Consider the following 138910-nt stretch of genomic DNA (forward strand, 5'->3'; position numbering starts at 1 on the left):
GGTAATGGGTGGTGTATTTAAGTTGCGGTACCTGGTTCAATAGGAGAAACTGTTGCTGTAAGTGTGGTAATGAGTGATTGTTGGAGCTGCAGTAGCTGTTCTAGTTTTACTTGTCATGGCGCACAGCTCATATTTCGTTGTAGTGGATGCAGTGGGTGGTGTACTTGAGTTAGCTGGACCTGTTGGTCGTAGTTGCAGGTGTGACTTTCAGGAGTTGCCACGCTTCATTGCAGTCGTGGTTTTTTACAGGCATGTATTTAGTTGCAGCGGCTAGTGTTGCTAGTTGTTGGTCTTGCATCAGTATTAGTGGTTATTGGTGGATTTCTTTGGTTGCATTAGCTGGGTTTGGCAATCATTGCCACTAGTTTAATTGCCGAAGCTGGATGTAATGGATGGTAGCTTTAGTTGCTGTGTTGCTTTATCTGTCAGTGTTTGAGTTGATTTGGATGATTTGGTTTTCTGACTTTGTAACGTGACCTTCGGTCAGTGACCTTTAATGAAAGACTGTCTTTATCAGGTTTCATATGCTGTGGTCGCCGTGGCAACTGTAAACCAACAGGAAGTCCTCATCATGTGTAGTTTGCAGAGTGGTTGGTTTGATGAAAAACATCCGCGTTTTTGATGAGATGAAGCAGCAGTGAAGCCTTTGCTGAGCTCCTCTCTGCTCCTCGTTCTCAAAGCGTGGCGTTCACAAAGAGAGGAATTAATCAGAATATATGGCTTTTAATATAAAAGCCTGTCATCCCTCCTGTGTGTGTTATTAGGTTTGTGGAGGCGAGTGGAGCTGCCGGGATCACAGGGCGAGCACGCGGCCACCTGTACGGCCTGCCTGCCGCGCCACACTTATACAATAAAAAGCCTTTTCTGGGAATTTGTTGGAGGAGCATCCGAGTTTTCACGGCGTGTGTGGAGTGCAGGAACTTTTCTTTAGATTATCTTCATTGTTTATAATCTCTTTAACTACAGGGGTGAGCACTACACCTGAACCTCTCCATCCAGGGCCGCTGCAATCGCTCTATAGCCCCCCGCCACTAATCCCATCATGCCTCGGGAGGACTTGGCTTCTCCCCACGCTTCTCGTCTTCCTCAGCTCCTCTTCCTCAGCGCTTTTAGAGCAGCAGGGGAAGAAAAGCAGATTTAGAGCAGATCCATTTCATTTCAATAACCTGCATCTGCCCCGGAATCCTCTGCGAGGAGCAGAGTTCAGGATTCAGGACCGGAGGTGGGGCTTCGTTTGCAGAGCCATGACTGCAGGTTCAAATCACAGAGAACGATGTAAACCTGCAGATCAGATCAACGTTTCTCCTTTTCTGCAGGTAACAGCTTCTGCAGCCCACAGAGCAGAATGCATTGGAATGTACAGAGACGTGTTCTTGGAGGGGCTCCCACAGATGTGTATGGCACACCTGGTTACAGCATTACTGAGCTGGAATTTTGACTGGTATCTGTAGTCATTTATAGTGGCTAATTCTAACTAGCTTCATAGTTTTATGGTGTCTAAATCCTGCTGACTAGTTTTTGGTCACTAAAACTAACCAAGCTACTTAGGCTTAGGTACTCTAAGTAGTTTTAGTGACTAGACTTAACCTATTAGCAGCTAATTTTAATTGACTAGTTTGTGGCAGTGAAACCAAATCAAGTAGTTTTCTTTTTTTTTGCCCCTCCGTTGGTCTTCCTTGGTCTCTTGTGCTCTGGGGGCCTCTGGATGTCTGGAGCCTGGATCTCCTCCATACCTGCTTCATGCCTTGGAGGACGGGGCTATGGCCCTCCACACCCTCTAGCAGATCATTACATGAAGGAACCTTTTAAATACAAGCGCGTTCATGCTCACAGGTGTACACACACACACAAACTACACCCTTTTTGGCTTCTACCTCAAAGCACACTGTGCGCTGTCAATCCTACGTGCTGCACAATAATATTCAATATTTAGTATTTACTGTTATATTCACATAGATTATCGCGATGATCAATGTTCCCTCTAATTTTTCACGTGTCTGAGCGAACACAAAAACTCCTTGAGCGGCCCCTTGGACCACTGTGAGCAACAGCAGACATGTGCACTGTGGTCACGCCAGGATCGAATCCATCCAAGTTACATGGTTTATTAAAATAATCAAATTACAGCATTTACATTTATGTTAGACTACTTTTAATTAACTGCTTTAGCCCACTTACAATGAAAATTTTATAAAAATCTTGTTCATGACCTGTGTAGCATGTTAACACTATTGGAAGTAAAAATAACTTGAACTCCAATTTTGAAAACACAAATAAAGCTCTGACTTGTATTATGAGTCTGTGGTCTGGGAGAGAGTCCTGTAACTCTGTCTGCAAAATACAGTATATAATGACCAGTGCTGGGGAATTAATTATATAGTTACTTCTTCAAAAAAGTTACTGAATTTTGTAAACAACAAAGTTTTTTGCAGCTGTTTACCTAAAAATGCAGCCAAGGCGTTTTTTAAATAAACATTTCAAACTATTTACAGAACAATCAGCTGTTCTGCATCAAATTTGATGCCACAGAAATTATTTGTGCCACTCCAAAAAATCATTTCTGTCCACTATGAGATAAAGGAGAACAACAGCCTGATACCTGCAGGCCTGGCAACAGGAGATGTATCACTGCTGTAACACCTGTAACATTCAGCAGTCGCCTCATTGTTCTGACACACACAACAAAACTATTGACTACACTACACACTAACTACACAACAAAACACACTAACTACGCAAGATTAGCGCTAAACGTCGCAAATCTCTCACATGTCAAAACACCGCCATCGCTCATAAAACTTCCCCCTCCCTAAACAACTAAAAGCCATGCTTTGATTGGTCGACATGGTACATTTTTCGACCAATAGGAAAGGGCGGGGTTTTTTGGTTTTGTTTTTGCTCCCAGGCTTTCGAGTGTTTTCCGTATAAAACGCAGTTTTTACCGTTTCTTCCCGCAGTAAATATAAACAACGACAGTATTCAGGAAGAAAACCAAACATTGCAGATATTTTTATCACAACTCTGGTTTTACGTGGCCCATCAACACAATTTAAAAACTGGTATAAAGTCCACACCTTTTCCGTCAATTGTTCCGTCTGTCCTGCTCACATCTCCAATGGTTGTACACGTTGTCATTAATGTGGCTTCACTCCACATCAGCCGCTTTGCTAGCTAAAACACCGGCGTCGGCACATAAGCACGCTGTCATAGCCTGTCAACGACGCTGATTAGCTGCGTATATATACAAATGTGAATCGCGTGATTGGCTGGACTATGGGATAAGGTGGCATCATTCCCATACTGGAGCAGCCAGTCACTTACTGACTAACACTGCCAGAATTGCCAGAATTGTTAACGTATCTACTTTAATTTCAATTCAGGTTAGTTTTTTTTTTTCTGCGCAACGCAGATTTTTTCTGCGCAGAGACGTGCCAGCAGTGTACAATTGCGCACGTGCGCAGCTTAGAGGGAACATTGGCGATGATGTTGTTTAGTATATTGCTCTCTTTTTTTTGCTTGTTTTCCCTTTTTTCTTTCTCAACAGGTGATCCAGGTGATTGATATATGTATTTTTTGTCTGTTTGTCTTGTTGGTTTTTGTTTTTTGCCCTTTATCACCGTTCCTCTTCCCCGCTGTTTTTCTTTCCCTCTTTCTTTCTCCCTTTTCTTTTCCCCAGTCATGTCTGTCCCGTGTGTAGCAAGTGAAAATAAATTAAAATAAACAATAAAAGCAAAGGTGAATCAAATAGACCATTTGGTAAAGTAAATCCGTTGGGCATCTTTCTTTGCCTTTAGACAACAATTCTGATGGCAAAAGAACCAAACGGGCGACGGGCAAGAAAAAAAAGGAAAGAAAAAAAAACAAAAAAAGGCACTAGGTCTAATCTAGTGGGGTTTTGGCTTATACTTAGCAGCTAATCCAGAGTCATTTTTATAATGAGTGGTTTTCAAAGACTAACTCTAAATACTAGTGATGTGTCGGTCGCGAACGAAGCGGCTCTTAGAGCCGGGTCTTTGAAGTGAACGACGCGAGCCGTGTTTTTTTTCTTTCTCTCACCCTCTCTCTCGCACTTTTTTCTCTTCACTCCGCACGTGAGCCTTGTGCTTTGCACTGGGAAGAGGGGGGAGGGGCAGAAGTTACACTCAGTAGCACAGGAACAAAGTGGGAGGGAGAGAGAGAGAAAGAGAGCCAGGGACAACAATGTCACATTAGAAAGGTATAGTAATTATCCACAACTATTTTCAGTTGCAGATGATAAAGGATACAGAAAGTTTATTCATGTAGGTCCATATGACAGAGAATATGCATCTTCTTTTTGTTTTCATATTATAATTTATATTTAATTGTGTTGTGGTTTGCAGTGTTTTGTGTTGTTTCACTTTAAATTTGTTTAAAAGGAAAAAGCTGAAAATTTAAATAGTTAAAAGTTGAAATGTGAATAGTTGGTTTTTGTATTATATGATTTATTTGTGGAGTGAATAAATAAAAGTATATCTACAGTGGCCCCTACAGACAAAGCACATACAAACTTCAAAACACGTAAAAACTCCGAAACACGTACAAAAGACAACAGAAGTGCTCCAGGATGCTGGGCGCAGTGTTGAGCTTTTGTTACCTAGTGGCTACACAAGCCAGCAAGTACCAAGTTTGTACGTTCTTTGTCTCAAGGGGCCACCGCATATATTTCTATATAAACATATATAAATAAAACCACATTTTTTACATTAGTAATTCCTTTTGTGCAAAATTTTATATTGTTGTTAATAATAAATTATTTAAAGCAACAAAACAACCTGAAGAGCCAGTTCGGGCTCTTTTTAGTGAGCCGAGCCGAAAGAGCCAGTTCTCTAAAAAGGGCCCGAAATCCCATCACTACTAAATACGAAGTCTTTGGTGACCAAACCAGTAAGAGGAAGTGAAATTTAAAAATGGCTCCAGGTCTTTAAAACAGGACTGCAGTCTGCTGTTGGCCAACAGCTTATGTGTGACAGTGAGACAGTTTTGGTCACCTTGTTCCATGTTGCATATCCAGTCAGTCATGTCTCAGTAAATGGTAAATGGCCTGTATTTGTATAGCGCTTTACTCAGTCCCTAAGGACCCCAAAGCGCTTTACACTACATTCAGTCATTCACCCACACACACACACATTCACACACTGGTGATGGCAAGCTACATTGTAGCCACAGCTGCCCTGGGGCGCACTGACAGTGTCAAATCCGTGTCTCTGATCCTGCGTCTTTGCGAATGTCTCGTGCTTCCTGTTTTACTTTGATAGTCCTTATCTTATGTCAGTGTATTCTGCTTTGCTTCCTTTTTCTTGTGATGTCTGATTTGTCCCAGGTGTGTTCCCACCCATTCCCCACCTACTTGAAATCTCCCGTGTTTCATCTGCATTCCCCTGTTGTTCCCGCTGCGTTGCAGGTTTTTCCTAGTTCTTCGTCTCTGGTTATATGTTTCTTGTTAGCGTTCCCAGTTCAGTTTAGTTTAAGTTACTGCCATTCTCTGCTTTTGTTTGTATGTCGCCTCCCACTGTAAATTAAGCTCTCACTCAGTAAGTCAGTCGTCAGTGCCTGCTCTTGGGTCCACACTCCTCTCATCTCCACGCGATCTGCCAAAAGTGCATTATTTGACACTCCAGGAAGGGAAAGTGTTTGACAATCGAGTAAATTTATCATTTTTAACGCAAACTGTAATCTTATCTTAAGTCTAACCTACAATCTAAGTGTCTAACTCTAATAAGATAAAGAAAGTCTATAAATATTCCCTCATTAGTAGGGATGGGTATCATTTAGGTTTTATCCGATACCGGTGCCAAATCGGTACTTTTGAAACGGTGCCGGTGCTCAAACGGTGCTCAAACCGGTGCTTAAAGAATGGAGAACACAAAATTGGTCCAAAAACCTCTCATGTTCAGCTGGTTTTTTTGTAAAAAGGTAACAATGTTAGCCTTTTCTGCAGCTATGGGGCATATATGGTATCACTCTTGGCTGGAAGCAGTGCTTAATCAATGGAAAAAACACAAACTTTGTCCTAAACCTCTCATGTTTAACTGTTTTTTTGTAAAAAGATAACAATGTTAGCCTTTTCTGCAGCTATAGGGCATATATGGTATCACTCTTGGCTGGAAGCAGTGCTTAAACAATGGGGAAAAAAACACAAACTTTGTCCAAAAACCTCTCATGTTTAGCTGTTTTCCACTTTTTCTTTGGTCATTTTAGCCTTTTTGGCCAGGGTGAAAGGAGTATCTGCCATCAAACAAGAAGACAGCAGCATGTAGCTATGATGGTGTTTGCTAGTTCACCTTACCTGCATTAATGTAATAACGTGGTTAGCCTACTCAACGTAAATTACACACGAACAACATTAAGCTACTCACGCAGAGAAGAATAACTGCTGCTGCCATCATCATCCTCATCATTTCTGCTACACTGGCAGGGCTAGGGGCCAGGACTCTCCTCTTCGTGTTTTTGGGGGATGTTGCTAACTCCGGGTCCGATAACAGGCAACCCACCCGCAGTAGATGTGCTCGGTGTGAGGTCTCGCAGCAAGCTATCAAATACGGCGCATTTCTCGGCTTTTAAAAAAACGCTATGCGTCGCCAGGTGTTTCATCGGATTTGAGGTGTTACCTCCTTTGACAGTATCACAGTATCAGCTTAAAGCACTTGTTGCAGGCTGCTGAGTTTGCATCTTTTGCTGTGAAGTACAGCCAGACTTTGACCGCTTCGCCTTGGTCATTTTTAATCTGTAGCTCTGCTCTAACAGAACGTACGTACCTGGCCCCGCCTACTATCCTCGGAAATGTAAAATGATTGGCTAGAAGTGTATCACAGCTCAGGAAAAAATAGCACCGAAATAAAGCACCAAAATGTGCGCTGCTTTTCGGTCTGGTTACTACCGTTTATGTCAGAACCGTACCCATCCCTACTCATTAGTCATCTGAAAAATCAAAGTCAGTTTGAAGATGAACACGTCCTTTTTGAAAGATTTTGCTACGTCTAACCTATTTAACTCCCAACTGTGGCTCTAAGAAACCTGTGTGATAAATAGTACTAACTTCAGAGGGCTTTGGGTATCCATACACTGTCATAATACATGTTAAACTACAAATTTTTTTTCTGTTCCTTTTTGTTTAGAAAATACTTATTTTTCATTCAAATTAGACAAAGAATCTCTGAAAAAGTTTTTAAATTGTGAGTTTGGCCTCTTCATATTCAAAAAGACTGTAATCAAGAACAAGTATCTGAAACAGTCGGATAAAATAGATGTTTCCTAATACTCTGATCTCAGAAAGCAATAATTCTTATTATTAGTCATCTTGCACATTCCTTTGGCAAAACAAATCCACCGCGTGGCATTTCACTGCATTGCTGCAAGTCAGACATCTGCATCCTTAATTAGAGTCTGAGAATCAGCCATCAGCCGCTCTTCATCCATCCACATCGGAGCGTTCGTACACGCTGTTAGAGGAAACTTGTAAAACCCTTAAAGGAGGAACACGTCGTCTTGAACCCTCGTTTCGCCTTGCCATCAGGGAAGATGAATCGGACATAAAGTGAGCGTGGGCCACAAAGTGTGTTTCATTTAAAGAAAAAGAAAGTGGGATATTTCCTCATCATGCATCCTGAATACGCCTGCTAGAAAATAATGGGGAGTTAATCAGATCAGTAGCACTCTAATTCACTGGGTATTGATCAGGGCTGATTCCTAATGGGCCTTCGGACGTGTGTGTGTGTGTGTGTGTGTGTGTGTGTGTGTGTGTGTGTGTGTGTGTGTGTGTGTGTGTGTGTGTAATTTGGTGAGGGCATGCAGAGCCATTCGACATTAGTTTACAGGAATGGAAACATCAAAGATCAGCCTGATAATCGCTGGATTCATCCGTCTGTGCGTACTTACAGAAACGTGGTAAAAATATCATCTGATTATATCTGTTAGAAAATGACAGTCGTAATCCCACGATGAGTGTAATTTCAATACATGAAGATCAAAGCTTGTTATAGCTCAGTTATGTTTGAGTATGAATTAAAGTTTTCTCTGCATTTTATTCCATGATTGTCCACTTAAACTGAATCCATACCAAGAAAACACAAAGGTCCAAACAGGAGGTGAACCACCGTCTTCTGGCTGGTTCTGACATTATTTCATGATCTGTGATGAGAATAAGTTTGGCAGGACAGCAAACTGGAAATGAAAGATTTTTAGATTTAGTCATAACATTATTTTTGTTAGCTCCGTTGAGCGGTCTATTTCAGTGCTAATCAGGAACTGCTCCTAAATAGTTTTCAGTCCTTAAATCTAACAACCAAGTAAAACCTAAGAGAGTGAACAAAAACAAACCCGAGTCTCCAGGGTGAAACTCCTCTACGTGACTCCATGCTGCTCCTAATGCAGATTTTTAGATAAATATAATTGGATATCATCCACAATGTGGTATAGATGTATGTGTAGTTTTTGCATTACATGCTTCCCTTTAGTAATGCTATGAGAGAAACATGTGTCATAGCACAGAATGAGGGACTGAGGAAACTTTACTTTGTTGAGGTCTGAATCACTTTGTACCATCTGCCAGCTGTGTTTTTCTGTTTGGTTAAACGTTTGTTTGTTCATAATTTTGGGTAATCAGTATTATTTTGTAGCTTGCTGTCCAGCAATTAATAATTTGCCAAAAGTGGCATATGTTTTATTGGTTTATTCAACTTTTAGCAAAGAGTTCCCATATGGAAAAGATATATATAAATCTTATAAAGTTTGTATCTGTCTTGTGTGAAACTTGTATGAAAAGCATACAAGAGTGAAAACAGATATAAGATCCCTTGAAAAATTATATAATGAAACTTGTATGTTTTGGATACTTACTAAAACAATATATGAAAGTAATGCGAAAGTGGCCACTTTCATGAGTAAATCACATATAAGTTTTTACTATTTCTTTTCCGTATGGGTTAATCTGGTATTCCACAATTTGAATTAATATCTAACACTTACATATAATTATCTGAGAATTTCAACTATTATTTCATTATTCCAACACTAACTGTGAATATTAACCAATAATGAAAATAATCAGTAGATGATAATTCGACTGTAGGCTTTTATTTTGAAATGCTCTTATTGAACCATCTCCTTTCTGTTATTTTGATGATTGAAAGGTTGAAACTTTCATTTTTCTTTCTTCAGGGTAGCAAAATTAAACTTTTCAAGCAGCTGCCATTTTCCTCCTTTAAATGAAAGCAGAGGGCAGGCGGGAGCCATGTTTTTAATAATAAACTTGACATGAGAGCAGCGGTCTGAATTAAACGGCCCCGCCTGTTGCTTGTTTTTATTAGTGGCTCTGAGATTACATTGTTTTTGCCGTGACATCATATTCTGTCCTGGTTTATTTTTGCATGGGATGAGGTGGCTCGCCACAGTCCATGCAAATCAAAAGCTTTGATTTATGCACCTTTCCCGCAGCGAATGGAACATTAAATTTAATTTTGCTGCTGTGGAGCTGTGCCCGCGGCGTGCTCAGGATTGACACGGTGAACCGGGCCCGCCGCCGCCGCACAGGAATTCATTACTTCCTCCACAATATGCGAAAGCAACATTTGAATGAAACATTTGTCTCGTGTCAGATCCAAGTAACGTCTACTCTCTCTATACAGATTCATAAAAACAGGGAGGAGGCAGGGAGGCGCTCATACTCGACTGTAACAAAGCAGTGAGTCGCGTAATGGTGGCACATTAAAATGAGGCCTGTTGGATGCGAGTAGCGGAGCAATCTGTTTCTCCCTGTGATCGCCCATTACTGCTTTGTAATGACGTGGAAAAAATGCCACAAAGCAAAGTAATGAAATGTATTTTTCCCCTCCGCCTGCTCCGACTGTTCGCTTCAGCTCTGCACCTCAGAGGGCTCAGCAGGAAAACAGATGGGACCATTTAAATACATTCATAACTGCAGATTTATTTGGATTTTTTTATCAGCATTAAGATTCTGCAGTTAATTCACCTGTAACTTAAAAAGCATTTATGCTGATCGCGTCTGTCACATCCAGAGGTGAAATAAAAGCAGGCTCCACCCTCCTGTAGCTCGCACACCGCCTCCGTTTTTATGGATAGAAATGAGCCGTCAGAGCATTTTACAGCCGTGACCTTACCGGATGTCACTGAAGTCAAAACCATCATTTCAAAGGTCCCTCAGCTGTTTTACAGCAGCTTCCACGCCTCCGTATGGAGCTTGTTCTCTCACCCGTGGATCTCTGCTGTGTTTGGGGTCATTGTCCTGCTGCCTGAGTGCTCTTGAGCTTCAGGACATGACCTGATGGGTGGACATCCTCCTAAAGCAGCAGAGCAACCCAGACCATCACACTACAACCATGTCTGGGTGCTGCTCTGATATTCTCTTTATGAAACGCTGTTAGTCTGATGCAGATGTAACGGGGCTCAAACCTTCCAGAAAGTTCAGTTTCTGTCTCGTCAGTCCACAGAATATTTCCCAGAAGTCTCTGTCCCTGACTCTGTTTCTCAGCTGGTTCTTTAGATCGTGGCGTGATGTCCTCCTGTTTCAGATCTTTTAGCTTCTGTTGAAGTAATTTATGGTTCAGCAGGTCTGGCAGTGATCAGTTCTGGGTGCGAGACTGAACTTAGCTTTACAAAAACGTTATTAATCACAGTGATTAACAATTTAACAAGACGAGCAGTTACTGTGGAAAACTTTCCCGTTCAAGATCAACGGGTTAACTTTTAGCTTTTTGTTCTAATGTGTATATTTCAGCTTTTTATGCATGAAGTCTGGTGTAGTGGTTAACACACTGACCTTATTTGTGAAACAACCCTGGTTTTAGACCAGGAGGAAACACAAACCCAGCCTCAGGGGTGAAAAGCCGGAGGCCATCACCGTCCTCCTGTTGCTCACAGTGATATAGATAGATGGCCTCTTTACTCCTCACACAAACCATCTCCTTTAATTTCAGGTGCACAGCTCAGTCCTTTCCTGTCCTTCTGGCTCTCCAGTGTGGAGGTACCAAGGTGACGGCCACACTAAAGGTTAAACACCTGAGACTGGTCAGCTCTTAGACCCAAAGAAAGTTTTCAGGTGAGAGGTGAAGCTCAACTTGATTCAAACACTTTTAGCAGATCATCACTCAGTCTCCCATCCTGATTCGTTCATGAGGCTGTGAGTATTGTGCTCACACAGAGGTCTGAGCAGCATCTCACATAGTTTTTACTTGTTTATATTTCTGTTGTTTGAACAATCCCTCAGAGTCAGTTTACAGCACGTTAACAAGCTGAACTTAATGGTTTTATCAACAGTGAATAAATCACTGGTAATGCTTTATAGATCGCTTATCATTAATGGATAAAAACATTTGGGTTGCCAGATTGTGAGGAAATCCTGCTTCATCAGGACTTTAATTCATCACCGAACTGTTTTATGTTGTGTGAGAGAGCTTCAGGACATCTGGACCAAGAGACGTTTTTCCTGCTTATTAACATTTACAGCTGCACACATAACCGTTTATGGACTTGTACATAAAGTTTGGCATGTGGGTGATATACCTGCAACACTTCACAGGGCACAAATCCATTTTCCTAACTGCTCATCCAACTTATGGAAAACAAACGAGTGGATGTGAAACTTCAGATCAAGGATGTTCTGCTTCAGTGTTTCAATCAGATTTTCAGGGGTGGCTGTGTGTATTTATTCCATAATAATCTGTTATCATATGTTGATAATATAATGTTAATATAAAACAAACATTCAGGCAGCCATGTTTTTTTGAACGTTTTTGCTGATTAATTATGAAGTCAAGTAAATTTCTAGATTTCAGGACAACAAATGTGTCAAAGCCAAAAAAAACAGTGGGCAAATATAAAAGGATTATAAGTCAGGGTGAAGCAACGAGCTAAAAAGTGTCCTGATTGCACAGGATTTTCATTAATCCCGCAACCGTGATGTGTTAGCGTTAATAAAGGTGTTAATTACAGCTTTTACATCCAGCATAAACGAAGCAATGGCGTGGCGAGTGGTGGGTGAAATGATGCTGAGCAGCAGATGAGGTGGACCTTCTTCTGTATCCACATCAAAGAGTGAGCACGTCACCACCTTGAATGAATCGCTTCCATATGGAGCCGCTTCACTCTCATTGGGTCCCTCGGCAACTGGGCACTGTGGCGGTCTGGAAGCTGGCGGGGCCCTTGGGGGAGGGGGAACGAGGCCCAGGGCTGGCTACCAAGGTGATGACGTGGCTACTGCCACGTGGCCGGGAGCAAATCCAGACTTTTGCGTCGCTTGGTTACCGGCAGTAAAAATTTTAATTTCCGAAGCTGTCTTGAAGTTTTACCTCTTCCTGTTTCTCCTCTTCCTCCTCCTCCTGGCTCTATTAGTTACTGACTGTACCTGTCAGTGTTTTCCAGCCTCCTGCAGTCTTTATACAGCTTTGTAAAAATGACCCTCTATGTTTCGTAGCGCCACCTTCAGTCGTGGTGGTGCTGAAGTCTGATTGTTATGAGTGCGGTGGTGCCTTTCACACCTCCCACATGTCCCTGGGGAACCTCTCCCAGCCAAAGTGAGGAGCTCGTGCCCAGATGCAAATGACTTTCCAAGGTCCTTGTGATCGCTCATTAACTTTCCGCAGGCATAAGTCCTAACTTTATTATTGACTGCACAGAATACACAATCCACCGACCTCTGCCACCTGCAACTAAATCTCTCCCGTCCGATCCATCGCACTGATTTCTGCTTCGGGCCAGAAAACTCGAGCCAGCAGTTTAGTCACCTTAAGTGTTTACACACCGCCCGACCCCCACCTCCCTGCACGCCGCTCACACATCACTGCAGAGCCTGCAAACACCATGTCAGCCTATTCCCTCTGTTAAACGCTGGCGTGTGGGCCGTCACGGTGTAAAGCGTGTTTGTGGCAGATCTGAAATCTCTGTCTCCCTTTAAAAGCAGCTTCATCGATTCGGCCCATAGAGTCCCTCCTGTGTCGCTTTATTCAGGCAGTGTCACCTCTGCATGAAATATTTATGGCAAGAATTTCCCGCGACCCGGCTCAACGTAGTGCCTATGCAGATCAGGCCTGCACAATCAACATATTACAAGCGGCTGACATTTGTCCGGATATATCGAATGGTCAACGCCGCACAATCACTTAAGCATCAAGTTTCTTCTTGTTATTGACCCGCTTGGGCCAAGCCTGACAGGTGGAGCTGCAGCAAAGTTCATTAATGATGGGAAATAAATCAATGCACCTGGAAATGGAGGAGGCCTAATTCTGAACTCCACACATAGGCATCCATCCAACCAACCGTCAAATCATCCATCCATTGATTCATTTTGGCACCATCTCTGGTTCATCTTCACTTTTAGAAAAATCAGTACCCTTTGTAGAATTTTACCTTCATTCTTTGAATATTTTTAGAGTTACAGGCACTCCAAGTTCACTCATCCCTCACCTTACATTAGTACACCAAATTAAAAGAATCTACATGAATATGAAACCCCAAAACAATAAAACTGATCAAGATAGTAGTAGACTAAGACTGTGTTATGATGAAGGATAGCAATTCTAAACGGATGGATTTAGAGATATGATTTAAAAAAAGAAAGAGAGTTTATGGTCCGGAGATCGGGTGGAAGGATAGACGTTCAAACAGCTTGGCGTGGACAGCATGTTGTCCACAGGATGGATGCACTGAGGCTTTGATTAATCTCACAGTTTTTAAAAGAAAGACGAAAATAATCTATGCTCAGTTTGATACTCTTCATTTAAGTTTCTCATTGATGTTCCTGTTTTTATTTTTTTTAAAAAGCTTGGGCCTGAATTCACATCCCCTCATCGAAACTTACTCATTCATATCTGAAAGAACTTATTTTAACTTCCAAACAATTGCAATCAGAGTAGGTGGAGGGTTGAGAGCAGAGACATCAGGTTTCATAGATTTGTGTTTAGAGAGCTTCGTGCTTCAGTTTCAGCGTAAACTCGTTTAACCTGTCGGTCCTCGGGGTGACGTATGCTCCCGCGTTATTCCCAAATTCAGACAAATGATGGGTAAGATGAGCAGGAGTTCATATTTGTATTCGCTCTGGTGGGCCGGGTCATTTCTCAGGACATGTGGTTTCTCCAGAGAGCGAACATAAACACAGACTCGGCCCGATATGAAGACAAATAAACCCAAAGCGGCTGGCAGCCAACCAGAGAGCCGTTTAGGATTCCACCCGATCATCCATCATCTCCCGTCGGCTTGTTTTTGTTCGGCCTCTCTTTGAGGCCCTCGGCGCTCAGGTGGAGCTTCCTCGCAAACAGGCGAATTAGAGGGACACGAGGCTCGCCCTGGAATAACTTCATTAATTAAACCTCCTCATTAAATCTCGCAATTTACTCCAAACTTCAGAATAATGAAGCCAGCTGTGATGTGATGCACGAAGCTACAGATGCAGCTTCATCTAAGTTATCAATGACCTCCCTCCCCCTCCTCTCTGTGCATTTTGAACCTCCCCCCACCCCGCTCCACCTCTGCTCACGAATGTGACACGCTCGTTTTTGCGGTCTGTCTGTCTCCGCCTCTCATTTCTTCATCATTCCTCACTCCATCGATTCCTCTGCTTCATCAAACGCTCCACGCGACGGCCCGGACCTCTCACACCTTGGCAGCGACAGGCGCACTGACGGCAGGCAGGAAGTGCAGCATCAGCCAATCAGGACGTCCTTTAGCAGGCTCTGTCAGGGTGAGGGAGAGAAGGTCAACGCTGCTGACAGAGGAGGGAGGAGGAGAAACGGATCACTTCATTTCCCATTCCCACCCGTGGAGGAGATCAAACATCCACCAGAGGAGCTTCGATCAGATGCTCGTCACTGATTATTGATTATTTCTACCTGAAACTGAAACCAGACAGTCCTTGCAGTCGGTCTCAGCAGAAATATCATCTATACTCCATCCACCCACCAATTCATTCATCCATCCATTCATCCATCCGTCTACCAATTCATCTATTCATCCAATTCCCCATCCATGACAAGCCAACACTGCCTAAACCAATAACAAAGCCCGCGTCAGAACAAAAACACGTGACTCTGGTTTCCTAAAAGTTCAGTCTCTGTTTTCTGCTTCAGTTATGGAGTAATTTGTTTCTGTCTCTGTTAAAATCGTCTGATTGTTAGATTTTTATAAGAAAGGTTCTATCTAAATAAGCAGCTGCTGAGTAGACTGAACACTTTCTATGAAGAGTTCAGTTTTTTGTTCAGGTGGTGTAGTTTGAGTGGTGAACAGGTGAAAACGGTGACTTCCTTTTAGCTGATTTACTTCCACCTTTAAACAAGGTTTAGTCATCGGGAAACCATTTGGCAGTTCATCTTTAACATCCACCTCTCACCTGGACTTGTATGAAGTTACAGTTTAAAGCTGCTCTGCTCTCTCGTTCCGCCTCTCTGAGCTGCTTCATCGTTCTTTAGTTCGCCTCTCAATCAGGATGGAGTCACTTATCGGCCGTCTGGAGGCCCCGCTTCGCAACTTGAACCGTTTGATGGATCGCTAATGGTGATTTGGTTATATTCAGTTAATTTCATTGCTGTTTGTGAAGAAGTGGATGTTCCCGCTGGCTCAGCTCTTCCTGGCTGTGACCGGGAGCTACCTTTGTGGTGCTGGAGCTCATTTGCTAATTGAAAAGTGATTGACAAATCAGGAGCTCCATGACTAGGAATGCCCTCCGCTAATTTCCAGCCCCTGCAGATGTGACGCACCAAGGAGAATGGAGGATGATGCTTTGAATGATGAGGTGAGCGGGTGGATGCAGTGGCTTCCCACACTCCAGCCAGACGGGAAGGATTCGGGAAGAGAGCGGCAGAAGCCAAATCCTTCATTGTAATTCCCGGCGGAGGAGCCGTCGGCCGGCTCGAATGCCTTCTGTCAGTGCCTCTAAAAGTGAGCAATAACAAATCTGCCGGCTAATGGTCAGTGAATTAAACCGCCAGCCTGCATAGACAGCGCCAGGAGATTGGAGGCTGCAGCAGAGCAGGGCCCAATCTCCCCCCTCCTCGCCCCCCACAGCCCCATTACCTGTCAGGCCGACCAGGCCTCGATTAGCAGAGACAAGTCCTTTCTGTGCTGCAGCAGAGGAGAGCTCACAGCTCCCCAGGGAGTCCCACAGCCTGTCGCATCGCTGTCAGCGCTCCACCACCAGCTCCGCCCGCTCAGAGAAACCAGCAGAGCCAGCGGGGATCACGCCGCACTGCATTGCTGACAGCTGACGCCACACTCCCCGATCACACTGAGGCAAGACTCCTGAGCAGGAGCATCATGTTTATGGAAAGGAGATGAAGTAAGAGAAGATCAACTTCTCACGTTCTGACTTTCAAAGTTCCTGAAATAATCTCGACTCACCGACCTCGTGACACTCGCTGTTTATTCATAATTTATACTCTTTTGCATGTTAAACTTTTCATCTCTGTATACCTTTAACTGTATTGTGCAAAAGTCATGGAGAACTGTGGGTGGCCCAAATTTATTACTGCTTTTTCTCTTATTTTCAGTCCAGTCCTTGTACCTGAACATTTTCACAGGAACATTTTTGTTTGTTAACCTCTGAACTCTGACCTACAAACCATTTAAACATAAAAAGGCACAAAAAATAACAGACAACTGAGGAAAGAGCAAGTTTTAAATGAGATTTTTTAGCTCTTTGTTCCCAGCAACCTCTCACACAAACACTTCATCTGTTCACATTTTAGCTGAATCTATGACACAAGGAAAACAGTTTGACAGAAAATAGTATTTTTGCCTCAACAAGGTGATTCCCAAAGGCCAGTTAGCTTAAAACTCTGCATATCTCAGCAGATGTACAGTGTGTGCTCAAAAATCTGAGGAAACTGGACGGAAGAAGTGTGAGGCCTAAAAACTCTACAGCAGAGGAACAATATCTGAAAGACCTGGCACAGGCCCTGAGAGATGATCTGGACGTTCAGCTGATCTTCTGCTGTTTACTGAAGAATCATCAGAAAGGTCTCAGTGAAGGGCAGCTGCCAGGAAGCCATTTTTAAAGATGGGGAACAGGAGGAAAGGCTGAGGTCTGAAGATCAGAGGAACAGGTCTGATGGAGAGATGGATCGACATCATGGTCAGTATGAACAGGGAGGAGGTCCAACAGTGACAGTCTGCAGCCATTTGTGAGACACGGTGGAGTCTCTGTCATGTTTCAGCTGCATGTCAGTCAGTGTTGGAGATTTTTGACAAATGATGAATCATAAACTCAGTAAAATACCATCAGAGTTTGATCCTCTTTACAGAAACATCTGCAAACATCTAATTATCAGCACCTTAATGTTTCAGCATGACAATGATCACAAACACATTGCCAGTGAAGTGAAAGCATACCTGGATAGAAACACACAGTGGAACACCATCAGTCATGGATGGGCCTCCCCAGAGCTGGACCTCAGCATCACTGAAGCAGTTTGGGATCATCCTGACAGAGAACACAACAAAAGGCAGAAACACCCAAAGAAGAGCTTTGAATGTCCTTCAAGAAGCCTGGAAAACTGTTCCCGAAGATCCTCACAGAGATGACAGAGAGCTGCTCAGACAGTTCACACTGAGCTGAAGGATGAAACTGCTCACACCGCAGATTCACTTTAAAGCTCATTTTAGCCTCATATTCTGTATTTACATGTATGTTTCTCATTCTCCTTCACAACATAAAGAAGTGAGGGCTGGCCCGAGGCTTTTGCACACTGCTTTAAGTTTGTGTATAATTTTAGCTTAATATTCCAACACTTTATTAATGATTTTAACTGTTTATTCAGCATTATTATTCCATATTTTCAGATTATTGATTGTTACCAAGTGTCAGGGTTTCCGCAGCACTGATGATGGAAACACCTGAGCAGGTGTGTCTCATACCTGACACACTGAGTTCACCTGCACCATGTGATGCAGTTCTTTTAGATGAAAGGTGGATGCGATATGGGACACTTGCAGGGGAGGTGCAGTGGAGCGTTCCCACATTCGGTATTTCGGTGCTTTATCGGCCTCTTTATGGGGCAGCGGGGCTTTAAATGTCAGGGGCGTGTCTTGTCTTTGTGTTGTGGTCTGAGTCGCAGTGATATCTGCCTGCAGAGGTTTTATAGGCCTGAGTGAAGATGCTGTCACCACATGCTGGCTTCAAAGCTCACCCTCCCCCATTAAACACACAGTGGGGGGCTTTTTCAGCACTTTTAGCTCCTCACCCTTCATGAGAAACACGACTTTCTTCCTCCACTTGCAGAAGAAACATGCTGGGTACCATTACTGTGCTCAGAGCTTGTGTGATGAACTCTGATGGTTCTTGGTCAATCTTCCTGAATATTCAGCTTCAGGCCCTGGGCGGTGTGCGGGTGTTTAAACTGAGCAGTCCGGGCTTTTCTAATGACCTTTTGTTAAAATGCAGCCCCTTCTTTTCAGACCCACATCGCCTCCCATCCCTGCTAGTTAACCCCGGCACATTCACAGGAACTGGCCAATCACAGTGTCCTTTAAGGGAGAAACCCTGCTATCTACCCAGCATGCACGCCGCCCCGCCATCACTCTCCCCTAACGGTCTCTAATTAATCCCGATTATCGCTACAGGGGGTCATTGTCCCCGAATGAATGGCAGCATTTCACGGTCAATTTACCGCTGTGTTCTTATCAATGGCTGCTTTACATAGGCGCTCGTTTTAAAGGGCTAATTAGCTGGAAAATACATGACAAGTCAATTGTGGCCGCGGCTGAGACGGAATGAAACGACTTCGACAAATCTCTGCTGGTCACAGATACTCTTGTTCTGCTCTCTGAGGGGCGGGCTTCCAGATAACGCTTCAGACCCCTGGGTCAAAAGAAGCTCGCTGATTGGTCCACCAGGAAACACCAAGGTTATCATAGCAAACTAGACACAAGGATTAAAATAATAATGTTAGACTTTACTATATGCTTACTGACCCGAAATAAACTGAAAACATGAAGAAAAATAGATTTACATTAAACATCTTTGAGTCTGTTAAGTCAAATTTATCACAGATATAAATATAAATGTTTACCGAGGGTGTAATAATGAGCTCACGTCTGAAGAAAATCACTCTGATTTGATGACAGAGGGTCAAAAATATTGTCAGTGATGATTTAAACCTGATAAACGTGCCGCTGAGGCCCACCATGTTCCAGCTGCTCATTTAAGCTCCAGTTATATATTTGTCCATGTTAAAGACTCTTAACACCGTAAACACTCACAGTATGTTTACGCACTGTCTCACAGTCATACTGAACTGTCTGTAAAAGTCTAACTAGTCTAGGTTCAGGTTGAAATCAGCGCTTCTGAAAGACATTTCACCTGTTTGAACACCTGAGAGGCCAAGCAGTTTTTTGTCTCTCAGTTAGAATATGAGACTGGTTGTATCCTGGATGTTTGGATGGGAGAAAAACACTGTTTACATCATTACTGGCCACTAATTAATTTCTGTTTCAATGATCATCTGAAGCAAGGATCATTTAAAGAGTGCTGAGTGATGGTCGGATCAGTTTTATGCTAATTATGAAGCACATGGGCCGGTCAGGTGACTCATCCAAGGTTTGGGTTTGGTAAATCTTTATCAAACAGAGAAGGTGCTTTTCCAAAGTGAATGTATGCACTTGATTTTAAAGGTAACATCTTTTGGTTTCAGACAAAGCTCCTGTGGTTTGGAGCGTTCCCGGGTCGACGGTGACCTGGAGCTGAGGCGTCCTTCTGGTTCTCTGCAATCTGACCTCGACAGACTCAACGTGTGTGTGAATCTGCTGCAGAGGGTTTCACTGTGAACTGAAACAAATATTTTGGGCGTGAAATCCGTGTGATGCCTCTGACTGAGAGGGCGTATGGCCGATTCATTAGGGCCATTAAAGCTTTGCGGCTGTCCCGATGAGGACAAAGGAGAAGCGCTCGGCACATCTGCAGCGTGATTATCCTTTTCTGCCTGACAGTAAGTGCTCTCTGTTTGTTTCTGCTGTCCGGTAATACTAATGAGAGGTAACATCTGAGTCCATCGCTCAAATGTCTGAACAGGGAAAAAGCATGAACTGCTGCTTTTGGCAGCGGTTCCGGACCCGCCATAACACGCTGTTAGTGCTGTTTCTCGGTTGGCTTGTGATGGCGGTGGGGGATTTATGTGGCAGTGGATCTATCTTACAGGCCGGCCCATCTGCCCGGAGCTGCCTCCACTGGCAGCGACTCCGCAACGCTGCAGATTGCTAATGTGGCATTAAACGATAAATGGACGAAGCGCTCTTCCTTCACTTATTTCTTAAAGCCGTCCGAGTCAACAGCTGCAGCGTCCTCGTCCTGATTTTTTTTTTTTTTACATCTATAAACCACAAACTGCATGCTGGTTCCACCGACGGCGCCGTTACACAAGCCCGCCGCTTTTTATTTACACCATTCATTACAGCTCACCTTCACTTTAAAGCTTTAAAGTGCAACTCTGAGAAAATCCTGAAAATGTTCGTCTTTGGAAAAAAACACAAACTCAAACTTATGACAGACAACATCAGCAAGTACGGAAGATACCGTAAAACATGGAAGACCCGAGCACAGTAACAAACACGACCGCATATGACAAACATGCACAAAAATAACCAAACACTTAAAATGTGCAAAGCTACAAAGGTGTAAAAAAAAAAAGCAAAATATTACAAACGATATTAGCATCACAACCACGAGACTCGTGACCATCTGCTTTAAACAAAGACATGAAAAAAAATGTAGGAGACACAACGGTGTTTAAAAACAATCTCCTAAATTCAGAAGCCAAATATGACATTTCAATACAATAATAAAATGATTGGAGTCACTGGAAGTGTAAATGCACCCGTGGATCTTCACTAATTTCAAATCATCTGGGAACGTGTTAGCATAATTTTAATACACATTCCCAGGCCTGCGGTGCTTTTTCAAATTCTTCATTCCACATTTAGAGCTGAATCAACCAAACTTTCATCGCAGATATAAACTTTTGTGACTATTAAGTTACGTACAGACAACATGCATGACACATGAAACAAACGCAAAGGGAGAACGTGACATCGACTGGCAGGGGAACGATAATGACACGAACGGAATAAAAGAAAAATCCAAAGAAGTCTGATTTATAATAAGCCTGTCTTAAAGACATAGATATTAATAATCACAGTATACAGTATGTGATGATGTTTGTGCCCGTTACGGAGGATATACTTACATACACTGCGGTAATTACGGGAAGACACAGGGTGGTGATTCTGAAAGTCCACAACAGGAGGCAAACGTCCACCCAGCATTTTACAGTGAAAACAGCAGGACAGCTGTTACAGCTTTGGTTTTCCAGGGGTTTTGATGAGTTTCCAGAATATTTCTGCTCCTATAGTTTCCTGTTATTTCCAGCAGCTCCTCCAATCAGCACACATGCTGTCTGCCATTCAGAGTTTCCTATTTGTGAACTACAGAACAATTTATCCACAAAAACATCAACATAAACTTCAGATTTCAAATTCTTTTTTAAATCTAAAACATTAAAACCATGTTGGGTAACAAGGCTGTGACTCCACGCCTGAAGGCTGTGTGTGCGAATACGGGTTTGTCTGAATTCACTCAGCTTGTCTTTTCAGCATTATTTGTTTTGGGGGTTTTTTCATCTTTTTGGCTTCTGTTAACCTTCTGTGATCTCCACAGATGATGAGTAAATCTGTGAAGATCGCTGAGGCATACTTGCCAACCTTGAGACCTCAGAATTAGGGAGACATTCAAGAGGGCTGTTGGGAGGGGGGGGGGGGTGATATACATATATGTACAAAAAACGTTTTCTCGGATAAAACTCGAATAACATAAATTACATTTCACCGTTATTATTGTCCGGCTGGAAACTTGGGGGTGTCCAAATTTAGAGGCTGCATCCACCTGAGGACCCGGCCCTCGCAGTCTAAGTGGGCCGGGTCCTCCGGAAGCTGGGTAGGCCAGAAGTGAGCGACTGTGAAATTGGACGGTCTAGCCTTCAGAATTACTTCACCAGCTCTCTCGGTGGAGTGAAACTCTGCTGTCTGCTCCTTACTATCTAAAATATAACAGGACACTGGCGTAAATTCTTGACCATCTCACACTTCTGTTTAATCAGTTTTCTCTTTGACGTTTATTCAGCTGTGTGAAAACCAAGGAGGAACCCTCCCGAGGGATTAATAAAGTTTTATTTAATCTAATCTAATCTAATCTAATCTAATCTAATCTAATCTAATAACTTTAGTCTCAGCCAAACCGATTTACTCATGAACAAATAAAACACAAAAGCCAAACAATAACATTTCTAAGTTATCTGAGTGACTTAGATATCATGTTTAACCTGAGTAGTGAAAGAACGTGGGGTTTGCTGTTCTCGCCGGCTCAGATATTTGAAGTTTACACAGCTACATTCTCGCCTGAAAATATGTTAAAAGTTTATTTTGTGACCCAGAAAGAGAAATAAGAGTAGGCTAATATTAAAAGTAGCTCCGGCCATTGTTGGAAACTGGAATTGGCTCGGCCGCGCTATGAATTCTGGGATATGGTTTTTCAATTTTGTTGTCCAGGTGGAAAATCAGGAGAAATTCGGGAGAATGGTGACTCCGGGAGATTTTCGGGAGGGGCACTGAAATTTTGGATTCTCCCGGAAAAATCGGGAGGATTGGCATGTATGCGCTGAGGTCCGACTGAACCGGGAGAAAACCTGGGAGAAAGCGGCCTTTTAATCAGGATAGACTGGAGTAATGTGACGGCTCCTTCATGTGTCTCCTAACCACATGCATGAAGCTCTGATAACTGTTTGAATCTGACTTATATTTCTAGGATGAGACATCATGAAAGAATCATAAGCTGACTTTGGATGCTGCCGCCACTCGCTGTCATCAAACGATCTGCAGAGCAAACATGAGGAAGGCTCTGGATGCTCGAAGGGAAAGAGAAACAGAGGTTTGGGATTGAGCATGTGGGCGGCGGGGGCGTCCTGCAGGGGAAGCTGTTTTCTCTCCACACACTGGGCACCGAGCACGCCTCTGCTCCTCGCCAACGTGACGTCAGCTCGCTGCGAGACGTTTATTTTTGCGGCGTCGTGTGCGGCAGCCAGAATGTCTCTTTCATCCCGAAGATTGTGTGTCCTGATCTGATGGACCAGTCCTCACTGGACTGTTCAGAGTGAACGCACGTGTGCAGAAGCATGAGCACATGACAGGAAGTCGCTTGAAGTGATGAGAGAAACGAAACATTTGGATCTTGAAGGATTCGTGTATGAGTCACAGAAGCTTCTAGACTCCACTTTCTGCCAGGAGTTTAACGCCACAGAGTCAGATCATTTAAGAAGTCTTCCAACTAAAAAGTCATTTTGGATTCAAGTATTCTTGAAATAATAAGCAGGTTGCCGTGCCCTGATCCTGGTTCTATTGGAGGTCACTTCCTGGTAAAAGGGAGTTCGTCCTTCCCACTGTTGTCAGGTGCTTTGCCTTTGATATAAAGCAGCCTGACATTACTGTTGCTGTAAATTGGACCTATTGTAGACACCAAGTCTTCTCTTAGTGTGACTGCTGAGCTCTGCATGATCAGTGTTAGAGCCAACCTAGGTGAGAAGAACCAGGCTTCGATATGTATGACCTCGAGTTAGAGGTGCTAAGGTATACGCCACTTTCCACTCAATGCAGCTTCAGTCGTGTTTTCAAGAAGGCAAAGGTCATCGGCATGCTGGAGCCTGGTCTTCTCCTCAGGGTGAGACCATCAGTGCCAGGTTCTGGTAATGGTGGTTTCATGTTTTCAGCCTGGAAACTTCTGGAAAAATATCTAACACAAGTTTTAAAAGATCAGCCTCAGAAAAGCACCGTGAAATGATTGCTGCTGTGATTTGGCACTAAATTAATACAATTCAATTGATTGAATTGTACTGAATGTTCTGATGGAATGAGAATGACAGCATGTAAGGTTTATGCCATAGCTGGCCTGAATTACCAGCATTTTATATACCAAAATCACTGGCATCATCCTCCAGTATGTGCAAAATAAAATAAATTGACTAATAAACATAGTTATTAATGCTAAAATATAAAGTATCTATGAATTTTCAAATGTACTGTTTTACAAAAAAGCTGAAAAAATAGTAAAAAAAAAAGTAAATTATTATTATTATTATTATTCATTAAGACACCAAATTGCAGTTATTTACGTTAGTTTTAGCGCTTCTCTAATTTCTCGAGGAAGTCCAGTGTGCAGCTCGGATTAGGATATGAAAACATGAATTCAGGTTGTTATTAGCTGAAAAAATATTAGCAAGGTCTTTAGTTTAAAACAAGTTTTTGACATTTTTCGAAAAAAAAAAAGTGTTTTCTTGTGTTTATGAATAATCATGAGTACATTAAACAGGTTTTATTTAAATTTCCTGTGAATCTGATCCTCTGTGTTATTATTCCATTAATAAAACAGAAATATGTGAGGCCTTAAAATTCATCAGGTCAGCCTTTAACACTCTGAAACCTGCAGTTAAATCTTCCTCTCTTCTGTCTGACCTGTTGAAACGACTCTTTGAGTTCTCCTTGTTTCAGCAGTACTGTGCGGTATCATGGAGAGGAGGGGGGGTTAAAGGTCACAGGGTCGCCATCATCCTCTACTTTGCCTAATTACCGGGAAGATGAGCGTTTAGCTGGCTGCAGTGGTTGGAGTGGTCCTGATGGGAGAAGCGTGGCAGCAGTTCAAAGTCTGGAAATATTTAATATTTAATACATCGATTAACATTAACAACTGAGGCAGAACTGTTTCAACAGTTCCATTATTATTTGATATCTCTCCATAGAGCCATGATGGGTGGTATAATGAAAGGTGGATCTCTATTTCAACCTTGAAGGGGTTGGGCAGAGTGCCAGTAATGAAGACGTATTAAAGCTTAATGTAGCTTAATGTAGCAGGTGTCATATATATAATGTACAGAAGCTCTTTCTAAAGCATTATATTCATCGCTACTACCTTAAAAGCCACTAAATCTTCTGGGCTAAGTTAGTCTGGCTATGATTCTCTTCCAATTAATCAATAGAAAAATTGTTAACACACCTTAACTGGGATCCATTAGTGTGTCCCTGGGTAATAAATGTTCCTGCGGTGCTCAGGGAGGGGGGCAAACTGCCTGCTGCACTCAGGTTAATGGGCAAAGTTGAGAGAAGTGACCACTAAATCTGCAAGGACACCACATTCACACTGGCTGAGCCTCGATCGCTGGCAAATGAGCACGGCTAAGAGCTAATCAATGGTTTCTGTGGGAGAGGAGGGAGAGCGGCGGGGCTCCGGAGAGACCTGAGACGACATCGAGTATGATTCATTTCACCTCCGTTTGAGTCCTCGCAGGCTTCATATTCCTTCGGTTTACAGTGAACGGCACAGGAAGTCTACCGCTGACGGAGCGGATCCCCCTGACCTCCTACAAGAGGACATCACAACATGATGCTCAATATGTGTACTGAAGCTGTATCTTATCTGTCACTCCATCATGTTATGACAGCAAAAGGAGGAGGAGGATGTCTGCTTCTAATAATAGTGGGAAAACATGAGTCCACATATGTAATGATATCTAAAGGTCTGACCTGACGTATTTTACACCCAAATCAGAGTTTTTCTGGAAGCGGTAACCACCAGAGATTACCATGAGTAACAAAAACCAGACCAGACCATCACAGACTGTTTTCGTACAGGTTGTGGTGTTCCACAGGGCTCTGTTATTGATCCTCTACTTTTTATTCACATTTAAATTATATTCTTGTTTGTCAAAGCACAAAATGTTTCCTACTTCATAACCAACTGTACAGGAGGGGATTGTTTTTATAACTCACCTGCTATAGTTTCATTAACACTTAACATTGCAACATTGTAACATTGTAACATTGAATTATTAGGGGCGTGGCCTCTTTGACTGACAGGTTGATAGTGACATGTGCGGCTGTAACTGCTAGCTGTATGCTAGGCTTCACCTGAACTGGACCTCTGATTTGTATTTGTCCTGTTGGAGCTTTTTAGAGCATTTTAATGACATCATGTGACCAAAAATATGGCTGCTGTGAGGTCAATGTACTAACAGAGGGTCCAAGAAGGTGGAGCTCCAGCTTTGCTAAATGAAATTTGAGGATTTAATTTGATGTCAGGGTAACATCAAAGTAGTTTCATCACGTTTTTTATATTCTATATATTTTGACCAGGGCAATTTTCAAAGATGGACACTGAGGCATATTCCTCAAGCCAAAAAGTTTTTAAAAATTGCTTCACCTTACATATTTAACACAGTATCTTAAAAGTTGATTAGCTGAGATTCTTTCCCATGATGCCAGTAACAGTCAGAATAGAGAAGCAGCTCATTGTTTCCATCCGCAGCTGAAAGAAGATGCTGAAAAGGACCCAACTTTAGCCGAGAGAACATCTGAGATGATCCATCCACAGCATGAGGTTAGTCATTATTATTATGTTTCTGCAGGGTTTGGACTACTAGCTGTGGAAAAAGTGCTGTTCCCGAGCTGTTAAAATAAAACTGGAGAGGTTGAGATTTTTAGTAAGAGGCAAAAAAGTGCAGCCTGTTAAGAAGATGAGAGTTTGATCCAACACATTAGACGCTCGGACAAGAAACAGTCGATCTGATCCATTTCTGGGCAGACAAACAGGAATACCCAATATGTGAATAATACAGCAGGCTTTTGCAGAAATTGGACAGGATGAACTACAATTAAAACATAAGTTGGAGTGTATCTAAGTGCAGAGAACTAATGGAAATTTGGCTCTAAAACAGATAAAAAGACTAAAAATGTTCCTCTGTTTCATAAAGTCTTTATAAAATCTCCTTCCAGCATCCTGAAAGTATTAAAGCAGCCTGCTGGTCGTGTGCAGAGATGATCCAGGAAGCTGCCTCTCCTTTGGACTCTGTGCAGCCATTATTATTATTATTGGGATGAGTCAGCTCCAATGCATCATGGAGGAAAATGGCCCCTAAGAACATCAATGTGAAGGCAGACAGAGAGGGCCGGCGCTGCCTCCGATCCACTTTGGGCTGCCAGGGAATTAGATCAGGAGGAAAGTGTATGTGACAAGAGCTAATTAAGTCCTATCATGCTGCTGAACCTGACGGGGGGGGGGGGGGACTGAGGTAATTGCATTTACTTCATCTTGTAATGCCGGCCATCATAACTGCTAATTCAATTGTACAATCATTCTGCCAACTCCTAGCCATTAAGCACACATTTAATTGCTTCCATAAAGCTTTTAATATGCAGCACACAGAGCGCAGGACGTGACACGGACCCTCGCCACCAGCCAACATGCAGATGTCCTGCCGTCACCACGGAGACACAGTCCAGCCTGGCCGGCGTGTTATTGGACAGTCCTGCTTCTAATGCATCACCGCGAGATGAGCGTTTGGGGTGAGTTTGGCGGGGTTGGATGGACGGATATCAGCTGTAACCTCAGTCTCACAAGAAGTTTATCTGCAGTGGTGGCGGCGGTGTTTACGGCACGACATTCAAAGTGCTTTATTTAGGACACAAAGAGACACACAGCGTGACGTGAGGAAGGACGGGGAAACAGAACAGGCTAAAGGGTCATTCCATATAAACCAAATCTAAGAAAAGCTCCCAGAATCAGCTGATTGATAGCTTTATTTAATGAAGCTGTGAAATATTTTACAGCACAAAAACTGAGTAACTGTTTCAGGCCCTCCAGAGACACAGAGGCCGGGTCCAAATTTGACATTTTTCAATTATTTTCCAGCATTTTTGAGCCCTCACAGCTTCATTTGTACAGCAGATCTCCACGTGAAACTTTCTGGGCTGAAAATATGTTTAGAGAAACAGTCTAAAGATGAAATGGCTTTGCTCTGACCTGCTGTGAGCATCAGTGATGGATCCATCACAGTGAGAACAAACTGGCGCCTCAGAACTGAGGACATCACATAAAATATGACTCGATCCCTGACTGCACCAATCTGGATGCATAAGTATCTTTGGGCAAGATATTGAACCTCAAGTTATTCCTGATGCGTTCATCGGACAGTGATTGAAGCGCTTAGATATAGTAAAAAACGACTACTCGTGCTTTATAAGAACCTTTTACCACTCCTGCAGGGATGAACATGATTCTTCTTTCCAACCTGCTTCACATCACTGGATGGAGGTGTTGATTGTGTCTACAAAACTGAACTGATCCTTCTCTTTAAGTGGATGAAACCATACTTACAGAGTCAGCTGGTAGTATTTTCCTTTAATTTGTCAGCTATCCACAGCGCGAGCTGTGTGGGGAGCTGAGGGCTTCATCGAAGGGTTAAATGCTGCTGTTGACCACACTGAGGCCTGCTGTGATAAGCAGACACGCTCTGAATGAGAAGGGAGGAGAAGCGTCTGATAACATCCCGGTCGGGGAGTCGTATATAACAGCAAACAAAGCTCTGAGGAGACAGCGCATCAATACCCTCGCATGTACACCACCATTATCGTGCTCGTACAAAGCCCCGGAGCCGTCTTTCAAATTAAAATCTTGTATCAAACCGATGGCAACAACTATTTAGTGGCCATATTTTACAGGCGAGCCAATGAAAAGTAATAACAGTTGTATTTAATGTATCTGCTCCTGCCAGCTGCCGGGTACGCGGGGTCTTAATAGGAGCTGTCCATCACTGTCAGCGCGGCGGCGCCCAACAAGAGGCCGGCTCTAATAAACATGAGGGGAGATAACGGCGGCCGCCTGCTGCCGACCGTCGCGCTCCTGTTAACTTCCTGCTCAACCGCCCGTTTGTCATCCCACTTTGTAACTCTCATAATTTGTCACGCTGGATGAGCTTTATCTCGCCTGTCTCGTGCCTTTTCTGTTTTCTTTTTTCAGCCATTAATTCATCTGCAGACGCTCTGAGGGGTTTCCTGTCTCGCACGGCGTTGTAGGGTTATTTCATCAGGCTAGTACATGTGGATCCTGGACTTACTGTTTCCTGGAGCCTCAAGCCTGCATTCTTTTAACAGCCTCCAGTGGGCGATACGCGTGGTCACTAGGGATGGGAATTGATAAGATTTTCACAATTCCGATTCCATTTTCCATTCTGTTTAACGATTCGATTCTTGTTTTTAAAAAAGGAGAACACTAAGGTCGATTAGCTTAGAACTTTGTTTTATATCGTCTCTTTGAACAAAATAGAAATTTAGGAATAACATGGCCTTACAAACCTAACAGTGAGATCTTAAGAGATCCAGCCTACGGCTCTTCAATGGGGTGTCACAGGGTCCCCAGAAAAAAACATTGTAAATGTAAAATATGAATAAAATAAATATTCTTCTGTAGCAATTACACACGCTCGCACAGAGACGGCTCCTGTAGAAGGAGGACGTCCCCCTGCCCCGACCTCCATGAACGCTCTTCTCGTGACTTTATGGGCTCATTTTGAGTCCTGCTAAATAAAAATGTGAGGGAGGATTATCTGGGCTAATCTCAAACACTGTAGTATTTCTAACAAAAGCTCCCTGTCCTTCTGCCACTAATCCTCACCAGATCACCAAACATGGATTAATGCACCACTGAAAGTAGTCCCCAAGATATTTTAGGATTATTTCCTCTCTTTTGTTTGATGCAGCCTCCTGCAGCTCTTCTGGAGAACACAGAAGCATTTCCAATGCCCTGGTCTCCCTTCAAACACCTCACCCATGAGGCGTCCTGGTCACTTCACCAGTTTCCTTTCAAGCTCTACGCTGAGCTCTTTCCTTCAGAGGAAGCTCATTTCCACTGCTTGTATGCTCCTCCATCTCAGTCTTTGGGTCAAAGGTGAGGGTGGGAACGCAACCAATAAATCAACACTTCGCTTTCACAGGGCGCTCCGCTCTCTCCACCATAAAATATGAGACATCATTTTGCTTTCCCGTTTGTATAATTACTTTAAAAAGTCAAGGTTCATGGCAGCTGTGGCCGAGTTGTTTCTTTACCAAAAAACTTCAAACCCATGCTGCTGGAAGTCTGTTAGAAAGCCCATCTGACCTCAAATCAAACCAAAGTATGAACACACGCTAATCAAGTATCATAAAAACGGCAATATTTGCAGTATTCACTGATCCCTGGACCAAAAAAATAAATCAAAAACCTGGTTAATGACCAAACATCGACGCACTCGCTGCCATCTTTTAATTCTTTATTGCTGCCCGTTACTCACAAGTAACTGGCATTAGTATTTATGTGCTGTGTTCGGTAACTTTTGTCTGATGTGATTTAATTATAATTTAAAGTTGTATTTTTATAAACTGCTCAGAGACAGCTGCTGAAAATTCATATTTTTTGGCTCATTTGCATTTTAAAGTGAATAAATAAACTTTAATGTTTCCTTTGAACGGAGTCCAAACTTCTGGAGGCCCGGAGACGTTTTTTTTCCTCCAGTCGAAATCAGTCTAAATTAAATCCCGCCTGCTGTTTGTGTGTTTTCTCTGCATGCCTGTGTGTGCGTGTTATTGAGTGAAGTTTCCCAGAATGCTGTGCAGAGCCTCCCTCTCCTTGATTAGAGGACAGCGGTGTGGGTAATGAAAGCGTGGCGTTCTGGGTGCAGTTTTAATCTTTATAAAAACCTTCACCCGGGCCCCCGTCCCACCGGAGGGAGATTAAATGCTTCTTCACATTAGTAATGTCAGCACAAAATGATTATCTTTTCTGAATAATTTATTCCTCGGCCCGCCGTAATTTTCTTATCTCTCCCTTTTTGCCTCTTTTGCTCTGCCGGAGACGGTAAATGGCTGTTAGTCTCCAGAAAACCTATGGATCGCCGTTTCCATCAATCAATTAAAAAACACTTACCTCACACTCAACATGATTTATATCTTGTTAATAGAATTGTCTCACTATATCCCTATATTATTATAGCCTTAATTCCATTAGCTGTTGGCTTAATGCTTTTTTTAAGGCTGACCTCCAGGAGCACGCAGATAGAGGGAGGATTAGTCCAATATTGGCCAGAATACAGAGCCTCTTTCTGGGAATGTTGGAGGTCAGGGCAGCCGGAGGAGTCTGGACGCTGACTCCTGATTGGCTGTCGTAATCCCAAAGACCTCATCCTTTCATTAGTGCCTATTTACTACTGTGGCATTCAATTAAAGGACCTTTGTGCAAGCCACTGAACACGGCAGCTTCACAACCCCCCAAAAAGAAGAAATGCCCTCAGAAGTGATCGTCTTCAAGACAAAGTGATCCTTCTAGCAGATAACTTACCTTTTAATTGTTAAAGGAAAAACTTTCCATGCTGTTTTCATCACTTATTTAAATTCATAACTTTTTATTAAATAGTAGTACTAACCAAATCACCAAATGGATTCATTCACCACTAAAAATAGTCCCAAACAGCTCCAAAACTTGTTTCCTTACACTAGTTTAATACAACCCTTCTACAAAAACGTTGTTGTACTGTGTGAACAGTTAGCACCATCTTCCCCGGGTTCGATCTCATTTCAGAGGCACTGAAAACGGTCCTGTGAGCCGACACAGCAGCGCCTTTAATTACCAGACATCCAAATATACACCAGACAAGTCATTAATTTACAGGGGGGTCAATTCTGCAACTCGACAAAGATGACGGAAATTGTTATTATATTTCAGGAAAAGAAACAAGGGCAGAGCATCATAGCCCATGGCGGGGTAGCGTGGACATCTGTAAGCAACACCTCCTGGTTTAGGAGCTGTTTTAGGCTCTTTCTTATTTCAGCAGACAATAAGCAGACCACACTGAGCTCGGACTCCGGCAGTGTTGCTCCACGGCTGACCGGAATACCAGGCCATCACCCACATCTGGAAGTTCATGGAGCCAGGAACGCCACAGAGGAACAGCTGAGATTTACATCAGGCAAAAATCCCAAACACTTCAAGAGCATCGTTCTCACTGAAAAATATGTGTCACTTTACTGATACATGTTTCTGATTTCAAATAAAAGAAACGTACTGATGCAAAAATATATCATCTCTAAAAGGGCCTCTCACCCCACCACCAATGACTGGATTCCAAGCAAAATACATCTGCTCCTGGTGTAATTACAACCACCATTAAAATGATCCATCTTTACAGAAGGCAAAGGGCTCGGCTTCATATAAACACTGCAAGGAGTCCAAGAAGAAAATGATTTCAATAGGACTCCATGACCTCATTTACTAACAACTAAAATAATGTCATATTACAGCAAAAAGCCTTGAAATCAGAACAGGAAGCAGGTGAATTCAGGTGTCCAGGGGGATTGGGAACCACGGCATGCGTTCTCTGTTTGAAACCAGCTGCATATGATGTTTAATTCATGATATTCTCTGAGTGATTTACACTCAGAAATCCAAACAATCATTTTAAATCCAGCCGCAGAGACAGAAATGGTTCTGTTTATGGACTCGTCTTCACATTTCCTCACTGATGCCACACTCATAATTCAGTCGTGCCCTTGACACAGTTTCATGTAAGTTTCTTTTTAAATATTCATCACATACGGCCTCATGAACCCATTACTGTTCAACATAGCCCGGAAAAGATGAGTTAAAAACTACGGCAAAGTGTCATCAAATAATCAATCACTCGCCGTGGCTCCCACGGCACGTGGCTCTTACTTAAAGCTGTTGCATAGTATTTCAATATATTAGGAGGGAATGAATAGGGACGATGCATCAGGCTGGTGTTACAGGAAGAAGATGAATTCAGCTGCAAGATCTAATGAGGATCATATCTGGCAACCTTTTGATCCTGAACCTCCTCCCGGTCCATATCAAACAGCTGCTCTACACTGGCCTGTAGGGTCAGGATGTTCTGGAAGTTTGGTTTTCTAACGTCGAGGTTGAGGCGTTTACATGTTCACACCGTCACCCTGTGACATTTAAAGCCCACACATAAACACATGCACTCGTGAAGTAGTATGTTCCTGGTTTTTGGTTGTGGAGTAAAACAAGCCAAAAACTATAGTTCCTTGAATGTCCACCTGAGGCTGGCTCCAAAAGTGAGTCAGCTTTTCAACAGGCAAGTTATCATTCTAACAACAAATTAATTTAACACCTGTTATTTACATGCAATAATTCACACTGTAAATATATAAAACTATTTCTTTTCTTTATTGGTATATTTGACATTTTTTGAATTGGGACTCTTCGTATGTACCTAGTAGAACCGCAGAACTGTGCACCTCACCCCCTTTCTTCTCCCGCATGTCTGCACTGGGTAGGAGAAGCTCTGAATCTCATTGTAATAATAATGGAGTGGATTTATATAGCGCTTTTCAAGGCACCCAAAGCGCTTTACAATGCCACTATTCATTCACTCTCACACACTGGTGGAGGCAGCTACGGTTATAGCCACAGCTGCCCTGGAGCAGACTGACAGAAGCGAGGCTGCCATCGCGTCATCGGCCCCTCTGGCCATCACCAGTAGGCAGTAGGGTAAACGACCAGGACAGAGAGCCCGGGGATCGAACCGGCGACCTTCCGGTTACAGATACACTTCCCAACCCCCCTGAGCCACGGTCATTGTACATGTGTATAGTGACAATAAAAGGCATTCTATTCTATTCTATTTTATATAGAGCCAAAACACAACAACTGTCACCTCAAGGCACTTTATATTGTAAATAAAAGTAAGAGAAAACCCCAACATGAGCAAGCACTTGGCAACAGTGGTGAGGAAAAACTCCTTTTTAACAGAAAGAAACTTTCAAGAGAATCAGGCTCAGAGGGGAGCAGCAGTCCACATGACTGACAGCTATAGAGACTAGAACAGATTTTGCATCACGCTGTAAATGTTTGCTTCTGCTCTAAAGTTTTAAGATGGGAGTCTATGGGGGCTGACTTACTGCTAGACCCTCTGCTGGACGTTAGAGGAACTGCAGGTTTTACTTTGAACTCTGTGGCTACACTGGAACTGTTGAGATGTTTCGGTGTGGTCCGGAGCGAAGGACTGGCTGAGGCGCACTGCAGACACACTGTTAATGTGTTTGTGTTCAGGATGATTTCTCTGAAACGACGGGGAGCCGAGCACAGGCTCCACACAGACGCTCTATATTTAGCGTCCTGTGAAAAACATCTGCCTTCCTGCCGCTCTGAGGGGGCGAGTCTGGGAGGCCTCAACTCACGTCTCACACTTTAAGCCTCTGTGACTTTCTAACGAATAACTCGACAGTGCAGAATACACAAACATGACTGTCACATAAAGCTTTACAGTAATGCGATAGGTGGCCTCTGGCTTCAGTGAAAATTGAAACCACCACCTCCTCAGTTTTTGTGGTTCCCCCACAGCTGCTACAAAGCCAATATCTATGTGGGAATAACAGGCCCAGAGTGGAAATATTCCAGACTAAACACATCCACAGGATGGGATCTCCTGCAGGAGCTGTTGATGTAAAGCTTGGGTGGAGTCACACAGCCAGCAGAGGGCAGCACAACAATCAGTCTGAGTATTAAGATCAAGAACTCACCAAAACTAGATTTCGGACTCCTTGGACTGTGTGTTAGTGCAACTAAGTGCACAGTAGCCACATTACCGGTCAGACAATGTCATTAAAAATGCTCCTAAAGGCTCCAGCAGCACAGACACAGTCCAGAGGTCCAGTTCAGGGACTCCAACTGAAGCCTAGCATACAGCTAGCAGCTACAGCTACATGCATCGCCATCCACCTGTAGTGTGGCTTGGTCAATAATGCAAACTTTAAGCCTTAGTACGATTTATAGCTCATGCAGTTATAAAGTAGGAAACACTTTGTGCTTTGACAAACGAGAGCATAATTTAAATTTAAATAAAAAGTAGAATCAGAATCAGAATCGTGTTTATTGGCCAAGTATATGTGCAGACACATACAGGGAATTTGGTTCCGGTAGATGGTGGCTCTCAAGCACAGCAATGTAAATCACACACACACACACACACACACACACACACACACACACACACACACGTGTCTATATATACACATTACACATACATACACAAAGCTGTGCAAACCAACTATAAATAACGAATCTAAACTTATATCAGAAATCAGAAAGGGTTTTATTGCTAAATGTTGAGCGAGTTTACAACATTAGGAAATTGCTGCGGTGCTTCAGTGCAAACATACTGTCATAAATTAAGCTTAAATAGACATGAAAATAAAAATGAGAATAAGAATTAAAAGTGCTAAGTAGATAGATATATACATGATATATACATGAGTGCAGGTGGTGATCAGTGCAAACATGGAATGATGCAGTGACACAGCGTAGGGTCATGTGTTAGTGGTGGGCACAGTCATACGGTTATTGTTCATGTGTCCAACAGCAGAGGGGAAGAAACTGTTCTTATGGCGAGAGGTTCTGGTGCGAATGGACCGGAGCCTCCTGCCTGAGGGGAGCAGGTCAAACAGACTGTGTCCAGGGTGAGAAGGGTCAGCTGAGATCCGAGCTGCACGCCCCAGTGTCCTGGAGGTGTACAGGTCCTGCAGAGATGGGAGTCTGCAGCCAATCACCTTCTCAGCAGAGCGCACAACACGCTGCAGTCTCTGTTTGTCCCTGATAGTGGCTCCAGCGTACCACACGGTGATGGAGGAGGTGAGGATGGACTCGATGATTGCAGTGTAGAATTGCATCATCGTCCGTGTTGGCAGGTTGAATTTCTTCAGCTGCCTCAGGAAGTACATCCTCTGCTGGGCTTTCTTAATGACGGAGGTGATGGTGGGCTCCCACTTCAGGTCCTGGGTGATGGTGGTACCCAGGAAGCGGAATGAGTCCACAGAGGTGATGAGGGTGTCAGTCAGGATGATGGGGGGGAGTGGGGCTGTGTGCTTCCTGAAGTCCACAATAATCTCCACTGTCTTCTGGGCATTCAGCACCAGGTTGTTGTGGCTGCACCAGGACACCAAACGTTCAACCTCCCTCCTGTAGGCAGACTCATCCCCGTCCGAGATGAGTCCAATAACGGTGGTGTCATCTGCAAACTTGATTAGCTTGACAGACTGGTGGGTGGAGGTGCAGCAGTTGGTGTACAGGGAGAAGAGCAGAGGAGAAAGAACACAGCCCTGAGGGGAGCCGGTGCTGATGGTCCGGGAGTCCGAGACATTCTTTCCCAGCCTCACATGCTGCTTCCTGTCCGTCAGGAAGTCAGTGATCCACCGGCAGATGGGATCAGGCACATTCATCTGGGAAAGCTTGCCTCGGAGATGGTCTGGAAGGATGGTGTTGAAGGCAGAGCTGAAGTCCACAAACAGGATCCTGGCGTAGGTTCCTGGGGAGTCCAGATGCTGCAGGATGAAGTGTAGGGCCATGTTGATGGCGTCATCTACAGACCTGTTGGCTCTGTATGCAAACTGCAGGGGATCCAGGAGGGGGGCCATGAGGGTCTTGAGATAGAAGAGAACCAGGCGCTCAAAAGACTTCATGACCACAGATGTCAGAGCCACAGGTCTGTAGTCATTTAGTCCAGTGATCCTAGGTTTCTTGGGGACAGGGATTATGGTAGAGGACTTGAAGCAGGCAGGCACATGACATGCCTGCAGTGAGGAGTTGAAAATGCCAGAAAACACTGGGGCCAGCTCGTTTGCACAGTGTCTGAGGGTGGCAGGAGACACGCCGTCTGGGCCGGGAGCTTTTCGAGCATTCAGACTCTTAAACTGCTTCCTCACATCTGCTTCATGAATATGAAGAGTTGTGGTGGGAGGAGGTGGTGTGAAATCCTCTTTTGTGTGGGGTGAGGAGGGGGGTGTTGTAGGTGAACGGTTTGAAGGTGGTGATGGTTCTATGGAGGGGGGAGAGGTGGGGGAATGAGTGTCCAAAGTGTCTCTATTGTTGGGGCTGTTGGAGGTGTGAAGGCTGCCTGATGGCTCGTCAAAACGGCAGTAGAAGTCGTTAAGGGTGTTGGCTAAGAGCAAGTCATCAGTGGAGTGGGGGGTTTTAGGCTTGTAGTTGGTGATATTCCTAAAACCTTTCCACACAGAGGCCGAGTCATTCTCTGAGATCTGCTGCTGCATCTTCTCAGAGTGCTGATGTTTAGCAATGTCCACTTCTTTAGTGAACCTGTACTTGGCCTCTCTGTAGCAGTCCCTGTCTCCGCTTCTGAACGCCTTTCTCTTTTCCAGCCACAGCTTTTTGAGTTTAGGAGTAAACCAGGGTTTGTCATTGTTATAACTCACCCTGGTGCGTGATGGCACAATGCTGTCCTCACAGAAGTGGATATAGGAGGTGACAGTGTCCGTAAACTCGTCCAAGCTGTTAGAAGCAGCCTTCATTGTGTCCCAGTCTGTAGACTCCAAACACGTGCGAAGCTCCTCCACAGCCTCGTTGCTCCACAGTTTTTTGGTCCTCACGACAGGTTGGAGAGCTTCAGCCTCTGTCTGTACGCGGGGATTAGGTGGATCATGACGTGGTCAGAAAGTCCGAGTGAAGCGCGGGGCACTGCACGATAGGCCCCGCTGATCGTGCTGTAACAGTGGTCTAATGTCCTCTCCTCTCTGGTCGGACATTTAATATACTGCTTGTATTTGGGAAGCTCATGGCTCAGATTGGCTTTGTTAAAGTCCCCAAGAGCAATGATGAGAGAGTCCGGGAATGTCCGCTCCATGTGCAGTATCTGCTCCGCGAGTGCGCACTGAGCTGCCTGCGCATCTGCGTCTGGCGGGATGTAAACAGCGGCCAGGATGAATGAAGCAAACTCCCGCGGAGAATAAAACGGTTTGCAGTGAATAAAAAGGTATTCCAGAGAGGAAGAGCAGTGCTGAGCAATCACTGTTACATCTGTGCACCAGCCACTATTAATGTAGAAGCAGACACCTCCACCTTTGGTCTTACCAGAGAGAGAGGCCTGCCGGTCCGCGCGCAGCAGATGAAAGCCCTCCAGCTTGAGCGCGCTGTCCGGGATGTCCTCGCAGAGCCACGACTCCGTAAAACATAAGACACAGGAGGAGGCAAAGTCTCTGTTCATGCTTCTCATCAGGGCCAGCTCGTCTATTTTATTCCTGAGTGAGCGTACATTGGAAAGGAAGATCCCAGGAAGAGCAGCTGCAGTCTGGCAGTGAGAGCAGTGTGACAGTTCAACTGTTAAGAAGGGAGATGGCGAGGGGAAAGAAACTTCCTGTGTCGGGTGGTCCTGGTCTGCAGGCTTCTGTACCGTCTGCCAGAGGGCAGCAGATCAAAAAGTCTGTGTCCAGGGTGTGAGGGGTCTGTGATGATTTTCCCTGCCCGTTTCCTGGTTCTTGAGAGGTACAGATCCTGGATGGAGGGCAGGGGCGTGCCGATGATCCTTTCTGCTGCCCGTACAGTCCGCTGCAGTCTGCTCCTGTCCTGTTTAGTGGCTGCTCCATACCAGACTGTGATGGAGGAGCACAGGACAGACTCAATGACCGCAGTGTAGAACTGGATCAGCAGCTCCTGTGGAAGACTGTACTTCCCCAGTTGTCTCAGGAAGTACATCCTCTGCTGGGTCTTTTTGAGGATGGAGTTGATGTTGGTCTCCCACTTCAGGTCCTGGGAGATGGTTGTACCCAGGAACTTGAAGGTCTTCACAGTTGACACAGGGCTGTCTGATATGGTGAGGGGGAGCAGAGTTGAGGGATGTCTCCTGAAGTCCACTGTCATCTCTACAGTCTTAAGAGTGTTCGACTCCAGATTGTGCTGACTGCACCAGAGTACCAGCCGCTCAACTTCCTGCTGGTATGCAGACTCATCACCATCTTGAATGAGGCCAATGACAGTGGTGTCATCTGCAAACTTTAGGAGTTTGACAGCCGAGTTCTTGGAGGTGCAGTCGTTAGTGTAGAGGGAGAACAGTAGTGGTGAGAAGACCGGTAATAGAGCCCTGAGGATCGCCACATTTACTCACAGTGATATCTGGTGAGCACTGTTTTCAGAAAACTCCTCATTGTTTTCATCATTCTGTCGTATACATACAGTTATTATGAGGAGAGAAATTAGACCAATAAAGACTTTGGAGCCTCAGGTGGACTATTGGTCGATTGTTTGTCCCAGTTCCATACTGTAGGACAGATGAGCTGCTTCCACAGTTACAGATGGGAAAAGTTTCCAAAAAAATCATCTAAAAATGATGATGTAAAGAAATTTCAGTAATATTTTGCATTGCAACGTCTCTGGGGAACTCTGCAGCTGTGCGGTTATGTGAAACAAAGCCACGCTGCCATTATCACATTACTGATTGAGCATTATGTGGCATACAGTAGACGGAGCCTCCGATAATTCAGCCTAATTGAATGAAAGCTCTCAGGCCTGATCTCACAGAAGATATGGAACATTAATTGACATTTGCTGAAGCTGAACAAAGGACAGTAGAGCCGTAACGCTCATTTAAACATATTAATCCCCAGAATAAATCGTCCTCTTCAATCTGTTATTGATCTGAAAACGAGCTGAATCAATCCAGAAAATATAAAACAGCCTTTCTGCAGATTTATGTGAATTTCTTTAAACCGGTAGCTTTGGATTAGGGGAGCACATTCATGCCAGAGCTGAATAAAGAGAGCTGCTTTTCTGACACACACACACACACACACACACACACACACACACACACACACACACACACACACACACACACACACACACACTTGTAGAAGTGGAGAGGCTCTTATTGTGGTGGTGCCTCTCCTCGATCCCCCTCTCCAAGTCTCCATCTCCGATAGATAATAAGAAATCCCTGCGTGATGGTGGGGGTTTGGGATGACGGGTTAAACTGGTGAGAGCATGTTTGCTAAGCTGTTTGAGGAGCATTCTCATATAGCCGCTGGCAGTGATGAAGGCGAGGAGGAGGAGCAGGAGGTTTTTTTCCTGCCCTTTCCATCTCAGTGCACCAGAGAGCAATGATGGAATGACCTGGACTTGATCTTCGAGGGCAACATGGCTGATGGCTCCTGCAGATTGATAAATTGATTCAAAACTATTACCATGGTAAAAAAGCAATAAGGTCATAAAAATTGCATCGGTCCGGCCCGGCTAAGTAAAGCCGAGGCATTTTCGGGAGCGGGCACGGCGGGGCAGGAGGCGCCGGGCATGAGGTGGAATGAGAGAGCGAGAAATGACTTTGAAGAGCTCATCATCTTCAATCTATTTTTCCTGCCGGGGCTCCATGCCCCTGCATAGAGGCACTTCATTACAGGGGAATAACTGTACACAGGCAGAGCCCCGGCCAGCCTCAGGCCCCCCGGGGGGCTCCAGCTGGTTAATACCTCATCACAGGCTTCATTGAACGCTTTAATCTGCACTCCTGTGATCAATAGGAGCCCGCTGTAAATTAAAAGGGCCATTTCATGTAATCAACCCTGTTAATGCTCATTCTGAAAACCATTATTTGTGGAAGGTATTTAGGAGAAAATTGCCACCGTGACAAGCCCTCAAAATCCCCCCACATAACCCCACTTCCCCCAACCAAACACCCCCTCCTCCACCCCACAGCGCAGCAGAGGTGGTCAAGTATTCAGGGGCTTTTTTTCTTCAGCATCACAGTAAAAAAAAAAAAAAAAACAGTTACAAGTAAAACTGCTGCATTAAGCTAACCTCTGGATCTCAGTGGCGCCCCCTGCTGTTCAGGTCCTGGTGGCTGCAGTTTGTTTTATTCATCAAAGCAAAAGATCCGAAAATTTATAACAAATAAGACACCAGTATGGTCAATTTAAAGTGCTGCTGTTACTGTTGTTTTTATTGCAGCTGAGGGTGTACAGAGGACTGAGAGGGTCATTATTAATAAACAACATTTAAATATACATAAATGGCGCCCAAATAAATAAATGTAGGCATTAAATAACTTAAAAATGTCTCTCAAATTGTTTTTTTTTTAAACTTCCACTCTTATTTTTCTTTTTATTTCTTTTTCAGTTTTGCTCTTTATTTACATATTTTGTATTTATTTCTTCTCCTTTTTTCCATTATGCAAGAAAGGGGAAAGACAGTGGGACTTTTACATGACCTCCTGTCTGGAGGCAGACAAAAATATATGAATTTAAACTATGAAATTATATACATAAAATAATATGCTCGTATACTTATAATATATTTTAATTATTATATTCCTGCACTTGCATTATGTTTAATGCTATGAATAGAATGCGCAATATGTCATATAGTTTTTATAATCATATTTTATTATCCTTGTTTATTTGTGATTTTGACAGCTTTGGACTTACATGCATGTGGAGGCCATTTTTTAAATCCTAAAAATCGGTTTACACATTCTTAGTTTGTTTCAGTCATTTTTTAAATGATGGGAACAATTTTGATCTTTCGTAGTGTAATCGATGTTTAAGCTACATTTTTTGTTTTGCTAAAATCTGTTTCACTTATCCACAAAATTAAATGTCACAGTTTAAAATAAATGTTGAAAGGAAAATATGTCTATTTCAGTTCTGCCTTAAATGATATGACAAATCAAAGTACTTTTTTCATCTGTTTTAGGAAAAGTAATTTGTTAACTGCTTCTAATTTAATCAACATTGCAATTTAGAAAATTATTATGTTTTTTATCTGTAATTTGCTGCTCTCCTTTCAGAACTAGCTCTCTCAGTCTCCATGCTGAAGTACCCTTGAGCAAGATACTGAACCCAATATTATCCTATCTTCTATTACTCAAGTGCACTTCCTGTGATGTATTGTTATATAAATAAAATTGAATTGAATTGAGTTGAACAATAAACCCTTTCTGCTCGAGTGTGAGGTGATAAATGCTGAACAGAGAACTGAGACGGAGTCAGAAATATCGATTGTGTTTGGCTGTGTTCAGGTGGCACATCAATGGTTTGTGTTAGGGTGTACCTGCAGCATTAGCATTAAACTTTAGAGCTCACAGGATTCCCATTGTCGGCTTTGCTTTAATTGTAACTCTAATCAGTACACTGTGACGTTTGGCAGCGATGTCTAACGTCCTGATGTAGACACTAAATGTCACCATCCTGGGTTTTGTTTTGAGTTTTAGATTTTTTGATCATTTTGACCAAAACCTGTGAACCTGGGTTTGATGTTGCTGTGCTTCTGGTGACTTGAGTTTTTGACTCCAGTTTCGATTTATTTATTTTTTTGGATTTCGTTACTGTTTGCATTCAGGTTTTAGTTGTTTTTCGTCTGTCTAAATCCTGGATTTTAGGTCTTTCCACACCTCTCATGGCACAAATTTTTCACGTCTCTGAACACAACTTTTAATCTGGCTATTCTCATATATACTGTGTGTTCATTTCATTTCATTTCGTGGTGGAGCAAATGATTTTTCCATCATACATATGACCGATGTTCACACATAACCTTTGATAAATGTGCTATTAATTATGAAACGTGGGTTGGTCAAGTACAGGCATAAAAACAGAGTTAGTTAGGGTTAGTAATTAAAATCTTGGCTGCTAATGATGATGCCTTCCTGCTGTTTCTGAGGCTGCGTTCATATGTACACGGCTATTTTGGAAAATAGTTTTTTTTTCTGTACTTCTGAAACTGTTCATGTGTGGATGAGGAAAATGAAGATGTTTTCTTGCAACATCAAAGGTATGCACCATTGCCTCCTGTCTGGCATGATCTTTACTTGTTTTTTCATTTTCATGAGGACAGTGATATTTCTTAAGAAACACCTGTTTACGTGAAGACACAGTCCAACACAAAATAAACTCCCTATTTAAATACAGTATTGGTATGATGAACATAATTTCTGTGTAAAACCCAACTTTATTATTTTAGATACTATTGAATATTTACCTTCCTAGCTCTAGTGCCTCAGTTTTCTTTAATTTGTTTTTCTAGCACTCAGATTATTATTTTCTGATTATTAGGTAAAGCTAACAGTCCTGTGAGACTGGAGAGGATGGAGGGGCTGAAAACAGCAGTGGTGGAAGGACAGCAGTCCAGAATGGAGTGGGACGGCCGTCTGTGGGAGACTTCAGAGACTGGGAAATGGAAGACAGAGCAGATCAGTTAGGAAGGAGGGGATGAGCCTCGGGCGCCACTGCATTTAACACACACACATACACACACACACACCCGCTGGGAGCGAAAATGAAATTTTCCAGGCTGCTATTTCTGCAGCAAATTCAATTACTGAAGGCACTTGTACAAAGAGCTGTGACTTCCCTGATGGTGAGATTGGAAAAGGCTGATGGCTGCAGACAGTGAATAACACGACATGGCTGCAGCGGCGGAGCAGGTATACGAGCTCAGAAACAATATCTGGACAGGTGAGAGAGAGCGAGGAGGGCGGCCGCGATAAAAGGTTACGAGTTTAGAAAAGTTCCATCGCATTATCTTCCTCTTATATAAAGTGAGAGAAGGATTATGTTGTGACCCGGCGCTGTGCTGTGATTTACAAATGGCTGTTGTCAATACATGTGAGCCATCCTCCATCACATATTGTAGCACTTAAACACACCTGAGATGATAAATAGGAGCAGAGACAGGGCAGGATATTAACCTGCAGCCGAACACACCTGGAGACAAAGGGTCCATTTACTGCCGGCACTACAAATACATTCAAATAAAAACATTTTAAAAATCAGGAGAAGAATATCTATACGTTACTTTCATGAAGTCCAAACACATTATAAAACATAAATCTTTACTGATTGTTTTCTCTGCATTATTGTAGAGTCTGAGGAAACTGTTGTTGTGATTAATCCTTTGTAGATAAAATTGAACTCTTTTTAGCCGGACCCTGACTGAGTAGCTTTTTAGCATTTCAACCTGACTCATTTTTAACAGCTAAAGCAAAGGACTAGCTGTTAATGCTTTATTAAAATAACTGACTAGCTTTGGGGAGCTAACCCTGACCCTAGTACTTTTTACAGCCTAAAAGAGGAGCTCTTCAACGTAACAGTTTATAGTGGCTAAACCGAACCAAATACTTTTTAGAATTTACACTTAACCAAAAAGCTTTTAGCACTTAATGCAAATCAAACTGTTTGCAATTGTTTTTAGCACTTTAACCTGACCAACTACCTTTTATGGCATAAAGGTAACCAAGTAGCTTTCAGTTCTAAATCTTAACCAAACAATTTTTAGTAGCTTTACCCCAACTAACTAGTTTTTACTGGCTGAAGTAAAAAGTTAAATGAACCGAGTACCTTTTAGCTCTTTAATTTGACCGACTAATTTTAGCGCCTAACTCAAATCGAATGTTTTCATCAGTTTTATCTAAGTTTAATCTTTTGCCACCTAAAGCTAACTGAGCGCTGGTTAGCACTTTAACCTAACTGATTAGATTTTAACCGCTAATGCTGACCGAATAAATTGTAGCACTTTTCACTACTTTTGAGCTTTTGTCAAATAACCTTAATCAAAAAGTTTGAGTAGCTTTTAGTGTTTTAACCCAACTGACTAGTTGTTGAGTATCCAAATTACACAGATGCTACATTATTAGCTACATCTAGGTTTTTATTGTGCTGTCTGAAAAAACACCATTATACTACGGCTGGGAATTCAGTTATTTTGAAAAGTTAATGGTTTGGGTTTTATTGACACAGTAACAGTCGATGTATTTTATAAATGCATTCAAATATTACCGGCATTTTTAAAGCCTTCGCTCTGTTTCTTGATTTGATTGTTTGTTGATGATCTGTTTTTATTCATCGCAGGGGACCCTTGCTGTGGGAGTCTAAAATCACGGCCTCGTTCCCACACTCAGGCTTTGTCTAGCTTGGCTGGCCACTGGAAAATGAGTGTCCTTTCTAGTAATCCTGATCGCCTGCTCCTCATTCTCATTGTGTGCTTTTCCTTTAATTTCTCCTTTCTCTGCCACAAAGCCGGTGGCATTACCTACGAGGAAGAGGGGATCTAAAGTATTTGATTCCAATTCCAGGCAAACCCTGAGGGGGACTTCATCAGCACGGCAGCCTGTGTCGTTTCACACCGTGACAGACAGAGAGGGGAGAGAAAAGCTATTAAAGTTGTATCTTAAAAGGTCAATAACATTCGCTGTAATGACTCTGACTGTTTAATCCAAATATATGGGTGTGTGGCTGAGCCCTGCTGCTGACATTGATAGACTTGAGTGGCAAGCGAAGGATCCCTCCCTGTCAAAACATCCCCAGCTGAGAGGTAATGAGAAACGCCACTTGAGTGTAAACTCTCCAACAAAAAGCCTCATCTCGGCCTCTCCCTCTAATCATTGGGATTGTCTGACTGTGAAGAATCGGTTGTTTTGTATGTGAGACAATCAATACCGGACCATCCAGGAAAAACCTCCAAACATGTCCACCGCCAGCTTTTTTCTAAACACCTGCACAAGATGTATGCACCGGGCGATGAATCACAACATGCAGGGTGATAAGGCAGTAAATATGAATGTGTGACATTTTCTATGAAAACAAACATTCATATTTGGTAGAAAGAATGTTGTGTCTAGTAGAGATACAGATCTTAAAAACATAACAGCTTTCACAAATATGATAACATCTGGATTGTTCGTGTTAGGCTGCTTTTCTTACATTTATGTGAGCAGATAAAATGGTGATTGCAGGTGAACAGGTGTTACTATGCACCAGTCAATCCAGAGTAACCTGCAAACAGGATGCTGTCCCGTTTGCACTGGATGTAGCTCCTGAAGGTGAACTTCTGAAGTAGCTTTGCATGATCCACAGTTCAAAATAATTTGTCTTTATTTTAAACTGGATCTCGGTTCAGCCACATCCTGAAACAAGCTCCTCCTCCTTTAAAACCTTCTTCTGATTGGATGCCCCTCACAAACAGGGTTGTGAGTGTGACCCACAGAAGCCTTTACACACTGGATGTGTAAAATTCAAGCAAATATTTCATACTTTAAAATATATTTTTGGAATTGTGTATTCTAAATGTAGCTGTTCACATGTAGCCATTTCATTTTTGCATTTGCCACAAATTCACATTTTGGGTTTTTTTTTTAAATCAAGTTTGATTTGTGGGATTTTCCGCATGTGAATAAACAGATCTGACCAATCAGATCACTGCATTTGGTAACAAGTGTGGTCATGGTTTAAAACACACACGAGCAAGGCCTCGAGTTGTTGAACATGGTTTAATACAGCTGCATGGAGCAGATTTAAATGATGGGAATAAACCAGGTTTCACAGAAAAGAGAATTTTTCTCTCGGGTTTGCCGTGCACCACCCCGACATCTTCCCTCGCCACACTGTGTTGCAGTGGGAGGATTGTTTGGCTTGGACACGAGTGCTCGGGCTCCTCCAGTGGGAGGCAGATGAGGTTGTTTGGGAGATGAGATGATATGTGGTTGTGTTTGTCCAGAGCTGAAACACAGTCTGATATCATCTCTCCGGCTCCCGGGCAGCTAATGTGATATTTGCTGTCGCCCTGGCCCCCAAATCCGGTGTCAAGCAGCAGATCTCATCTGCGATGTAAGACAATTTCCGCATATCTGAAAAGACAGTTTCTCCAGTCAATAGACTATAAATTGCACTTGGAAAATGGGATCATCTTAACTAGAGGTTATTCACTTTCCTCCCTGGGTGCAGAGGCTAACCCCTCCTTTTTTAATAATTTGTATGTTTAGATGTTTGGTCAATCTACCTTGCACTTGTAATGTCTCATCGGAGAGCCCATCAATCAACTCCATCCTGGCAGAAATCTCCTGCCACAATATTACACGTTATTAAAAGGATGATCAGAAGGCAGCTGGGTGTGCGCTGGCTGAGGCCCTCTTCTCATTTTCCGAGTGCACGGCCCCAGAATAATCTAGTGATTTATCCCCCACCTCCCTCCATCAACAAGTGCTGCAGCTCCGTGTCCTCAGCCATGAAACGCTGTTTACTCCAACCTCCAAGAGCCACAGGTATCATCATCTGTCCTACCTGGAACAAAGACTCGTTTCATCTTCATTCAGCTTCACAGCAGCTGCTGTCAGGTGCTTATCTTACTGTTTAACACCCTCAAAGCCATCATTAATTCTGACACTTGTGACTAGAAAGTGACCCACTGTCATCATTTCAGCATTGAGCATACCTCCTGTATACCTGAGCATCAGCACGACAACAAGGCTGACTGAAACACGACAGCGGTGTGCCAGGAAGGCATTGACACAGTCTGCTATCAGTCTGTGACTGAATGTGCTCAGGTTGGCAATTAAATGCAATCTGTTTGTGGTAATACGGCGATTAACTGAGTAATCTGCACAAAGCACAGCTCTGCTGCTGTCTGAATGCACAGAAATTCACACCCTTACAACCAAAGTCCAGCCGGGACCTTACTGATGTGACTCATAAATTTCTAAATAAATAATGACATAGCGGCTGCAGGACAGCAATTTAACTGCAAAATGACGACCTGGCTGTTATACAGGAATACAGCAAGACTACTATATAAGATAAGATAAGATAAGATAAGATAACCTTTATTAGTCCCACACGTGGGAAATTTTTTTGTCACAGCAGAAAGTGGACAGTGCAAAGTTACATAGCAAAAATGAGAGAACACTGGAATAGTGTGATGTGAATATGCTGAGTGCAACCCCCCATTGTAGAGACGCATCGCAGACGAGTTGCGCTCATTAGCGCAGTCTTCAGCCCTTTAGACCGCAGACGTGTAAAATCTGTGTGAATATTTTGTGCATTAAAATTTTTTTCTTTTGCACCGACTGTGCAATTTCAATTCAATTTTATTTATAAAGCGCCAATTCACAACAACAGTCACCTCAAGATGCTTTATATTGTAAGGTAGACCCTACAATAATACATACAGAGAAAAACCCATTTCACTGGACACATTTGTTGCATTTATTTTTTCAAACCAAGCTTAGGGTTTACAGAGCTGACTACTGGGAACAAGTGCTATCACAGCTCAAAGTGTCCACTGGTACTGAATAACCAACGATATGGAATCGATAAATGATCCAGTGTGACCTCAAGGCTAGCTGCTGCTACGGGTCAGAGGGTGCTCTGAAGGGATTCTTCTGCCTCCTCAGGTGTGTTCCACCTCTGCCAACAGGAGCTCAAACTGCCCCACTGATTCCTGAAACAAGGACAAAGCTTCGACTAGTAAAGGCAAAGGCCAGCGGTGTAACGGCCTTTACATAGACCGACTGCAATGTATTTATAAATTAAATGTCATATATTCTCTGCAATCATCATTGATGTGCAGCTTAAAATCTAAATACGTAAGCCAGATATTACTGAACATGCTGTTGGTAAATATTGCGATTTCCTCTAAAGCTTTGTGAGCTGACAGACGAGTTTAAGCTAAGCCTGACCCCATGTTTCAAAGACACTTGAGGGAATTGTCTTTACAGGTCTTTACTCACAGCGGCGCTCGGCTCCATTTTTGTGCTCTGACAACACAAGTTAAGAAACGCAATATGACCGTAATCATGGGTGATCCATAACCGGTAATTTCTAGAAAGATTTACGACCGATCTAACAAGGTTTTCAGTTAAACCGCAAAATATTGCTTTGATTAGTCAGCGTTAAAGAAATTAATGTCTTTATTTAAATGAAAATAAAGCCTTATCACGGTGGTATTTAAATAAGACAAACGATGACAGGACTTAAATAATGACCCTGTCTTTATGTTGGCCTTACATTAATATTGCTTTTTATCTCCATCCAGGATATTAATAATGGAATACTGTGGGAATTAATACTTTTGATATTAAGAGCTCAGAGCTGTGTGAGAGGGAGAAGTAAGCGCTGGGGTCGTCATTAATAACCATCATAAAACACTGAACCTGTGGCTCTTTGGTGCCTCATTGCTGATGATTGATCATGAATATTAATAACACCAAATGGCAAATAAATGGCATCGTTTAAATGCTTCATATATTACTTATCGAGGAGGTGCTTTGCACAAAGAGGCGCCGTATTTCATCCAACAAAACCGTCAAATATGCAAAAGAATATTTTACAATGAAGATAAAGGGGCAGGAAACACCTTCTCCCGAACGCTTTGTTAATACTTAAGGAATTTAAAATATTCATTTGTTTTTGTGGACATGGATTTGAATAATAGGAAAGGAAGAGTAGAAACTGTTGGCTTCTTTTTAATATTTTAGGTGTTGGAGCCTTAATTTCAGTGTTTTGGCTGCTGCCATATAGGTCTCTGAGAGAGTGACAATATTTAAATACCTGTCAAATGACATCTAAATAATCCTATAATTTCACTTGCCAAAACCATGGTTAACCTCACAGCAGCCATATTGTTGGTCCGATGATGTCAATAAAAATACAAACGGCTCCAACAGGTCCAGTTCAGGTGAAGCTAGCAGACAGCTAGAAGCTACAGCCACCTGTCAGTCAAAGAGGCCACGCCCTTAATAATGCAAACTTTAAACATAATGAACACACTGGTGACTTATAAAACAAAAACAACACATTTGTTATGATGGAGGAAACATTTTTGCTTTCAAAAACAAATTTCTGTTTAAAGTTAATAAAAAGTAGGAGATTGATGATGCGCTGATGGAGTAAAAATGGATTTAAAAGTGAAATCAAAGATGATAAACCTTTTTTATCAACTGATTTTCATGGAAAGTAGAAATGAATAAAAGCATTTGAAACAGAAACAGAACGATGTCCAGCAAACAAGTAAGTTTTCCTTTAAATTAAGCTGAAGTGATTCAGTCTGATTTAGATTAATATCAATCAACTCAAAGCTATAAGTTCGTATTATTTTCCAGATCGATTCATCTTTATTTGGGTTATGATAAACCCTTTAAAATTCCAGGAAATGTTTTGACTATAAGAAAATGAAAATGCTCTTTCCTTGTAAAACAACAGAACATGTGACTTGCTGATGTTTCTAATGGAGCTGATGAGGGAGACAAATACAGTTTGTAACCCGACGTGATCGAAGCGTCGCGGTGAGAGTGGACATGAAGAGACTGTGTCATCAATATCCTGATCACACACACACACACACACTCACAGCTGTGCGCAGGCTGACAGGAAGTGGTCATAAATAATCTAGACTAAGCACCATGAGCGCGGCCTTTACCTCCCTCCTGCGACACCTCAGATATCGAACATGACATAATTCGCTGTAATAAAACCAAACGTTCACTTCATAAATTTGCATGATTTATATGGAAGCTGCAGAATGAATTCGGCATCATGAATATGCAAAAACATGAAAGCATTTTAATTTATTCTCATGTGATGGCGGGACTTAATTACTGATTGGTTTCCCTGAGCTCGCGCTCATTAGGAAATGTGCGTTAATGAAGTGAACGCCGAGCGTCTACCTTTTTATACTGTGTGCACACAGCGGCAGTGAATCTAACTTCTCATACGCTTCCATTCTTTGCAGCTTTATTTAAACGCCGGGGTCACACAGCGGGCGTACATCTGACTTTAGCAGCTATAGCGAGGTAATCAGAGTCCTCTCACGCCATCGCTCCTCCTCCTCCTCCTCCTCACTCTCCTCGCACACCTTCCTGGCTCTGTACAAACAGATACCTGTCACGTATGAGGAATTGGACCGCTCCTTAACGGATTATTTACTTTTAATGGGCGGGGGGATGATGAGAAAAGCACTTAATATGTGCTCACACGAGGCGTGATGTATGGGGTCATCGTAACGCCGGCGGCACCGCCCCGGGCTGCTCGGCTGAAATAAATCTGGGAGGCTGCAAGGCTCCGCGCAGCTCTCAGACCTTCTCTCACAGAAGCACAGAAAGGCTGGACGTCAGGAGGGCAAGACGGAAATACTGGCTTCGCACGTGGTCATGGACGTCAGTTTGCATCAGGCTATGATGGAGGCAAAAAATTACAAATAATACACATCTGCAGGCTAAAATATGTCAGAGACAACGCAGAAATATACATGTTTACGGCCTGATTTGAAAACTGGTTGATAATTTCACCCTGCATGACACCTTATTATCTACTTGTTTAAATTTACTTTGGTAAATCATGTGAAGATTTTACATGCTGTCAGATACAAAAGCAATTCTCAAAGCACAAAATGTTTTAATCTTTCATAATTCTGGGGACGGTGGGTTCATAGCTCACCTGTTTAAATTGGCTGGAAGTTTGTATTGTTAGGGGCGTGGCCTCTTTCACACAGGACTGTAGCTGCTAACTGTCTGCTGGGCTAGCAAAGTACTAACAACCCGTCCAAGAAATCTGAGCTCCAGTTGGTGAGTGAAACTCTGAAAAAGCATTGCAGCACCCAAAACTGAAGCTTTAAAGTTTATATACATATATATGTGAGTGTGTATAATTCAACAAATTCTTGTTTTTCATGAAGAAATGCTTTTTTGTTTGTTGTGGTGTTGTCCCTCTATACCATAGGTGTCAAACTCTGGCCCGCGGGCCAAATTTGGCCTGCAGCCTACTTACATTTGGCCCGCGAAGCCATACCAAATTACTATCAGAGCTGGCCTACTGGTATTATACAGCTAATATATATATTGTTTAGTATTAAGCTTTGCTTGTTCCATATTCAGTTTTTCAGCAAAACGTGTTTGAGTCCATAAGAAAAGATTCATTCTCATATCTGGAGGAATAAATATATTTCAATAAATATTAATGTTAGCCCGCGACTTTGTTCCAGTTTTGAATTTTGGCCCACTGTGTATTTGAGTTTGACACCCCTGCTCTATACTGATCAAAAACACGTAACATGTAGTTTATGAAGCATACTTGTAAGGAGAGCAGTGTTAACATGTTAGCTAGCAGCTAAACGTCCTCCTGTGGATCATGTATTTAAATGTAATAATAAAGTAAAAACCAGCCGGGATATTAAATATGTATATGAAAGATCTTAGATGTGATTACAGCCACATTAGCGTGTGTTATAAAGCATTTATTTTGTGTGCATATTGATTTTACAGTTAGTTCCTGAGCTCCTCTGCTTCTTTCAATCGCTGAGCTGCTTCACGTCATAAATAATGGACGATCCGTTGCCGCTGTGCCGCACAGAGAAAGCAGCTCCGCGGAGTTAAATGATCTGAGGCAGGATGAAAAGCACACAATGAGCAAGAGGGAGGGTTAAATGGCCTCCCGAGCGTTTGCCGGTGGGTCGGGAACTTTGAAGCGTCTCCTCACAAACTCACCTTAAACTAGTGTCCTGCGGCAGCGGCCCCTGACCCGGCCCCACGCTCCTGACATGATTGCCTTTGTTCTGCGCAGAATATTTAAATGGCGCTCTAAAGCGGCAAGGAGCGTGTGGGTCGTAACGAGCTGCCGCTGCTAAAGCTGCAAGCGGTGCGGGGTCACAGCTCGCCGCTTAACAAAGAACAGCGGTGCCACAATGAGCCGCACCGCACATTCACTGCAATTTAGCTTGAGTAATAGATGGGGGTCACGCCGGGTCACTTTCAATTTCCACTTCAGGCAGGGAAAAATGAAAACAACTCATTTGCACATATCTGAATAATTCAGTCACTGAGAAGCGGGAGAGATGAAAATAGGAGGAAGAAGAAAGAGACAGTGTTGCACGTGGCGCGGTAATGATGGCCGGTCTCGTTGCCGCCGCCGTCGCCGAGCATAAAGGCTAATGATGAATCCGACGGAGGATATGAATCCAGATGTAAGAATAAAGCGGCCTCGCTCGGGAGGCTGCGCTGCCTCTGCTCAGCTTTTAAACTTATCATAAATGTATTAAGATTGCAGCGGGCCATGAAACAGCTGTAGACAATTAATCTTGTGCAAATCTTATCCGAGGAATTGGTTTCTGCAGAGTAACATCTGCTGCGAGGGGCGATTATTCATGGGTGCTGCCGCCGCCGTGCTTCTTTATGCATGGGGCACAATCATTGCCAATGAAGTAAAAATTTATAGTTTTCCCTGTTCAGTAAAAATAACATTCAGCAGCATTAAAACATCATCCATCAACATTGTCCGGGGGCCCGGGGCCATCCCAGGCAGCCAAATTAAAAAGTATTCATTTTGCAGAGAAGTTGCAGAGCGTGCCGGCTGATTTTTTCCCCCCGCTCTGCATCGCTGCTGCTGCTCGGAGGGAGATTGGAGACTTGGTGAGGTTGCCTTTTTTTCTGGTTGGTGGAAGAGGGGGAGATGAACCTCGTTCCCCCGGAGACGTGATCAGGAAGTGCGAGCCGTGATGGATGACAGTCGGTGTGGACGTGCCAAATATGAAGTTGGGATAAAAATGGAGCAGCGTGATTTTCTTTGAAGGTTGTTTCTGTGAGAAGTCACCATGTTCAGTGTCATCATCACATTTTCTGTGTATGAAATCAGTCAAACCTGAAAAACACTCCCTCACAGCCAGCCCACTCATTCTAGAAAGCAACTTTATTTAATGAAACAAGGGGAAACTATTATAAATATGTAAGGTACAGGTGCTCAGAGTATCAGAGAAGGAACAAATTTGGCTCTTTTTCTTTTAGTCCTCACATTGCAGAAATTCGTGGGTAAACTTTAAGGGCTCGTGTCAGCATGTGGGACGGGCAGCTGCTCGGAAATAAAAGTCTCCTCCTACCAACATTCAGAGACTAGTCCCCGTTTCTGTGCACCTCTATTAAATATCCTGAAATTATTGCATTATAAAAAAAATGTTTAAACACGTGGGGGGCAATGACTGATGTTTCATGTTTGTTTTCCTCTGTTTCTGTCCATGCTGGACTTTTTTAAGCTCACCTAACATAATTTGACCTCAGATGGCCTGAACCAGTAAAATCAGGGGATATGGTTTAAATAACAAAAATATATGAAAAAATTTAAATGTCTAAAAAAGGTTACAGGCGAGACACTAAAACGAACAGTGCGAAGTTGGAGGTGGAACTGTAACTTCTAGAGGGAAGAAGCTTTTTATGACTTTATTTGGGGCAAAATCAAAAATGTTTAACTGTTTTAATCACATGTGATTAGTAATCCTGTGCACTCTGTTTTTATGACCACTGAAACTGATTAATGCTCCAGATGATTCCCTGGAGGTGCTGAGTGCAGAGACAGCTTCTAGAAGAGTTTTAAAATCTTAAAAACAAGCGAGATGTTCAGGCATTCAGTGTCTGAACGCCAACATATTCAGAGACCAATGAATATTTGACTGTTACAGGAAGGGGCGGGTCTGACTGTTAAACTGCTTACTCATTGGTTAATTACTAATAAGTGGCATGAATGAGATTTAAAATGTAGATTTTCATATGTATGACCTAAAATGAGTGATGACCTCAGCAGCGACATGTTTACAGAGGTCAGAAAGACCTTACCTGACTGACAGGTACAGACATTCTTCACAGTTTCTGTCCTTCTGCTTTTTTTAATGTTTGAGTCATTTTCATTTTTGTTTCCTTTCTTCTTTCCCCGTTTGGTTTCTGATCATTTTTTGGTGATTTCTGTTTGCCTTTTTGTTGCACTGGCACATGTTTCAGTTTGTTGGGTTTGTTTTTTGAGTGTTTGGTTTACTTTAGGGGGTTTGTGTAATTTTTTTGGTCAGTGCATTTTGTGTCTAACTTGCTTTTTTTTTGCACATTTTGGGAAGTCAGCAAATACACTGCCACGGAGTCTTCACGAGTCAGGTTCATTCAGAAACACGTGGAGTTGTATTTTTTCTGCTTATTGCTTAACCCCATGAAGCTTTTTACAGCTGACTGTAAATGCTGAATAAGGCAACTAAAATGGATTTTCATGTGTCAGTTGAAGGAACATCAAAAGTTGAATGATTTGCTTTGTGCTGCCTGTGGAGTAGATCTGAAGTGAGACGGTAAACCTGATGTAACACAGTATTTTAATGCCTAAAACTTTACAGAAAATGTCGATAATGACTGAGTGCAGCAGCAGTCATATGACTGCTACTGTAATACGAATGGGCCGAATGCAGACTGATAGAGATCCTCTTCTTCATTCCCCAACTGTTGTAATCTCACAGATGGCAATATCATTTACAACAGAGGCTGCGAGCTGGAGCGGCGCCAGACGCTGTCTTAATTCGACTTTGATCATCTGTAACTCTGGCTGCCTGTCACTCGTTTGGGTTTTTAAACAAGGCAAAGCAAAAAATATTCAGGCAATCAATCCTTATAGATGTTTCCGGTAGTTATTTGGAAAAATAATTAAAGTTATTGATCAGTGGAGAGTAAAATGGGGGCGATTAAGGTCGAGTTACATGCAGAATTACCAGAGGACAAAAGATCCAGAAATGTTTGTCAGACTTGCTCATACAGGTGAAACAGAGCCACCTGAGGGGGGCGCTGCAGAGCTGATCATATAACAATACTTTAAAAGCGAAAACTAGAAAGAAATTAAATACATGACAGTTTTGACACACTTCACTAGTTTTTTCTACTTTTGTATTTGTATGATGTCATACAGAGCGAATAGCCCTAATTTGGTCACCCAAGGCACAGAAGCCCCACCCATTTACAGTTACCAGGGGCAGCCAGTCAGGAGAAAGTCAGTTTAAGAGGGAGGAGCTAAAACAGCTCATTTCAGGTTAGGATGAACTGAAAGTTTGCACTGAGATTCAGTATAAGATAAAGATCGATTATTTTGAACTGTGAATCCTTTAAAACTAGCCAGGAATTAAAATGCAGAGCTGAAGTCGACCCACGGTAAAGTAACCTATTTGAATCGACTTCCACAGAGAGGTATGAACCATGTGAACTTTTTCACTATCAGATAGTACCTGTAACTTTAGTGATTCACATGGTTAGTCAAGCAAAAAAGAGCTTTCTGTTAAATTAGAGAAGCAGTAATGTCATCAGTTCAAATAAAATATCCACAAGCAAACGAGGCCTAAAATGATCCAAACTATAGGAAAAAATCCCACAAAGAGACAAAATAAGAAAAAACTAAGAAGTTCCAAACACAGAAAACAATTACAGACACAAAGGGTCTTCAAAGGGACCGATGAGTAAAGGTAGACACTCCCCCCCCCCCCCCCCCAAAAAAAAAACAAACAAAAAACACACACACACAAAAAAGTGTAAAATGAGGGCAAAAGGATGCAAAAAAGCATCCTAAAGGTTCTACATCACTACAAAAACATGCACAGACCCAAAAGGTCTTAAAAATTACCCAAAGCATACAAATCAACTACAAAAATATGAAAAACATTAATTAAAAGGCTCAAAATCGTTAAAGAAAATTCCATTTTTAACATTTAAAAGGCCTACGAAAAGACACTAAATCACTCAAACAGAATCGAAAAGCCCTAATAATGACCAAAAGCAGAGAAATGGGGATGCAGAGAAACTAAATGATCATAAAGACATGCAAAGTCTCTGAAATGTCCTCAGAGACTTAAAAATAAGCCAAAAACAAACCCAGTGACCTAAAATGATGGAAAAAATGACAGCATGATGGAGAACAGTTTTTTTAAAAAGACATACAGCATACATGGTGCAGGAGTGTGGTGTCTTCATCAGTGGAAATAAAGATGGCGGTTTGTAAGCAGGCAGTCAAAGTGGAAAAGGACTGAAACTGATCTGAAGCTGGACGTCCCCCTCCGTCTACCTGCCGTGGAGCCTGGCCTGTGTGGAACAGGCGGCCATGTTTAAACCTCGACATGTATTGTTGGACGTGACACGCTCAATTTATCATTAGTTGTGAGGGAAGAACGGATGAGTACACTTTCAATTTAGTTCCGCTGCTTTCTCCATTCATCACGCCGCTCTCATCATCCATCATCTCCACCGCCGCCATCCACGGCAAACACACGTTCATAAGTTTAATGCAATTAATCTTCATGCTAAGATAATTTCATATTAATGAACCACGGCATTTATTTGATTATTGCTTTGATGAAGTCGACGGGCCCAGCGTCGCCGCTGAGCGTGAAAGTGGGAAGATTTGAAGTGTTTCCTTTGTGTCGGCGCTCTGCGGAGGTTTATGTGCGTTTCCCAGCGAGCGCCTTCTGTCTTCATACAACAAGCCCTGAGAAATTGGAAAAGTTGCAGGAATAGATAGGAGGTGACCTGGAAACAAAAGCAATCAAGGATAGAGGGGGATGTGGGCTCCGCGGCGGCCGCCATCAGCCCGCGGTTCAGCCACACTGTCAATAAAAGAAGAAATACCTTTTGAGGCATGAGGCCGAGGGCAAAGAGGAGTCTGCAATTTCACACCTTCATGTACCCTGCCGGAGGACATTTTTCATGCGACTCCACCTCCTCACTCAGCGAGCGCCGTCAAAGCCTCACAGCAGATTGTACACATAACAAACACGGAGAAGGGGATTGGACGAGGAGGACGGCCGCCGTATCAACGCATGACGACATCATTATTTCCCAAACTAAATAAGCTGGAATTTAACCACAAATCAATCCACTTGAAGAACTTCAGACTCAATTGTAGCTCAATCACAGCAGCAAGAAAAAAATCGATTCTGACCAATTAATGCCTGTTTCATTAGAGTATGCAAATGAGAGGTGCCGTCAGAGGCTCGGTCTTACATTTCCCCCTAATGGACAACGCCGACACTCACAGGAAGCTGTCACGGTCTGCTCTCGGCCCACTTTCATTTTAATAATGACCACTCAGACACAACAACAACACAACAGCCACACAGAGGTACAGAAACGACCCAAAATGGCACTAAACCTGAGAAATTACTTCAAATGATGCAAAAGAACATTTTACAGAAACAACATGCAGTAAGGCCAAACATCTTTAAAGGGACTCTGTGTCCAAAAGAAGACACGAAATATAACCACGGACATAAAATATTTTCAACAGCGACACATCAGTAATTAGTGAACCCACAAAAACAACCACACAAATAAGACCCCATCATACTGAAAAATACAATTAACCCAGTCACACTCCTCCAGGTGTCCCTGTCACTGAGTGAAGGTGGAGGGGACCAGCATCACTGTGGACAACTCCAGAGGAGACATGTTCCTTCCCCACTAAATAGGCCACTCCACCTTCCCTGCAGGGCGATCCTTACAGCTAGTTCAGGGTGAGCCAACCCTGGCCTCGCCGGGGAAGTCCTAGTCTCACCAGATGATGTCCCTGATCCAGGTGAGGGTTCTGGGTTTTCTCACAGGATCAGTTTGGGAGACTCATCCAAGTTCAAACTGCCCTCATTAAAACATCATGGAGGGACTACGCGACTGATTTTTCTACATTGTATTTTTTTTTAAAATTTGGTTTATTGACATGGTTTTTAATAGTTAAGCAACACATTTTTCATGTTTTGTCATGCTGTGAAATGTAGAAATACTACTGTGTGCAGTAATTTGAGTGTGTCCATATAAAATAAGCATAAATAACCCCAAAATGAAAATACTCATTACTGATGTGAGTAGCAGTAACTTTACCTCTGCTTATAATGATCTGTGCAGCAACTGTTTTTCATACCTAATGATGCTATGACGTACCAATAATATGTAAATAACTGTGTTATGAGTAGACTCTCCGTCTATGTACACGTTTACTTTTCTCATAGTTAACCTCAGAAAATGAAGTTGTCGTTTTATTTTCCACAGAAATCATGAGAATATTGTTCCCATGATTTCTTTTATACCATGTGAGGCTCTGATATCCCGACGTCCTTTCCCGGCTGCGTGTCGTACCGTATGTGTTAAAGTGGGGTCGGAGCGAGTCCGGCTTCAGGAATCGATCGGCCCCGGGAGCTGGACCGGACCTCGTCTGCATCACATCCATCAGAGCGGCGGCACAGAACAGATGGCAGAACGATGTATTTAAAGGCATTACACTCGAGCTAATGGCGAGCCTTAGAGGGAACAGTCATTTACCCCTGTGAGTGGTCACTTCCCAGCACAGCGTCATTTAAAATGATGTCCGCCGCCCGATACACTCTCTTGGATTCAATTTGGAAATGTATTCATATTTACTCAGCGTACCTGCATTGCATTTGTATGGATCAGTCGGGGTAAACGTAAAACTGAGCAAATTGAATCAACATATTGGGACGGGGCGTACGTGGGGGCGTTAGCGAGCAGCCGGGGTCAGCGCGATGCCTTTTATGATGTCCCCCTGAAATCTATCTGAATCACATTAAATTGGATCTAAAGATGTGCAGACACATACATCACAGTAAATGGTGGTGGAGCAGCGCTCGCCAACAATCCCACCTCAACAATCGGGTTATGGGATCGGCTTTAGATCCTATTAATAATTCACAATCTTGTTAGGGGAGAACAAACATTTCTGTTCAGGCTATTCCAGCTGTGGGATTGTTATTCCAGGCGGTGGCGGCGGCCTCGGCGTGAGCACAGAGGCTGTGAAATGTAAGCCGTCCGTGTGTGGAAGAATAACTCCATGTTATTTCACAGTCTCTGCTTTCTTTATTAAAGCGCCGTCACAGTAAACACATCGCCTGCCGGCTCCCTCTCAAGGCGAGGACCTCAGAGTCGGTTCTGAAGTACAGACGCGGCCTCACGTGACTCATTTAACCTCCGCTAACAGGTGACAAAATATTAACACATGTGGAATACTGGAGTAAAGTAACCCGAATACTTCGAACTCGAGTCCATTTTGCAGTAACCTTTAAATCTTTTTTCTCCCAAAACGTCTTGTCATTTATGTTTGTAATTAAAAACATTTTTGTATTATTCCAAATAATAAAATAATTACATGGATCCTAAATATTCTGATTATTTTAATAAAGAAAGAAAAGGTAGACTGACCTCTCACCTCAGTGAGGACCTCATCCCAACCCTGCATTACATCATCTCTGATGTGGGCAAATATAAAAATAATCATAAAAAAGTTTGATGTTTGTTTAGTTTTCCCTCTGCCTTTTTCTTTCTTTTCATTTTACAAACTATTTTATATATATATATAGGTAGGTTGTAATATTGTAATAATGTTTACTTTCTTTACTATGTCGATCTCTGTTTAGATTCTTTTATTCTTTTATTATTTTTCTTGTTACTGCAGAAGGGATTTGTTGAAAAATGTGGATTATTTATCTGTGTGTGTGTGTGTGTGTGTGTGTGTGTGTGTGTGTGTGTGTGTGTGTGTGTGTGTGTGAGGTTTATGGTGTGTTGTGTGTAGACACACAGATGAAATATTTCTTCGTCCATGTGAGAAATAAACAGTGAGCAAAAGTGTCAGTTTGGTTCAGATGTTTGTACAAAAGTTAAAATCAGACACAGCGATGATGATAAATCATCCTCATCTGTGTGATGAAGAGTTCAGTCCTGGCAGCTGATGATGATGATGATGAAGAGGAGGAGATGAGCAGCTGGATGGGTGATTGTGTTGTGTCATGCTGCCTCCTGCTGGTGGAGATGCTGTCCTGCACCCACAGTCTGATGTGGCATTCAGGTCTGTCCTGTAAAGTCTAAAATCAGATGACCGAGTTTTGCTGTGACTGATTGTTCATGATTGATCGTCTCTGCGGGTGTGTGTGGCACTGATGCTGTTCTGCCTGACGATGACCCTGCTGTACATCTTCTGCTGCTCTTCCTTATACGCGTCCTTCACCTTCCCTCGCTTTAGGCTTCCGTCCCTGAAATGGAGAAAAAAAAAATCAGGAAGGAAGTTTTCACTGAGAATCTCAATCTTGCAGTTTCTTCGAAATAGATTGAAAAACAGTAAAAGATGGTTTTCGACACAGAATTGATGCTGTGATGGATTATAAATATCATATAGTCATAACTTCGGGACTCAAACACAAAAAACTACTCATTAATTTATTATTTACAGCGCGTAATCATTTGCTTGTTAGTTTTATTGAGTCGTGCGGACACGTCACTTTAAATGAGCCCTTTTCTCTGTGAGCTCGCTCGGCTGAGAGAAAATGGTCCCTGCTGCTGAGGTGAAATCCTTCAGCTCGCTGTATGTGAAAGCAGACGTCGCCACGACTGACACCTACAAACCGGGACGAACAAACTAAATCTAACGTTCAGTGTTTGATTCAGAACAAAGTTGTTATTTCATCATTTAAAAAAGTGTTTTCTATCTTTAAACTGTTGTAATGTAGATACAAACTTCAAGTGAGATGTACTTAACTGTACTGAGTAATCTGAGTACTCACCATGCCAGGTCAAGCAGTCCTCCCCGACAAGCAACGGCAGATTTCACTCTGTTGGCAAACTGGACTGCATCCTCTCCATCCTGAAAACACCCCGCGGTCATGTTAGCTGTGATCACATGACTCTCACAATCTGTGTGTGTGTGTGTGTGTGTGTGTGTGTGTGTGTGTGTGTGTGTGTGTGTGTGTGTGTGCGTGTGTGAGAGAGTGTGTTTATGCTTCGGTAACACTGCTTTTAAAAGCCCAAATGGCGAGCAGCACAGCATTTAACTCCTCGTCTTCATCTGCAGAGCTGTCATCACCATCATCACCCTCCATCAAAAGAGACGCTGGAGGGCGATGATGATGATGCTCAGGTGTTACAGTGTCGCCTTCCTGACACAGTGAAGCAGATGCTGCCCCAATCAGGTCAGAGTGGGAATTACAGCATGGGCAGATCACTGAAAATCAAAGGAAAGCGCTCAAACCTTCAGACGTCAGGCCTTCAGGAAGTCCAGACTAACTCTGGATGAAACACAAAATAATTCATTGGGTTAACCCTCTGGGGTCAACAGACACTTTCTAAGGATAGTGCTCGTTATAACTTGCTGCTGAAAAACAAACAAAACAAGAAAAAAAACCTTTTCCTATTGGTGGAAAAATGTGATGTGCTCCTCGTCTTATAGTGGACAGAAACTATTTTTTGGAGTGGCACAAGTCATTTGTGTGGCATCTTATTGTGAGGGTTATAGAAAAAACGCCCGAGGCACTGGCTGCATTTTTAGGTAAATGGTTGTATATAACTTTGTTGTTTGCAACTCTTGTGCATAGGTTTCTAAACAGTACAATTTCTATGCGCTTTGCACTTTGTGTCTTTATTGTGTTTCTATTTGAGGCCTTTCAGTATTATTGTGTGTGTGTGCGTTTCTCATCAGTTAACAGTTAATGTTTGCTATATTAGTGTCAAATGATTTATGCTCAGACGTTTGGTGATGTAAACGTTGGTGGGAAGTTTGTTGGTCACAAGCAGAACGTCGATCAGCTGATCTTTTCTACCTGTTGTTTCCTGTGAGGTCATGTGACGGGTGACCCCTGATGGATTAATCAGTATGTGTGTGAAAGGTTAAAGGCCAAAAATATAGTTTAATTTCCCCACTCGTACTTCAGATCCCTCACTGGGGTGTTTCTAGAGACGTTGACCTCCGAGGCGTACCTGTATGGTCATGGGTGGGAGGTACCACACATTGACGACGATGGCCCAACTGGTCATGGTGCGCAGCAGATAGCTGACCATGTTGTACTTGCTGCTGTTCCAGAAAGCATCACCCAAGCGAGGGTCGTACTGAGACACAAAGGGAGTGAAGGTGAGTCAGGTTCTCAAAGCTGATTGGCTCAGGTAAAACATTCTCTGGACTAATCGATCATCGTGCAGCTTTGCTACCTTGATGGCGACGGGATGGATCGTTCCTCCGATCTCAAAGCTGCCCTTCTTAAACATCATGACCGACGTGTTGTTGATACAAGTTCCTGTTACAGAGACACAAACAGACAATATACAGCCATCAAATCATGATTATCATTACCACCACCATCATCATCATCATCACCACCACCATCATGTGACGCTGACCTTCAGGAAATATAAGGATGGGAAGTTTGGTCTTTGCTGCTACGTGAGCTCTGAGCCTGCAGAGAGGAAGCACACGTCAGTGAGTCATCAAACACATCTGCATCAACACTTTCACAAAACAGCTGTAATTACAGATGTTCCCATTCTCTCGCTGTTTGACTGTAATGTGGTCACAAACCCTGAGTGTGACCCTCGAGCTCGAGGCTGTGGTGAGCATTTAGTTCACAGGAAGTGACCCTGGACCAATTCAGCTGACTCATCAAAGCGTTACGCCACACGGCCGCAGCTCGCCGAGGAGACAGCAAGGTAAACATCAACAGTTGATCATCAGCAGCTCGGCAGAGGATGAAACACACGCACAAACATACACACAGGCTCCTGATCCACCGGCTCTGACAGGCAGAGCCACGCTGAACTACCTCCTGAGCCAACGGAACAAATTAAAGGTCACGGTGCTAAAAATGTGTGATCATACGGGCCGCACCCAGCTGTCACTGATGTCAGAGCATCTCCACCATCACGGTTTGGAGCAGAAATAAAAACGTCTGACTCTGTCTGGCAGGTGAAATCGTTTACAGTCAGCCTCACCTGCTGGTCACCGCGTGGCGGTCTTTCATCTCCGACCTCTCAAACCAAACATGAGGGCACGACCTCACCATCGACCTCTGGATGACCCCCATCAGACCTCCATGAATCTGCCCCACCTGAGGACAACATAGCATCAAGACAACAGAACACACACACATGTACAAACACACAAAGGCACGCCGACACACACACATAAACACACACCCACGCACGCATGACACTTACCATGGCATAGCAGCCGTCATTGGCCAGGATCACCACATCGATGGGCGTGGTGTGATTAGCCACGCAGATCCCTCCTTTCTGAGGTCGGTTCTCTCTGCAGAAAGAAACACGTGTTCAGATCGACAGGAAGTGCTCGACAGGAAGCACTTGACAGGAAGCGATGAAGTGGACTGACTTGTTGTGGTAGCGGATGGTGGCCGACAGCGCCCGGGCACAGATCCTGTAGCAGGTCAGGTGGACAACTTCGCTCAGCCAGTACTTCACACTGAAACAGATGCACATGCTCAGTCTGTGCCTCGCCGAGGCAGTCACCAAAGCTGTGAACCGTGGAAGCGCCATACCTGTTCTCAGGCAGAAATCCAACTAGAGTCGTTCCAATCACAAGCCACGAGAGGCCGATGATGGCCAGAGTAATCCTGCAGAGACATGAGGAGGAGAAGGTGAAAATCCCCCTGATCAGAACTGTCTCACTTTTATTCACTGAGAAGGCCTCAGAGAGAAAGTAGCTCTGTCACCTGGTTTCTGAATGATGGGTGTAACCATACAAACTGCACATGTACAGACTGCACTGCGGTGATGATGGTTTGGAGATAATTACAGCTAACTGCTCATCTATTATCTGTTTTCTCACCAGTGATGTGTTACAGTGAGCAGCACTTCCTGTTTATTAGTTAAAAGCAGAAGATGTAAGCACTGGAGTGACCTGAGAGCACTGAAACGTGCCTCTGGCTGAATTGCTTCACCGCTGTGAGAGCTGCTGTTCCTGTTGCAAAGGCCAGTGATGCTGAAATCAGTGCCTCCCCGGGTAGGTGAGAGGTCGAGCTGTGACACACTGACCTGAGAGGGAAGAGGACACAATAGCGCACGAACACGCCGATGCCCCAGAAGATGGTGAGGCGGAGGCTGATGTAGCGGAAGTTCTGGTTGGTGCGGGTCAGGAGGTTCCAGGAGGCCAGCTCCTCAGAGGAGAAGCGCTGGGTCACCTGGTCGTCCACGATGCTCTCCAGGCCCTTCTTGCAGAAATACAAGGCGTCACTCAGAGCAAACTCACCGCCTTCCAGAGACCGAGAACGCCGCAACTGCTCCATCTCCTCCTCCATCGAGCCCTCCGCTCGCTCGATGATCCCTGGGTCATCAGAGAGTTTCAGAAAGAGTTCAGCAGGACCAGAGTTTAACAAAGACACAGTGGAGACGAGAGAGGAAGGAACAAAGAACAGCACCGCGTTTAGTCTCACTGTCTTTATTTGAGCATATATCATGTATTTTCATATGTTTTATCAAACTCCTCCTGTCTCTGTGATTTTCTTTTAAAAGCCTGTGTGACTGTCTTGATGCATGATCAATCATCCAGGTAAGCAAATCTCAATCGTTGATTCTGTTCATCTGGATTCTTCAGTGGGAGAAACATTTCATCATCATCCAAGTGATTTCTTCAGTCTCAGCTGACTCCAGGTTTCCAACCTTTGAACAGAACCTGACTGCAGGTTTCCCCAATCTTATAAACAGTACATGTGCATACTAACTGAAACTAGCACCACTGGTGAAAAATGGGCTGTGAGGTCAGTTCCTTAATCTTAACCATTGCAGCCATTCCCCAACTCTCTGTAAATGCTACTCATGGTCATAACAATGATCATGAAACTGACCTCACATTGTTCGTCAGTGGGCTGGTTTCAGGCAAATTTACTGTTTACAAGATTGGGGAAACCTGCAGTCAGCTGAGACTGAAGAAGTCACTTGGATGATGATGAAACGTTTCTCCTACTGAAAACATCAACTCTTTGAGAACCAGTGTGATTGTTTCTGTGTCGCTATGTGTTTTCATCTGTTTTGGGGGTCATTTTGTTCTCTGTGTGGTGGTTTTGTGTCTCTCTGTAGTTGTTTAGAGTCTCATATTTTTTGTTGTTGTCATGTTTGTGTGTCTTCCTGTTTCCATGTCTTTGTCCTTGAATTAACCCAGAGGGACCTGAATGACCTTTTTTTTAAACGTTGGTCACTTTCCTGTCCTTAAGGACGTTTGACTCTGTGTGAAAGGTTCTTGTATTTATTTCTATTTTTTTTTCTGATCTTGTGCCTCAGAAAAAGTTTGCAGTAAATCTGTGAGGCCTACAGGCTGTTAAGGGTTAAACCTCTGACACAGCAGCAAAGCAGCAGTACCTGTGTTTGTTATTAACGTGTGTGTTAGTGTGTGTGTCTGAGTTTCTCAGGCTTCTGTTTGACCAGCGTTATGTAAGCAGCTGTTGCATCATCATCCTGAGACGAGCCATGTGCTTCTCTCCCTGACCTACAGCCCAACATCAGATGCTGCAGCTGACCAATAGGAAGCCCCCACCCTCGGGGCACAGCGTCACGTGATCTGTGCTCGCAGCCCAAACATCCAAACAGGAACAGGAGCTGAAACTCCAAGCAGCAGCACAGAGGAATCTCTTTCTGCTTTTAAAGTCTTGTGCGCCACATCAGAACGGAACAAAAGTTTGATCAGTCATGAGATCAACGGGATTATTGGTTTATTTAATAAATACAGTTTCAATTTGACCAAATGTGATCATTTAACATAGCGATTCACTGTTTAAAGCCTTAAAAATCTAATTTTAGTTTTTTCAAATATTATTCTAATGTTATTAGAAATTATTTATTGTAAAAACATTATTATTTCTGATTTTTATTATGACACGGATTATGACAATATCCAACGGCTTTGTACCTCATTTATTATAAATATATGTATATATATATTATGTATATATACATATATATTATAGTTTCTTTATTTAAAGTGTCTTTTTAAAATTAGATTTATATAATTATATAAAAATGTTATTATAAAACATATATACATGACATATACATAATTTTATTTTGATGTTTTTTATTCCCTGTTTAAAATATTTTTCCTGTTTTTATTATATTTGTTATTGAGGACGATGAGTTTTTATCTGACAGCTTTTGCTGTCCGGTAGTTTTTACATAAATGTGAATAATCAAACTTCTCTGATGATGTATTTCTACGTCTGATCATTAGTCATTATTTATTGATTAACTGACACACTGAATGTTTTCTGCTGTGATGCGAGCAGACTCACCATTGGGCAGCGGTGCGGGTACGCTGGGCTGCTCCTCGCGTCCTCTCTGGATTCGTATCGTGGCCCACTGCAATGTTATTAGGACAGATGACCTCTGACCCCACTCTGCCGCTGCTGCTCATTGCACAACTTTACACACATGTTGACCATAGACATGAATTCCTCTGAGGACAGCTTACCTCAAGGAGTTTAACCAGGATCTGGATGTAGACGCTGGTGACACCCAGAGAGAGGCCGAACATGGCGGGCAGCGTGATGAAGAACACAACTACAAATATCCACAGCTGGAAAACAGCCACGGCCACGGTCCACAGGTCCTCCATTGCTGACAGCTTGCAGGTCACCTCATCATCTGCAAACAGGAGGTTAAAGGAGGCGTTCCCATCATGTTCCCCTGAGGACGAACCAAAAACGCTCTGACCTGCTCCCCATCACCTCCACCACAGTCAGCATGCCATCCTTCTCCCCAATATACTTTCATTCTTTGACTTTCCAGAACAGAAGTAAATGATCATTGAATAGGAACAGCTTTATTCATTTCTATGCTGATGACAGTTGTTTACTAATCAGCTCCTTCTGCCAACAAAATTCTGTCTAATCTACTTACAGGATCTTCTTCTAAACATTTTAAGCTCCAGATTCTAAAAAGTTTTTAAAACTATTATTTCAAGCAAAAACGTCAAAGAAAAATAACATAACATATAATACATAACAACTTTAAGGTACTTATGCTCAAGTATTTCTGCTTTTTTATTATTCTATAATACTCCAAACCTTTTCAGTTATGACTGTAGATTTATTTTGGGAGTTTGTTTTATACATATACACAATACATGAGCACATTTAGCACATTTAGTTAAAAGCAGGTCAGAAAGAAAGATGATAATCATAAAAAGTCTTATACAAATGAAAGAACATTTTAATTCATATTACAGCTGTTGCTGAATTGAAGTTATAATAATAGAAATATTTTAGGTTTCTGTTTGTTTGTTTTTTACCAACAAAACATCAAATATTTGATTGAATATAGGTTAAAAATGTGAATTTCATATTTGTCTGCTTTTAAATGAGAGGAAGGTGAAGAGTTTTGACTATTGCGTGAGAAAGACAAATAAGGCATTTCATTATATCACAGGCTGTTTAAAAACCAAGTGCACATATTTAACTAATGCATAATTAATACATATATGTTTACAGCCCTTTTAAAACACATATAACCCTTTAAAACTTGTAATTTAATGTAATATAAAAACAACAAATTTTAATTGACATAAAAATTTATAATGAGAAAATGACCATTTTGAACTCAGAATGAAATCAGTTGTTAACTACAGGTTCATATACTGACTATAAAACAGTCACTCACAGCAGTAAATGAAGTAGTTTTAAAACTTTAGCAGAACAATCAGTTTAGCTGTTAAAACAACAACAACAACAAACATTCAAAACTATGATTATTAAACAGCCTGCGGTGACTCTGGAAGTTTAACTCTTACCTGTAATCGAGTATTTGTACGTTTCAAATCCAAAGTACCGTTACAGGAGTGAATTACTAGAGCTATTGTTCGGATAAAGGAAGTTAGACCCGGTAGTCCGACTATCTAAACTGAACTAACCCGGGTTACCGGGACAGGACCCCCACAGAAGGCCCTGTTTCAGTGGAAGTGTGCCTAGGAGCGAGGAGAGGCGAGCGGGTGCTGCTGTCCGGAGAAACTGAACCTTCAGCCCGCTGGTTTTATGGTTAGCTCGCTAACCAGCCCGCTCCTCCTGCAGCGGAGCCTGCTGCGCACGAAAAAAATTCGCAGCGTATGACTGCGCGTATGTGACGCGTCTGTGTTTGTGATGAAACGGCATCATGGCGGAGCCCACTGTCCGCTTGCCCGGGATCGTTTTAGCTTCCCTCATGTTTCAGCACGTTAACAGTGACTCCGATGTGGTAATGAGCTCTTTTACTCGTCATTAAAACTGATGAATTCTTATTGAGCCTTTGTGGGTGATTATGTAGTATTATTGGGAAAGCTAGCAAATAGAACAGACGCGCCAGGTGTTAGTATCAGGCTTTAAAGTTGATAAATTCGTATTTATTAGTTTAATTATTCGGATTTCAGCGTGTCGTTTGATGCAGCGAAGAACAGTTTGTCGTCTAAGTGAAGTCAAAACTCCCCCTGTGGTGTTTCTTCAACTTTTAAACTAGCTAACCGCTCTCAGGTTCCAAACAAACCAGACTCCATTCAAAAATCTACTAATTTAACCAGGTCCCGGTAAGAAGTCAAACAGTGTAAAACATATTAAAAAATATTTTAATATTCAGACAGGTCTGTAGGAAAATTCGGTACATCCATGATCCAACACGGAACGATTACGCGAGTCGAGTTTTGCATGAAACCCGAGATGTTACTGCTCCTTTTCAACCATTCCCGTCGGTGCAAACCACACTCCATTCACAGATTTTAGGTTTTAATGTAACACCGATTATTATTATTCGTGCACTTTTAAACAGATCCCCAAATTAACGATGATCTGTTGGTAAATTCGGCATATGGTTAATCCAACTACTGAATCTTACTGAAGACATAATTTAATTGAAAAATTGGTGCTCAGTTCTCGTCCACCACCGTGTTTCAGAATACACCAGACTACATTTAAAAAATGTAAAGTTTAATGAAAATGGCTCCTGACAAGAAAACGTTAGCGTGAAACATAATCAAATACATTCAAGTATTCAGGTAGGTCTGTTGGTAAATTTGGCATATATTTTAATATTTATGTAAAAATGCTGTAGCTGAAATGATTATATTCAGTAAACAAATGCTTATAGATGTAGGGTTTTTATATCTGGTTTTATTCATCCATCAGGAGGGGTTGATCCTCGGAGAGAGCAGGTTTGACGAGCAGGTCACCATCAGCGACTCTCAGGCCGATCACATCCACATCGAGGAAACATACAGTAAGTGCATCTCAATTAACTGTACGGTTACACGAGTACTACAGTTACTGGTACACTTTTAGGAATGTCTGTTTTCTCTGACAGACGTCCAGAAGCACATCGCTTGCCACAGACTGAACACGTGAGTGATGCATCGTGACGTAATCATGCCATCGTGTGTGTGCTGTGTTCTTATGTAAAGGTGTGTCTGTGTGTCAGTCTGTACAGCAGGGATGGACAGGTGAACGCGGAGGAGCTACACAAGCTGCTGGCAGAGAACAAGCAGGTGAGTGGGGTGGGGAGAAGGTTTCGGCATGATGCGATCATGTGATTGACGTGTTCGGCTTGTGAAGGAGAGCGTGATCGGCTGGTACCGGCAGCGCAGGAACTCGGAGCAGCAGATGACCTTCAGAGAGAAGCTGGTGCACGAGAACCTGAAGAGCGCTCTCTCCAACCCTCACATGATCTTTGTGCTGCTGACTCCCACCAAGACGACACCGCCAGGCTCCACGCACAGGATGGAGTACTCGGCCTTCATCTCCCGCAGCAGGTGGCGCTCTGAGTATACCTGAATATCTTTATATCAGCTTGCTCTCTAGCGTTGTCTCTTAATCCTCTACAAAGACACATCATCTCATAGATTTTACCCAAATGTGGAGTTTGTGTTGTGGGAGGTTGCTCCTTTGGTGACATTTGAAATCAGTCCACAGAGTTAGCAAAGGTGGGCTTTTTTTTTTTTTTTTAAGTTATTAGATTAAAATAATCTACCCCGGGGCTCCAGAACGATGCCCTGAGGAACACCATCAGAATCTGAGACTGCCAAACCTCTGTCTGCCTGAAGTTCCCGTATGAAACCTCTTAAAGATAATTTTTACTGTTAAAGCTGATCAACCAGGTCACTGCCACCTGTTTGTGTTGGATGAATGTTTCTTAGTTTTATATAAAAAGAAAAGAAAAAACCTCATTTTACTCAGCAGGTGCTGGCAACTTAAATATCAGAAGAAACTGAGTGTGAATGAAGTGAAATGTTGTATAATTATTAAAATGCTCCAGTTGGCTTTTAAAGTGAATAAAAACAACTGGGAGGCATTCAGGGACACTAGTGAGGCTTTAAGGTCAGTCACAGAGGTTTAAAACATCTCAGCTTTGGGTGAAGCAATCAGGTCAGGTAGAGGAACGTTGAATGAAAACAGGTAGGTGGAGGCGGGTGGACAGCTCGGTGTTTCCACGTTTAACTGACTCGTGTCTTTTCCTTATGGTTTGTGTTTCTTCTTCTCCTGTGGAGGCACTTCATGAACGTCCCCGTGCTCATCACCAACCTCGGCCTCCTCGAGCAGCTTTCTTACTGGAAGGTGTCGGCGCCGTGCTCTGCAGCCGGTTACAGCCTCACAATGAAGAAACACGGGTATGCCCCGCCCACGCTGGCACGTTTACACCGTGTCTGTGTTTCTGCTGGCATAACTGAGATCTCTTTGTTTCAGGTCAAAGTTCTTCTGCTCCAGCGGGCTGCTGAAGGAGGTGAACGAAGTGAATAAGATGAACGACTCGCTGCAGGTGGAGCTGCAGGTGAGCAAAATTGTCAGAGCACCTGAACTTCCTGCCACCTCACTTCCTGTTTGATTCACTCTGCATCCTTCTGTTTGTGAACAGAAAACGTGCAGAGACGTGGAGGAGAGCGAACGCCTGGTCGAAATGCTGCAGACAGAGGTGTCAGCCCTGAGGACGAAGCTCAGAGAGAGACAGCAGAGCGAATCAGGAAAAGGTTTCAGATTATTTTATCTAATCTCACACAGCAGCGGGATTAGATGAATTTCCGGTATCTGCCTCTTCCCGACACCAGAGACACGTCTCAGGATCAGCCCAGCATTTTAAAAACACAACGCAGAAACTCTTTCCGTGCTAACATGTGGACAAGGAAAACTGAGAGTTAGTCTCATAATGTCAAAGGTGTTGTGTGATTTGTGGGCTTTTGATTGGCCAGTATTTTGTCGTGGTTAGGTCTATATCACTGCGTGTTGCTTTGGCGTGCTCTCCACAGACTGTGAAGTCGCTCTTTGCATTTTCATGGAGAGAATTTTTCGATTTTTTCATATTTTAAAAATTCGACCAGTTAGAAATTAAAATAATAATAATGATGAATATTTGGTTCGCAGTGATAATTAAAGTGGTAGGTGAAGGTGAAAACCCTGACAGGAGAGGAAAAAGGAAGTGCCAGTTTAATGTCTTTATTTAAAATCACGGTTGGCTGATGACCTGCAGTAAAAATGTTTCTGAACTTTTGCACTTTCTCCATGAACAGAAAGCGCCGCCGACCCCGGCGAGCCAAGGAAAAACCGGCTGCTTCAGGAGGCCGTCAGGGCGCTGCTCGCCTCCTCGCCGCTCTTCCACACTCAGACGCTCACGCTGCAGGGACTTCCTGTTCCTGACCACACAGATGACATTTCCACGACAGCAAGGGAGGCGCCGCCGCCGAGCGCAACAAACTGCCGTAAAAGGTTGAGGGAAATGCTGCCAGAGAAGGAGAGGAAACGCAGGAGGAGCAAGAGCTGAGTCCAGGACGTATCCAAGTTCTGTCGGATGTTTTTGGAACCGGTCTGTTTAAAAGAACTGTTATTGATAAAGTTTGTTTCAAAAAAGGACAGCAGAGGTTCTTTTTACCTGAGCAGGTGTAAAGTTCAGACTCTTCACGCTCAGATGGAGGACTGGTTTGATTTAGACTTCCAGCTGTGACACTTTGGTGTTTGTTCCAGATGTTCGGTTTTAGAGTCATCGGGTTTTTACCTTTTCTTTGGTTTCAAAGTTTTTGCCTGACCTTCAGTTGATCTCGCGCTCACAAAGAAACTGTTTCACACTGCGTTTTATTTTTCACTGTAAAGGATGAAGCGTGCGTTCCATTAAAGGTCTGACCGTGTGCGGTCATTCGAGTTTATCTTCAGACTGCAGCAGAAATCATAAAGCTCTGAATTACACAAACCTGCCTGTTTTTATTTTCTGTTTCAAATAAATCAGAGGAGTCAAACATGTGGCTTGGGGACCAGAATCAGCCCACGACAGAGTCCGGTCCAGTCCAGGTGGTGGTGAGAACTCTAAAAACTGATGAAATGCAAGAAGAGTTTTCTCCGACAGCCGGTCTCACCGGCTCAATGAGGCCAACTGATTTTTCTCCATAAACACGAACCTTCTGGGTTTTACCGGCTCTGTACGAGGCGACGGGACTTCAGAGATCCCGGGTTACGTTAGTTCACGCATTGTCTTTGTTTTAAACTCCAGTGACACAAACTTTGAAAGAGAATCCAGGAAAACAATATTTCAGTCATTATTTTATAGATAGAATATTTTATAGATTCTCCGTTTAGTGTGATGTTTGAAGGTCTTCAGATGACGTCACAACCTTTCAGTTTTCAGAAGGTCCAAATTAAAAAAAAAAAAATTAGCAAGTGTTTTTAAAGTGTTTAAACTCCTTCACATTAAGAAACCGTGCAGAGGTGTTTACTCTGATGAGGACACGCTTCACGTTTGACGCTTTGGCCCAAGAAATTCACCGACAGCAAACTGACAGCAGAGAAACTTTATTTACACAGACACACAGATGTTTCACACTAATCCAGATGTTTGATTCCACAGATGTTAGGGTCCTTCATGAACTGTGGATGTTTGTGCGTCACTGACATGAAACCTGCAAACAAAAGTTTATATTAACAGCAGTAGCTCAGCTCAGAGGGAAACGCTTCTTATATAATTATGTTAGAAATGTGGCGAAAATGGGAATGTTTGGATTATATTTGTTAAAAGGCAAAAATATGAAAAAGAGGAAAAATGCAAAAAAAAGCTTTTCATTAATTGGGTCATCAAATATTAATTTACTAAAATTTAAAAAATTTAATAATTTAGTCTAAAAAAAAAAAAAAAAAAAGAACAGACAAAAGTTGGGATTAAAGTTGAGATTATGACAGCAAACAAATCAAATGACGAAACAGAAGAATTGAAAGTTAAGATGCTGTGAACGTACCCATGGACTGAGCCTTCTTTATCGCCTTCGACACTTCTTTCTGTTTCCTTCCGCATAAACCTGAAAAAACAGAAGGAGGTGTGACCCAACCTGATGATGATTTAATCCAGATGACCTGTTTCGGGCAAAGACTCACCTGTGATGTGGCGGCCATAGATCCTGCCCGTGTGCGGCGAGATGAACTGAGAGAGCAGCTGCAGGGCGACAAACTCAGATTAATCCACGACTGAACTGAGACTCAGTCTGACTTGGGATCAGGAGATCCTGTCACACACCTGGAGGAGCAGAGCTGCTGCTTCAGGTGTGCACCCAAGCGCAAAGGTCAGAGGTGAAGGCCTGATTTCTGATAAACTGATTATAATCTTCCCGGTCACAGATATTCTGACAATAATCTCACTCAGCGTGTTTCTCATTATTTAATCTGTGGTGAAGAGCTGTTTCTTCCCGTTTGACTCACCTGGATGTTTTTAAAGTCCACCGTGACGTCACAGAGGACGCAGCCCTTCTGGGGCTCTCTGTACGGGTTCTCCATGTTCACCAGCTGAAAAACACAAACAAATCTTCATAACCAAACTGAAATCAACGGCGAGCATCCATCAGCCTGCACTCAGCACCCACCCCGCCCTCCGTCCGTCCGGCTTCATCTGCTGCGACCGCGAAGCTCCGCACACCTGAACGGAAGCAGCACGGCTAGAGTTAGCATTTGCACCAGAAGGATTGGAGTTAAACTTTTATTTTTGTAATTAACGTGTTACGCACGACTCACCTGTGTTTCCATAACGACATAAGACAGGTTTCCACCTCTGCAACTCCCTCAGACACAACATGTTGACCTAACACGGGACAGGAACCGCTTCCGCTGCAACTGAGAAATACTTCCAACCACTTCCGCAAAGGCTGCTTGTGACTTGGATATATACTGTGACTGGACGATGTCACTAAATTTAAAATATAAACCTAAAAGACGTATTCTGTCTGTTTTTAATATTTCACGGATTTACACAATCTAAATGTTTAATATTAATGAGATATAACGCTTCGCTTTGAGTTTTTTTACGGAAAGGTTTAATTGTTACTCATTCCAAAGATAAACCAAATCAAGATAGAAATCACGCGGAACACATAAAGTCTTGGGAAAAGCAGCCCTAAGCCTCAGATTAGCTTTAGTTTGTGCCACTTGTCAGCTTGCTATTAATGTATGTTAAAGCGGTGTTGCAGTTTGTCATTGAAACGTGACTGAAACCACGTACAGCTGTCCTAAAACTCCTAAACTATCCGAGCGGCAAACATCACATCTAATTACCGTTTCAAAACAGACTTAACCCGTTTTCAGTCGAAACTAAATTTTTCATCCAAGGCGTCTAATTATTAAGGTTTGATAAGACTTAATTTTTTAGCATTTAAAAGCTAATCGAGATGTTTAATTGCACGTTTTGACACTTTTTGAACGACTGTAACTCAGAGTTAGCGCCTCAGTAAACCGAAAGCGGAAGTGATGGTGGCATTTCTCTCTCACTCCAGGATTAATGATAGTTATTTTGAATGAAGGATTCGCTGAGCTGCTGTAGATGCGCGTTTAGTGAACGTTATTATTACTGGTGGTGTTAAAAGTTATTCCATGGACACACTTTTATTTATTTGAGCTTGTTTGTGATTAATTTGTAGTTTTTGTAACTGAATGCCGGCGCTTGCTAGCTAGCTGCTCACTGAGCCTGTGTGGGCTCTTTGGTGTTTTTAGGTCTCATCATTTAACGTCAACTTGTTTAAGGTGGCGTTTAAATGGCTGCAGCAGCAGGTTAGTGAAGTATGCGAGAACTATAAAATGTTTATTGTGTTTCACATGTAGCCGCAGGGGTCTGCGCTCACAGGGATGAACTACGGAAGGCTGGAAGTCAAAATAAAACGAGTCTGTCAGAGGAAGAGGGCGAGAGACCACCTGAAAGCTTACCTGACACCTGCCAGGAAGAGGGGAGGGGCTGTCTGTTCCCCGCTATGCAACTCCAACAGGAGGATCAGCAGCATCATGGCTGAAAGCAGAACTGTGGAGGTACATCTTGCATATTGACCAGCAGGGTTCGACTCTCCTCAAGTCTGAGTGCATTGAAGTCTGTGAGAAAATGGGCCTCCTCCTCACCTAATCTCTGAGCTCAGTGAACACCTCCCCGATGTGTTTAATGACTCAGTTGGTCATAGAGTAATCAGAAATCAGAAAGAAAAATGATGCCCTGATCGATTAATAACCTGTTTGAAGTCCACGCTGGTGGTATTCTTTTTTTCTTGGCAGTACTGCAGCGACAGCGAGGATTTATTCGGCGACTATGACAGCATCTTAGGGGATTCGTCTGTCCTGGCAAAACTGGATGATGCCGAGCAAAATGAAAGGCTTCGAGGGGTGGAGCAACAACCAGAAGACGAGGATGTCCTCTCAGACTCCATTCTGGACGGCCTTGGAGATGAACCCTTCGAGGACCTACCGGCTAGCCAGCTGCAGTTTCAGGAGGAAGTTCAGGAGAAGGCGAAGAGAAGCCGACTCCAGGACAGAGACAAAACCTCAACGCCTTTCAGAGGACTAGCAAACGGAGAGGGTCCACTCAGGAGACCAGCCGGAGCGAGGAGGAGCGTTGCCGACCAGCTGAAGAGAACGATGCTTGGCAACGCAGCGGCTCCTTCTGCCGTTTCACGGACAGCGATGCTGAAGGAGGCGGTGGTTTCTGAGGAGATAAACGTCGCCATGCAGGCCATGGAGACTGTCTCTGCTGACATGCCTGACCTTGGGCCATTCTTTGGGCTTCCAAGCAAAGTGAAGGAGCTGATGTTTAAACTGAGAGGAATCCAGAGTTTGTATGGTGAGATTTTTGTATATCACAATAAAATTGAAATATTGTAGTTTCTGCACAGAATAAGTCAAGTGAAGACATTTACAACCGGTTTTGTTTTTTTGGGTTTCTTCAGACTGGCAGCAGACGTGTCTGAACTTGGACTGTGTTCAGCAGAGGAAGAATCTGATCTACTCCCTTCCCACCAGTGGTGGGAAAACTCTAGTGGCAGAGATCCTTATCCTCAGAGAACTGCTGTGCAGGAGGAAGGACTGTCTGTTCATCTTGCCCTACATATCGCTGGTGCAGGAGAAGGTACAGAAACCACAGAACATCAAAACATATCAGAAAAGTCTGTTTTGTCAACAGAATGCATAAATGCTAGTAGATGCTACTGAGCTGCTAATGGGTAATAGGCAAATGAGTAAAATTAATCGATGTTGTTTAATGTTCTGTAGGGAAACTTTCAGACTGGGATTATTGTTGATGTTACTCTCACTCCTGAACACGAGCAAATGGTTAGTTAGCTTTTGGTCTCAGATATAAAAGTATATCATCTGCATAGAACTTGACATCAGAGGATAATAATATTTGTGTTTGTGGAATAAAAGAGAAGTAGAAGTAATGACTTTCTGGTTGTGTGGGATAACAAGCTTTGACTTAAAATATAAAATGATAAAACTTCTTCTAAGCGTAAATTTTAATTTGCGCTTAGAAGAAATACAAATAAAAATCAGAAATATAGCACTGTGGGGTGATACAAACTGCCATGGTAGTGTGGATTATCGATTTCCTTATCAATTCTCATTGGCTCCACTTTGAGAGTCACCACCATCTTTAAGCACCATATCAAAGACATTACATTCATGCAAATTAATTACATGCAGTGTGGTCAAAGGTTTGTGCATGTTGGAGGTATTTTCTCTCTTTGTTGTGATCAGTGTTGGGGTCATTACTCAAAAAAGTAAAGTAAAAAAGTTATTACACTGAGCACTTTTCTTAAAAGTAATGCAGAACGTTACATTGCACATATTTTTATCATAACTCTGGTTTTACGTGGCCTATCAACACCATTTAAAAACTGGTATAAAGTCCACACCTTTTCCGTCAATTGTTCCGTCTGTCCTGCTCACATCTCCAGTGGTTGTACACGTTGTCATTAACGTGGCTTCACTCCACATCAGCCGCTTTGCTAGCTAATGCTGGGCTTACACTGTGCGATTTTTTTTTTTTTAGTCGCGCGATTCAGCTCCTGCTCAAACTGTACGATTGACTCGCAGGGGTTAGAAGTTCATAGGTCACGATGCAGGGTCTCACACTATACGGTCCGATGCTCTGATGCGACCCGACTGCTCACACTGTGCGTCCATAAAATGAAGGTTATAACAGAAATTCTGTCGCTCGCTCTCTCTGTCTTTCACTCACACAGACACGCACACCACCACCATCAACTTTGCTAAATTGCTAATGAAAAACATTGATCAGGCAGCTGTGATTGAGCAGCAGTATAGATCCAACTATTTTCACGGTTGTTGTGGTCGTGATAATTTTGTGAGGCCACATCGAAAAGGCTCGGATGAACTTGCCATAGTTCTACAAGTTGTGCCTCCATCGCTTGTGTCCAGATCACACGCTGCACTGCCGTGCTGCGCCGTCTTTTTCGCTGACATTTGTGTTTGCGCGTGCGCAGTGTGAGAAACTGCGGTGACACCCTCACGACCAAGCGATTGATGATCGGGAGCTGGTCGTGAGGTCTCAATCGCTTCTCGTTACCCCACGTATACTACACGATGAAGGCCAAAATCCGGCCGATCGCCAAAACGGTCGCACGACTCAAAAATCGGCTCAAAATGGGCCAAAAATCGCACAGTGTCTGCCCAGCATAAAACACCGGCGTCGGCATATAAGGACGCTGTCATAGCCTGTCAGCGACGTTGATTAGCTGCGTATATACGAATGTGAATCGCGTGATTGGCTGAACTATGGAATAAGGTGGCATCGTTCTAATCCCATACGGGAGCAGCCAGTCACTTACTGCCAAACAGAATTGTTAGCGTATTTACTTTAATTTCAATTCAGGTTAGATTTTTTTTTGTACGCAACGCAGATTTTTTTCTGCGCAGAGACGTGCCAGCAGTGCGCAATTGCGCACGCGCGCAGCTTAGAGGGAACATTGCTTACGAGGACATTATACTACTACTGTTCTATCGAAATTTTAAACAAATATCCTCATGTGGCTCTCATTTTTCTTAGAAACAAAAATCAGTAAAAAAAAAAAATCTGGTAATTCTTTGTTTTGACATTCATCAGGTCCCAATATGCCCAAATATTAAAGATAAATTAAAAATGCATGCCATGGAAGAGTTCGAGTCTTAGGAGGTTAAAGCAGTTGTCATGGTGATTCTATGCCACTTTAGAAACATGAAAAGGTAGAAACGGGCCTGACTGCTTATCAGTTTGTTACCTGTTGAAGTTCAGCAATGGTTGTCTTCAACACAAATGACGATTCATTTTATCACGGTGCTGGTCTGGGGTCAGCATTCACTCAGCTTTAAAATCGCTCTGGGCTCTTGGCTAGCTTAGTGTTAGCATGCTGGCTGTGCAGGTGCTTGTGAAGAGCTGAAGCTGTGTTAACAGTGATGCCGTTTTTCTGTCCTGGAGCAGTCTCCACTTTACCATCACACTCTCATCCTTTTGTGCAATAAAAATAAAAGTCATGTCCATGTCCACACTGAAGACTGCACCACTATTTTCCTCTGGCACACAAACTGAAATCAGCTGATCGTAGTGAGAGTGCAAGAACTGATAAGCAGGATCCATAGGCAGGCAGATTAACGATTCCAAGGAATTGCACTACTACTCTCGATTGCCATCTCTAATCATATCATTATCATATTTATGTTCATAAGAAATAAAAGAGGATCAAAACTAGAGCCTTGTGGGACACCTTTCAGAGACATTAACAGCCTTCGTTTTGAACTCTTAGGAAGTACTTTTCACTTTTCCAGGTGCGTGGTTTAGCAAGCTTTGGTCTGGAGCTGGACTTCATGGTGGAGGAGTACGCTGGCAGCAAGGGCAGGTTTCCTCCCGTGAAGAGAAGAAACAAGACGTCCCTTTACATCGCAACCATAGAGAAGGCTCACAGCCTCGTCAACTCTCTGATAGAGAGCAGCAGGCTGGATAACCTTGGACTGGTGGTGGTTGATGAGGTACCTCCCACTTTGGATGAAAGGTGTTTTATACGGCTGGAGGACATTTAACTGAGATTTTGTTTCTTCTGCAGCTTCACATGCTGGGTGACGGCAGCAGAGGGGCCATTATAGAAATGACTCTGGCCAAAGTTCAATATGTGAGCAGTAAGTGTCTTCTTATAGTCTCCATAACTCAATCCAGCCTTAAGTTAAAAACAAACTTCTTGCTTTTGGGTTCTTTTTCTTTTTTTTTCCAGAAACAACTCAGATAATAGGAATGAGCGCCACTCTGGGGAATATCAAAGACCTGCAGATGTTTCTGAGGGCTGAAAATTACACGAACAACTTCAGGCCTGTAAGTGATTGAATCAAAGCTGCACCCGAACCTTATAAAACCCTCGAGTGAACACTGACCCTAACTTCCTGCTTCCACAAGGACTTGCTCGAGCATAACACACAGATTAGTCCACCGCTGAAAACAGTTCCTGACACTGAGCAGCTGTTTGAGGGGCTCACTGAGCGTTGTTAAAGTTGCTCATTAACTAAAATCAGGTCTGTGTGTCATGCAAATGCAACTCTCAGAATTAGTCACGACTTATCAGCTGCACATATGAAAATGGATGTGGATGAGCTGGTGATAGTCAGAGGAGAACTTGTGTTTCAAGATCGTTGCATGGAACTGCTGGTTTCTATCAGCGGGGCTTCTTCCTGTCTTTTAAACTCATTTTGAGAGTTTGGGTAAATTGGCGCTCTGTGATTTATTTTATTTTGATTTTTTCCAGGTTCAGCTGAAGGAATTCGTCAAACTGCACGACACCATCTACGAGGTGGACCCAAAAGAAGAGAACTGCTTCAGGTTCTCACGTCTTCTCAACTTTAAAGTAAGTAAAAAACATAATTAACTCTAACAATACAGTGGAGGATCACACCAACACGCCGTGGCCACATTAATATGTACAGGAGACATTTTTCCTGCAGTAAATTAAAGTTTAATGTCCTCCTCTTTCGTTTTCGTGGTGCTTGGTCTTTCTCTTTCCTGCAGTACTCGAGCACGATGCAGAAGATCGACCCGGATCACATCATCGCTCTGGTGACCGAGGTCATCCCAGCGCACTCGTGTCTGCTCTTCTGTCCCACCAAGAAGAACTGCGAGAATGTGGCGGCGATGATCTGCAAATATCTGAAAGAGTGAGCAGCAGCCACTGGGTGACTCCTCCCACTCTGCCGCCCATGCCAATCACTGACTCAGAAACCTTTCTCGACTCTTTCAGGGACTTCTTGCGGCACCGCGAGGAGGAGAAGGGCGTCCTCCTCAGGGAGCTGCGGGACAGCGGGAATGGCTCGTTGTGCCCGGTGTTAAAGGTCACTGTGCCGTATGGCGTGGCGTACCACCACAGCGGGCTGACATCCGAGGAGAGGAAACTGGTGGAGGAGGCCTACTCCAGCGGGGTCCTCTGCCTCCTCACCTGCACCTCCACCCTAGCTGCAGGGATCAACCTACCTGCTCGCAGGTGAGCCGCTCATTAAACAGCTTTTTCCCTTTCCTGTCACAGCAGTCAGGAGCTCACCTGCGTGTTCATGTGTACATATCAAAGGTTATGCACATTTGCTGCTGCTGAAATGATCTGACCTCTGTTTGACCTCTGTTTGCACACAGAGTGATCCTGCGCTCGCCGTACATAGCCACGGACTTCCTGAAGAGGAGCCAGTACAAGCAGATGGTCGGACGAGCCGGCCGAGCGGGGATCGATTCGGTGGGCGAGAGCATCCTGATCCTGCAGGAGAAGGACAGGAACATGGTAACTAGAGCCATGAGGGACTCAAACTGATGTCTGATTAAAAACAGTGAGCCTAAAAACTGAAGCTTTCCAACAATATTATGTCAAAATACTTTTCTTAATCCTCAGATATCTGAAATACAGACCTGCAGGCATAAAATCTGTTTTAGGTTATTAAAAAAAACAAAGAAACGTTAAATTAAAAGAGTTAAAAGGTTTAAAAGCTTTATTAAATCTTTGTGTGTGTTTATTTGAGGTCAGCAGCTGCACAGAAACCTCTGTAATGTGCAGGGTTGGACTGGGACAAGCCCGGGTATTTTGACTAGTGACCAGCCCACCATGGTATTATAGGAAAAGCCATAAAGCCTTTATAATAAACTTAAACCTACACCATCCTCCCTATTCTGGTATTCTAAACAGTACTTAGCAAAAATATAAAACAACCTAATTTATAATTACATATACCTAACTAATAGGGTTGCCAAAGGAAAAAAATAGGGAACCACTCCCCCACCCTCTGCCTCAAGATGCTTAACTGACAAAACCGATTTTAATTTAATGCACGTATCAAACAAATGCACATAAATCTATTATTTTTCTCCAGTAATTAAATAGATTCAACATCTTTCTTCAAGAGAATTGCAGACTGCACAGATGGTACCTTCCCAAAGGAAAGAATACTATAACTTACTAGGGTGTATACTAGGCTTAATATTTACTAAATACAATAATGGATTTCTATACATTTTACATCAGATGTAAAATTTGGTTGAAAGATTCAGATAATTATTCATGAAAAGCAAGACATTTTAAATGAGAATAAGAAAGAAAAGTATTTCTTTGTGCCCCCCTCTCCCTGTTAATGCCCTACCTGCCCCCCTGGCAAAACTTTGCTAGATGCGCCCCTGCACAGTTACCAGCTGTCAGCTACATCAAAAAAAGGATTCTGGTGTTATTTGTCTCTCAGAAACAGTTCATAACTTCCCTTCAACTCATTCATGTCACCTAAAAGGTAAACCTGTTTCTCCATCACCTGTTCAGCTCTGATGATTCAGTAAGGACATCTCCTGGTTTCATCTTCATGTTTCCCTCTCACCAGATATACAAACCATATCATGACCAGCAGCTTTACAGCTGTGGCTCCAGCAAACATCAGCTGATACTAGAAATTAATATTAAATAAATTCTAACAACAGCTGATCAAGCTTAAACGTGCTGCTGTTGTTTAGTGCTACAGCCACAGGTTTCTGTTTCTGGCGCAGAGAGAAAAGCTGATCATTGATCAGTTTCATGATTGAATTAGCAACTTTCTAGCTGAAGTACGGCACAAATTGCGTTCCTTTTCACCTCAACTTTAAAGTTCGACCTCCTCGGCTGTAATTGGTCCAGCCCAGAGTCGATCACGACCAACTGGCTAATCCACCACCATTCATTTATACCGTTAAAAAATTAAAAGAAATAAAACCCCATTGGCCCATAAATACGAAAAATCACAAGCAGCCCACCGGGCAAATACCTGGTATGCCCGATGGCCAGTCCAGCCCTGGTAATGTGTTAAAAACAATAAAATTAAGGTCGATATAATAACATAACAATAACTCTTTATGACTTCTCCACCATCTCCGACTCCTGCTAAAACAATCTGATCAGTTTCCTGTGAGTTATGACAAAATAAAAGCATTCAGTTAAACTAACAGATGTCAGATAATTCTGCTTTTGTGTGATTTCAGGCTAAAACACTGGTGTGCGCGCCGATGGAGAGCTGTTACAGCAACCTGATGCACGATGATGGAAAAGGCCTCCTGAGCCTCGTCCTGTCCCTCATTGGATTAAACGTAAATCCTTCTAATTCACTCCAAATCCGAGCAGATTAGCCAGCAGGCGCTAATCTCTTTTATCTCTGCATCATTATTTAATATCAAATGGTACCTCTGTGGGGTCTGACTTTCTTTTCGCTTTTATTTTGAAAAACTAAACTGAATTAGTGGTTTATAAAGAAGCAGCTGATTTTTCTGTATCAGTGAATCTGTCTGTAATTCTGGTTCATTCTAGCTAATTCTAGGTAATTCTAGGTTTTTATTTTGTTTGGTTTGTGTCACTGATGGCAACATTGTCTAACGAACACAAGCTTCGAAATATTCAGTTCACAGAATATAATGGATCCAAATATTTCCATATATCCTTGTTTTTGTTGCTGAACTGGCCAATCAGGATGCCTGATCAATATGTTTTTAAAAATAATCAGATCACAGCCTGATTCAACTGGTGCTATTGTCCTTATGTCTCGTGGTTTCTGCAGATCACATCATCTGTGGAGCAGCTGCAGGACTTCCTGCAGGGAACGCTGCTGTTTGTGCAGTGGCAGCAGCTGTGTGTGGGGAGGAGCCTGCTGGAGGCAGTGCAGCAGTGCGTGGATGTCCTGAAGGAGAAAGAGCTCATCACAGTAGACTCGCACAGTCAGAGTCTGCGGGTCACCAAGCTGGGAAAGGCTACGTACAAAGGTACCCTCGGCATACCTGTAGGACTCCTTACTTCCTCTCACATGACTTAGAACGTCATGTTTAATCATGATTCTGAAAATCAACAATGAACACAGAGTTGCAGAGTTTTGCTCCTGTTGGCTCTGCATGATGTTATAGCGAGGGAAATCCCTAATATGGTCATCTCAGACACACAAGACTCACCCACTTATGTTCATGAGGAGCAGCCAATAAGAAGACAGTTGATTTAAAGGAGGAGGAGTTAAAACAGATTCAAACATGGAGGGTCATTTTAGCCTGGGCCGGCCACCAAAGATCCTGAACAGGGTAAACTCGTGTCCCAGTCTGGTCCCACCGTGGTCCCAGTCTGGTCCCACTGTTGTCAGATGTTTCGATTCATTGGGCTTAAATAAAGTTTCAAAGATCCTTTTGTAAGGTCAGAAAACTGCGATGGTGTAGTTTTGTGTGTCTGTAGCTGTTATGATTCGTGACGATGAATTAAAGCATTCATGGTGTTCTTCAGCCTCGGTGGATCTGACCTATGCTGAGGTCCTCTACAAAGACCTCTCCAAAGGCCTGGAGTCTCTGCTGCTCAACAGCTACCTGCACCTGGTCTACCTGGTGACCCCGTACGACCTGATTGATCAGTGCAAACCTGACTGGATGATCTTCTTCAGGCAGGTAAGCAGAGCCTGCCTCAGAGCCTCTTGGCCTCCTCCTCCTCACATCTCTCACAAGCTGCTCTCTGCTTCGTCTTCCTCATCTGCAGTTCACACTGTTGTCTGTGGCTGAGCAGAAGATGTCAGCTGCTGTTGGCGTGCCTGAGAGTTTCGTGGCAAGAAAAGCTGCAGGACAGACAGTAAAGAAGGTAAGAAAGTTCAGACCACAGATTTAATGCTTGAGATGTTCAGGTTTTATTTCATTGTTTTTGAGACGTGACCTGTGAAATGTACTCGAACCTGACTGTAAAGAGAGAATCATGAACACGCATCCATGAAATCAAAGATGAAGACCAGAAGCTGCGCAGGTGAACGCAGAGTGATGGAGGAAGCATCTGGATATGTGATGTGTGGCCGCGGTTTTGAAGGTCTGTTAGAAGCTCAGATTAAAACACGCTGAACGCTTCCAGACAGATTAAAGCTTCCGTACAGGATAAAAACATCCAGCTTCACTGTGAAATCTCACAGAGTGCTGCTGTTTCTCCTAATCCAGTTAAAAAAAACGAAACAAAAAAAATTGGATGACTTTACCAAATCTGGATCAGCAATACTTTACCTGGGCGGCAGGCACCAAATTCACCAACATAAAAGAGCCTTAACTATTTTAATTTTACTAAGAGCTATTTCATCAGCACTAATTCATTATTTTATCCACAACCTTTAAAATTCTTTCATACAAATGCTGCATGAAATAAACAACTGGGGTGGCTGTAGCTCAGGTGGCATAGCAGGTCAGCCACTAATCAGAAGGTTGGTAGTCCGATCCCAAGCTGCCTCCTGGCTGTGTGCCAAATATCCTTGGGCAAGATACTAACCCCATGTTTGCCTACTGGTGGTGGTCAGAGGGCCCGGTGGCGCCAGTGTCCGGCAGCCTCGCCTCTGTGTGCCCCAGGGCAGCTGTGGCTACAATGTAGCTTGCCGTCACCAGTGTGTGAATGTGTGTGTGAATGGGTGGATGACTGGTTGTGTAAAGCGCTTTGGAGTCTTTAGGGACTAAGTAAAGCGCTATACAAATGCAGGCCATTTACCATAAACAACTGCACGACCACAAAAGCCAAAAGTAAGAGCTGCTGCTGTTAGCAAGCAAAGCAGGTTGGAAACAGGAAGCAACTTTGTGCACTGTCGTCATGCTTTTACTCCCCTGAAGTAAAAGCATGTAAAAATGTAAAACATGACCAGCAGAGGGCAGCAAACATCAAGAGCATTGATTAAACTGTTCTCTACTGTGACAGTATTCTTCATTCATAACACACAGCTCAGTTTAATGTAGATCTCATAGCTTTAAATTTAATGAATAAAAACGCAAATCCTGAATATTTATACATGTATATCACATGTATGAAATACAGTGCTCCATAAATAATCATCACTGTATGAAAATATATTATTATGTTAATATAGTATTTAATACACAGTGTAATGCAGTTTGTAGCACCGTCTATCAGTTCTAGTTTTCTTGTTTGATTAACTCTGGAGTTTTTATTTCATGTTTCCAGCCTGAATCCAGCCCTCTGCTGGAATCACAGTAATCCTGATCCTGTTCCAATAAGCAACAAAAACTGGAGTTTTTGATCTGAATTTGTTTTTTGTTTTTAAAAAAAAAGCTGTATTGGCTCCTCTGATTTAATCTGATCATGTAATCCTGTTTTCCCTTTGAACTGCTGGATTTCAGGGTCTGATCTGATCTGACGGGCTTAATCCTGCCAGATTAGTTTTTTATAACTGCCGAGCTCTGGTGTGATGTGTAGGGGTGGGTTTAAAAAAATCGATTTTCCAATTCAAATCGATTTTAACTTGACTAAAGACGTAACCACAAAGCACTGACAAGCCGTCGGTGCTGAAAGCAGACATCTCACAGATTCTGAAGCTGGAGGTTTTGTCACTCTGACCAAAATTCACTGAACCAGCAGCAAAAGAAGATCCAAAGTACACTTCACATTGTCATGAATTCTCTCTTATTTTTGCTGTTTTGCTTCCACCACGATAAAATCACACACTCCCCTCCCCCTTGTATTTCAAGAGCAGTTTACCATCAAAAATCTGTTTTCTGCATTATTTATTACATTATTATTGCTTATTACGCACCAGTCTACTGTCGTTTACAGCGCTGTCAGCCTCTGTTTGTTTGTTTGTTTGTTTTTTCCAAAAATGATAACATCCAACAAGAAAGCCTAATTTCTGCTGTTCAATACCAAAGAAATGTAAAATTTTACAAATGGTGCCAAATTGCAAAACACTTCTATGTCTCTAATTAAACCTCTATGACTTTGCTCTACATCACTTCAGTAGCGTCAGGTAATGTTCATATGTTGATTCGTGGTTTTCTTCCGTTTTTGTTCTACTGCAGAATATTTTTAAGGCGGTTATCTGCTATAAAAAGACAGGCCGGGAAAATCTCCATGTTTTTCTGTGTTTTATCCTCAGTTACTTTGACACAAAGGCATCTCACAAGTGTCAGTACTGACAAATGATCAGAATTATAATATTTCTGACTGTCTGAGTCCAAATTGAATCGAATCGATTATAGAAATCGGTGATGATACCCAACCCTTGTGATGTGACGGACTCAGGCCGTTCCCTTACTCCAGCTCCACCCTCCAGAGGTGGATGTTTGCACCTTCACAGTAGGAAATGTTAATGTTGTTTGTATGGCACAAATCAAAAGGTTAAAGGTCGTGACCTTTTTCCACAAGCTCCTTTAAATGGTGAGGAAGTAAAAATGAGACGTGAAGCACGAGCAGGCAACTGTGAATAATAATGACACAGTAAAGACACGTCGGAGGGGGAAGTAGAAACAGAGTCACTTCCTGTTGAGGGTCACAGACGCGCCTTTCTCAAAGGAGGCGAGTGGCGACCTGACATCATCGTTTCTGCTGCAGGGTGTTGTGACGTCAGTTTAATCGTTTCACTGAAACTTACTAACATCGAAAATCATGACTGGAGTTCAGCCTGCTCCATGAACGCTGGATATGACAAGCGTGATCTTTGAATTTGACCTGACAAGTGGTGCAGGTGATGAAGGCAGATTATGATGACGTCATAATCTTCTTGCTCTCTGAACTTTGTGATCGAGCCCCCCCGCTCAGCAGCGTGCTCTGTTTGTTTCAGGGCGTGAACTTGGCGGCGGTGAGGAGGATGTACCTCGCTCTTGTTCTCTTCTCGCTGCTGAAGGAAACGGACGTCTGGAGCGTCTCCGAGCGTTTCCAGCTGAGCCGTGGCTTCGTGCAGACGCTGCTCGGCTCCGCCTCTGCCTTCTGCTCCTGTGTGCTGCACTTTGCTGAGGTACCACTGGAGTTTACCCGGAGGTCATACCAAAATGGGCAGGCTGAAGGTGAGCCAGCAGGTGTGTCTCAGGTGAGATGGTGATGCTCTGATGTTTCTGTGTCTCAGGAGCTCGAGGAGTTCTGGCCGTTCAGAGCGCTGCTCGCCGAGCTGACACGGCGCCTCAGTTACTGCGTGAAGGCGGAGCTTATCCCTCTGATGGAGGTGGCCGGAGTCCTGGAGGTGAGACACCTTCTTCACCTGCTTTCTTCTTCTTCTTCTTTTTCTTTTTCTCCTCCTGCATCCTTTTCTTACTGTGTGCTCGTGTGACATCATTGAAACACGTTAAGAGTGATGAGTTTCCGCACCGTCACAGTTCGGGGTGATGACATCATCAGCCTGTTGTCAGCTTGGAGGGTTTACAAAAAAAACATGTTCTGTTATTTTGTCAACGCATCAGCGCTCGCATCCTCTGCTGTCACTCGATTCTACTTCCTGCACAAGTGCACATTAGAGCTCCAGTACACTCCCATCTCTATGTAATAAACACGTGAGTTTGTGGACCACAGGAAGTGGACCATTTCAGCAGTTACTGATCACATGAACACCATCTTCATCCACCTCAGCTCAGGTTTTATTTTGTAAAAGGGTTATTACAGCTTTAAGTTCCTTCCTGTCAGCTTTCATTGATCCTGTTAGCATCCATTCTTTCTTCTTCTTCTCTTTATTGATGTTTCTGAAAGCAGCCCTGGAGGTGTGCCTGATGAAGGTAGTGAAGGTCAGGGAGAATGTTCAGGTTCTGTGTCTTCGCTCCGTCATGTTAACATGTGAAATGTCCCATCATGGCTGTAAAGTTTTACTTTATCTCACTGTGACGTGAAAGCTCAGAAGGATTTAGGCCACAGCTTTCTTCTCTGAAGATCGCTGATGCATCCGGTTCCCTCACATTTCACTTTATTAAACTCCTCTTAGATCACTTTTTATATTTTGGTTTAAAAACGCTGCAGAGGGGAGCCAGATGTTTCTCATGTCGGCTTATTCCACTCAGCCTGATTAATCAGATTCACTCTGGAGACATTCAAACTAAAAGGTCACGTTTCAGGATTATTTGAACTTTATTTTGTAGACATATTTAAACTCGCTACAGGAAGTGCATCCTGTGCTGAATGTGGCGTGTTAATGATTCTGAGAGAATGTAAGTGCTGCTGACACCTCTGTGAGCAGGAGGTGGTTCGGGTGCGGTTGTTATTCGGCTCACGGCCCGTCCCACCTCTCCTCTGCCAGATGTTTCACTTTTGTCCCAGTCACCGCTGACTCATCGGTGAACGTGCTGAGCTGCTGATGTTCGTGTCAGCAGGTTAAAGAGAAATGGGCGGCGCTCGCAACCCTGAGGTGTCCCATGCTCGACGTTTCTGTATCAAGGGAACAGTTTTATTCAACGTGAAAAGTTTTTTTTGCTTCAGGTGATTTTAAGTGAGAACCATCTGAGCCTCCATAGCTTCTCCATGTCCTCTGCCTCAGCTGAAGCGCTGACATCACCTCTTTTTTTCCCTGCAGTCGAGAGCAAAGCAGCTGTACGCTGCCGGCTACAAGACACTGACTCACATGGCGAACGCCGACCCAGCCGCTCTCTGCACAGCCATCCAGAACCTGTACAGGAAACAGGCCAATCAGATCGTGGCCTCAGCCAAGGTGAGACTGTCCTCAGAGATCGCGCCCACACGAGCTGATCACCGTACCTGAAATCAGCACGAGTACTGATGGTGTTAAATGACTGATGTGATGCTCTGTGGAGCTGACAACACTCACAGTCGGTCTCCGTGTTTGATGACATTACAGTGTGAAGAAACACTGAAACAGGAAGTTTAACTGTGACAGTTTCTTTGTTTCAGATGCTCGTGAATGAGAAAGCCGCAGCTCTGCAGGAGGAAGTGGATGAACTGCTGGCGCCGCCCTCTGACCTGCCACAGCTCTGACATCTTCTCAGGAGTTCTACCCTCTTTGAACACTTCTGATCTCACTGTGACATCATTTCTTATTAAAGTAACTGGGATGTCCTCGCCGTGTCTGTGCCAAAAGCTTCACTTCCTGTTCTCCTCACCTTCTTTCAGCCATTCATTGCGCTCTTATTTTGTTGTCTGTACTTCTTGTTATCACACTGAGAACGCGAAGGTCGTTTTTTCACGCGAGGAAACGTTAAAGGTCATTTTCTGCTCGTTAAAGGTTTCAGCTTCACCTGAGCAGTGTGAGTGTGTCAGGTGAGCTCAAGTGAGTCTGTTTCAACCTCAGGTGCCATCAGCAGGAAGCTGTCAGCTGTTTTTGCCATGACATCATCATGTCTTCACCTCCGGAGCACACAGAATGTCAGTTGATGGAGGCGACCTGCACCTGATGGTTCACTGCTTTGAGAAAATGACTCTGCGACTTTTCTCATTTTAGTAAATTTTAAACATTAAATATTTAAACTTTATTTTCTGTCTGTGTTTTTTGGGCATTTATTTATTCTGGAAACTGAAAATAATTTGTCTGCTACATCAGACAGCTGACCTACCAAAATAAAAGCATGTGTGTCATCAAATAAAAAATGTGTACTCTGGTTTTTTTTGCAGTGGATTCATTTGATTTTTAATTTCAGTTTGTTTGGTTAAGTCGAACTGTTTCCATTTTTGATGATATATTTTTGACATTTTTCTCTTATTTGAAGATTTTGGTGTTCTTTAGATGTGTTCATATTTTTTGACATTTTAATCTACATTTTAGGTCATCTGATTTTTTTTGTCTTTAAATATAAAAAATATTTAAAAAGGTTTTTGGTTTTGTTTTGTTTTTAAATCATGAATTCTGAGGACATAAATTTGAGTCTTTTGATAATTTATTTTAGTGTTGGTTTGTGGGCTGTGGTCTCATATGTGTTTGTGGGACATTTTATTAATATTTAATTTTTGACTTTTTGTCATAGTTTCGTTTTTTTAAGCATTAAATATTTATGTGTATTTTTATTGAGTTTTGTATTCGTGGGACAGTTCATGCGTGTTTCTGTCACGGTAACATGTTCGCAGGTTTCTTCGTTTCTGGCTCGTTATTAGATGAATATTAATTTCAGGTCATTGATCACTGATCGATTGATGGAGTGTCGTCTCTCGTGATTCCTGCTGAAATGTTGGACCTGCATATAAGTTCGTGATTTGAGGTCCCGGTCGTTCTGTGTGCGCGCACGAGGACGCGAAACAGGAAGTGTGACAGACATGAGGCTCGCGCTGCTGCTGTGCGCGCTCCGCTGCACCGGGACTCTGGTAACCGGAACCGGAGGATCCCGGCTCCCTGATGGACCCCCCGGGGAGCCGGACCGGGACCCCGGTCTGGGTTTGGGCGTGGACGTGTCGGCCCCTCTGCGACGCGTGGATCCGCGCTTTCTGTCCGTGACCATCGACGCGAGTCTGGCTTCACAGGAGAGCTTCGTGTGGCTACTGAGGTGAGCTCTGACTCTAATCCACCGACGATTGTCCCGTTAAACAGGAAACACCGGGTTAAAACAGACGGGAGGTCAGAGGTCACAAAATCAAAAACTCTAAGGATCAAAACTTTCAAACTTTTGTTTCACTTTCAAATCTGATCCTGAGTCAGTTCACCTGAAACCTGTTAGCTCCGCCTCCCGCAGTCTCAGACCGGGTGAGTATCACCTGCAGTTCAAGTTTGGAAAAAGAAAAAATCTGAACCTGATTTTAAAATCTTTAAAGGATTGAGAAGTAAGGTGATCCTGAGTCAATCCAGGTTTCACTTCTGTTTCCAGAGTCCGCATGGGAATTCCCAGAGTTCCTGTTTAAGCAGGAGCACACCCGAGAACCACAAACACTCTTAGATCTGAGAATAACCCGAGTAACCTGCTGACCCTCATAACCTGATCATCTGAAATAAAACTGCTGTAAATTTGAACTTTGAATCTCGACAGCCAAACTTAGATTCATGTTTCTCTGTGAATCCGACAAGTTTGTGCTCCGGGAATAAACTCGAGCTCCAAAATCCCTTCTGTTTCAGTAACATGATGGATGTGAGATAATCAGCACAGATCTCTGCATGTGGAAACCAGAGGTCAGAGGTCACGAGTAAAATCATTTCCAAAGTCTCAAAACCAGGAAAGGAAATCAAGTTAAAGTCACATGTTTGTAGTCAAAACGGTTGACCAACTTAAAAACTATGACATCAGAGTTATTCTTCGTAACCCTTCAGGAGTTGTGACAACAAAATAATTTCAAAACTTAGATTTCAGATCAAAGATCAAAGTGAAACAGAGCTGGGGTCGTTTAAAACCAGCAGGTTTCGGTGCTTTGACCCGCGAATATTTCCGAGCATTCTTTAATGTGAACTGCGTACTGCTGTCAGTGCAGCAGTGCATCATGGGAGTGACTCTGAGGTTTCTCTGCAGCTCTCGGAGGATGAGGACGCTTGCAGCAGCTCTGAGTCCGGCCTTCCTGCGATTTGGGGGGACGCGGCAGGACTTCATGGTGTTTGAGCCTCACAGGAGGCAACAGTGGGAGGAGCCTCAGGACGCTGCAGGTAAACACGATCACCTTGTGACCTCTCTGACATCACACTGATCTGGAACATGTTGATTTCTTTGTTTTATTTACAGGAAATTATTTTTTTAATGTGTCATGTGATTCTTTTGTTTTTAGTCTAAGTTCAGGTTGGAGACTTTTTCTTCTTATTCAGTTTTTAAGTGTTGAAACTTTTAAATAGTTGAAATGTGAGTCTCTGACTTCCTGACCTCTCTGTGACCGTTGAAACTCCCAGGTGAGTCATGTGACCAGACTTTCCTACCCCCGTGGATGGAGGAGCGTCTGAAGTGCGACTGGGCGAAGCAGAAGCTGGTCCTGATGAAGGAGGACCTGCTGGGTACATACAGGAGCTTCTTCTTCACAGGTGAGTCCTGATGTCTGCCAGGCGTTGCCATGGAGATGCCACCTGTCCTCTGACTGTCGTCTCCCTCTCAGAGCTCACCGTGGACCAGCTGCATGCCTTCGCCAACTGCTCTGGCTTCCAGCTCATCTTCGGCCTGAATGCTCTGCTGAGGACGGCTGACAACAGCTGGAACAACAGCAATGCTGCCCTGCTGCTGCAGTACTGCCAGTCCAGACATTATGGGATGTCCTGGGAGCTCGGAAACGGTACGACTCCTTCTCTGATCAGCTGATAATCAATAATCACAGAGCCTCAATCAGCTTGAGTCTGTGACCTGCTTATTTAGGCCTGCAGACTTTATTCTGCCTTTTATTTTGAAATGCAGCTAGTGATGTGTGTTTCCTACCACCTGATCAAACCCGTAAATCAGAGCATCAGTAACAGGCTGACACTGTTAGTGTAAAATCTTCTCAGGCTCCTTCTTCTTTATTCTGCTTTCAGTGATAATATCTGGCATAATGCTGAAACGCTGCGGTTTCTTATCCAATGTTTCAGTTTCACTTCCTCGCCTTCATGTGGCGTGACGCACAGACAGGAAGTCACCTTTCTTCTTTACATGATCTCTAATCAAAGTGATCTCTAATCAGAGCCAAACAGCTTCGAGAAGAAGGCCGGGATCCGGGTGGATGGGCATCAGCTCGGGCTGGACTTCATTCGTCTCAGGAAGATGATGTCAGAGTCCAAACTGTACCAAGATGCTGGGCTGTACGGGCCGGACGTTGGCCAGCCGAGAAACCACCACGTAGACTTACTGGACGGGTGAGAGGTCAAAGGTCACTGTACAGAGACAGCTCATGAAAAGTTTCTGCTGTCAACACAAAAGAGCATAAAATGTTTGGGGGGGAAAATTACATTTTTTTTCAATGAATTTTTTTCCTCACATGAAATTTTGCGTTACGAATTTTTGAAAACAAGACACATAATAAAAAATGAACGTTTTTTACTTTATTTCTCTCTGTTTTCAGGAATTTTATTCACTCTGCTCCTCGTCTGTCATGAGCTGACAGATTCTGAAGTTTTCAGCTTTTTGATCTGATGTGATGTTTTAACGTCTCTCAGATACCAACGATGCAGAGAAACCTAAAACTTTTTATTAAAGGGAAGCAGCTAATTTTTGTGCTCTAACTGAGTTACAGAGTCACATGTGAGCTTCAGTCTGCAGGAATAAGACAGAAAACAACTTAATTACTGAGCCGACGCTGCCGATTTATCCATGAATTCTTGTGACTGTTGCAGATTCCTGCAGACCGGAGCCGAGGCCATCGACGCCTGTACCTGGCACCAGTGAGTTCACCCTCACTTTATTTACTCTGAAATGTAATTTCTGAGTTAAGTCTACTCTCACAACATAATGCATGCAGTCACAAGCGACGTGCATAAAAACTTTGCATTTTAACTGTAAATGTGAAAAATGTCACATTTACAGTCATTTACAGCCTGAAAGCTTCTCCGTCCATCGGAGGTAATTAAAAGTTTATGCACTCCTTCTGACAGTGAGATACTTTTCCCATGCTTTTATTGTGAAACTGCAAATGTACATATCAGTCAGAGACTGTTCAGAACAAATTATTTAGCATTTGTAACACAAATCTTGTTGCAAGGAAACAGAATGTCAAAGTTATTAAAACTTAACAAAATTCTAATATTTTTAGTCCAAATGACATTCAGTGGATATAAAGTGTCTGTATGCTCCCATAAAGACAACAAAACCAACATAAATCTGTCTCCAAATATTTGTTTGAAGTCTCCTAATTTTGAATTTATTAAACCATAAATTCAGAAAATAGTTTTGGACTTTTTAAGTTGAAAGTTGGTCATAAAGCATCAATACTTTCTTCAGAAAGTCCAAAATTCTGAATCATAATCAGACAAGAAGAGATTTAAGTCAAGATAAGATTATTATTCATCATCCACACTGACAGTTAGTTTGGGTGATAAATTAGGCTTAACAATGATCACATCATTCACAAACAGCTGAGCACTGGTTGAGACCAGCAGTGGTCCTAAACTCGAGCCCTGAGGCACACCTGATTTAATTTTAAAGGATATCAGTGACACCTCGGCCTGAAAAACTGTTCTTTTATTCCCAAGCCTTCATGCTGCTTTACTGCTGTGAATGCTTCATTCATAACTCATAAAATAAACTTGCTCTCCTGTTTGTCAGTTATTACGTGAACGGCAGAGACACGTCTGTGAAGGACTTCCTGGATCCTGAAGTCCTGGACTCACTGGCCTTAAAGACCAATGAAGTCATGAAGGTAACGCTGTGCTGTGTGCCAGCAGCTCTGTGCTGGGTGTGTTCGGAGTTTCACCGGGATTGTTTCTTCTCATCCGGCTCAGAAAGTGAAGCTGGCGTCTCCGGGAAAGTCGGTTTGGCTCGGAGAGACAAGCTCGGCGTACGGAGGAGGAGCTGCAGGACTGTCGGACACGTTCGTCGCAGGATTCATGTGAGTCCCTCATGTCTGCCCTGCTTTAGTCTTCTCTCTGAACATCATGAACGTCGTGTTGTATTCAGCCAGACCTTCAGTCAGACCAGAAACATAAAGCCATCATGAAGGCATTCAGGCATGAGCTCAGAGACCATTTCCTCGTAGTCTTCTAGACCTCTGGACCTCGTTGGTGTTTTTCAGACTGATTTCTTTCTTTCAGTAAACGATTTTTATTCTGCTGAGTGTGTTTTTCTGTGGATGAACATTTCTGCTCTCAGCATCTCTGAAACACTCTCAAATATCTCTGAGTTGCTGCTGAGATGTCTCCATGCTGGGAATCTGTGCAGGTGGCTGGATAAATTAGGCCTGGGAGCAGCACTCGGCCTGGATATCGTGATGAGGCAGGTGCTCATCGGCTCTGGGAGTTACCACCTGGTGGACGACAACCTGGATCCTCTTCCTGTAAGACAGAGTCAGGTTAATTCTCTTAAGTATTCCAGCTACGCTTTCATGTTTTTTACCTGTGCAAAATCGTTTTAAGAGTTCCTCCTTCCTACACTCAGATTGGATGTTATTGCTTAACCTCTTAAGCCCCAAGCCTAACTGATCTCCTGCCTTTTGCCCCTGTATCAGGGGGCGTTGGGGCTTAAGAGGTTAATTTTGTCCACTTTGGGACATCAAATTAATTTAAAACCTAAACGGACATGTTTAGCACAGACTCAGTGAGTTCATTAACTGATCATTTGTCAGAAAATGTATGTTAATCTGATCAAATCAGGACCTTCACACTAATACTGAGCGTTAACGTGGCTGAAATAAGCTGCTGTTAGTTTATGTGCTCGATGCATTTCCAGATCTTCACAGTTTGTCGTTGTCCAGTAAAGGTCGTGTCCTCTTTCAGGATTATTGGCTGTCTGTTCTCTACAAGAGGCTGGTTGGACCGGAGGTTTTAAAGATTCAAGTGCTTTCTGAGTTTGGCCGAAGTAAACAAGTGAGGATGTATCTGCACTGCACCAACAGGAAGAGGTACGCTTCACATCCTGCCCTCATACAAACACCGAGACCTCCCACCACCAGTAACCCTGCCACATCAGGTGGACGGGATTTTCTTCCGGCCCGTCCAGCTGTTTATACAGCTGTCTAAACAGCTGTCTCTGCAGTGGTCTGAAATAGCTAGAAATAGCTAGCTCACGGTAATGATGTAAGGTATTAGCAGTTAGAAGTAACAGATAAATGGTTAACAGCTGCTACAGCTCCCTTCAAGCAATGTCCTGTACAACAAAATAGTTTCTACATGGAGCTGCTCAGACTCACTACAAGCCAGAGGAAAGAAAAACTCAGATTTGAAAGTGAACTGTCCTTTTAATGAATCAGCTGAGCTTTGGATCTTTAAGGTTTATTTTTCCTATAAACCAGCAAAAACGTCTGGAAACAGAAACAGAAAAAATTTTTCTTAAATCTTAAAATAAGAAAAGATTGAAATTCTTAAAGCGTTATTCAAAACTCATCTCAAACCTGAATTCTGAATTATGCAGAAATGGGCAAAGATTAATATCTCAGTTTCTGAAAACCTGAATGTCTTTTACTTCAGCTCAGGAACAAACATCTTCAAACTAAAAGTATTTAAAGGAGGAAAAAAGCTTTTTATTTCTTGCTGTGTACACTGACACCAGTAGTAATTTCCTAGAGATTTCCTTGATAACTAAACATAATTTCTGCACATGTTTTGCTTCGTGTGAGTAGAAACGAAGCTCATGCTTCGTTCTGTGTTGTTTGAGGTGAAGTGGAAGTCAAGCTGAGTAATAATGCTGCTGTTTTGCGTGTCTGCAGCTACAGACGTGGAGCGGTCACGCTGATGTCAATGAACCTTGGGAAGACGCCAGCAAGGATCTCGGTGCCCGCCGTCTTCTCCAACAGCACAGTGGAGGCTTTTGTCCTGGAGTCTGAGCAGCCCGGGGAGGAGGGACTCTACTCCAGGTGCCTGAATGTACTCAATGAAGCCATTTTCCTCCTAGTTAGAAATCTGCTTCGACCCCAAAGAAGACAGTTGTTTTTCACTAAATATTCCCGGCTCTGCAGAAGTACAGTGAACCTTAGATAATAAGCCCCGCCCCCATTTTTAGTGAAATACACACGGTGAAGAAGCAACAGGTCAAAATCTGTAAATGAACACCTGATTCTACCTGAACATCAGGATTGGCCCATTGCAGATGTTTTATGTGCTGATGATACACCGCTCTGTGTGTCAGACGGCCCAAACTCTGCAAGCCTAAGAAGACACGTTCAGGTCATTATAGTCTACCTGTTCTGCCTCTCCTCACTTCCTGTCCTGTCTCTGCTCTTCCTGTGGTGGAGGTTCACGATAAAGTTACGAATAATAAGCTCCGTGTGTGTAGTGATACCCGCAGGTCGAACACTCATTATTACAGTATTTTCTACTCTTTGATCTGAATGATGTCATCTCAGGGACTGAAGCCCCGTCGGCTACTGTGTGAGAGGGAGAGCCAAACAGAAGAAAAGTGGCGTAAAGCCAGCCTTGTTTCAGACAAGGGCTGAGCTCTGAATCATGCAGAGCTGCTGTGCTGGAGTCAGAAAATAAAAGCATGGAGCTGATGTCTTTTCTCTTTTTAAATTTACATTTTCTGTTTTTGTTCTTATGAATCTGAGTCTCTGAAACATCTGGATCTCCTGAACTCAGTGACGGTGAAACGGTCTAAGCTTAAAAATGAAGAAGAATCCAGCAAATGTTTTGACGCTGAGGAAGCATCAGCGGATCATATCGCCTCAGCATCCAGTGAAACCTGCAGTTTTTACCATCTGCAGGGACGCCGTCTGTGTTTCAGCTGTGATGGCTGGTTGGTGTAGAAACCTGAAGACCAGCTCACATTTCTCTACAGAAGTGAGCCTCAACACTTCCTGAAAGCTACTTTTTAAATCCTTTAAAATTTTATTTTACTCATGAAAGCAAAAACAGGGGCGACAGTGAATCAGACGCTGGCTTCAGTCTTGTGACGCTCAGATTCAGGTGTTTATCGAGTCCTATGAGAGCTGCTGAGGTTGACCTTTTGATGCTTTTGATCTGTGGCTTTGCTCTGCTTCAGCGTGCCGAACAGAAAGCTGTTGTCATGGTGATTTAATGCCACCTGAGAGCGAATCAGCTGATGCAGACAGCAGCAGGTCGAGGACCGATGCCGTTGATGTGTAACTCTCTCTCAGGCTTTTATCTCAGCTGTGCTGACGGAGGACGAACAATGGCCTCATAGTTTGGGCTCAGCGGCGTGCTTCAAAAGAGTTCAAAGGTCACCGCCGTGAGTCAAAACTGGTCAGCATGAATCGACAGTCTGACTCCCGTCCACCGCTCCACAGCACCTCAGCTGCAGGAGGCTTTCTGAGAACAACTACATAAAAATCAAAAGCTTTACCTGATTTAACCGACCAATCTCAAACTAGCCCCATCCTAAATCCTCCTCTTACGGTGTCATGATCTGACTCATAAGCTGTGGTGGAAAATGATACAGGCATAAACCCGGAGAAGGGTAACTCTGCCGATGACACCCCGCACTGCTGCGGTCCGACCACAAGGGGGCGCACACAACCCTAACACCCGAGGATCATAAACAGTATGAGTTATGCAGAAATGGGCAAAGATTAATATCTCAGTAATCTTTGTGTTTGACTCGTTGTGTGGCGGTTAGCTTGATGAGCTCATTTCCTGTTTCTGCAGGTCAGTGAAGCTGAACGGCGAGGTGTTGATGATGGTGGACGATAAAACGCTGCCTGAACTCAAAGGAAAACTTCTCCTGCCGGCTCGCCACCTGCAGCTTCCTGCCTACTCGCTTGCCTTCTTCGTCCTCCCAGACGCCCAAGCTCCGGCGTGCAGCTGATGACATCACACGGAGAGGTGCTGTTTCCTCACACCGTGGACGCCTCAGTGTCAGATTTTTAGACAATACTGCCACTTTCTGATAATGAGTTTATTGATTCTCACTCATGACCAAACATCTCCATCTATGTCTCCACCCGCTCGTCAGTCACAGAGGCCACGCCCCTAATAATGTGAACTTCAAGGTTGATGAGGATGATGGATATGGAACAATATGGAATAAGATACTTAAATGTTTTTTTCATAACAATTTTCAGAAACCAAAAATATTTTTGATACGACCGTGTTTCAGCGTGTCATCAGTGAGGACGTCTAATGATCCAATTAATCAAAAAGCACAATGCTGACGCCGCCTCTTTGCCATCATCGCCGTCAGCAGGCTGGAGCACGTCCTCCTGATGCTGCAGCTTCACGTTATCATGACAGCAAATGTGTCAGAGTTTAAGCAGCGGGGAGACAGTGCTGTCACCATCAGGTCAGACTGGGAACTGCAGTAGCGTCCTCCATCATCTTTATCCAGTCTGTTCATAAAAACTTCAGTAAAACTAGAAAAAGGTTTTGAAACTTTAACCAGATGTATACATCTTTATAACAGATATTTTACACTGAAAATATAAATGTGTAATATATATATATATATAATAATATATCTATAAACTTTAGTGTGAACTCTGCTAATTAAATATTTATTTCATGAAATCTTTCTGTTCTCTGCTGATTTTAAATTGGACTCTAATAAAACTAATGAACCAGTGCCCGACGCTCTCAGTGTGAGTGTGAAGCTCAGGACGCCTGAGAGGCCCTGCTCTGAGACCTTCAGCTTATTAAAGGACACTAGATTCAGAGTTTAATGTTTGAACTTTTATTTGATGCAAGATAAAGACAAACATCACATTTCCTTTTTCATTTGTCCTGCTCCTCGCCGTGAGTGACGACGTAACACAAGGATTTGTAGTCCAGGTTTCTGGTTGCGTTTATGTTTGATGACTGAAACATCTGCTTCATCTACAGACACACAGGTATCGATGTCACGCTTGTCACTAAACATTTCCAAAGCGAGCCCTTTTCATTTTTACACTTTCATTCGCTCAGTGTTTTCACTTTCTATCACGGCCTGAATAAGGAGACGTTGGCGTGAGAACTCTTTGTGGATGAAGCCTTTGTCGTCGGGGTCGAACATTTTGATGCACGCTGCAGGCACCGACCTGTTTCAGCGACTGCTGAAATAAAAATAAGAGTGTATTTGCAGGGTGAAACACCTCAGAGCGATGGCCACCAGCAGGACTCTGTACTGTATTCTAGACGGTGTACAGAAGTTTATAAATGTATTAGTAGATCATATTTAAATATAACTATATTATAGTAGATACACAGTAGTATAATTCTGTGCTGTATTGTAGATGGTGTAGAGTAGTGTAACTTTATTGTACTACTGTTTACCATCTAGAATACAGTGTATTAACTGTATTACACAGAGTAATCCGGTTCGCTCTGTTAGGTCTCTGAGCGTTTAGCTTCATTGGTAACATTTCAAATTGTGATTTGTATAAAAAGCATAACCATGGGCTGTGAGAGAACACCTACCATCTCTGCTCATCAACTCTGATGCTGCTCTCTGATGATTTGGGGTCAGAGGCTTTATATACAGCAGCTGTCCGGGATGCAGATGCCACACAGTGATAATCTGAACTGACCAGCCCTGTGGGGGTTGAGGTGGGAGCCTTTGGTCCTGCAAAGTTCCCCTTACATGGAAAGCGCTCGGTGAAAGCTCGGTTCTCAGGAGGCCCAACAAGTGTTTCTATTTTGAGTCAAACATCAGACGCAGGAAGGCCGAGGCCACACCCGTCTCTCTTTTTATGATAAATGGCCTGTATTTGTATAGCGCTTTACTTAGTCTCTATGGACCCCAAAGCGCTTTACACTACAATCAGTCATCCACCCATTCATATACAGGTGATGGCAAGCTACATTGTAGCCACAGCTGCCCTGGGGCACACTTACAGAGGCGAGGCTGCCGGACACAGGCGCCACCGGGCCCTCTGACCTCTGACCACCACCAGTAGACAACGGCTGAAGTGTTTTGCCCAAGGACACAACGACTGAGACTGTCGGAGCTGGGGCTCGAACCGGCAACCTTCTGATTACAAGACGAACGCCCAACTCTTGAGCCCCAATTTTATTTCATTAGTTCAATGATATTTTATATGATTTTATTTTGAGTTTCAGGTGAAAAATCTCATCAAACTCTGTGATGAAACGGAGTGACTTCCGGCCCTGGACAGACTGAGAGCTATTCACAGCTCTGTGTAATAATTCAATAATACATGTTTTATTTATCAGAGCATTCAGAACTCAGTTTTTTTAAAACCAGTGAACCGGTGCCCGACGCTCTCAGTGTGAGTGTGAAGCTCAGGATCACCTGAGACGTCCTGCCCTGAGACCTTCAGCTCATTAAGGGACGCCGTGTGGTCACTGCTGGCATTACCTACAGTGACCACACGGAGGCGCTGTGGTGTTTGGCTTCAGCTCTGTGCTGCGCAAAATCCATCCAACAAATACAGCACGTGACGTCAGAAACCAGGTGGCCTCTTCATCGTCATCGTGAGGAAAATAAGACCGTGCTGCAGAGCAGGTGCCGAACTTAATTTAAAAAAAAAGATCCAACAATTTTAAATGTTTTTATCCAACAACAGGTGACAGTGAAGCACACGTGGCTCTTTGTGACGTATTTCAGATCTGCTGAGTGTGCTATCATATTCAGCGTGTAACAGCATGTAATGCGCAGCACAAGTATTACTGTGAGTGCGTTTAAATCAGACACTTCCTTGTTTTTCGCTTTATTTTATTGAAATGAGAATGAAAACTTTAAACGTTGAGAACGAAGTTTAGAATAAACACCAAGAAACCATTCTTTAGAGTTCACTGTTTGTTAAAGACTAATATTACTTTTGTCACAATGAAACTTTGGTTTTTAAGGATAATATTTTTCTTCGTAAACAGTGTATGTAATTAAACATTTTTCCAAGACAGTGTCAGAGAAACTTTTCGGCTCGGGCTTCTTATTTTATATTACGCTTATTTTAATGAATGTTCCCCCTTTTTTCATTTGTTTATTTTTAATTTTATCCCAAAGACATTGCATTTTAATTTATTTTGCCCCACAGACAGTGTTTATTTAATATTATTTTTTACTGAAACTTTTTTATTTTCCATAGTGTGTTTATTATTTAATTTTATTTCTTAAATTTTTCCGTAGGGTGTATTTTTTTATTAATGTATCTGTAATTTTTTATCCGTAATTTTATTAGAGATTATTATTATTTTCCGTACATTGTGTATTTTTACTTTATTTATCTATTCACACCGTAGACAGCAGAGTTTTTATTTATGCAGTTATTTTCCATTGACAGTGCGGTGCACGCGCTGAGTGGGCTCTGAAGGAGGCGCATTCATACCGCTTTAATACTACATTACCCACAACCCCCCGCCCGCGCTGAGCCATGTTGTAGGAAATCCGCTTGCGGCGGATTATTGTAATCCGACAGAGGGTCTGGGCGACACATCGGATCACGACAGGAAAAAACTGAAGCGCAGCGGCCTGGAACAGATGCACCTTGTCCGAGAATAACGGGATAAAGCCGAGACATGATCCGCCGCGCCGCTCGGTGCTGCTGAAGCCAGAGATCGGCGCTGCTGCCCGGGCCGCTTCCTGCCTGGACCGCGGGTCGGCATCACCGCACCGCAGAGAGGAGTAGGGCAGAGCGGAGAGGCTCCGGTTTGTCGGTGAAACGGACGCCCTCGCTCCCTCTTCCCTACCCTGGTCAGGTCTGACTCCAGCTCGACTCGGTTCGCTTGCCCTGTACGCGGAGGGACGCGCTGCCGCCGCCGCTCCCAGCCCCACCACCAGCTAGCGCGGCTAGCTCGCTCCAGCTAGCCTGCTAGCTCGTCAGGAAGAATCGGTCCAGTTTAGTTCGGAATTTCTCCTGTTTTCCGGCCCGCAGCCCGCAGGGAGGGAGCATGTCGGCCAAAGACCAGAGCAAACTCTCCACCACGGAGCGGCCCGTCAAAGGTACGTGATTGTCCGGCTTTAGAGCGCGTTCCTGGGGCAGGAAGTTGACGGGTGTCGGGGCTAATGGCTTCGCTAAATGTGAGCAGCTGGATGTCAGAGCCGCAGTTAGCGGTGATTTCTCCCCGAGCTGCCCGCTTTAACGCCTCTTCCACCAGGCAGGGGGAAACAGGCAGTCCGGCCAATCAATCAGCCCGCTAATCGATGCCGCGGCAGCTAACAACTTAGCCTTTTAGCTTAGCAGCCCTGAGCTCCAGATGTAGGTGTGCGGTGTGAGAGCCCGCCGTCAAGCCACGCTCGATGCTTGGGTTCACGCGGAAAGTCCGCACGACGCCGCGGATACCTGGATCCTGTCCGCGGGTATACACCGCCCCGTGTGCGGCAGGCAGCTGGCCTCGTAATGGTTCAGGGGTGAATAAACTGGCCTCGTCAACCCCCCGCCCCCGAATCTGCCCCGCTGTGTGTGTTTATGGAAAATGAGTTTGAAATTGAGGTTTGTGTGGAGGACTGAGCCACGTTCTGCTGCTGCGGTTTTTCTCTGCGGTGTTCAGAGCTCTCAGAGAGGCAGCAGCTGGTGCTTCACCGCTCTGCAGAACAAACACCCCCGAGACGAGCCCATCCGAGCCCGGAGGCAACCTCCTGCTCAGCATCACAGGCTCTCCGAACCCCTGCACACACACCCCACATTTAAAGACCTATCAATTTAATTTATTATAATTTAATGAAAATGTTTTTATTTTATTTTTTACGTTTTATAATTCAGTTCATCTTTATTTTGGATTTTTTTTCATTTATATTTTAGTTTTTTATTGTATCATTAGTGTTTTAGTTTATATTTGAAATGTTCTGCCATTTAATTTCACAAATTATTTAGTTTATGTTATGCTATGATTGTGGCGATTTCACAGTGTATAACCACATGGTTATTATTATTATCAATCAGGAAACAATATTAATAATATTAAAATGGTGGTGGATATTGTCTTTCTTTACTTCTGCTTTTGTTTTATTTTTGGAGTTTTTGATGGCACCTTAAAAAGTTGTTATTGCCCACTTTAGCCATCAATGAAATTATCCGGTTAGATTTAAACAGAACTTTTCATCTGCAGAAGGCTCATGAGTCTGAGAGACACTGCTCCCCACCAACATCTACTGTTTTATAAGACCTGCTTATTACACAGTAGATGAATAAAATTATTAAGTTCAATGTCGTTATCATTTCTTCATGATGAAACAGGAAGTAATGAAGCTATTAGGAGTTGTGTCTCCAAACGGGCGGCGTTGGGTTGTGAACTCTGGTTCCTGTTGAATCACTGAAGCCTAAAATAACTTCCTGCTGCTCCAAGCATCAATGAATTTGAGCGTTTTTAGCGTGTTTTAGACTCGACTGTTAGGCCGGCTAATGTATGCTGATTGATCAGGAGCACTGCACAGATGGGCCATCGCTGGAGCCCAGTTTGGTGGTTGCTGGAGAATAAAACGGCTTTCTCTCTGAGTCGTTGTGGTGTCGGGTGAAGCAGCAGGTGGGGTCATGTTTGATATGCTCACCGGGTTTGAGAAGCTTAGGAGGGCCACTGGTCATTACACAGACCTCCTTAATGCCGGTGCCGCCGCTCAGGAAGCCGATACGGCCGACTCTGAATGGATTTACCTGCTCAGAATCACCTTTGATTGTTTATCTGTGAGCACCAACACAACAACTCTTCCAGGAATATCTGGATGGATTTCCAGATCCACTCTAAGAGTTTATCAGTTCGTTTTTGAAAGTCCAGAACCTTATCCTTCTGATAAGCTGCCCTGAGCACTCAGCCTCACTGTTGGTTTTCTCTGATGACAACCTGGTTGCTGTTTGATTTGGGAATGGTCACAGAGAACAGCTCCTACTTGGATTCTGGGAATTTTCTTTGGGATGTTTCCACGTGTTGTTTGCAGCCCTGAATCAGCTCGATTGAATTATGTAATTACTTCAGGCTGAGCAGCTTGCTGCTGATGGCTGTAGTTCATCACAGCAGCCCAATCTGCAGCTTCCTGTTGAACCCTGTGTGTGTGCGCGTGCATGTGTGTTCTGGCCTTTTGGTTTAGTTACCGATGGTAATCGAATCAGTCGGGCCGTCTGCCTCGCTCGGCATGTGTAATGATTCTGTCCTCATTCATGATTGATGGAGCTGGGCTGGAGGATGCAGCAGGATTGCTCTGCTGTCCTGGCCTCTGTGATGGAGCTCCACCCTGGACCCCGTCCACTCCACCCACAGAGAATCGGGTCAGCACGGTCTCCAAAGCCTATAATCTTATGGTTATTCCATCCAACATCAAAAGGAAGGAAAATGCTGATCTGTTAAGGTGGTTAAGGTGTTAAGACTTTTTGGGGTGGGCCCGAGCACGGAGTGCCGTCTGGGGCCTGTCCCGCTCAGGGGTACACGCCAACCCTCACCCTGTACGTTCGGGCGTTGTGCAGTCAAAAAGGTGCACATCTGCAGCACTTTAAGGGTCACATGAAGTTAGACAGGTATTTGGGTATTTATGGTGTGATTGGAGCTCAGTATGAGAGACTTCACGTTAGTTTCTCCTTTCGTTGTTCTTAGCCTTGCTGTGGGTGCACCTCCTCACACGCAGAGTGGAGCAGAGGGAGGATGGGAAGGAGGTGGTGACCATCCAGGTGATGACAGAGCTGCTCCTCAGGTGTGACGCTGAAGCTAACAGGCGCTAGCGTTTGACCTCGGTTTGTGGTAGATGCGTGAAGTTGTGCAGAGGTGTTCAAGTATGAACTCGAGGCAAGACTGAAAGTAACACACACACAACTGCAGGTTATTAACAGTAATGTGAAGCTGTCAGCCCGACCTGCTCCAACTTGTGTGGATGAGTCAGTTTGGGTTATTCGGCTGTGTGGGGTTTGTTCCTGAGCAGTTCCTTTTCTCTGTCGGTCACGTTAACGTTGCTCGTTATCGATGGCTGCGTCGGCTGCAGGAAGCTGTGAGTTCATATATATGCAAACAAGATGAAAATGAGCTTCTTATCTAACGAGTTGTCATTCTCGTCCGTGCAGATGTTTGCATGGCGGCGTTAATGTGAGGCTCAGACTGAAGCCTTAGCTGTGATGGTTTGGCCTCAGACCAGTCCATAGACAGCACTGACCCCCCCCCCCCCCCCCCCCCCAAAAAATAAATAAATAAATAAATAAAAATAAGGGAAGGGGGGTCTTCCATGTTTGGCATGTGGGCTTCAGTCCGTGGGTTCTGTCGTTGCTGTTGCTTGTTTAAGTGAAGTTTCTTTGCACTCAGGTCTGATTCTGTGTGTCCTGCTGGTGTTTGCTCGCTGGCTGCACAGACAGAAACAAGCGGCCATCTGTGCTGGGCCGGCTCGCTGCTTTGCTTATGTTTGACTGGCAGGCAGCCGCGTGGCTTCAACAGCAAACAAAGTGCGGGGCGGCGGCGGCTGAGTTTACTAAGCATCTGAGCAGTTTCACTCTTCCTGTGTCCCTCCTGCTGATGGTTATTTGAATACCGCTTCCTGCAGCGGTCGGCAACACCTCCTTTTCACAATCGTGGTTTTGTTTTTCTCTCTCTCTCTTCACACACTCCACTCTCACTTCCGAGTTGTCGGGCAGATAAATTTGTCTGGTGGGGACTCGCAGCTGCTTTTACTTCGATGAACCAGTTCACGAGGAGCTGCGACGTGATTGGCTGAACACGTGCGGCCTGGTTTGGTTTCAGAGCTGCGTGCTGAACTAGAGCGCCGTGCCAGGAGCGAGTGTTCAGGAACATTCAGTGTCTGCGTGATTGCTCCCGTCTTCTTAGACCTTCCTCTCGGTGCATCACCGTGTTTATGTCACCTCAGCAGTCAGGTGACCAAACAGCCTCTGACCTCACAGCAGGTGAACTGGGCGGTCGGAGCCGGTGTGGCGGGGAAAGGTGATTAAAAACACAAAATACATGTTTGTGACCAATCACAGCGCACACTGACCCGCCTGTCTGACTGCACCGTCACTGAGTTCATGTAGACAGACACAGGTGATTCCAGGTCATAAATGTATCACATGACCTGGACCGTGCAGGTGAGAGCAGACAGTCATGTCATGTGTCCTTCTCCTCCTGCCTTTATATATTTTATATATTCTTTAACTGTGATTCTGATTCCTGCTGCAGTGCATCTGCTCGGGCTCAGCTGCTCAGTAACAGTTGTTACAGCAGCGGTTTTACAGCGTTGGTCCAAACACCTTTAAGGAACGTTAGTAACCGTGGGTGTAGAAGCTCGGCCCTGCCTGCTGGAGTCTGTGAGCAGCGACGGGTTTTCTTGAAATAAGCTGCTTGGTATTTCCTGCAGGGCTGGGCCGCGCCGCCACACTCTGCTGCTTTGTGTTCAGGACGAGCCCCGACATGCCGCGGACACCTCACCGACGCTGATCTGCCTGTGGGCCTGCGTGGTTGGCTCTGAGGTGTGACCTGGATAAGCTTGGATTTGAAGTCAGCGGGCCTGCTCTTTGCAAACAAAGCCGCGGGTACCCGGGTGATCTCAGGTGTGCTGCAAAGGCACGTCGTGACCTCGCTGATGATAAGAGCATTCCTAACGAGGCGTTATCTGAGCGTGGGAATGTTACAGCACAAAAACAGCCAGAAAACACCCGAACAGGGGACCAACCTTTATTAAAGATTACAGCAAGCGATCACCTGTCAGCAGGACAGGAATACGAGTTCCTGTTCAATATCATTAAATATCATCATTAAAAAGTATCAATTCTGTCCCTGAACAACAGCATGGAGCCCCTTTAAACTAAAGGGTGAAGGTTTTGTGTGTTCTGTATGAGGTCACAGTGTAACCGTGTCCCTTCTCTCTTTCATCTCTCTGCAGCCGTGCCGTATCCTCCTGGAGACCGCCTGACGGTCAAAGAGCTGTACGTGGACGGGAGGCCCAGTTTGGAGGTGCTCAAGGCCCATCTGGTAAAGGAGGGTCGGCTGGAGGAGGAGACGGCCCTGCGGATCATCAACGAGGGTGCCGCCATCCTCCGGCAGGAGAAATGCATGCTTGAGGTGGAAGCCCCCATCACAGGTAAAGCCTCGCCTTGACCCCGCCCACTTGGTATGTCAGCAACGTGCAGAGACATTTAAAGATGTCAGCTGAGAATTTATCACCAGCATGTTTTCCTCTTTGTTAATGATGAAAGAACACGGTCTGCTAACGCTAATGTTACAGCTTTGCATGAGCGACAGCTCATAATCATCCTCCTCTCAGCTCAGCCTGTGTCTGAAAGCGGCTGTAGTAACGCTGAGCTTGTTGTGTTTGTATGTGCAGTGTGCGGAGATGTCCACGGTCAGTTCTTCGACCTGATGAAGCTCTTCGAGGTGGGTGGGTCCCCCAGCACCACCCGTTACCTGTTCCTCGGGGATTACGTAGACCGAGGCTACTTCAGCATCGAGGTGCGTGTCTGTAGCTTCCTCGGCACAGGAAAGAAATGTCATTTGTTGCCTTTTTATACTTTTTGTGCTCTTGTTTTGTCTCTTTTTCATTATTTTTTTTGTTTTTTGGGTCACTTTGTTTGTCTTCGGGTTGTTTTCTTCCTTTTTTGGCTCTTGTTTTCGGTCTTTCTTTTGTGCTTGTCTTGAATCTTTTTTGGGTTGTTTTGTGGGTATTAGTTGGCAGTTGGGGCGTTCTCTCATTTATTCGTTAGCTCCTGCGTACTTATACCCGTCCAGGTTTGCTGTGCGTCTTCAGCCTTCCTGGGTGTTGTGGGAGTGTGTGCAGAGCTCGGAGTCGTCTTGTTTATTGTGTTGGAGTTGTCAGGATGTGTTGGTACAGAAATCCTGGCGTGACATTTGGAGACTCGGCCCGCACGGCTCTGCAGGGCATCTTTAAATAGTCATGGGTAATAAAAGGCACACTGTTTGCCCCCTCGCCGCCCTGACTGCCACACCCACTCTTCCACACAAACACACCCTGCTAGACACACACACTTACACAAACACACAAACTCAAACTCCAGCTGCGCCCCATCAGAGGGAGCACCGGGCGTCTTCTGGCATGGAGCTGCTGACATTTGTATGGCTGCCGTCGTGCTTCCTTGTTTGGGATTAGTGGACATCCTGGAGCTGCTCCTCCTCCTCCTCAGCTCTGCCTGGACCTCAGAGACGCCGTGTGTCATCGTCCTGTTTCAAAGTCACACTCAGTTTGCAGCAGCAGATGCTTGACTGAACTCTGTTAGTTTAGAGGTCATTTGTCTTCATAAAGACTCGTTTTCCAGACGACTCAACAGCCGCAGACCGAACGGCGTGCTGCGTGTCCCGACTCTGAGTCACGGCTGAATCAGCTGATTGCTCTAATGTCTTTTGTGTTTTTTGACCTTTTCAGACATTTAATTGGGCAGAAAAAGTCTCTCAGAAGTTTTAACTGCAGCTCAAATCTGAGTGTTTAGTCATACCACATGATCATGGCAGCACCGCATGCTTCAGTTCCTGTGACGTCCAGCACAGGCAGCAGTGAGTCGGCCCCCGTGTTAAAACGTTGTAGCACAAATAAACATGTTTGCAGACTGATGCACAAACTGTTTGCTCTCTGGAGAAAAGACAGTTTTGCCAATTATCCATAAACTAAGAGGAATCTCATTTACTGCTAAAAATCTTCACTTTTTAGCCACAAACCAGAAATTCTTGAGGTCGTCTCCTCTCTTTGAGGTTGTGTAGTTTTATTTTGTCTTGCTGTTCTCCTGCTGTTCTCTCCAGTCTCATCTTTCAAAGGCTGAATGGTGAAGCGTGCCGCTGCTCTTTTACTAACAAAGGGAACACGAGCGTAAAGTCACCCATGTCTGACACAAGCCGTGGCTTTACCAGCGCCATGAAGTTACATAATTGCATGTAGGAATGACAGCGTGCACGCAGCCCGACTCCAACACTGTTTATTCTTCTCGTCTTCCTCTGCGCTCGGCTCAGTTGAACAGCTCGACGCCTTCAGAGCAGAAAAAACATTAAATTGAAACAGGTGGTGCACAAAAACACAGGAGTGAGTGGCAGCTGAAAGGATCCGTGGGTTTGTTTGGAGGTTGAGGATGACGTCCGTCAGCTGCCGGTTTACTGCATGTCAGTGCTTCAGCAGCTCTTTCCCTGATGGAGATGAAGGTTTCTCCATGATACTCGTATTCCCTCTGCACCGAGAGTTTCTGCTCGAGGACTGTCGGCCCCGGCCTGTAGCGATCAATAATGGCATCGACTAATCCCCCATAATTAATGAATCTGTCAGAGTCAGTAAACAGCGGCGGATCATCTCACAGCGTCGGGCTGCTGTTAGTCATCTCACAGCCTGCAGACCTCCTCCTCTGCCGGCCTCCACCTTCAGTCATGGCGGTGAACCGGGAATGATAATCCAACGTTATCATCCTGATTATTATGTCACATTCAGCGTAAACCTTTTATGTTTGTGCTTTATTTTCACCATGACGGTGTTGCCTCTCCCCACCTTAAAATCTCACATCACTCACAACAACAGCTGGACTGTTTAACTGAAGGAGAATTTGGACCCAGGAGCGGTTAACTCCATCAGTCTTAGAGAACTGTTCACGTGGAGTCAGGTGATGGTGTTTCTCACGATTATCCCTGTGTGTGTGTGTGTGTGTGTGTGTGTGTGTGTGTGTGTGTGTGTGTGTGTTACTGCAGTGTGTACTGTACCTGTGGGCCCTGAAGGTCAACCATCCCAACACCCTCTTCCTCCTCAGAGGCAACCACGAGTGCCGACATCTCACAGAGTACTTCACCTTCAAGCAGGAGTGTAAGTGTTTGTCCTCACACACCAGCATCAGAGACCGCTTATCTGACTGCAGCTGACCTTGGTGTGTGTGCGTTTCCAGGTAAGATAAAGTACTCTGAGCGTGTATACGATGCCTGCATGGAGGCGTTTGACTGCCTGCCTCTGGCCGCCCTCCTCAACCAGCAGTTCCTGTGTGTGCACGGAGGTCTAAGCCCTGAGATCACCTGCCTGGATGACATACGAAAGGTGAGATGTGTTACATCACGAAAGGGCTGACAGCCAGAGTCTTCAGTAGGCACGTCACTGATAGTCTGAAGTTTTGCATTTTTCATCGGTTTCTAATAATAACGTAAATGTTTGTAAATGTTTATAAACCACAAGCCTGAATCTGACTTCACTGACTTCTCTGTTTACGACATGTGCTGGCCCATGGCTGGCTTACTGGGGTCAGCCAATCAGAAGAAAGTGTGCTTTTAGGGAGGAGGGCCTTAGGAAGAGTGAGAGAGTTATTGAGAGAGAGTTTGGCTCTTGTCCCAAAAGGCTGATTCTGTTCATCTGGACGTAGCGTTTTTAGTGGGAGAAGCTTTCGTCACTCATCCAAGTGACTTCTTCAGTCTCAGCTGACTGCAGGTTTCCACAATCTTATAAACAGTACATTTACATAATGACTGAAACCAGCCCACTGAAGGAACAATGGGGCTGTGAGGTCAGTTCCTTGATCCTTAATGAGTGATGAGTGACAAAACATTTCTCCCACTGAAAACGCTACGTCCAGATGAACAGAATCAGCCTTTTGGGATTTACTTACCTGGATGATTGAGAATGCATCAAGATATTAGAAGAGCCGGCAGGCGAAGAATCAGAGCTGGAAACGATTTACTCTTCTTGGTGGTGGTTTATAAACACATTCTCTTTTAGAGAGGTTTCACAATGAGCTCACCTGAAACCCTGGCTGATTGGGACCCACACCCAGTTTCACACCTTGGCTCAGGCGATTAGAGGATCATCAGGGGGTCCTTTTGTCCCTCTGTGGGGGGAAACTCCCACGAGGTTTAAATCTGGGACTCTCCACCATTTGACCTTAGAACTGAAGAAGCTTCTCGGATGAGAGGTGAAACGTCTTCAAGCAACTTAAAGAAGTCCAGACGCTTTTCTTTGCAAGCTCCTTTGACTACGATGACCTGGATGACTGAGAACCTCACAGACACATTCTCTTTTAGAGTTTAAATTATCTGAAATTTTCCTGTTTTTTCCAGCTGGACCGGTTTAAGGAGCCTCCGGCATTCGGGCCAATGTGCGACCTGCTGTGGTCAGACCCGGGCGAGGACTACGGCTCAGAGAAGACCCAGGAACACTTCTGCCACAACAGTGTCAGAGGATGCTCTTATTTCTACAGGTACAAGCCACGCTGCTGCCGCCCGAGCACCAAAAAGCAGAGCGCTCTGTTAATCCGAGCTGATTAAAGCTTTTACAAACAATGGCTTATCTGTGGATAAGTGAGTGCCGTTAAATCCGCTGTCACACAGATACTGAAAATAAATATTAGCATTCCCTGCTCTGTCTTAATAGTTAAGCTGAATCTGCAGCGTTGACACTGCTCGGAAGTCACAGGGCGACGAAAGCTGCTCCTAAGCCTCTTTTATCCACCATTAGTTTGTTTCAGTAGCTCGACATTTACAGAACTCATTACAGCGAGCATGTTTGTGGCCGTCTGGCCTTTATTACCGAGTCAGCACACACAAACCTGAGTGAGGATCTGGGTCGCTTCAGACGGCGTCTCAGACCCATCACTGGACACGACTGACTGGGAGGATCCACACAGACCCACACCACTACAGGAAGTAAAGACGGCCTTACTTAGGGTGGAGGCCACATATACAGTGAGAGAAAAATGTGACGCTGCATCGATTTTAACGTGAAATAATTCAAGAACAGAGGCAGCAGCATCAGAAGTTTACTTCCCGTCTCTATTTTTAGGGTCAGAAAAAAGGTCTGGGTTTTTTTTGTTTTTTTTTTGTTCTGTTTTTTTTTTTAAACGTTGCTCAATAAAAGTCTGCTCCTATCAATCACCGATACAGGAAGTGTATCCTTTATTAAAGTAAACCGATAGCTCCCTGCAGTTTTTAAGACAGAATGTTTTCTTGCACTTCCTGACGCGAAGCATCGGTGACCTCTGCTGGAGGTTTCATCCTGTTAAATGGGAGTTTTTTCTCTCAAATGTCGCCAAGCGTTTGCTCAAAGGGTGTCATGTGATAACTGTGGGGTCTTTATTAAGCTCCCTGAGTTAGCTGCTGTTGTGATTTGGTGTTATACAAAAATAAATTGAAATGTTCCTCAACTGTAAGCCTCGGGCTGCATGATGCTGGTGGCCTCAGGCTTAAACTCAGGTTTAAGTGATGATTGTGTGACACCACCTGCACACCTGACCCATACAGACTGAGCTTCATGAAGGCGCCTCCATCTTCTTTAATGTGTGGTTTGCTGAATGAATCATCTCCTTGAACTTTAGTCAAGTGATGAAGGGGATTCATTTCTGGGCTTTGCTTTTACTTGAGTGAGTGTGGATTAAAGAAAAAAACTCGGGAAGTGTGTGTGTGTGTGTGTGTGTGTGTGTGTGTGTGTGTGTGGGGTATGATTTTCTGAAGTGAGCTGGCATTTCTGTGAGGATCTGATTCCCCCCCCCCCCCCAGTGTAAAGCTTAATTAATCCTAATTTTAGCGCTTTCAGCATCGCTTGTCATACTCGAGTTTGAGCAGCCCTCTTAGCTGTCATGGTAACTGCGGTGGGTTGGAGGAGGCGGTTCTGATGCTCATCACGTTCAGTGAGATCACCTCCATCTGTGTGTGTGTGTGTGTGTCTTGTAAAAGCCGTTCTTTAAAACTCTTCTTGTTGTGTGTGTGTTTCAGTTACCCGGCAGTCTGTGACTTTCTGATGAACAATAACCTGCTGTCTGTAATACGAGCACATGAAGCTCAGGACGCTGGGTGAGTTCATTACGGCTGTTTATAAACAAAAGTGTGTTTTCATGACCGTGTGTGTGTGCGGCCTGCCCCTCGTGGATTTTAGAGGAAGTGCAGTGTTTTTAAAGCACCGTCCATTTTTCTCCGGCAGGTATCGAATGTACAGGAAAAGTCAGACGACGGGGTTTCCTTCTTTAATCACAATCTTCTCGGCTCCCAACTACCTGGATGTGTACAACAACAAAGGTAAGAGGACCAGAGGAGGAGGGAAACCATGGCAGCAGGAGGCAGGCTGATGGAGTCAAGATAATGAGTGTGTGTGTGTGTGTGTGGTCCTCAGCGGCGGTGCTGAAATACGAGAACAACGTGATGAACATTCGGCAGTTTAACTGCTCCCCTCACCCTTACTGGCTCCCCAACTTCATGGATGTCTTCACCTGGTCTCTGCCCTTCGTTGGAGAGAAAGGTGAGGGTCAAAGAGGAGGGAGGATCTTTCTAAAGTTTGCATTCTGTGATAACCAATCAGACATGCCGCTGTGTGTGTCCTCTGAAACAGTGACGGAGATGCTGGTGAACGTGCTGAACATTTGCTCCGATGACGAGCTCCTATCCGAAGCCGACGACACGGGCGAGGGTAAGAACGCCTTTAGCCACACCCATTTAGTTTCCACACATGCTCAGTAAGGCTCGGCCTGCACGGACGGCAGTTTGGCACCTTTGCATTTCTTGCCATGTTAGGTTCACATGGTCACGAGGGTGTCGCACATACCTCCTGCAGCAGGTTCACACGTTTTATTTTCACTGTCTTCACAGTGAATTCTGTGCGGTTTTCTTAGATAAAGTGCAGCTCGCAGCAGTGAGACAGGATATCAGACTATCCTTGAACACACGACACTGACCTCTGATGGCGGTGATAAAAACACGACTCTGTGCTGAAAGCTTTAGTTTTCTTACAGTCGAGCTGATGTAAAGTGGATCTGATCCATGTCTCTGCTGTTCCAGTGGGACTTTCATGGTAAAATATCTAATCATGAGCTCAGTCTGTGTTCAGTAATCTCTGTGAGCCCAAAGCTCAGCATGCACACTGCTCTGAACACCCAGTTTACCCCTTTTTTTCCCTACTTTTGGATCTCTGTGATGTCATAGAGAGCAGGGCTGAGATGTTCTGGTTTAGATCAGCTTCACTGGAAGTGCTGTATGCCAGCCAGATGGTGCTCTGGGGTGTTTTATTAGCTGCTGACAGGCTGACTGTGGAGGCCGGCGAGTCAGAGAAGCCTTAAAAAAAAAAAAAAAGTTGTCAGTAGTATCTGGCGTGTTGCCATGGCGACCTGCAGCGGGTGCTTAACACTGAATGTAAATGAATCAGATGCGTTGGGGCCCAGGGAGGAAGTGAAACCCTGAGGGAAGTCGATGTGTGGCGGCAGCTGTTAGAACGAGTTTGGCTCATAACTGCGAGAGCGCAGTCGCTATTAGCCCCGCCTCCTCTGTGGTTCGCTGATTATTACTGTGATAATCTCTGCTAACAATGAGACGGTTATGAGGAAGATGAAGGAGATACCTGCTGTGGGGTTTACAGTCTTACTGATTCAGGAAGAAATAAATGTTTTATTCCGTCAGAGTTACAGGTCAGCTCAGATTATCACTCATCCTCTGAATTAATCATTAATGCTCAGAACACTTCAGCAGGTCTCTGAAAGGAAGACGACATCGAGCTGTGTGCGTGTGCATTAAACACTCAGGTTATCACAGCTTCCTCTAGTCTTGGATCTTTGTGATGTCACAGAGAGTCAAAGTTTTGTTTACCAGGGCAGACAATCAGAACATGGTTTCCTTAAAGGAAGATGAGCTAAAAAAAGCTTGTTTCAGAGTGAGCTGAGGCTCAGGATCAGATATAGAAGCATTATTCTGAATTGTGCATACAAAGCTGCTCTACGAGTGTTCAGGAATAAAAACCTGGAGCAGGAAATGGGCAGAACTGTGAATCCACTCCGACAGCTCGATCAGTGTCGGCCTGAAGCTCAAGAAACTGAGGAAACTATTTTTAAATAGTCTTTACTTGTGTGGACGGGGAATGATGAAAAAAGAGGAGCCTGTTGGGTATTTTTGAATGATGAGCTCTGGAATTAAATTAAAAAAAAAACTCGGGGAAAATAAACTGGATCAAATTTACTGCAGCAAACTGAGATTGAAAGAAAATGTTTTAACTGTTAAAAGTCCAAAATGTATTCCCTCAATCACATTTACCAAAGACAGCTACTTTTCTAGGGCGCTTCCGGCCCCTGGGCCTTATGTTTGACACCCCTGGGAGAAACAACTTGAACTATAAATGTGTCATAATGCTTTAAACTTACTGAAAACTCGCTGCATGGGTGACGTGCTCGGGTTCATTGGGTTTAAATATGTCTGTGCATCATCTGTTTTCTCGTGTGACGGTTCACTGAATTTGTGAAATTTTAGACCAATTTGTTTGCTTAAAAATATACTTTTCCTCTGCTCAAATTATTATGTGGTAGTTAGAAGTTCCCATCAGGTCATAACTAGTCTGCACATTCGGTGTATTTTTCTATGCATGTGACTTTTTTAAAGTCTGTGTGTTTGTTATTTCTGTGCACAAGTTACTTATTTCTGATTTAAGGCTGGTTCACACGGTTGAATTCTCCGACCCAGCTGCTTGGCTCTGAGGTTTTTCTCACTGTGTTCTGCAGATGTCTTGGTTAAATCCAGTTCTGCCTCAATTTCTAAAAACAGTCAGACTCGCATCTTGATATCCTTACGAACGTTTCGTCGACCCTGACAAGCTTCCGCAGTATAGATCGAGTTCTTCATTTCAAATGCCACCAAACTTTTCAAGACTTTTTCCATTCTGCTCCTCAGGTGGCGCTCCGGCTGTCAGGAAGGAGGTGATCAGGAACAAGATCCGGGCAATTGGAAAGATGGCTCGCGTCTTCTCCGTGCTCAGGTGTGTTTTATATTCCTGAAGGTTTGGGTGAAGTTTATACTGCAATGAGACTCTTTAACATCAGGGCCATGTTTAGAAGCAGGAGACGGTTTAAGTCCTTTTTCTGTACGATTTCTTTCTTTCTTTTTTTAATCGTCACTCTAAAATGTGGAATAAAGAGGTTGTTGGAGCACGGTACTGAGAGTTTTGCTCCACTTTGATTTAAGGCTAATGAGTTTCTCAGTCGTTTACATTTGTCCTCCTTTGATTCTGTGGAAGTGTGTCAGAATAATTTGTCCTTAAAGTGTGACTGCTCCTCTTCAGAAAATGTCTTGCTGTTATTTTAAGGCTCAGGAAAGCATCGCAGGCTCCTTATCTTCAGTCCGTCTTTATGACTGAGTTGATCTCTATCAGCAGTTTAATTCTACTTCTGTTTGCACTCACTTCTTCAACCGAGAACTTTGTTTCATTACAGCTTGGTGTCTTTTTACTGAAGTGCAAATCATAAAATGAAAATTAGGACTATAATAAAATCAAATGAAACGGTCCCACACCCAGGATATCAGATATGATATAAAACCACAGATACAGACACGTGCAAAGAACAAAAGCCTGAAAAAACAGGTCAAGTTTAAACCAGTTAACCAGATGTATATTGGCCCATGTACGGGAATCTGAACAGCTCAGCAGCGTTTCATTGGACCTGCTGCTAACAGAAGCTCATTAATGCTTTCTAAACTAACAGGTTTAACAGATATCTGCACATGAATATTTAGACATGTTGGGAAATGGACAGTCTTTGGTACCAGAAGCATTCTGAATTCTGATTGGCTTTGGCTATAATCAGGCGAAAAGTCGGTGTGGTTTGGACAAAGTCGGACTGATAAGGTGGGATTTTTTTCACACCTAACCAACACAAACGAGGGTGTATTTGCCTGGTATTTAGACTTGGCTTCAGTTACTCGGGTTTGACCTAAACAAATATTATGTTTGAACAAATCAGTTTGTTGTACAGTTTGAGTAATTTAGTAGAACTAAACATTTAGTTCAGCCACAGATGAATTCAACCCTGACTTCTTTAGAGAACTGACATCAGCCGAGTAGGAACAAATAGCCGTGTGTTGTCTGGATAGAGCAGCACCTTTATTATTTATTATTTATTTATTAGAAGGGTGAATAAAAAAATTGCAGCAGGCCAGTGATTGACCACGTCTTTCAGCTTTTATGTCTTTATGAAAATCACTTCATGTTTCAGTTATTTTTGCAAATCCCGTCATCTGCAGTAAAAGACTAAACAGGTGACTTGTCTCCTGGTGGAGAGGAACAAGCTTTCCTCAGAAAACTGAGAAAGAGGTTCGCATGTGTTTGCATCTCAGTGTGGTTGCTAATAAAGAGTACCTCCACCTAAGCAGAGCTTAAAAAGGCTCCCAAGCTGGAGCTCTACAAACGTGCTTTGTTCCTAGTTTCTGCTGTGTTGGCACACAGGAAACACACAGGAGGCTATGAAAGGTTGTGTGGAGCTTTGAGCTCTGGTTATATCATAAACAATAATCTGGAGAGCTAATCTGGTAGAATGTTGGTGAACCTGGTCAGGAGGAGTCCTTGTTTCTTCTTTCAGGTTTGTTGTGCAGCAGTGACCTCCTCCTCCCATCTGTGCTGTCTCTGAAAACATCACGCCGTCATATTTAGACTTCCTGTCTGGAGGCTTTTGAAGTTAACTGTGCCTCATCGGTGACACGATCAGCTGACACTCTCTAATGATGTTGTGTTTGTGTGTCGACAGAGAGGAGAACGAGAGCGTACTGCAGCTGAAGGGGCTGACCCCGACGGGGACGCTGCCCCTCGGTGTTTTGTCCGGCGGTCGGCGGACTCTGCAGAGCGGTGAGTGCGAGCGCAGCGGAACATCCCACCAAACACTAACCCAGAGTCCAGCTAACACTAACCGCCCCATGCCTGCACTCACACCGAGAGACTAACCGCCGAGAAACTGCCCCCGCCTCATCAGCATGTAGCCTGGTGGAAATGTCGAGTGTCCTCAATTCTCCTGTGACGGACCAACCTGTGCACATCTCTGCAGCACACTGGCCTTCAAAGACGAACGGCTGCAGGGAGAGCAAGCACATATCAAACTGCATTTACTTATTTTCATGGATTAATGGCTAATTATACTTATTATTACAAAGCCTGAAAACTTCACCCACACTCCTGGTCCTGATCTGGTCATGTAGATCACTTCATCAGCTGCAGCTTGTGGCAATATTCCAGGTTATATGTATAACGTCTGTATTTATGGAGGTGAATTCATATTAAATGTTAAAGTAGTCGCCTGAACCTCGACCTTTTGTCCCCCTGGTAAAAACCATCATCACCAGGGTCAGACTAACCAGCGGGTCTTACTTCAGAGCAGGGTAGGTCGGAGTTGGCGGCATGAACTTTGCACCACTGAATCAGGACCGATTGGGAGCTGCGTCACGTTTAGACGCCAAAATCGTCACTTTGATATGACGGTAGAGTCAGGCGCGGGTGGTTTGTCTTTGCGGTTTCCGACAGACCCCCATAAACCCAATGAAGATGTTAGCTGTGCTCTAATCTCGGACTCTGTGGTCAGGATGGTGGGGTGGTGGGGGGTGGGTGGGGTTGTATGATGATTGACTCCATGTTAACAGGACTGATAACGTGACTGACTGAATGCATTGATATATAATGTTCCCACTCTCTCTCCATTGGTTTTTTGGCATGGCACTTCTACTCACGCTTACACAGCCACCGTAGAGGCAGAAGAGGCACGAGGTATGCAACCGACCCTCCGACTCTCTGTGTGACTGTCTGTGTTCACCCACTCTGAAATATGTCTGTGCTGTTGGTGTCTAATGTTCAACCTGAACCTTTTATGAGCTAATGTGAGAGCTGATTATTGATCACCTGTTTCTTTGTCTTCATGCTGTCTTTGTCCTGTTTCAAGTAAGTTTCCTCACCTTCTCTTCGTGTTTTTAAAAGTGACTGTTTGTGCAGCGGGTCAGAAACGAGCCAGCAGGACAGCAAAAGTTCACACACAAGTTCTAAAATAAAAAGTGAAATATTTTTAATGATGTTACACGCTAATAAAATACTGTAGTAAAATACTAATCTGTTACTAAAATTTAAAATGTTAAATGGTAAATAATAAAATATCTAAATAATATTAACATAATTGCCATAATTATATATTACTAATTAGAAATATCCTTAAAGTACAAAAATATTGCTGAAAATAATTTTGATTAAATGTTTTCTTTACATTTTTGACAATTTATTTTATAAATTAAATGGAATTTGTTAAAAGTAATAGAAGTATTTTACTGAAATTTTAAAGAAAAATCTCAAAATTATTTTAAAATATTTCTTAAAACTGGAAAGTTTTTTTACACAATAACATGATTTTTTTTCACCAGATATTTATTTTTAGGAGAAATCGTTGAAATGTGTCATAAAATATTAGCATTACGTGCAGACATTGAAAATACATTTTAAAGTAAAGCTGGACGGCGGCATCCAGCGCTGGCGGTGACCTTCTGACCCGGCTGTGCTTGACGTCTCCTCGTGTCTAACCTCTTCCTGTTTCCTCGCAGCCATTCAAGGCTTCAACCCGCAGCACAAGATCCAGAGCTTCGAGGAGGCGCGAGGGCTGGACCGCATCAACGAGAGGATGCCGCCGCGTCGCGACAGCAAGCAGCACGAGGCCCCGCCCTCCCTCAACAACCTGCCGGCAAGCACCGGACCCCCGGACAAGAACGGCACCAACGCTCAGGCCTAGACCCTCCCCCTCCTCTCCCTCCTTCTCTCCTTCCCTGCCTCCTTTCCTTTCCTCCCCTCCCTCCTCCCTCCGTCACGAGCGGCAGACGAGGCCGTTCAGTCCGAGCGACTCGCCGCGCTTTATTTATTACATCATCGGTTAAATATCGTAGATCCAGACTGAACAGGAAAAGTCTCAGCGCCGCTCGATGCCTCCAATCAGGAGGCAGCTGGTACTTGATGCCACACCTTCGTATCAGCCACACCTCTTTTTCTTCTTTTTTCTTCTTTGGTCCGGGGAGGAAGTGACGCTCATTCAAACGCTGTGTTCGTGCCCACACACACACACACACACACACACACACACACACACACACACACACCCACACACCCATCCTTTCTTATGCCAATGATAGTGTGACTGAGCTCCGCCGAGCGAGTATTTACATTTATAATATATGTATATTTTAATTGTTCCCTCTTTTCAATGTGATGTTTTTTTTTTTTTTTATAACATAGACTTAGGCTTTAACTATCCAGGTGGGAGGGGGCGGAGCGAGAGTGGAGGCAGTGGAGGGAAAGAGTTGAAGGTTCTGCTTTATTAAAACTGAGTTTCTGAGCTGAAGCTCCTAATTCTGGAAAAATGACTCGAGCCTCCCCGGCCGGTTGAACTTCAGACAGATCTGTTATATTCCGATATTTTGGAAAAGCCGGGAACGCGTCATGCTCCTGTTTTACAGGAGTGAGTTTAACATGGCCTCCACTGGCGCTCCAGCGCGTTTTAGTGAAATGCACCTTTACAAATCCATCGCAGCTCTTTGGGAAAATTGTTATAAAAGAATTATAATAAAATCATTGGTCAAAAATATCTGAGAAAAATGGAAATGACAGCCTGAGAAAATATTTTAATGAATTAAAAACTCAAAAGAGAATTCTGCCAAAACAAATCAGAGAAAATCTGAAAATTATAATTTGTGAAACTTGTGAGAGGAAAAAAAGTTTAAAAAAAAGTGTACATAAATAAAGTCATCTGTTAATAAATGGCTTGAGTGCTGACGCAGAATAAAGCTGAATCATTTAACATGACGGCAGTCAGAAACCACCGATCCTCCTAGTCTCTGAGCTGGATGTAAATAATAATCATAATCATCAATATTAATAATTTACGTCATTTTTGATTGAAATTGATTGAGACCGGCAGTTTTAGTAGAACAGAAGAGCCCTTCACACAAAGAGGAGGAGGGAGTTTCAGGTGTGCTTCAGGTGTGATGAGGACCTGCGTGGGTTTGATTTGACTCTTGATTTATTTTTGGTGGGGGGGGTTTGCCGGGCCTCATTTCTCAGAACATATCTCACCGAATGTACAGAGAGGAAAAAACATCTGGATGTTTGTCTGTAAGCAGCTGGATTTGTTCCTGCGAGGCCTCATCTCTGTAGACGTTTCACTCATTCAATAAAAACTCAACAACAGCTGCTCAGTGTGTGTCTGTGTGTGCTTTGGTCTCAAGGACGCCGTCTGTGTGCGAACAGGTCGCCGAGCAGCTGCCAATCAGAGTGCGGCGTGGGAGGTGGTCCTTTGTGCAGCTTTTATCTGTTACCAAGCAACGCAGACTCTCCACATCATCACCTGCTGCTCACTCCACGTGAAGTAGCTCGCAGCCAGGCGGGAAAGGCTGACGATGATTCAATTTAATTAAAAAAATAAAATATGGTGGTGGGGGTGTTTGGACTGCTCACAGCAGAAACCGTCAACAGCGAGCTGGGAGGTGTGACGCTGTAGTAACAGGAAGAGGCATTTCCAATCTCCTGTGACTCGGTCACACCTGACACAGCAGGAGATCTGCTGCTTGGACTTCTGGAGAACCAAAGGAGATGAGCACACAGAGGTGTTCAGATGAACTTTGACCTTTCAGGCTGTGTTTTCCTGCCAACATTAGTGCTGTGAGCTCAGTGTAAATGATTTGACTCCCGTCTTTGTTTTCAATGAGTAAAAGCAAGGGTGTCAAACGTAAGGTGCAAGGGCCAGATCTGGCTCGGGAAAGTCTTTGATCCGGCCCGCTGGATGTCTTTGGAAAATGAAAATTTATAAATGAATAAAGAATATAAAAACTTTCACTGTGAATGAACAGGAACTTTCTGTGTTAAAATTACAGAGCTTTGCTGTAATTTTACACATTTCTCAGTTTAAGCTCAAACAGTCGCGCTGACAGATTTCTTTCACTTCCTGCGACGGCATTTTTTTTCATCGTGTGGAAAAACTTTCTCATGTTCAGTTAAACTTCTCACACTGACAGGGAGCAGCTATGAGTTCGACATCCCTGCTGGGGAGAGATGTAGACTGGACATTGGATAATGATGGTGGTGGTGGTGATCATCATCATCATCATCATGATGAAGGCAGAAAAACCCAAAGATCCAGAGAGAGGGTGGGGTCGAGCCAGAGGTGGAGGTCAAAACTGTGATAGGATGATAAAAGTGGAAGCTAAGTAAGAACCCAGTTCTGAATGTGTGAATGCCTCGACACTGACAACCAGTCCTGTCCCTGAGCCGTGTGGTTGGAACTGGTTCCAGTCTGAGCTCTGGTGTGCAGGTACGGAGGACTTTTATGGTGAAAATGTGTGGAAAAAAAGACTCGAGAGACAGACGTTACTCTGCAAGTTTATTGGTCTCCGTTATATCAGAGGACAGAAACAGGACTGCGAGGGACGGATGAGACGGCACAGGTGACACCAGGTGAGCTAGCAGGAACTGCAGGTGTGTGTGGTCTGAACTCCACGTGGAGTAATATTTAAAAACAAACTATACAGCCAAAAATATTTTCAACAAGATTTCCAAAATAAAACGCTTCACAGTAGCAGACAAATGCAGAAAAAATACAATCATCCAATAAATAAAAGCTGCATGTGGTTAATCATTACAATCAGCTGTTAGACCCGGACTGCTACCATGAAGCTGCAGGACCACAATCACCACCACGAGCAGCCTGCTTCTCTGCAGCTGACAGAACAGGCTGGGCAAGCTTAGAGCGCCCTCAGCTGGGCCTCCAGGGGAATTACAGCCAGCCTGAAGCAGCCCGGTGGGTTTCAGACTTCCTGAAGCCTCTGCAACTCCCAGAGCTGCTCTGAAGATCTGTGAAGGATTGTGGAAGAGCTGCAAGCTTCCGTGATAACGGGCCGTCACTAAAAAGAAAGCTCTCTAAATAAAGATCATGATCCTCCTGAACCTGAGGTTTGACTAACAGACCCAGGATATGCTGGAGATTGAGGTCTGTTCTTTCCACAAATCCTTACGAGGTGTCCATAATGACTTTCCTAGACCTAGAAATGATTGGGAAAGCTGTAAGAGGTCATTTTCATTTTTACTATCACACTAATAATCCCATCTAATTCTCTAACTACAAGGATGAAAGTGAAGCAGCTTCATGTTAGCGTAACACCTGAAGATGGCGTGAAATCTGAGGGACCCGCAGCAGGTCCCTGACATGGATCAGACCCGGAGCTGGGAATAATCCACGTGAGGAGACAGAGCTACAGAGATTACATGTGATGAAGATGATGAAGATAATGTGGTGACCTGTAAGCAGTGGTGATTATATGCGCGGCACAGGTAATCAGTGTATCGATTAAGGTTAGTCGCAGTAAAAGGTTAACCAGGACTGGTCTGCTCCTCGGCGAGCTTCCAGGAGCACGGTTAGTAAGATGGAGGACGTATCGGAGTGAGGTGATTGGCTCTGTGTGTGTCTGCTGATTGGATATTTTATTTGAACCCCTCCTACTTTAAAACCTTCATCAAGTATTTGTTGGGATGAGGTCACTTCCTGTTAGAAAAGCGAGGCTTTCTTCTTCAGTTCATTTCGTTTCCACAGCGAGAGGCGCTCAAACTCGGCCATCGGCATCCCGAACACCTGCTCAAACTCCTCCTGGGACAGGTGCCGCTGACAGGGAGGAGAAGAAGAAGAAGTTAAAACCTCCAGTGAAGCAGTCGTGCTTCAGCGACGCTCAGACTGGGAGGACTGGAACCAGTCCCACCTCTAAAAAAGTTTATGTAAACCAGTTCTAAAGTTAAACTGGGACGCGCAAACAAGTCTGACTTCAAACACTCAAATTGGGAAACCAGAGAAACCAGTGCTACCACAGAGAAGCTTCAACTGGGACACTGAGAAGGAAGACAGAAAATGACTACCCAGCACAGCGTCCCTCACCTCAAGCCGAGTGCGGTCCACGCCTGGAGGCAGCTTACAGCGCCCTCTGTGGGTCACAACCAGTGTCTCATAGGGGTAGATCTGAAATACACAGCATGCCATCAGCTGGAGGGAGTACTCGGATACTACACTGCAAAGTACACATCAGTGTAACGAGCCAGTAGTACCTGAGTTAGGGGTATTACAATGATATCAGAGACAGTACCAGTCAGATCTGATCAGCTGATTGTTTGCGTCAACTGATTATAAAAATTTAGACAAAATTCAGAAGTAAAATCAGTAATCGAAGTGATTAAAAAGGGTCTAATTTTGTTCCTGTACTTCACAGAGCAGCTTTGCATGATTCACAGTTCAACATAATCCTCCTTTATCTGATCGGAAATGCCTTGTTTTAACTCCTCCCCTTTTAAGTCAGCTCTCTTCTGATTGGCTCCCAATCACAAAGAGCAGCTTAAAGATAAATATGTTTTACTTTGAACTGTGAATCATGCAGAGCTACTCTACCAGAGACTGGGAGCGCCTCACCTTCTGCTCCAGGATGCTCGGCAGAGAGTTTCCTCGGTCCATGCGCTCCCTGCGAGTGTCACCGTTCTGCACACACACATTTAAAATGCTCAGACTGATTTAACACGACACATGAAACCAACACGTTAATCTGACGCTTCTGTCAGCACAAGTCAGGAAGACTGTTTCTAAATTCTGGATTTCTCCATCTCTGGCCTGGAGCGTTCCAGACAGCCGGTGACAGGAAATGAAGCCAGTGGTATCTTTACTGAAGTGTTCCTTCATGGAAAACACGGAAGTTTTCTACAGTCCAACACGTTAAAGCTCGAGCCCAACAGTCTCTGTGAACATCAGCTGGATCGTGACATGTGGGCCATCAAAGCCCTCCTGCTCCTGATGGTCTGCGCCACATCTGCCTCATAGTGCTGTTTGGATTTATCCTCAGCAGCTGCAGCAGCTGCAGCGTCTGCATCACAGAACAGCGTCTGTGGCCCTGAGAGCTCAAATGCAATGCGACTTCAGAAAACATAGCAAATAATAAAATATCGCAAAATCTCACAATATGAAGCAGACCGTGATGAAAAGCTGCAACGGTGACAGTAAACAAGCCAAGGATTGGTTGGAGCTGATTGAGGGAGAGATGCTATTCTAATCACATGATTCATGTACTGTACATGTATGTTTGCTATTACTGGTTCACCTGAATCACCTCTGTTGTGTTTTTGCTTTTTTCAATTTGCTGGTGTTTTGACCTCTCTGGGCCTCCTTACAAACTGTCTATCAAAGAGACAAAGACTTAATGAGAGTGTTCTATAAGAAATAATCCAACAATAACAGACCAGTGAGGCTTTAGAGAGGCGTGAGACTGCAGGAAATACGAGGGTGGGGTTAGTCGCCCTGCTGTGAAGTGTCTGACAGTGACCAGTCGTGTGCTAAAGTGGTAAAGAGGAGCTGATTCTTTATGTCGAGGTATGCAAAGCTGCAGGAACCTAAATTCAACCGTTGACTTCCAGGTGCCAAACCTGCAGTTCCTCTGACGACCACCAGAGGCTCCAACAGCGAGTCAGTGCTCCTTTATAACAGCTGTGGGGGCGGGGCCAGTAATGTGCTCAGGTGTGTCAGGGCTGTGCCGGTTAAACAGGTCATGCACACAGACATGCTTACCTGAGCAGCTGAAAGATAGAAGACACAACAGGAAGAGCAGAGGTTAGTACCGAGTGATGTCACTCAGGTGTGTCAGGCACAGTTCATCAGCACACTCACAGGTGACTCGTTTCTACAAACTCTGGTTGTTTTTGTTTCATGTGATGTGCGTTAGGCTCATGTGACCAATCGTCTGTGAGAGCTGCACGCTCAGAAGGAACTCATTAAACCAGCAGCGCCGCTCTTTTTTCTGATGTCATGAAAAAGGTGAGCGAGGACTCATACCTGGCCGTCCTTTATCGCCATCTGTGGAAAACTCTGCCGACTGCATCTGCAACACACAACCAGTTCTTTTGAGCGTTAACTTTACGCCATGGGCGGTTAAAGATGGGCGGAGCCACTGTGGCATCACCTCCATCGGTGCAACGACTTATCAGCCAATTCTTCACACCAAAACTTCACACCAAAGCTAATCCTCCATTTTGAAACATCGTGGGACTGAGATTTAATTTTATACAAGTTTGACCCAACAAACACAAACAGCTGTTTCATACACGTCTACAGGAAAGAAGTGTTTCTGCAGCCACAGCTGTCGCCCCCTGCTGGCTGCTCAGGAAGAAAAAATGCTTCATTTGTCCAGAAGCTCCGCCCATGTTTGTTGGTGTTGTAAACACTTCAAACCAGATTCCAGTTTTAACTATTCATTTACTACAGTGAGATAAAAAAAAGTCACTTAAAGTGAGCCTAAGTCCGGTTTAACTCCAGTTTTGGGGTCTCACTCTGCACCATGTCAGGTGTGAGCACTTACTCGTGTCAGGCCTGATCCTGAGCGTGATGGAGACTTGGAGGCACCTGCTGACAAACCTGCAGGGAGAAGTGGACAGAGAGACGTCAGAGGAGCGCTCCGTGGTGAAAGTGGGGAATGTGAAGGCGGTGGCTGTGTGCGAGCACTCTTACTGCCGTGCATGTGCGTTCTGTCGGGCAATGACTGCGTCTTCCTCCTGAAGTGGACGGCTTTCTCCTTCTCCTCCTTCAGGATCAGACGGCCCAGGTTGGACTTGATCTGAGTGGCCACAAAACCGCGGGTCAGATGACGCTTTTAGTCAAAATGTGAATCTGGAAAGAGGGGGCGACGGTCACAAACCTTCTCCAGCTCCTGTTCCTGTAGCGTCTTCGCTTCTTCTGTGAGGTCCTCAAACTCGTCTTCCTCCTGCAGCTCCTTCTTCTTCTTCCGCCACTCAATCTCTGCGGGGTTCAGCCTCAGAGTTACCAATGATCTCACAGCACAGGTGTGTGTGTGTGTGCGCACATGTGTGTGTGTTGGTGTGTGCTACCCATGGTGGCCAGTGAGGGTGGGCAGGGCCAGTACTCAGTCTCAATCTTGGAAGGCTGGTTGGGATCTGGCGGCTGGGCTGCAGGAAACTTTGCTGACTGGATGACGCCGCTGCCCTCGCCGTGTTTGTGAGCATCTGTGGAGACAGCATGAAGTTGCTGAGTGATGAAGCAGTGACAGACACACACACAGTGAGGAAGAGGAGGAAGAGCTCACCCTGTTTGTAGATAGGAGGCTTCCTGTAAATGTTGGTCCCGTTATCTGAAAAAATGCATAAAAACTTTTTTGTACGGTTTCTCCAATGTCAACCTCTGTAGATTTTATTTTATTGTTTATTCTATTTAATTTTTAAAACACACACACACACACACACACACACACACACACACACACACACACACACACACATGTAGATATACACATTTAGTAATGCGCATACACTCTTATATTGTACATATATTTATTCATATAACTCTGGGTAAACCATTCTTATATTTTGCTTGTTCTTATGTTATTGTATTTTTGCACACCTCTGTTGCTTGTGAAGCTCGCACACAAGAATTAGTACCTGCACATGTGATGTGACAGTAAAAGTGATTTGATTTGAGCGCACAAACTCAGACACATGGCCGCTTTGCCTTCAGGGTTGAGAAAGGTTTTAGGATTAATGAGTCCTGACAGCCCTCAGGTGTGTGTGTGTGTGTTACCTGGTCGGTGGAAATGCTGCAGGCTCGTACTGATCTTGCGTCCAGCCTGCAGCTGCAGCGTGGATCCTCCAGGAGAACCGCTCTCACTTTCTGCCCTGCGCCCCTTCACCTGGAAGCAAACAGAGTCTTTTAACCTGACAGGTGAGCTCAGACCAATCAGTGAGTCAGAACGTCAGCATGGGTCACGCGATTGACCGTGAGAACTTTGTCTAAATCAAAGAGGCCCATAAAACAAAGCTGCTGCGTGGCCTCTTTGGCTGACAGGTGGCTGTAGTGTGTTTTCCTTTGGTGGATGATGTAATCCAGCTCGTCCAGCTCATGTTCTTGTTCACACAAAAACTGGACAGGTTCATTCTGATCCCGTATAAACTTTTAAGGATTACCAGTAATTTAATTGGGGTGCAGGGGGCACTGAAATTAACTCAAAATAAAGGAACTTTAAATAATTATATTAAATTTGTTAATTTTCATTGTTTTTGCTTTTTCACTGACCTGACAACAAATCACCATCATTTACAGAAACACTGTGGACGATGTCCTTAAGTCATAACATTTAAATAATTTCAAAGAAGGTAAAAAGAAAGACTATATTTAAAAATTTTCCAATGTGATTTAATGAGCTGGATTTGCTTTAAGTTTTAATAATTTAATTGTCATCTACTATGATTGTATTTATCATTCTTAACTCAAAACCTTTTTTAAACCAATGTCTTGACTTTACTTCCCAGCTCACACTTTTTTATATAATTGTTTTCTGTATGAATAAAAATTAAAGTCCTAAATATAAACATATTGCATGTATGACATGCAATGCATCATAAATAAACTTACAAAACAAGTATTTTAATGCAAGTATAGGACAAAGTTTGAAAACTGTAGTCCAGGTGCAAGTTTTTTATTGTCTTAAGTTTATCAGTTCTAGTTTTCTTCTTGGAATAACTTTTCTTTATTACATTTTTTTTCTTAATTTTGAATCCGGCCTGGGATCAGGGTAATCCTGATATTTTGGAAGTCATCCTGATCCTGTTCCAGTGTTTTGAACAACACAAACTGAAGGTTTAATCCAGATAAAAAAGCTGGACTGGATTACTTGATCTTATCCGAACATGTAATCCTGTTTTTCCTTTAAACAACACGATTTCACTTTTGACCAACTGGACCTGTGGAACATGTTTGTGCTGTAAATCTTAATTAAAGTTAAAAAAGGACCCAAACTGAGTGATTTCTGCACAGATGTCCCGTCCTTTAAATCTGGACAGAAACGGAGCTCCTATTTTGTTTTGCCCTTCGCGCTCTGACTGAGGGGAGTTTCCAGCCGTCTGAACAGAGGTCCTTCTGTTCCCCGGCTAGCGAGTGTCATGGTTTCAACACTGCGGTGAAGACAAAGCTGCGATTAAAAGCTGGACGAGAACAAGTACAAACCACTGTTTTCCTAAAAAGCCGAGGTCGCGAACCACTTGAGGTTTCAGAAAGGTCAATGAATGCTGTGGCACCAAGAAATGAACCACCAATCAAAGCTTGTGTTTGAGTCTTATCGACCACAGATGCAGGTCTACTCAGTGTCACAGGGTCAGGTTAACTCGTGGGCGGGGCTTTGTTCCAGACTCCAGGTCACCGGACCAGAGCATTAAAGAAAAGCCTGGCCTGAATGAACAAGTGGAAAATGTAAGCACTGCCACTTCATTAAAAACAGTTTATATCCCCGTGGCCTGAAGGTGTAGAAGAAACCGGGATGGAAATGAATAATGGAGCTGGGTTATTACCACCAGCATGGACTGATGAGGGCTTACCTCAGGAGACATGGTTGGAGACAAGGCTGGAGACGTGGATGGAGGAGACAGAGATCTCTGCAGAGAACACAGATATGAACAGTCATCATAGATGCTGCAGGAATTTAATAAAGTCCAACAGCTGCAGGCATCAAACACGCCTCAGGATTACATTAGTGTCAGTAATGACCTGTTAACACACACCTCTGTGTGCTCTCTCTCTCACACACACACACACACACACACACACACACACACACACACACACACACACACACACACACACACACACACACACAGATTTTTTCAGCTGATATTCTTTTAATAAATGTGCACTCAATAATATAGAAAAAACCCTGTATATTATGAAGAAAATTAAAGTTAAAATCAAAAAACTTAAAGCATATCTATGAAATATGATCATTAAAAAGTAAAAGTTTCATCTGATCTTCCTTTAAGGATTATTCCAGATTATTCCTTTCCTCTGACTTTAAATATGATGTCAGGATTTTAATGAGCGCCATCGAGGGGAAACAGGAAGTGATGTGACTCCAGTTTTTTTAATAATATTTATGAGAAAAGTGTTAAATTGGCAGGAGAAGCTGAAATGGAAACTGTCTGTTCTGATTTTGTCGGCTGTCCCTGAACGCTGCTGTATCAGTGCTGTCAGTCGGGGTCAGAGGTCAGCTCACTTGACAAATGGACTAGCAGCAGTGTTTAAGTCAAATATTTCAATTTCAGGGTTGAAAAGTGAAGCAGTAATGTTCCTTAACTACTAAAGAATCCAAACCCGCACCTCTCTGCGTGGCGGGTCGAGCGGGGAGAAGCTCAGGTGGGGTTGGTAGGTCATCAGGTCCGGTCTCTCCACCTGCAGGATGGCTTTATCTCTGGGCAGTGCCGCCAGGTCTCTGTAGCCCACCACCTGGTCATTGACACGGGCCTGACAGAGGAAGTTCTTTATTTACCACGAGCACTCCAAGTATCATCACAAAGATTACTTAAAGATACAAATACAAGTACTCCATGTATAAAAGTGTTTAATTTCACTGGTCAGGATTACAACTGGTTAACAGCTCAACATAAAAATTCAACATTCAACATAAAAATAAAAGAAGAACTAAAAGAACTAAAATCATCTGATCAGAGCTCAAATTTCAACAAACAAAAAAATCGTACATGCAGAACTTTGACAGTAAACGCTGCCACCTTGTGGTGAAAGTCTGCATTTTGCAGAGGTTTTTACAAAAAGTACGTTTACTAAAAGTAGAAAATGTCAGTAAAATAAAGAAATGTGCTAAAATAATGTTTCCATGGATGAAACGAGTAAATAAACATCTGAACATCTGAACGTCTGAGCAGGTGTGACATTACCACAATGCCCGTCGCCGGAGACCCCGGGGTGCTCGGGCCCCTCGAGGACGGCAGGTTGACCGGAGTTACCCGTCCCTCCACCTGCCAAACAGCCAATCAGAAGAGACAATCAGGAAGTGAAAACAGTCCAGTTTATTGGCACCAGCTCAAAGAGCAGGTGAAAACCACAAACAAACCAGGAGGAGAAGAAGATCTGACTCGACAGCAACAACAGCTTGTTTCAGACAGATGATGGTCATGAAGGATTATTTTGAGCTGTGAATCATGCAAAGCTGCTGCAGTGACAATACATCCACTTTAAGGTGTAAATGAACTTTCAGAGTGACAGACTGCTCACTGAGCTGAAGTCTCAGTGTGAACCTCATTGTGCAGCAATATTTTAGGTGTAAGTGTGGTGATGATTAAGCTCCAGCAGTGACTCATTACCTTCTGCATAGCTGTGGACACGGAAGTCGCTCCGACCTGATTTAAGCAGCTGCAGAGGAAAAACAGAGAGAGGGTTAGTGAACGCATCAGCTGCTCCAACGAACGAGCTCGACTCATCTGATCCAGAATCAGAGGAAGAGCAATTTCTCTCACAGCACAGCCTCAGACATGATGTCAACTCGTTTCCTTCCTGAAACCACTAGAAACATCCAGGAAGAAACAGAACAGGAGGAAACAGAGAGAAGGAAACAGAACAGGAGGAAGGATGCAGGAAGAAGCATCGAGGCATTCTGGGGACTTTGTTTCATATCCTTTGTTTCCTTTACCATTGACATCCGATCAGCAGTTTTGAGACGATTTTTATTTTATTTTATTTTATTTTTTTTGTTTTTCAGAGTTTTGTCTGCATTTTTTTTAATTTTTTGTAGTTTTTAGTTCTTTATTTAATTTCTTTATTTCTTAATTTCTTTATTTTATTTCTTTATTTCTTTATTTGTCGTTGTTTTTTTTTAATCAAAAGTCTTTTAACCTTTAAGAGGCTTTTGTTGAAGTTTTTGGAAAAAAAATTCAAAACTAATTTAAAATGCAGTTTCTGTTTGTTTTTCCTTTGATTTTATTTTGGTAGATTAGCTTTGTTTTTATTCTTTTTTATTTTTACTGTTTCTCTTAATGTTATTAGATAAGATAAGATGACCTTTATTAGTCACACAGGTGGGAAATTTGTTTTGTTACAGCAAAAGTGCAAAGTTATGTAGCAGAAATTATTGTTTCATGCTTTTGTGATGTTTATTTTTTTGACTTACATTTCTCAGTTTGCTGTCTCCAGTAAGCTCTCTGATTGGCTGCGAAGAGTTTCAGGAAGAAGACGCAGACTTGTGGTGATGTTCGGGTTGCCGCGGTGACTTCAAGATACAGTAAAGTGAATATCTGAATCTTTGTGTTGATGCTGAAAGTCTGACAGTGATAAACGAGCTCGAGTGTATATGAAGGTGCTGCAGCTTTGTGAGGATGTGTGACAGCGTCCTGATGACGAGCGTTCAGCGTTAAAGGTGTTACTCACGGCTCAGACGGTGTTTGGAGCTGCTGAGGACGGACGACTGCTGGAGAGTCACAGCGAGGCTGTCAGAGGGGAGGGGGCACACCTTCTACCTAAACAACATGAGAGTTGGGGGAGGATATCCTCCATCCTTCCTCTGACCGTCCCCCACCACCTCCTTTCATCTCGTTGTCCTCCTCCCTTCCTCCCCCTCCCCTCTGCTGTTTATCAGCTTGCCCAGCCGGGCGACGCCCAGCCGCTGCTAACGGCTGCTGTGGTTACGCTTGTCCTCAGAGTCAGCAGAGCAGCTTCACCCTCCCCCCCCTCCATCGCTGTCCAACCATAAAATCTGACACCAGATCAGTGAGAGGAGAGCGCCCTCAGCTGAACCTGATCTGTGAACATGTGTGAGAGTCACAGTGACGGTTCTCCTCCAAATGTTACCCAGGAGCACGCTCAGATCCTCCCGCAGGAGGTCAAACAGTATAAACTCATCCAGCAGCTTTAATTTATCTTAAAGGCCGAGAAGAAACCTGCTGCAAACACCTGCTTCTGTTAACGAGCTCCTTAATTCAATTTATACAGCGCCAAATCAAAGCAATGGCTGCCTCAAAGAGCTACCGTGAGGTAAAAACACCAACAATCAGATGAACACCTATGATATACTTGCCGATGGTGAAAAGGAAAAACTCCCCTTTAACTGGATGAAACCAGGATCAGGGAGGAGGGCCCATCTACCATAACCCAGGGGAGGGGGGGGGGGCCCTGAAGTTTAATGGTGGCCATGGCTTTGTTTTTTTTGTGGCCAGAATTTGTTTCTGTTTCTGCTCGTTTTTTGGTAATGATGGAGTCAGACCATGGGGTGAAGTCATCTCTGGTTGGACTTGATAAATCCCAGCTTGATCTTTTTTGGAGTACGTCTGTACCATTAGGAAGAAGGAATCTCTAAAGGAGAAACCAGCCTCCTTCAACTCAGTCAGCTGACCTCCGACTTGACCACCTGAAGCAACCTCAGACCTGCCCACACGGGCTGGTACAACAGGCCCGAGGCATAATGGGAGCATCACTTCTTACCCTGCTGCCCCCCTCGCTCTGGAGCAGGGTAAATCTGGACCAGCCCATGTGACCTTCTCCCTGTAAACTCCTTGTTCTGATTGGCTACACTGTTGCTAATGGTTTCCTGATTTTAAAAAAAAATCCAGTTTCAAACATTTCCGGTGACCTCAGAGATGATGGTTCACCTCTGCCCTTCCAGGGTTTTTAACACGTCTGATTTTAGCTTCAGTTTCTTCATCACTGTTTTCTTTGAACAATGCACGTAAGATCTCCTGGGGCCTCCTCTGTACCCAGGACATGCTGGAGAGATTGTGTCTCCAGATAAGCTGGAGGAGGTTGCCAGAGAGAGGGATGGTCTGGGTTTCTCTGCTTAGGCTGCTGCCTCAGCCATCCGGCCCCAGATAACACAGCATTAATAACATGAAGAATGATTTATCCTAAACTTTTAAGGTGGACTCAGTTTCCTGTTATCACTGTTTTTGGTGCTTTTATACATTTTAGTTGTTTTATTGTAATTTTATAACATTTGCTCTAATAACCACGTGAGGCCGCCTTGACTGTATCTTGAGTGTGTTTGCACAATAATGATGAAGGCCGTGTCTGAAGGATGGAGGACAGTGAGCAGCTGGAAGTGAAATGTTTAAACATGAAACATCTAAAAGCAGGCTGACTTTGATGAATTATTCTTTATTAATGTTTCCTGCTTTAGTTTCACTTCATTATGTTTTATGACATTTTATTCTTGCACTGAGCAGGTTCGGGGATTAGGTCGGTTTTTCCAGCAGGACTTGGATAGAAATCACTCGGTTTGGTAATGAGGAACTGTTGGGAGGATTTTTCACCACTGTGAAATTCAAAAAAAAAACAATCAAATACAAATGAAATAAGGACAATTAGGAGATACCACACACAGGCTCCAGGAGGGACGCCCTCTGGAGCGCTCTTTTTTATTTTTCAATAACAGGGATCATTTTTGGACATTTTATTGTTTTATTTCTGTAGCTCATGGTTTAAATCACTCTTCACTGCTTTTCTCTGCAGGAAGCTGAGGCTGCAGTTACAGCGGCTTGCTGAGTAAAAGTACTCGGTTACTTGACTGTGCTGAGTGTCTCTGAGGACTGACAGCAGGCCGAGTGCTCTGTGTGGCTGATAGTCTTATCACTAAGAGCTTTTATCTGCCATTAGCCCAAGCACACACACACTTAAACACACTTTACAGGCGCTGGGTGGATCCAGGCAGTGGCCTGCTTCACATTCACATCCCAGCAGCACACAGGCCGGAAACTCATAGACGGTCTGCAGCATGTCAGCCATGCTTTCACTGGTTTTCTGTTTGTTTTCTGTTAAAAAAAGTCCAAATGTGTCATCTGAACAGAAAACAAACAGAAAAATGACTCAAATAATGAATCAGATCATGAAAACAGCTGCAGACCAAATACAAGTCAAACGAGAAACACTGGAAGGTTTCTAACTGAGAAGCTACAGAAACACTCAGAAGGATCCACCACGGTGACTCTGTCAGAGGAGTCATCCCCACTCCGCCTCAGAGAACATCAGGTCTGACCCTGAACTCCAACCTGATTGGCAGATTCCAGGCACTGACTGAAAGCTTCTCCATCTAAAATCTGAGATCAGATTTTATTGGGAGCTCTTGGACTCATGATCGTAAACAACCAGAACCAATAAACCAATCAGCTGATGAATCAACAGCTCAAATCTAAGGAGCTAGGAGAAATCGACTGGAATTCTGTTTCCTGAAGTTTCCTGAAAATGTTTCAGCTCCCATCCCAGAAGCCTCTTCATTCCAACAGTTCAGTGATGATCAGTAAATGACTTCCAGAGACTGATCCAGCTTCCTGTTAGAGAGCATTTCACCGATTCTGACATTTTGTGGATTGAACTGATCGAGTTTCTCTGATCAATCACCGATAATAGAACTGATCAGTGCCAGAGCGTCGCAGCTGCTCTCAGAAGGTGTCCAGGATCTCTGAGAGCATGAGGAATGTTAGCGATGATGACGATTGGTCCTCAGCGGCAGGTGTTTGGGCTACGATTGGCGTTCTGGCTGCTTCAGCGCAGCCTTAAATGTCCCAGATGTTAGCTCTGCTTTGACATCATCACCACATCTGGCCCAAAGAGCAGCTGTTCTACTATCTCTTCAGACAGCCTCATGAATCCCTGACTGACTCAGCTCCGCCTCTAATGGGCCAGGTGTAACTTTCTGACCAACAGCTGAGCCATAAATACCAAACACACCTGCAGCTCCTCTTAATCTGTTTGGAGGTAAACGCTGAGCTCCTCCTGCCTCCTCCAGGAGCAGCAGTAGCATTTTCATCATTCCCTCATGTTTTAGAGACTGAAGCAACTGCTGCTCCCCTCCTGGAGGAGGCTTTAAACCTCCTCATCATAATCATTTGTCTTTATTTTCTACATCTCACAGGACCCCCCCCCATCAAAACATCATACCGACAGATCTCCTTCCTCCTCTAAGAGGAGCAGAGCCGGTTGAGGCCCGAACACACACGCACACACTGAACCTGAGACGCTGTTTTTTATTCCGAGCTGAGGTGCAGCGGAGGGATGAAGGAGCTCTGCGGTCATGTGGCCGATCTGAGGCTTCATTACACGGAGGAAGAGGAGGGTGAGGAGGAGACGAGTGCGTCTGCAGCGACGCGAGAAAAACAGAAAAGCGCACAGAGGGAGATCTTACCTCCGAGCAGGAGAATCAGGCTGACCGGAGATGAGAGGAGAGGAGGCGCTCCGTCCTCACAGCCCCGACAGGAGGAGGAGGAAGGGTGGAGGGAGGAGAAAAATGAGGATGTGGCGGCTGGCTGGTTTTAAAGCCCGGGCTGGGGGCTGCTGTGACCCCAGACGGAGGAGGAGGAGAAGGAGGAGGATGTTTTCCTGTTGCCCGGGTCGGTCCACTGTGGAGCTCCGCGGGGGGAGGAAACGTTTGTGACGTTCGCATTAAATAAAATCATAAATACGTAAAAACAGGAGCTCAGCACCGAGAAACCGAAGCTTCATGCTGCAACCAATCAGAAAGAGCCAGAAAAAAACACCAACCTCACCTGATTTACCAAAAAAGACACTAAACAAGAAACATTTACAGTGAACAGAGGGAACTCTTTATCTGATTAACACGGGAAAATATTACGTCTGATTACAAAAATGACAGCACAATGTACCACCCACTGTGGAAGCCCAAGTCTGCCAAAAAAGCAAAGCCACTCCCAAGTTTTTATTTATTTTATTATTTTTTATTTACAGAGGATATGGATTTTATTTATTTATTTACATCAGGTACATTTTTCAGATCAAATGTCCAAATGTTGGCCTGATGGTGTGAGATACTACCAGCACTGACAATAACAATAACATGTTAAATATCAGTGTTCATACATTACGTAATTATAGATTCATTTGAAAAACAATTAGACAAATTATTATTATTTTCTATAATTTGTAATATTTACACATACATAGACACATATCATAATACTTTATCATGTGATATAGTGACAGCCCTATTTTATAAAATTCTTATAACCACTTATACCTCACATCTTCAGAGTTGAGGAGTCAAATAACAGCATAATAATATTTTTAATCATCACAAAAAACTTAATTACATTTTAAAATAATTACAACATTTACACATTTTGAGATTAAATTGCGGTTTTAGGGGAAAAAAACCCATTTGGTTCAATGATATTACTTTTTTAATTTAAACAATTTTCATAAACTGTAAGGATATCCAAATTCTTAATTTTATAGCATAAAATGAAAATAACATAATAATAATAATTCAAAATTATGAGATCATGTGATCTGAGACTGAAACATTGAACGTTTTAAACCACGATTAAATCTCTTTGTCAATGTCTTTGTATTTTACTACTGTAATCATATTTTCAGTTCATTGGTCCTGTTTATGTCTGTTTACCATGATAATATTGTGATTTAACATAAATCCGTTTAAACGTTACTCTGAATAAAAACAAAACAAAAAAACAAGCTGTTTTGGACCTAGAAATGAAATTCATTCAGTTACCACAGGGGGGCAGCACAGACTGCAGACTGTATTGGTGAGTAATTGCTTCAGATTGATCACTGTTATTTTTTATTTTTTTTAAATGAAATAAATTAGATAAATAAAATATTTAATTAAATATTTTCACGTGTTCATTACATTTAGGAGCACAAGATAACACAAGATTACATATGAAGTAAATTCATAAAATATCAAAAATAAAAATTAGATCCATATAAAAATGAAAGCAAGCAGTAACAAACATAGTTATAAATGGAATTAATTTAGATATAAAGAAACAAAGACAGATTATAATTATAATTATTTATTTATTTTAACAAAAACATATATAAGCAATCATATAATTTCTAATCTCATTGATGGTTATTTTAAACAAAGACAGAAATGTTTAATATAACATTTACACAATGAATTTAATAAAGTAATTATCATATAATGTTATATACTTTTCATTCAGTTTTATTTGTTTAATTGTTATTGATTAAATTTAATAATTAAGTAAAAAATAACAATTCACTGTTTTTGGTTTTGAGGGCAGTAAATATTATTTTTTTCCTTTTGTCACTCATTTTTTTCATTTTACCCTCTTTGGACTTCTTTAAATTTAATTTATTTAAAAGTAAATAAAGATAATATGGCCCTTTAAATGTTGTGACGTGACACGGTGTTAAAGTTGAGATCAGAGATCGTAAAAAAAGGTGAAGAGTCACTGTTGATGCGTCGCTGGGACCCACGCAAGACACTGCGCATGCGTGAAGTCTCTGACAGTGGTCCATCTTGGCTTCGTAGACGATCTTCGGTTGGGAGACATGGCGTCAGACAACGGACTTGCCGCTCTGGTAAGACTTTAACTGTGAAAACCCGTGCGTGTGTGTTCGTGTATTGGTGCTGTTTGTGAACTGATATAACGGAGACGCTGAAATGAAGCAGAGATATGCGCGGTTTATCGACGCAGCTCGAGATGGTTAGCTAACAGATAAAGGTAGCTAGCTGAGAGAATCACACGTGCAGGGAGCGATGAGCTCTGACCTTTGACCTCTGTGTTCAGCTCGCTCACTGATAAAATGTTTTGTGTGATAAAAACTGTAGAGAGTGTTAGGGCTGCTCGCCACGTGC

General features: G+C 43.6%; 8 protein-coding genes and 1 long non-coding RNA gene across 14 annotated transcripts in view; 5 read left to right on the plus strand and 4 right to left on the minus strand.

Annotated features, from left to right (window-relative positions):
* Positions 1 to 59058: 59058 nt before the first annotated feature.
* Positions 59059 to 67917, minus strand: gpat3 (glycerol-3-phosphate acyltransferase 3). Its single transcript, XM_026174672.2, has 13 exons — positions 67777 to 67917; positions 66460 to 66632; positions 66281 to 66347; positions 64035 to 64323; positions 63539 to 63613; positions 63373 to 63462; positions 63198 to 63291; positions 62973 to 63088; positions 62385 to 62440; positions 62196 to 62281; positions 61968 to 62096; positions 60779 to 60858; positions 59059 to 60250 (listed from the first exon to the last, which is right to left on the minus strand). Exons 2-13 carry the CDS (start codon positions 66601 to 66603, stop codon positions 60121 to 60123), a joined length of 1356 nt encoding a protein of 451 aa, XP_026030457.1. The 5' UTR covers positions 66604 to 66632; positions 67777 to 67917; the 3' UTR covers positions 59059 to 60120.
* A 158-nt stretch (positions 67918 to 68075) lies between these two features.
* Positions 68076 to 72179, plus strand: abraxas1 (abraxas 1, BRCA1 A complex subunit). Its single transcript, XM_026174673.2, has 9 exons — positions 68076 to 68216; positions 69137 to 69227; positions 69312 to 69348; positions 69426 to 69492; positions 69560 to 69756; positions 70492 to 70611; positions 70688 to 70772; positions 70857 to 70968; positions 71506 to 72179. Exons 1-9 carry the CDS (start codon positions 68136 to 68138, stop codon positions 71754 to 71756), a joined length of 1041 nt encoding a protein of 346 aa, XP_026030458.1. The 5' UTR covers positions 68076 to 68135; the 3' UTR covers positions 71757 to 72179.
* A 580-nt stretch (positions 72180 to 72759) lies between these two features.
* Positions 72760 to 74131, minus strand: mrps18c (mitochondrial ribosomal protein S18C). Its single transcript, XM_026174674.2, has 6 exons — positions 73982 to 74131; positions 73834 to 73886; positions 73673 to 73756; positions 73352 to 73409; positions 73216 to 73275; positions 72760 to 72882 (listed from the first exon to the last, which is right to left on the minus strand). Exons 1-6 carry the CDS (start codon positions 74040 to 74042, stop codon positions 72806 to 72808), a joined length of 393 nt encoding a protein of 130 aa, XP_026030459.1. The 5' UTR covers positions 74043 to 74131; the 3' UTR covers positions 72760 to 72805.
* A 337-nt stretch (positions 74132 to 74468) lies between these two features.
* Positions 74469 to 90045, plus strand: helq (helicase, POLQ like). Of its 2 annotated transcripts, XM_026174667.2 has the most exons (19): positions 74469 to 74588; positions 75062 to 75262; positions 75500 to 76061; positions 76168 to 76346; positions 79040 to 79240; positions 79315 to 79387; positions 79480 to 79577; positions 80005 to 80103; positions 80265 to 80410; positions 80494 to 80733; positions 80880 to 81021; positions 82731 to 82835; positions 83300 to 83501; positions 84004 to 84161; positions 84250 to 84348; positions 87308 to 87481; positions 87590 to 87703; positions 89018 to 89152; positions 89353 to 90045. In XM_026174667.2, exons 2-19 carry the CDS (start codon positions 75086 to 75088, stop codon positions 89434 to 89436), a joined length of 2988 nt encoding a protein of 995 aa, XP_026030452.2. In that variant the 5' UTR covers positions 74469 to 74588; positions 75062 to 75085; the 3' UTR covers positions 89437 to 90045. The 2 variants fall into 2 exon arrangements, with proteins under 2 accessions (XP_026030452.2, XP_080159795.1); XM_080303669.1 differs by lacking the exon at positions 74469 to 74588 and having other exon boundaries at positions 74742 to 75262.
* Positions 90046 to 90627: 582 nt separating this feature from the next.
* On the plus strand, positions 90628 to 99486 carry hpse (heparanase). 2 transcript variants are annotated; one of them, XM_026174675.2, is made up of 12 exons: positions 90628 to 90932; positions 91884 to 92014; positions 92252 to 92380; positions 92452 to 92625; positions 93007 to 93178; positions 93656 to 93703; positions 94584 to 94677; positions 94760 to 94866; positions 95196 to 95325; positions 95750 to 95874; positions 96679 to 96825; positions 98573 to 99486. In XM_026174675.2, exons 1-12 carry the CDS (start codon positions 90706 to 90708, stop codon positions 98730 to 98732), a joined length of 1644 nt encoding a protein of 547 aa, XP_026030460.2. In that variant the 5' UTR covers positions 90628 to 90705; the 3' UTR covers positions 98733 to 99486. The 2 variants fall into 2 exon arrangements, with proteins under 2 accessions (XP_026030460.2, XP_026030461.2); XM_026174676.2 differs by having other exon boundaries at positions 90640 to 90932; positions 95196 to 95310.
* Positions 99487 to 102207: 2721 nt separating this feature from the next.
* ppp3ccb (protein phosphatase 3, catalytic subunit, gamma isozyme, b) lies at positions 102208 to 121664 on the plus strand. 3 transcript variants are annotated; one of them, XM_026174677.2, is made up of 14 exons: positions 102208 to 102800; positions 107643 to 107840; positions 108084 to 108208; positions 110435 to 110546; positions 110626 to 110771; positions 111782 to 111921; positions 113432 to 113509; positions 113637 to 113731; positions 113826 to 113951; positions 114042 to 114119; positions 116360 to 116444; positions 118207 to 118304; positions 119187 to 119213; positions 120032 to 121664. In XM_026174677.2, the coding sequence occupies exons 1-14, from the start codon at positions 102749 to 102751 to the stop codon at positions 120214 to 120216; spliced, it is 1545 nt and encodes a 514-aa protein (XP_026030462.1). In that variant the 5' UTR covers positions 102208 to 102748; the 3' UTR covers positions 120217 to 121664. The 3 variants fall into 3 exon arrangements, with proteins under 3 accessions (XP_026030462.1, XP_026030463.1, XP_026030464.1); XM_026174678.2 differs by having other exon boundaries at positions 120041 to 121664; XM_026174679.2 differs by lacking the exon at positions 119187 to 119213.
* Positions 121665 to 123931: 2267 nt separating this feature from the next.
* On the minus strand, positions 123932 to 132304 carry dmtn (dematin actin binding protein). Of its 2 annotated transcripts, none has more exons than XR_013910004.1 (15): positions 131649 to 132304; positions 131223 to 131303; positions 130648 to 130791; positions 129873 to 129929; positions 128083 to 128191; positions 127592 to 127636; positions 127377 to 127511; positions 127187 to 127287; positions 127000 to 127105; positions 126851 to 126906; positions 126328 to 126373; positions 125922 to 126071; positions 124921 to 124986; positions 124396 to 124476; positions 123932 to 124128 (listed from the first exon to the last, which is right to left on the minus strand). XR_013910004.1 is itself a non-coding variant. In XM_026174681.2 (15 exons), the coding sequence occupies exons 1-15, from the start codon at positions 131763 to 131765 to the stop codon at positions 124015 to 124017; spliced, it is 1266 nt and encodes a 421-aa protein (XP_026030466.1). In that variant the 5' UTR covers positions 131766 to 132304; the 3' UTR covers positions 123932 to 124014. The 2 variants fall into 2 exon arrangements, 1 of the variants encoding a protein (XP_026030466.1); XM_026174681.2 differs by having other exon boundaries at positions 126064 to 126071.
* A 2103-nt stretch (positions 132305 to 134407) lies between these two features.
* Positions 134408 to 136900, minus strand: LOC145429720 (uncharacterized). The gene is made up of 2 exons (XR_013910005.1): positions 136451 to 136900; positions 134408 to 134584 (listed from the first exon to the last, which is right to left on the minus strand). It is a non-coding gene; the product is annotated as an uncharacterized LOC145429720 (long non-coding RNA).
* Positions 136901 to 138500: 1600 nt separating this feature from the next.
* Positions 138501 to 138910, plus strand: part of pbdc1 (polysaccharide biosynthesis domain containing 1) — a 5129-nt gene continuing 4719 nt past the window's right edge. The window contains exon 1 of the mRNA XM_026177008.2: positions 138501 to 138633. Within this exon, the coding sequence (XP_026032793.1) occupies positions 138604 to 138633 (30 nt within the window). The 5' untranslated portion in view covers positions 138501 to 138603. The remainder of the gene's footprint in view (positions 138634 to 138910) is intronic.

This window comes from Astatotilapia calliptera, chromosome 7, assembly GCF_964374335.1.
Source record: "Astatotilapia calliptera chromosome 7, fAstCal68.1, whole genome shotgun sequence".
Lineage (NCBI taxonomy): Eukaryota > Metazoa > Chordata > Actinopteri > Cichliformes > Cichlidae > Astatotilapia > Astatotilapia calliptera.

Excerpts from the sequence above, each read along its gene's own strand:
- abraxas1 (XM_026174673.2), top strand. The coding sequence starts at position 68,136 with ATGGCGGAGCCCACTGTCCGCTTGCCCGGGATCGTTTTAGCTTCCCTC. Across the intron at positions 69,349-69,425 it reads GCTTGCCACAGACTGAACAC|TCTGTACAGCAGGGATGGAC; the intron begins GTGAGTGATGCA and ends TCTGTGTGTCAG. Across the intron at positions 70,612-70,687 it reads CTCACAATGAAGAAACACGG|GTCAAAGTTCTTCTGCTCCA; the intron begins GTATGCCCCGCC and ends TCTTTGTTTCAG.
- gpat3 (XM_026174672.2), bottom strand. The coding sequence starts at position 66,603 with ATGGAGGACCTGTGGACCGTGGCCGTGGCTGTTTTCCAGCTGTGGATA. Across the intron at positions 64,324-66,280 it reads ACCCGCACCGCTGCCCAATG|GGATCATCGAGCGAGCGGAG; the intron begins GTGAGTCTGCTC and ends CTGATGACCCAG. Across the intron at positions 62,441-62,972 it reads CGCCACGCGGTGACCAGCAG|GCTCAGAGCTCACGTAGCAG; the intron begins GTGAGGCTGACT and ends TCCTCTCTGCAG.
- mrps18c (XM_026174674.2), bottom strand. The coding sequence starts at position 74,042 with ATGTTGTGTCTGAGGGAGTTGCAGAGGTGGAAACCTGTCTTATGTCGT. Across the intron at positions 73,757-73,833 it reads CCGGACGGACGGAGGGCGGG|CTGGTGAACATGGAGAACCC; the intron begins GTGGGTGCTGAG and ends TGTGTTTTTCAG. Across the intron at positions 72,883-73,215 it reads AAAGAAGGCTCAGTCCATGG|GTTTCATGTCAGTGACGCAC; the intron begins GTACGTTCACAG and ends TTTTGTTTGCAG.
- dmtn (XM_026174681.2), bottom strand. The coding sequence starts at position 131,765 with ATGAGTCGAGCTCGTTCGTTGGAGCAGCTGATGCGTTCACTAACCCTC. Across the intron at positions 131,304-131,648 it reads TGTCCACAGCTATGCAGAAG|GTGGAGGGACGGGTAACTCC; the intron begins GTAATGAGTCAC and ends GCTGTTTGGCAG. Across the intron at positions 124,477-124,920 it reads CGAGCATCCTGGAGCAGAAG|ATCTACCCCTATGAGACACT; the intron begins GTGAGGCGCTCC and ends TGTGTATTTCAG.
- ppp3ccb (XM_026174677.2), top strand. The coding sequence starts at position 102,749 with ATGTCGGCCAAAGACCAGAGCAAACTCTCCACCACGGAGCGGCCCGTC. Across the intron at positions 110,772-111,781 it reads GCCTGGATGACATACGAAAG|CTGGACCGGTTTAAGGAGCC; the intron begins GTGAGATGTGTT and ends TGTTTTTTCCAG. Across the intron at positions 118,305-119,186 it reads TCGGCGGACTCTGCAGAGCG|CCACCGTAGAGGCAGAAGAG; the intron begins GTGAGTGCGAGC and ends ACGCTTACACAG.
- helq (XM_026174667.2), top strand. The coding sequence starts at position 75,086 with ATGAACTACGGAAGGCTGGAAGTCAAAATAAAACGAGTCTGTCAGAGG. Across the intron at positions 80,734-80,879 it reads ATCAACCTACCTGCTCGCAG|AGTGATCCTGCGCTCGCCGT; the intron begins GTGAGCCGCTCA and ends GTTTGCACACAG. Across the intron at positions 87,704-89,017 it reads AGGTGGCCGGAGTCCTGGAG|TCGAGAGCAAAGCAGCTGTA; the intron begins GTGAGACACCTT and ends TTTTCCCTGCAG.
- hpse (XM_026174675.2), top strand. The coding sequence starts at position 90,706 with ATGAGGCTCGCGCTGCTGCTGTGCGCGCTCCGCTGCACCGGGACTCTG. Across the intron at positions 93,179-93,655 it reads CACGTAGACTTACTGGACGG|ATTCCTGCAGACCGGAGCCG; the intron begins GTGAGAGGTCAA and ends TGACTGTTGCAG. Across the intron at positions 93,704-94,583 it reads GACGCCTGTACCTGGCACCA|TTATTACGTGAACGGCAGAG; the intron begins GTGAGTTCACCC and ends CCTGTTTGTCAG.